At 45.8% G+C, this 144179-nt stretch overlaps 1 protein-coding gene across 2 annotated transcripts; it reads right to left on the bottom strand.

The window, feature by feature from the left end:
- Positions 1-28647: 28647 nt before the first annotated feature.
- TCERG1 (transcription elongation regulator 1) lies at positions 28648-140765 on the bottom strand. 2 transcript variants are annotated; one of them, XM_069764072.1, is made up of 21 exons: positions 140675-140765; positions 129084-129312; positions 128572-128760; positions 121407-121755; positions 120904-121143; positions 115537-115599; positions 110501-110701; positions 109265-109383; positions 105988-106076; positions 103802-103962; positions 102959-103025; positions 102242-102368; positions 93412-93501; positions 91667-91785; positions 85315-85465; positions 34077-34241; positions 32377-32559; positions 31914-32093; positions 30896-30979; positions 29974-30074; positions 28648-29623 (listed from the first exon to the last, which is right to left on the bottom strand). In XM_069764072.1, the coding sequence occupies exons 1-21, from the start codon at positions 140722-140724 to the stop codon at positions 29422-29424; spliced, it is 3159 nt and encodes a 1052-aa protein (XP_069620173.1). In that variant the 5' UTR covers positions 140725-140765; the 3' UTR covers positions 28648-29421. The 2 variants fall into 2 exon arrangements, with proteins under 2 accessions (XP_069620173.1, XP_069620174.1); XM_069764073.1 differs by lacking the exon at positions 115537-115599.
- Positions 140766-144179: the final 3414 nt, after the last annotated feature.

The raw sequence follows: 144179 nt of genomic DNA, 5'->3' as shown, positions 1-144179 counted from the left end.
AAATGAGAAAGAAAAATAAAGATTAAATGCAAATAACCAGATAATACAAATTACACAAATTCCCACATATATAAGTCAAAAATAGCTGTTAAATAACTTTCTATGTAGCAAACAGGAGCTGTACATTACACAATGTACCAGTTCTCGTCTGGTTCCAAAATAGAACAGAACATGTACCACATTGTCTGGGCTGTTTTTTGGCAAAGTATGGCCCAGGACAAAATTAAAAGTAGGCTAACAAAAGCCAAGATATTGTACCAGTATACGTGAACATTTAGGCTGAGCTCCATGGCGGTTTTGGTATCAAACACTTTGTCCGACAAGCAAGTCAAAAAATCCAATTGGTTCCAACTGTTCGCAACGTGCTTGGCGCAGTATATTGTGGGTTGCAATGCGACCTTATTCCCCTGCATTATGATACCACATAAAAGAAGCAAAAGGAATAGAAGAAAGGCGTTCCAGCTCCTTAAAAATTTCAAAACTTTATTTCTCCATTAAAATGTGAAACAGCAATCCTTGCCTTAGTGCGAAAATGTGAGTGCAGAGTACATGCGACGCGTTTCGATCTAAATGATCTTACTCAATGCATGATGTTTGGTAAACTGCGGTGACTTTTAATATACAGATGGACCAATCTCTTCACTGATACAAGTCACATGACTCATTACCACAGGTCCTATACATGTGAACTCCACCGCAGCTGCGAGACATGAACAAACAAATAAGCCAAGGTAACACAACATACCTAAAAAATGTAGATACACAATGAATAATAAAAACGATAATACAATAAGTAACTAGCAGTAATGATACATGATCTCATTTTTACGATTTAGACCAAATGGGTGTCTTGTTCCCAAATTGAAAATCCAGAAAGCTTCTCTGGTCAGAAGCTGTCTCTTGACATCTCCACCTCACTGTGATAAATTGATGTGCTCTATGCCCTGGATTGTCATAGTAGATGTATTCCCTTCATGGTGCACATTAAAATGCTTAGCGACAGCTGATATATTTTTACTAGCGATGTCATTTCTTCCTAAGTCCCTTAAGTGTTCAGATATCCTAGTCTTCAGCTTTCTGGTCGTGCAGCCTATATACGCTGCATTGCATTTAGTGCAGTCAATTTTATAAACCACGTTCTTAGTGTGACAATTAATAAAATTTTTTATGTGATAAGTTTGGGTTTTATCTCTGTTCTGAAACATGTTTTTTTACCAGTGCATTACGGCAAGTGGTACAAGCGGCAACTCCACACTTATAAAAACCTTTACATTCAAGCCAAGTTTTAGAAATTGGCTGTGAAGAAAAGAAGCTCAGCGATAAAGAGTTACCAATAGTGGGCGCCCTTCTCGCCACAACGTTAAGACCATCCCTAAGGATTTCAGAGAGAAAATCATCTTCTTTTAATAAAGGTAACCTTTTCAAAATAATATTTTTTATCTCCTGAAATTGAGTGCTATACTGAAAGCACACATACGGTTTTTTCTTTCTGGCCTCTTTTTCTTTGTTTTTTTCTTTGTCATGGGTTAAAAGACTATCTCTGGGCTTGCTATCCACTATTTTTTGTGCTCTACTGAGGGTCCAATATGGATACCCTCTTTTTTTTAATTTAGTTTTTAACATAGAAAACTCCTCTTTGCTTGCCGTATCTTTACTGCAATTTCTTTTAAGCCGCGTGTATTCCCCAACGGGAATCAATTTGACGGTATGTTTGGGGTGGCTACTTTTAGCGTGTAGTACCGTGTTCCCACTGATGGGTTTGACATGCGTTTTACTATTGATGATCTCATCATTTACACCCATTAGATCAAGATCCAGAAAAGAGATTTCATTCTGGTTCCATCTGTGGGTGAATCTAATGCCATAATCGTTCCCATTAATGTACTCCATAAAGTCCGGCACAGTAGATACATCGCCACCCCAAATGATAAGGGTGTCGTCGATGTATCTACCGTACCAGACAAGGAGACTGGCAAAAGGGTAATCTGCACAATAAATGAAGTTATGTTCCCAATACGACATAGTAAGATTAGCTAATGAGGATGAATACTTAGCCCCCATCGGAACACCTGTTCTTTGCTCATATACCGTATTTTCAAAGGAAAAGATGTTATGCTTCAGAAGAAAAGAAGTGACATCCAGAACATAATTAGTAAAGTCTTGTGTGTAAGTACTGAAATTTTCCAAATAGAAACGTACCGCTTCCATGGCCAATGTGTGTGGAATACACGTGTATAATGAAATTACATCACAACATAGCCATGAATGGTTTTTGTTCCACACTTTAGTAGAAAAAGTTTGGAGGACCTCTCTGGAATCTTTAATGTGACCGGGTAATTTGACTACAAGCGGTTGTAAGATGGAATCCACCCACTCACATAAATGTTCATTCATTGAGCCTATGCCCGATACTATGGGTCTCATTGCTGGTAAACCCACCCCTTTGTGTACTTTAGGCAAACCATATAGTATGGGCATTTTAGGATGGGGAACATATAGATAATCTGCTTGTTTTTTACTGAGGATACCTAGGCTCAAGCCTTCATTTATGATGATGTTAATTTCCTCATTGTTACATTGTCCGTTAGTAGTTCCAACATTTTATCTTTGTAATCATTTTTATTCATAACGACTATCATGCCCCCTTTGTCACTTTTTCTTATAATTATCTCTTTTTTGTTTTTCAATTCTGTAAGAACTTTCTTTTGTTTATATGTGAGATTATTGGTTTTATTTTTATATGATGTTTTAGACATTTTGTCCTTGAGGTCCTTCAAATCTTTTTCTATCCTATCTTGGAACCTATCCATACACTCCACCCTAGATTGAATTGGGTAGAAATATGGATTTTTTGTGCCAAAATGAGTGGTCTGTTTATTTTGTATAAATTCTATTTAATTCTGTGCCGATAAATCCAATAGACACGAGAGCGCTAATTGCTCGCCAAAGTCCAAATGTGCAAACTCATTTTCCTCTTGTCTTTGCGTTTCTGAAACTCTCTCCTCTTCACTGTTGGAGAAATGTTTTTTTATGGTGAGATTTCGTAAAAACTTGTTAACGTCCATAATAGTCATAAATAAGTTAAATTCATTGTCCGGCACGAAATTCAAACCCAGGGACAATACATCTAATTGATCAGTTGTAAGTTCACAATTGGAGAGATTAATGACATTACATCTTATTTCTTTTTCTGTCTGCTCCGATATCTGGTGGTCACTCTTGGTATGTTTTTTGTGCTTTCTCCCACCCCGTCTTTTACGTTTTTTGACGGTTTGTATGATGTCCTCCTGTTCTCCCACGTGTTATTTTCCAGGGATATATCTGATGTACTGAGATTTGTATCCGATGATTCGGCATCTGATGATATAAAGCCCACCTGCGATTTATTGGTCGGTTTTCTATGAGCTGAGCTGGTTTTTAAAATGGATCTCGGGGATTTATAATTTCTGTCCCACTGACCCCACTCATAAACTTTATCTGAGGCATAATCTTTGAGATCTCTCTCGAATTTCCGTTTTTTACGGTCCATGATTTCAGTTTCAAGCATGCTGATATTATCCTTCATTATTTTTAACAAAGATTTGAAATGTGAGGAATCCCTGAATTTTTCAAGGGTGATATTTAGTTCCTCAATGTTCTTTTGTATTTCACCCAATTTCAGTTCCTCATTTTTTATTAATGTATAGGACCTGTGGTAATGAGTCATGTGACTTGTATCAGTGAAGAGATTGGTCCATCTGTACATTAATAGTCACCGCAGTTTACCAAACATCATGCATTGAGTAAGATCATTTAGATCGAAACGCGTCGCATGTACTCTGCACTCACATTTTTGCACTAAGGCAAGGATTGCTGTTTCGCATTTTAATGGAGAAATAAAGTTTTGAAATTTTTAAGGAGCTGGAACGCCTTTCTTCTATTCCTTTTGCTATTATTATTATTATTATTATACATTTTTATAGCGCCATTTATTCCATGGCGCTTTACATGTGAATACGGGGCAAATGTAGACAAATACATTAAACATGAGCAGATAACAAGGCACACGAGTACATAAGGAGGGAGGACCCTGCCCGCGAGGGCTCACAGTCTGCAGGGGGTGGGTGAGGATACACTAGGAGAGGGAAGAATACACTAGGAGAGGGAAGAGGGCTATTCAAGGGCTATTCACTCATCCTGGTCCGAGATGAGGTTCCGTGCACCTGCGTGGATCGGTGAGCTGGCTGTGGCTATTTAGTCTTTTTACTTAGCATATTGCACATAAAAGAAGCATAGAGCAATCTTTGGCCTCTAATTGTGACAAAACTGATAAAATCGCTGTGTAGCCCCAGCCTTAAGATACATTTACCCATTTCATACAGTCATACAATAACCAATTAGCTATACGTTTACCAATTTGTTTACATAGGATGGTGAACAATGATGTGGGGATAGATTGGTCGCCAACACAATCATTCTGGCATTATACAGTATAATTATATTAGGAGCACACCACCACCACAACCATCACCACCACCAGATGATGTACAGCTGAAAGCTATTTATTTTTTCCAACAAGAATGATACGGTTATCCAACAAATAAGAGCTTTGTTAGTTTGTCAGGCAATTGCTAGCATGTATATACATGGGCTGATAACTAGGAACAAGCAATCTCACAAAACTCTTGTTTGACAAATAATTGGCTATTACTACTAGACAGATTGGGAGGATTATGGTGGAGATTTCGAGGCCTCCTCTTGTCTTTCTATTACTGGATGCATGTAGAAAGAAAACCAGAAGCCATAAAAAGTTCTAAAAAGCTGCAGGACATAACAGTTTTCTAATGTTCCTCACAAGAAGTGTTAAAGAATAAAGCAACAGAGAGGGAGCATTCAATGATTGGGCAAATCCTTTGCCATATCAACGATGAAGTAGTCATCATGACTTTACCAGGCCATCTTGATTTCTGACTATAAGGACTCTTGCACATGGCCGTATTTTTGGTGAATAGATGGAAACCACTGGACTGCACTCGGATGACATGAGTGCAGTCCGATTTTCCACGGACTAACAGAATAGAGAAAATGGAGACTTTTTTTTCTCCATCTTCTCTTCATCTGAGAGAATTGGATCACACTATGGTCACACTTTGATCTAACTCTGATCAAAGTGTGATCAGCATAATCGGATGAGAGGCTACACGGTCATCTGAACCTAGCTTTAGATGCAGGATTTTCTCTTGTTAAAAATACTGTTATATTGTCCAAAAAATGTAAATACTCTATACACACAAACACCCATTATAAATGAGAAATACTCGTACACTAGGAAAATAGCGATATTATATACATAACATATATATGTATACACATTACAAAATCACACTTACTTTTGCAGAATAGTTCGCTGCAGTTACAGAGGTATTCAGATAAGAGGAGCCAACAGCTTCATGCTGAGAATTACACACAGCTTTTTATAAAACATAGATCTAGCAGCCATACCAGTAACTCCTAGTGCTACCATAACAGCGAGTCCCTGCTAGTAGCAGGTAGCTACTGCTCTGCTGACTGGTAGCTGGTGCACCCCTAATCCCAATCCATCCCATCTGCTATAGGATGTAGCAGATGTGTAAGGTCTGTCAGGGGGGCCCCTTTAGAGGTGGCGACACTGGCAGTTGCCCACTTCGCCTCACCCCCTAATGCCAGCCCTGTATATTGTAGATTAGTGCTATTAGGCAGCTAGTCAGTGAATGTAATACTGGTGTTTTACCAGTAAAATGCCTATATTGGTTGGCTATAATGCAATGAATGAGGACTATGGTAGTTTAAAGTCCGCGCTGCCCAAGGTTCCAAAAATGCAATCACTTCATCGGGACAAAACCCCAAGTTCATGAAGGGGTTTGGAAACCTTGAAACGTGGATGTCTATTCAAGATACAATGTCCCAGAAAAGTCAATTGGGTGTTGAAAATATATAAGATACTATAAACTTAAATGACCACTGTATCAAGTTATTAAAGTGGTATTAAGTGGTATTAAATGACCACTGTAACAAGACACATCTACATGAACAACTATCAGTACATACTCACATGTATATCATTACAAAACAAACACTGACAGATGTTTAACAGGTCGTTTCCACAGCGAGAAACCTGTCAATCACCTACAGCAGCTGTGTAATCCATCCGGGTGTGTGTCTTTGGCTATGGTCCTCAGCTGGATGAGTGTCCTCCGATGGCGGTAAATATATTTCTCTGCTACAGCTACGAATGGTAGTTTATATTTCCTGTGTCTTTTCGTTCTCCAAATACATTTGGGGTTCATAATTTAGGAATGAAAACCAATTCTTATTAACTTAGTGGTAAATTTCGTTTGATTCTGTTCTAACACTACTAATTACAAACTTCGTGAGTTCAAAAAGTTATCCAGGATTCTTTTTTTTTTTTTTATAAAAAAGAAGCAACAAATGCTTAAAAAAATACATTACTCATCTTTACTTTCTCCCTCTAATCCAACTCGCTGCATCGGTAAAGCAGAGAGTAAGACTATTCACAATTATTTTATAACTTAGTGGCTGACTGGGTTGCACCTGAAATAGTCCTGAAATACCATCTGTAGTGATGAGTGAACATGCTCAGATAATGTGCTCGTATATTATGTTTTAGTCCCCGTGGCTGCATGATTCGCGGCTGTTGGACAGCTGCAATACATGTAGAGATTGCCTGTCTGTTAGGCTATCCCCACATGTGTTGCAGCTGTCTAACAGCCATAAAACATGTAGCTGCAATGACTTGAACATCTTATTTGAGCTCGCCCAAGATATTCGGATAACACCCGAGCATGCTCGGGTAACACATTATTTGAGCTCATTCGCTCATCAGTCATCACCAACCAACTAACCTATATCATAACTTAAGTAGGAGCTGAAGGGAATGATAATTCTCATAGTCATTCCTGAGCCTTAGAGACTATACGTTGTTACTATACAATTTTCTTCAAGTCCACACTCTTAGATATTAATCTTTTTGGGGCTAACAGGAATACTTACACACCCAGCTGATTATTATCCCCTTGAGACACGGTGGGCTATATTTCATCTCTGACCTCAGTTGGCTGTCTGATAAAGTGGTGGCCAATTCATTCTCCCTCTCCCTTACTTCCCCACGTGTTTCAATAAGCTCTTTACTTATATGAACACATACAGTGGGTGAAATAAATATTGAACGCATCATCAATTTTGTAAGTAAATCATAGAATGTTAGGCTACTTTCACACTTGCGTTTTTTGCAATACGTCGCAATGCGTCGTTTAGGGGAAAAAACGCATCCTGCAAAGTTGTTTGCAGGATGCGTTTTTGCCCCATAGATTAACATTAGCGACGCATTGCGACGCATTGCGACGCATTGACACACGTTGCAACCGTCATGTGACGGTTGCGCCATGTTGTGGCGGACCGCCGGGAGCAAAAAACGTTACATGTAACGTTTTTTGCTGCCAACGGACCGCTTTTTCCGACTGCGCATGCGTGGCCGGAACTCCGCCCCCACCTTACAATGGGGCAGCGCGTGCGCAGGAAAAATGCATCCGCTGCCTCCGTTGTGCCTCCGTTTCACTGCTAGCATCGGAACCTCGGCTCGACGCACTGTGATGGGCCAAGTCCGACGCTAGTGTGAAAGTAGCCTTAGAGTGGGAAGAAACCTCCAGGTCTGTCCAGCCTCTATTTGAAGACTTCCATTGAAGGAGAACTCACCAAATCTTGTGGGAGCCTGTTCCACTCATTGATCACCCCCACTGTCAAAAAGTTTTTTTTATCTAATCTGTAACTTCTCCCTTTCAGTTTCATTCCATTGCTTCTCGTGTTTCCATGTGCAAATGAGAATAAGGATGATCCTTCTATACTGTGGCATCCCTTCAGATATTTGTAAACATTTGTTTACAGCTATTAAGTCTCTTCTCAGCCTTCTTTTTTGCAAGCTAAACATTCCGGGATCCTTGTTTACACTCCACTCACCATTCTGTTAGCTCTTCTCTGAACTTGCTCCAGTTTTTCAATGTCTTTTTTAAAATGTGGTGACAAGAACTGGACACAGTATTCCAGATGAGGTCTGAACAAGGAGGACTAGAGGAGGACAATTACTTCATGAGATCTAGACTCTAAGCTTCTATCAATACATCCCAGAACTGTGTTTGTGTTTTTTTACAAATATATTTCTAAAGGTGCTATTGACATGAAATTCTCATCAGATGTCAGTAGCAACCCATCCAATCATCAAATCATCCACACCAGCAAAGAAATCAAATCATAGATATCAGTAAATTAAGTTTTGTAACTTGAAATGGGTGTTTGAGCAGGACAACGACCACAAACACTTGCAAGTGGGCAACATCATCGTTCCAGACCAACAAGATTGATGTTATGAAGTGGCCAGCCCATTCCCCATACCTCAATCCGATTGAGAACGTGTGGTGTGACATCAAAAATGCAATGTTGTTTTTGATACAAAACATAAGTATGCAAAAAAAAAACTGTGGAATGTAGTCCAGCCAGCATGGCTTGGAATATCTGTTCGTAGGTGTCAGATGTTAGTTCACTCCATGCCACACAGATGTAAAGCAGTTCTCAGAAATAAAGGTTATGCAACTATATATTCCGATTAACAGAAAAGCTAAGACTGTAAACAAATTTCAGTTTATACGGAAAACATGCTGAATTGGTATAATAAAAAAATTGCACATCTGATCTGCCCTATAGAATAACACTGATTCAAGGGTTACAGTTGTGCTCAAAAGTTTAGATACCCCAGCAGAATTTTTGCTTTCTTGGCCTTTTTCAGAGAATATTAATGATAACACCAAAACTTTATCTCCACTCATGGTTAGTGGTTGGGTGAAACCATTTATTGTCAATCTGTGTTTTCTCTTTTTAACTCATAATGACAACCCAAAACATCCAATTGACCCTGATCAAAAGTTCACATACCCTGGTGAGTTTGGCCGGATAACATGCACGGAAGTTGTCTCAAATGGGTTTGAATGGCTACTAAATGTAACATCCTCACCTGTGACCTGTTTGCTTGTAATCAGTGTGTGTGCAAAAAAGCTGAGTGAGTTTCTGGGATCCAGACAGACTCTTGCATCTTTCATTCAGCCACTGACGTTTCTGGATTATGAGTCATGGGTAGAATTGAGTGAATTTGCACAGGTCTCTGCTTATTTGGCAAGCTATAGCGCTTACGGAATAAGCTGCAGTGGGAACCCGGCTTCCTGGATCGCTCCGGCCGATCAGCTGTGTGACAGTCACGATACATGCATGGAGAGCCCAACTAACAGGCTCTCCATGCATGTGTCATGACTGTCACACAGCCGCGACACCTGCAGCTGCGGAGCCGACTAGCTGATTTTTTTTTTTACCATGTTCACCAAATGCTAAAACTGACCTGCCATTATGATTCTCAAGGTCATAACGAGTTTCTAGATACCAAACATATGTAGGTTGTTTTTTTTTTATTTAAATAGTGAAAAAAAATCAAACGTTTGTTAAAAAACAACAACAAAAAAGTCATTTTCTGAGACCCGTAGCGTTCCATTTTTTGTGATATGGGGCTGGGTGAAGGCTTATTTTTTGCTTGCCAAGCTGACAGTTTTAATGATACAATTTTCGTGTCGATACGAACTTTTGATCACCCGTTATTGCAAAAAAAAGTACTGTACTTTGCGGCTTATAAGACGCACCGGATTATAAGACGCACCCCAAATTTTTAGTGAAAAATAGGTAAAAAAAAACCTTTTTTTAAATAAAATGCTGGTGCTTCTTACAATCCATGCATCTTATTGCTTACCAGGGGTAGTGGTTATGGTAAAGTGGGGTCTCAGGGTCACTGCTGGTGGAAGCAGGAGTGGGGCGATGCTGCAGACTCCAGACTGGGAGAAAGGGGTGTTCGGATGTGCGACCCTGCGGGTGTTCGGTGGTAAAGTGGCTCCGCCAACTTTTTGTGAAAGCCCGGAGCCCCCACACTTTCATGGTTTACTATGCAGAGGACTCTGGGAAAATGGTTGCCGGGGGCGGCGCATGCGCAGATGGAGATCTTGGCGCTGAGATGTAATTTTCTGAGATCTTGGTGCCAAGATCTCCATCTGTGCCACCCCCGCCAGCCATTTTCCTGGAGTCCACCGCATAGTAAACCATGGAAGTGCGGGGGCTCTGGGCTTTCACAAAATGTCGGCGGAGCCTCCGCACCACCTAAGACCTGCAGCGTCGCACATCCGAACACCCCCTTATCCTAGCCTGCAGCAACACTCCACTCTTGCCTCCTCCAGCAGCGACCCTGCTCCACTGCGGCCGGTAAGGTATATTTGAATTATAAGACGCACACCCATTTCCCCCCCAAAAGTGTGTCTTATGGTTATGATCAGAGAAATACAGTAATTCTGACGTTTTTACTTTTTTTCGCTACGCCGTTTACTGATCGGATTAATTCTTTTTATAGCTTGATAGATCGGGTGATTCTGCACGCAGTGCAGTGTTTTGATTGGTCAAAACAGCTGACATGTGCCGCCAAAGATGTGCGCACAGCGCCGGAGACCACATCAAAGGGAGGGACACGACACACGCAGTGTATATACCGTGCATGTTTTGAAGGGGTTAAATAAGGGACTTAATTGCCACCCGTTTCTTTGCAGAATGAATGACCCCACTAATTGAACTCCACAGTGCTATTAATTAGAACACCCCCTTTCATTAAATGAGTAAATTAGCAGCGTGCATGTCAAGACTGTTGATTCTGTTTGTTACACATTACTCATCTACACCTAGTCATGATTTTTTTCATGTTGTATGATATTTGCTCCCCAAAACAGTAATTAAACATATTAGTGATGTTAGACTGCTATTATTTTGCACATAAGCTCAGGGTACAGTTAGGGTGCTTTCACACTGTTTGTCCTCGTTGGGACTTAGGTCCAAAATGCCCCACTAAACGGTGCCATAGACTCCCATTTTTGGGAGTGTACGTCCACAGGAGGCAGACACACAGACACAGTCTACTACGTCTGAGTGTCTGCTTCCTGTAAGAGTAAAAAGGTATGAACTGGGTTATAAGCTGTTGTGCATGCAGCGTGTAAGAGCATGTTCACACTGGCCACTGAACAGAAAAAAACCCAAAGACAAACATAATGATTAAATACCCTGCAGTAAATAAACAGCATATAGTATGAAAATAACATATGGTACTTAGGCTGGTTTCACATTTGCGTTTTTTGCCGCTGCGTTTTAGCGCAAAAAAACGCATGCGTTTTTTTTCCTATACTTAACATGAAAAACGCATGCGTTTTTTTGCATGCGTTTTGCCGCCGCATGCGTCTTTTGTATGCATGCGTTGTGTTGCAGAAATGCAACATGTAGTAATTTTTAGCGGCGTTTTTTTCCCGCAAAAAAACGCATGCTTTTTTTGCGGCAAAGAAATGTATTGCTGTCTATGTAAACGCATGCATTTTTAAACGCATGCATTTTTATTAAAAAAACCAAGAAAACACACTAATAAGCCACCCCACACCATAAAATTGATAAAGGGATCCTACCCCTAACCCTTGGGATCCTAACCCTAACCCTAAGGGTTAGGGTTAGGGTTAAGATCCCTTAGGGTTAGGATCCCTAGGGTTACTAGGGATCCAAACCCTAACCCTAGCTATTTCTGTTTATAGTGGGTTTTATTGTTGATTTTGATGATTGGCAGCTGTCACACACTTCTCATCATGCGTTTAAAAAACGCAAACGCATGAAAAACGCATGTAAACGCGTCAAAACGCCGCGTTTGTAATAAAACATGCAAAAACGCATGCATCTAAAAAAATGCTGCGTTTTACCGCGTTTACATGCGTTTTTTTCACCACATGCTTTTGCGTTTAAAATGCGTTTTTAAACGCAAATGTGAAACCAGCCTTAGATAACATGTTTTTTTATAATAAAAATTGTGAACGCCATACTACCACTCCACGGTGACAGTAATAAGGACAGTCCTAACTCTAATATTATAATCAAATAATAATTATAATCTAATAATAATAATATTAAAAACCTTACCGTTTATCAAGTGACATGCATGTGAATAAAGGCTGAGAAGCACTGGGCCCAACTAGTAGACACACAGCCATGGGAGGCCACATCAATTTAATGCCCAGCTCAAAAGAAAGGCAGGTAACACCTTTATATGCACATGATGCAAACAGACTGAAAAAAACCCAGAAGGTATGACAGGGAGATAAACTGGTGTGCATGCAGCGCATAAGAGCATGTTCAAACTAGCAACTGAAAAAAAAGCAAAGACAGAAACATAATGATTAAATATCCTGCAGTAAACAGCATAGTCCATGAAATTATACGATACTTAGCTAACATGTTTTTTTATTAAAAAAAAAGATACAAAAGCCATCCCACCACTCCACGGTGATCATTATTTGAATGCCTATTTACACAGGCAGACCAAAGTAAACGATGCGCACTGCGCATTCTATACTAGATTGTTCAGTGCTCATGTTACCTTTCTGCTAGGCAGTGTGAGTCTGGTTTACACAAGATTAGAGATGTGCAAACCCAAACAGTAAAGTTTGGCGTCCATACCAAACACTGAACACGGACTTCACCAGGAATTGGGTTTGGCCCCCAAAATCATAACCGCCTTTCAGACAGCCTCGGTTCCCATGATGTCAAATGATAGTGTGAGCCCACAGCCGTGATCGGAGGTAAAAAGTTTACCTCCGGTCACTGGCGTAGGCTGGTGGAACTACTGCTCCCTTCAGCCTATGCATGCTGCAGATAAGAACAGTGAGAGAAGGCGGCCTCTGCGCTCTAAATAAATAATAATAAAAAAAAACAGCGTGGGTTTCCCTGTATTTTTGATAACCAGCCAGGCAAAACTGACAGCTGCGGGCTGCAACCCTCAGCTGTCAGAGTTAGCAAGGATGGTTATCATGAATAGAGGGATCCACACAATGTTTTTTAAATTAATTTAAAAAAAATGGCATGGGATCCCCCAATTTTTTGACAACCAGCCAAGCTAAAGCAGACAACTGCGGGCTGGTATTCTCAAGCTGGTAGGAAGCCATGAATACTGGCCTCTCCAGCCTAAAAATAACAGCCCACAGCCGCCCTAGAAAAGGCACATCTATTAGATGCGCCAATTCTGGGACTTTGCCTGCCTCTTCCTACTTGCCCTGTAGTGGTGGCAAGTGGGGTTCATATTTGTGGGGTTGATGTCACCTTTATATTGTCTGAGAGAGTAAAGATAGAAAGGGGCGCACCAATGTATAATGTCACAATAACCATCAAGGGGTGCAATACTTAGTCTACATATAGAACATGACAAAGGAAAAGAGAAAGGGTAGACTAAAAATGGTATGCACAACCCCAAATATAAAGACAATCGGTAGCTACATAAAGCAAAACACCTTTATTAAACACCTCAAAAAACATGTTAAAAACATTTAAAATCAAATATCCAAATCCCTATACCCACCATATCCCACAATAAATGACAGTCCCATGATACAATATGTTAACAGTAAACATATATCCTACCCCAGGTGCACCTAATCAAATGTGCTCTCCTGCAAAATGTGCCTATACAGGCCGCAAAGGACTTGACCACAATATGTCAGTATCCACTGCTAATAACCAGAAAATGCAACATCAATGCCATACATGGTCCTACATGTCGGGTGACATCAAGCCCACGGCTTAGTAATGGAGGGGCATCTATAAGACACCTATCTGTGGAGATACGGGGGAGACGGCAGGCGCTCTGGTCCGCTAGCCGAAACCACATGGACCAGGGATCGTCCCACTGAACGCCCGCTCTCCTTTTAATGTGGGCATAACGCTACTCAGAAAACACAGGGTGAGGGTAAAACAGTGTGGCAATGCTTTATTGAACCACAAATAGGCAGATAACATGTTGAACAGTCCCAGCAAAAAACTCTAAGAAGGTGCACTTTGCAGAAACACAGCATTCCGCTGACTCGCTGGGATAATAGCAGCTGTTACTTCAGATCTTCCAGGGTCGATTACCCCACCTGTGGCATCACACAGAGACGGTAACGACAAGCGCAGGAAGAGGACAGCCCATTGAGGTACAAGGGCCAGTTGACCGGAGGGAGGGTCACAACCTGGCTTTTCCAAAGATCTCCATGGAGCCAGGCGACTGGCCGGTCCCAATCCTGGCTTTTTCTAAATGTATCCATAGGTTCCAGGTGACCGGATGGTCCCAATCTGGGTTTCACAAATGTATCTACAGTTCAGCAATGGTCCATGGAGCAGATCTGTATTCTTCCAAACGGGGTTGAGGTCCCTTAAGTTGGAATCCTGTAGAATAATAAATTTATGTCCCTCATGATCGAGCCATGATGTATTGGCTGCTGTCCTGTCACTGGTCCTTTGGATGTATGAATGTCTTAGCAGAATCTATGGCTGTCACTCTCTGTCTCTCTATACAAGTGTCCTTCATCCAGTATTTACATAAAGGTAAGAATGGAGATAAAATATTTAAGTAGAGCTACTTGATCTCATCTATTTGCATAGTTTTTTCTCCTCTGTTTTTTAAGTCAACAAACTATGGCCTACACAAAGCATAAATAGCACATCAGCAAACATCAATAGTTATCAAGGATAAGAGTACAATATTTTATATCAAATATCAACTTACAAGACAATATTACAGTCTCACACAAGCAAAAGTCTGTTTTCTTGATCAACCAGAAATAAATGCTTAAATTCAAAAGTCCATGAAATTAAAAATTCACCGCACACTCTGTCCATATGGTGATGCAAAAAATTGTATTTATTACACTTGGTGACAATAAAATAATCGTAGCGCAGAGGAAAATAGGGATTTTTATGTATTCACCGTAAAATCCTTTTCTCCGAGCCAATCATTTGGGGACACAGCACCATGGGTGTTATGCTGCTGCCACTAGGAGGACACTAAGTGGACATAGAAAGATTAGCTCCTCCTCTGCAGTACACACCCTCCTGCTGACTCAAATTGAACCAGTTTGGTAACAAAGCAGTAGGAGCTTGTAACTATTAACAAGAATAAACTATGTCAAATCTAAGAACGAGCAAAAGCCATTAGGCTAACAGGGTGGGTGCTGTGTCCCCCAATGATTGACTCGGAGAAAAGGATTTTACAGTGAGTACACAAAAATCCCTATTTCTCCTATGCCTCATTGGGGGACACAGGACCATGGGACGTCCTAAAGCAGTCCCTGGGTGGGAAACAACACAATTGCTTTGCTATTACCCCATGTACCAGTAAGTTACAGATGTGGTACAGCCAACTGCAGAATCCTCCTGCCGAGTGCCGCATCTGCAGAGGCCTGAGAATGAATACTGTAGTATTTTGTGAAAGTATGCAAGCTGGACCAAGTCACAGCCTTGCAGACCTGTTCTGCTGATGCCTGGTGCCGAATGGCCCAAGAGGCACCCACTGACCGAGTGGAGTGTGCCTTAATCCCTCTTAGGACAGGTTTGCCCCTGACTCGGTAGGACTCCTAAATAGCCGAGCGAATCCACTTGGCTATTGTGGCCTTTGAAGCGGCTAGGCCCTTTCTATGCCCCTCCGGAAGCACGAACAGGGCATCTGACTTGTGGAAAGACGCCGTCCGCTAGACATATCTCCTAAGATTCAGATTGTGAAGAGCCTTCTCGATACGATGTACTGGTGCTGGACAGAGTGAGGGCAAAACAATAGCCTCATTGAGATGAAAAGAAAAGAGAACTTTCGGCAGAAAAGACAGGAACGTTCTCAGAACCACCTTGTCTTGATGGAAAATCAAGAGCGGAGCTTGGCAGGACAGGGCCCCCAACTCCGAGACCCGCCTGATTGATGTGACCACGACTAGGAAAGCTACCTTCCAAGAAAGAAAAGTTAGCGAAACATCCTGCAGCGGTTCAAAAGGGACCTTCTGTAAAACCCCGAGGACCAAATTAAGATCCCATGGTTCCAACGGCATTTTATAGGGAGGCACCACGTGGGAAACTCCCTGAATGAATGTCTTCACCTGTAATCTGGTGTCAATCCTGCGTTGGAACAAAACAGATAAGGCTGAAATCTGTCTCTTGAGTGAGCTAAGAGCGAGACCCGACTCCAAACCGGTCTGCAGAAACTCCAAGATGGAAGGAATGGAAAACTCAAGAGAGCATCCACGGTCCTTGCACCATGAGAAGGTCTTCCAGGTGCGATGATAAATGCGCAGAGATGTGGGTTTCCTAGCTCTAATCATGGTGGAGATCACTTGATGAGAGAATTCTGCTTGAGCTATAACCCAGGATTCAAGGGCCACGCTGTTAAACACAGGGCCCTGGGAAAGCAGATTAGGGCGATCCAGGGAACGTCAGCGACAGGTTGAACTAGCTCTGCATACCACGCCCGGCGCCGCCAGTCCGGCGCTACCAAAATCACTGGAACTTTTTGATGACCCTTGGAAGTAAGTGGAGGAGGGGAAATATATACGGAAGCCGAAATCACTGCCACGGTAGAACCAGTGTATCCGCTTCGATGGCTATTGGGTTGTGGAACCGAGCTATGAACTCGGGGACCTTTGTGTTTAGCCTTGAGGCCATCGGATCCACATCTGGAGTCCCCCAGCGATGACAAATCTGCTGAAAGACCTAGTTCTGCGAGTCCTGGACTAGGGACGCATCAGAGTCGTATTCCGAATAATGTTCGCTGCGAACCTCTGGAGAGGGAGAGCAAGAAATTGAACTCAGGGACGCTGAAGCACGGGCAAGCTCAGGGAACATGTCATGGGTCCTTTTTGTAGAACCTTGAGCACTTTTAGATAGAGTACGACCCCTGCTGGTAGGTTCCAGACCATCGCAAGGAGCCTCAGCAGCCGGCAAACTGATGTCCTGACTTAAGGAGGGATTCCGGAGAGTCTATTGCCTTAGCCAGGGAAGCCATAGACCGTGACAGTGACGCAGCCCACTCAGGGGAACTAGGCTCACTGAGGTCGGTAGCGGAGGGGGGTGGATGCTGGGTGCATGCCGGGTCACAAGCCATGCAGAACGGAGTACTGTGAGCACGGGGCAAGGCAGTATTGCAAGTGGTACATGAGGCAAAAAAAACACCATATTCAGCTTACCCAGGTCCTGCTCTTGTGTCCCCAGGGAAGGTGTCGGTGTCCTCACTTCTCGCAGCGCTTCTGTCAGTGCTGCTGTTACTGCCACCGCTGTCAGGAAACCAGCTCCGTTTCCTGAGGTGTAGAAAGATAGCTGCCGAGAGCAGTAGGGGCGCCTCTTGTTTAGGACAAGAAGCGACAGAAGTGTGGGCGGTGCCAGCCACAGTGGGTGGAGCCATGAAAATGCGACCTAAGCCGGCTAGAAGCCGGGCACTAAATTTGTGAAGCCTGCTGGAAATGAGCGCCGGCGCACACAAATAGTCCAATAAAGCGGTGCAAAACGCTGCTGGACGCCGTGACACCGCTCCCCCAGGGACCAGGACCACATCTCTGCAACCAGATGGTGCCAGCCGCAGTCATACTCAGAGGTGATGTAGCAGCGCTAGAGCTGTGGTGATGCTGGTCGTGGGACTCCCCCCCCCCCCTTCAATACACCATCCCCATAGTCAGGGGGGTGGAGAGGGACTTTCTGCCACCTTCCATCATCCACTTTTAATCAGTGGTGATACAGTGGATGGATGCCATAGTGGGGCCTCTGTTGTCCACGACAGGATACATAGAGGCGACACTCTATGTGGTCGCCTGTTGCTGGTGTGGGGAGATCACGACCGTGAAGGAACCGTCGCCACTGAAGTGAGCTCAGGCATGGCATCCCATGTCGCAGGAAAGGGTATGGGGAGGCAACACTCCACGTTCTTGCCTGTTGATGATTCGGGGGGAGATCGGAACCTTGAAAGGATCTGTCGCCCCCTTCACTCCGTTAATTAACCCCTTAGTGACAGAGCCAGTTTGGTACTTAATGACCAAGCGAATTTTTACAATTCTGAGCACTGCCACTTTATGAGGTTATAACTCTGAAACGCTTTAACGGATCCCGCTGATTCTGAGAATAATTTTTCGTGACATATTGTACTTCATGTTAGTGGTAACATTTCTTCGATATTACTTGCGTTTATTTATGAAAAAAATGGAAATATGGCAAAAATATTTAACATTTTGCAATTTTCAAACTTTGAATTTTTATGCCCTTAAATCAGAGAGATATGTCGCACAAAATAGTTAATGAATAACATTTCCCACATGTCAACTTTACATCAGTACAATTTTGTAAACAAATTTTTTTTGTTAGGAAGTTAAAGGGTTAAAAGTTGACCAGAGATTTCTCATTTTTACAACAAAATTTACAAAACCATTTTTTTTTAGGGAACATCTCACATTTAAAGTCACTTTGAGGGGTGTTCATGACTGAAAATACCCAAAAGTGACACCATTCTAAAAACTACACCCCTTAAGGTGCTCCAAACCACATTCAAGAATTTTATTAACCCTTTATGTGCTTCACAGGAAGTGAAGCCATGTGGAAGGAAAAAAATTAACATTTAACATTTTTTTTTAACATTTTACTTCAGAACCAATTTTTTTCTTTATTTCAGAAGTGTAAAAAGAGAAAATTGACCACAAAATTTGTTGTACAATTTCTCCTGAATACACCGATACCCCATATGTGTGGGGGTAAACCACTGCTTGGGCGCACAGCAGAGCTTTGAAGAGGAGTGCCGTTTGTCTTTTTCAACGCAGAATTGGCTGGAATTGAGATCGGACGCCATGTTGTGTTTAGGGTGCCCCTGTTGTGCCTATACAGTGGAAACCCCCGACAATTGACACCATTTTGGAAACTAGACCCCTTAAGGAACTTATCTAGATGTGTGGTGAGCACTTTGAACCCCCAAGTGCTTCACAGAAGTTTATAACGTAGAGCCGTGACAATAAAAAAAATCTTTTTTTTCCTCAAAAATGATTTTTTAGACCACAATTTTTTTTACTTTCACAAGGGTAACAGGAGAAATTGGACCCCAAAAGTTGTTGTCCAGTTTGTTCTGAGCATGCCAATAGCCCATATGTGGGGGGACCACTGTTTGGGCACACAGCAGGGCTCGGAAGGGAAGTAGTGAGGTTTTAAAATGCAGACTTTGATGGAATGGTCTGCAGGCATCATGTTGCGTTTGCAGAGCCCCTGATGTACCTAAACAGTAAAAACCCCAAGTGACCCCATTTTGGAAAATAGACCCCCAAGGAGCTTATCTAGATATGTGGTGAGCACTATAAACCCCAAAGTGCTTCACAGAAGTTTATAATGTAGAGCAGTGAAAATAAAAAAAATCGTATTTTTTTCCACAAAAATTATCTTTTTACCCCCAATTGTTACTTTCACAAGGGTAATAGGAGAAATTGGACCATTAACGTTGTTGTGCAATTTGTCCCGAGTATGTTGATACCCCATATGTGGGGGAGAACCACTGTTTTGGCATATGGCAGAGCTCGGAAGGGAAGGAGTGCCGTTTTGGAATGCAAACTTTGATAGAATGGTCTGCGGGCGTCATGTTGCGTTTGCAAAGCCCCTGATGTGCCTAAACAGTAGAAACCTCCCACAAGTGACCCTTTTGGAAACTAGACCCCCCCAAGGAACTTATCTAGATGTGTGGTGAGCACTATGAACCCCCACGTGCTTCACAGAATTTTATAATGTAGAGCCGTGAAAATAAAAAAATCATTTTTTTCCACAAAAATGATCTTTTCACCCCCCAAATTTTTACTTTCACAAAGGTAACAAGAGAAATTGGACCATGAAAGTTGCTGTGCAGTTTGTCCTGAGTACGTTGAAGCCCCATATGTGGGGGGGGGGGGGGGGGGGGGGGGACCACTGTTTGGGTGCATGGCAGAGCTCGGAAGGGAAGTAGTATTGTTTCGGAATGCAGACTTTGATGGATTGGTCTGTGGGCATTGTGTTTGTAGAGCCCCTGATGTGCCTAAACAGTAGCAACCCCCCACAAGTACCCCATTTTGGGAACTAGACCCCCCCCAAGAAGCTTATCTAGATGTGTGGTGAGCACTTTGAATGCCCAAGTGCTTCACAGAAGTTTAGAACGCAGAGCCGTGAAAATAAAAAATCTTTTCTTTTTTAACCACAAAAATGATTTTTTTAGCCCGCAATTTTTTTTATTTTACCAAGGGTAGCAGGAGAAACTGGACCCCAAAAGTTGTTGTCCAATTTGTTCTGAGTACGCTGAAGCCCCATATGTGGGGGTAAACCACGGTTTAGGTGCACGGCAGAGCTCAGAAGGGAGGGAGCACCACTTGACTTTTTCAACGCAAAATTGGCTGGAATCAATGGTGGAGCCATGTCGCGTTTGGAGACCCCCTGATGTACCTAAACAGTGGAAACCCCCTATCTTAACTTGAACCCTAACCCCAACACACCCCTAACCCTAATCCCAACCCTAATCATAATCCTAGTCACAACCCTAACCCCAACACACCGCTAACCCGAACCGTAAACCTAACCACAAACCTAACCCTCATCCCAACACACCCATAACCCTAATCCCAAACCTAACCCCATCCCTAACCATAACCCTAATCCCAAACCTAGGGCTTCTTTTATACTTATCGGGTTTTTTTGCTACCCATTATTGCGGGCCTTTTTTGTGGGCTGTATTGCCGCAATTTTCATCGTCTGCCACAATAACAGACCGCAAAAACCTTGCGGATTGCAGTTTTTCGGGTTTGCAATACTATGGCAAAAGTATTGGTAAAAAAAAAGGCGGTCCGCAAACCTGGAAGTCACGGTGCACCGCAAAAAACAAACTTCCATTGTTTTTGTGGCTCCATTGAATTACAATGGGAGCCGTGTTTGTTGGCCGTGAAAAATATCGAGCAGGCTCGATATTTTTTCACACCTGTAAATATGGCCCTCACGGCCGTACGGCGCTCCATAGAATTATTGCGGCCCCATAGAAATCTATTGTGACTGCAAAAGCGGGACGCAAAACCACAGTAAGTGTAAAAGAAGCCTTACCCTAATTTTAGCCCCAACCCTAGCCCTAATCCTAATTTTAGCCCCAAACCTAACCCTAATTTTAGCCCCAACCTTAACCCGAATGGGAAAATGGAAATACATACATTTTCTTTGTTTTATTATTTTTTATTTTGATCACTGTGATAGGGTTTATCACAGTGACCAAAATGAACCAATAAGAAAATTCCTCCTATTGTTGCTGGGCAGATCTCGGCGGGCGCACTGGGATTTTTTTCCCTGATAAAGATGGTGGCGCCCACCAGAGGAATCAGGAGAGCCGAGGAGCATCGGAAGACACTGGTAAGTATAGGGGGGATCGGGGACCCTATTTCTCTCTCCTCTGATGTGAAATCACATCAGAGGAGAGAGAAATGACATGGCACATCGAACTTTTCTTTTTTGCGGCCGCCGCTACACTGTTAGTAGCGGTGGTCGCAAAACCGGGTCGCTAAAACAGCATCCAGATTGAAAACTATTTATCCCCAAAGACGGATTACGGCGTGGGACAGAATGACGGACAGGTGGGGGATATTGTTTTTTAATTTTGTTTGATTACAGGAGACAAAGGATTAAATGGAATGGGCGTTACGAGAGTTTAACTGTTTACTTTTAAATACAAAAGGAAAAGTGTGTTTTGTATTCAAATAAAATACCTTACTCTTGCTTCGTGTTTATTTACAATATAACTTTAGGATTAGTAATGGATAGCGTAAAGACACAGCATTCTATCTTAATTAACCAGACGATTTTTAGCAAGCAAGAAAGAATAGATTATCTTTATGCTGACTTTTGAATCTAAATGGAAAAAAATTGGCCTGCAATCTGTCACAAAGTGAGGTGCTGGTGTAATGGGCCCTAAGACCCCACGTCCACGAAATTCAAAATTCACTGCACACTCAGTGCATATGGTGATGCAAAAAATTGTATTTATTACTCTTGGTGACAATAAAATAATCGTAAAGCAGAGGAAAAATTTATTTTGAGCGACTATATTCAATTTGACGTTTTGACCTATCCTAGGTCCTATTCAATACGTCACCAGTTTGTTGTCGTGTCTGCGTGGTCCTTAGGAACGTGGGGAATATAGCGATATGCTCTTCCAGTGGTGTCCAAGGCAGCGCCCAGCCTCCTGCAGCTGGTATACTTTAAGTGGTGTGCACGGCTGCGTGCCCGTTCCTGGCCTTCTGCGCAGCGGTGCACACCACTTAAAGTATACCGGCAGCAGGAGGCTGAGCACGGGAGCACTGCCTTGGACACCACTGGAAGAGCATATCGCTATATTCCCCACGTTCCTAAGGACCACGAAGACACGACAACAAACTGACGACGTATTGAATAAGACCTAGGATAGGTTGAAACTTCAAATTGAATATAGTCACTCAAAATATATTTTCTCCTACGCCTCATTGAGAGACACAGGACCATGTGTGTTATGCTTTTGCCACTAGGAGGACACTAAGTGAACATAGAAAGATTAGCTCCTCTGCATTATACACCCTCCTGCTGGCTCAAATTGAATCAGTTCTCACTTAGTGTCTGTAGGAGACACTTGGATCTGGTTTTTAGACCCCAACGTTTTTATTTTATTTTTACTTTTCAGTAAATTTTTATTTTTTAACCCCTTAACGACCTACGATACACCTTTTAATGGTGGTAGTTAAGGGTACTTAAACCACAGCGCCGTTAATTAACGGCACTGGAAAGTGTATAGCGCCCCCCAGAGTCGGATTTTCTCGGGTCTCTACCGAGACCCCAGAGAACATGATTCAGGTCGGTTTTTACCGATTGCCGGTAATTAACCGTTTATAGGCGACCGCAAAAAAAAAGCGCAATTTGCCATTTAATTTCTCCTCTGATGTGATCGCACATCAGAGGAGAGAGAAATAGGGTCTCCGATCGCCTCCCGATACTTACAAGTGTCTCCCGGTGTCCGTGGGTCCTCCCGCTTCCTTCCCCCCATGGACGCCGCCATCTTTTACCGGAAAAAAATTACGGCGCATGCGTAGTGCACCTGACGAGAACAAAATTCGGGTCGGTTGCCAAGATGCGACGTCCAGGTTGAGAACCACTGATTAATGAGCTGCTGTGAGCGCAGCATCAGTGACCTCATCGAGGTCATCGCGGGTCACTGAGGTTGCGTTCCAAGTCGGGCCAAATGAAATGCGGTGACCTCCATCTGGGGAGATCACTTGAAGAACAGTGAGAAAAAGTATCACGGTACAGAGGCGAGTTCACCGCAGTTCAAATTCACTGCAGTGAACTTCTCATGTGGGAACTGCAGCTGTCTAGCGGTAAGGATTTTACCTCCGATCAGAAGAAGTTTTTGCTGCGCTGTTATGAACATGACAGCATGATAAATACTGGATGTTCGGGCCCCCCATTCAAGTGAATAGGGTCAGGGTAGTGTTCCGGTACCCGAACCAAACCTTTTAACTATTCGGATAAACCAGCTGGACCTGAACATCCAGGGGTCCGCCCATCTCTATACACAAGATGATGCACCGCCAAGAACGATGATCTTTTACGCTGCATAAAAGAAAACTTCACTCAATTTAACAAAGCATAATGCCAACTGGCAGCCTGTTTACACTACAAAATAATTGTGAAATTAATGTTTTAAAAGAAGCGTTCCCATAAAGATTTTACTTTGCTAAATGTGGATATATGTGCATGTAGTGCAGTGTGTTAATATACTCACTCACCACTTCCTTCTTGGGGATCCAGGGCTGTTCTGCTCCTCTTTTCTGTGAAGTCATTGCTCTTCAGACGCTCCTGAATTTTTTTTTTTTTTAAAGTAAAGCTATGGCGCATCAGAACGAAGATCAACAACAAAAGAAGCCCAAAGTGATCGAGTCTTTAGTTGCACGTATTGGTTGGAGTCCTGAGGCGGTAACGCGATCTGTGTTTGCAAGGGTTTTCGTTTACCCTAATTTTGTGTCCCCCGTTACTTGTGTTTGTCGATTATTAAAAAAAAAAAAAAGATAACTAAACTCACTTAGGGCTGATGTGCCATCATTTTTAGCAGCTCCCTCAGCTGAATGACTTGGCTATATATTTTTGACCTGGACTGTTTTTTTTCCCCTTTTTGCACAGATACCTGTGCTGAATGTTTGATACAATGTAAGGCCAGTTTCACATGTCCAGATAATTCCGGTACCGGAATTATCCATGTCCGTGTGCCCCTACGTTTCTGTAGCACATCAGTGTGGCACACGTGTGCCCACTGGGTACCACACGCACCGTGCTGGGTACCACACGTACCAGCATCTGGTGCTGAAGCCCCATTCATATCTTCCCTGCAGCAGCGTTTGCTGTAGAGAAGATATGAATAATTGTGTTTAAAATAAAGATCTATGTGCCCGTCGCCCTCCCACCCCCTGTGCGCCCCCCCCGCTGTTCTGAAAATACTCACCTGGCTCGCTCCCTCGCCGGCGCTGCTTCCTGTTCTGGCCGCATCTTCTCCTGTATGCGGTCACGTGGGGCCGCTCATTTACAGTAATGAATATGCGGCTCCACCCCTATGGGAGGTGGAGCCACATATTCATGACTGTAATCGGCGGCACCACGTGACCGCTGATACAGTAGAAGATGCGGCCAGAACAGGAAGCAGCGCCAGCGAGGGAGCCGGGTGAGTGTTATTAGAACAGCGGGGAAGGGGGGGGGGGGGGCGCGCACAGGGGGAAGGAGGGCGGGGGGCACATAGATCTTTATTTTAATCACAATTATTCATATCTTCTCTACAGCAAACGCTGCTGCAGGGAAGATATGAATCACGGCTTCAGCACCATGTGGGGGGGACAGCGCTTAATGTAGCGCTGTCTCCTGCACGGCACACGGACAGCACACGGACAACGTCCGTGTGTGGTACGTGTTTTACACGGACCCATTGACTTTAATGGGTCCGTGTAATACATGCGCTCCCACGAACACTGACATGTCTCCGTGTTTGGCACACGGAGACACGGTCCGCAAAAAATCAATGACATCTTAACAGATGCATTAATTTTAATGTGTCTACGTGTGTCAGTGGCTCCGGTACGTGAGGAAACTGTCACCTCACGTACCGGAGCCACTGACGTGTGAAACCGGCCTAAGAGACATGGACTGTTTTGTTACCTATCTGCACCTAAACATTGTAACAATTTCACAACAATTTTTACTGCAATTGTATTTACTTCTGACAATGGTAGTACATGCCACACATGTATGAACTGCACGCTTAATAGTGTGAGAGCGCTTTATGTCCTCTCCTAACTACTAAGACATCACTTCAATTTTATTTTGTAGTACTATATTGTGGCTTACTCATTGTGCTCATTATGACACAGTGGTTATTTAAAATTGATCTATGAGGTCTTCATGGCTTACAGTTTCTCTGTTTATACGCATATGAGCTATATTACAGATATATCTGATATGCTAGAACTACCAATCCATCCCCAAAATAAATAATGTTCATGTTATTTGAAATTATGCATAGGCAATATATGGTCCTCCATTGTGCCTTGTGGCCGATGTATACTTCAATGATTCAATTTCATGTTTTACCTATTACTAGTAATCTGACAGCTCCTGACAAAGGCAGGGTGTGCAGTGATATGAGTTAGGTCCCTCTACACATGCCCTCCTTGTCTTACAGGTTGATGTAACTATTAGGCCGGGTTCACACTGCGCTAGCAGCGGCCCGTTCAGCACATACGCTAACGGGCTGCTGTAACACAAGTGTCGACGTTTACATCGCGCTAGCGCAGATAGAGCATCTGCTAGCTCTATCTGCGCTAGCAGAGACGAACCCGGAAATACTGCAGCCCGCGTCTCGGGGTCCGTCACTCAATGACGGCACATCCCTAGCGCACGCCCACGATGCGTCCGACATTGCTTTCAATGGCGGCGTTAACGGACTACGTTACACCGCGTTATGCCGCGGTGTAAAGTAGTCCGTTTAACGTACCACCATAACGCAATGTGAACCCAGCCTTAGTAACAATGTTTCTTTACTTTTCTACCAAATAGTTTTTCTATCTTAACCTATTTTCTATCTGTTGTCGGGTGTCCCGGGACCAGGGGCTCCTTCCCTGTCCCTAATGCTAGGAGCACCCTAGCTCACCCTGTTCCCTGGATTACTTCTGATGGTGAAGACGCCAGCGCCACGTACCTTGCCTTAGCTCCTGAATCCACCCTCAGTCTGTACCCTTCCCCTACCCAGGGAAGAAGTGAGTAGTAGTAGACCGTAGTTCACCAACCAGACTAACAAGGCAATACGAACAGGGGCAACGAAAAATACCAAACATACACACAAATGTGCACTGGGGAGTGGAGGATGGGGTTAAACCAAAGTAGGAGAAGAAAGGGAATCACACACACAGAGCCTAGCAACAGTGACAGATAAATCCACCAACAACAACCTCCAGCCATGCAGTCAAAGCTATCATCCGACAATGAAAGCTAGCCAGGACCCATCGGAGATGGGAGTTGCAAACAGTGCACAGCTGAGAGCTTGAGCAGATTGACTCATGCACTGCCAGTTAGTGTTCAGAGATTTAGTTTTCATCACCGCAGCTGAATGATTTACAGCTACTAGCCAGGCTGAGTACATGTGGGGGTTGCCTGGTTGCTAGGGAATCCCCACATGTATTCAAGCTGGCCAGTAACTGTAAATCATTCAGCTGCAGCGATGAAAACTAAATCTCTGAGCAGTTACAAATACTTGGAGACCACCCGAGCATGCTTGGGAAAACCCGAGCGAGTACACTCGCTCATTATTTAAGACGAGACTGAAATGCTGCGGTCGTCTGGTTCTTCTCTGTTGAGGTAAACCTCCTGCCTGCAAACTGGCAGAGAGATCCCATGGCCATGCCACAAGCCAGGAACACACGCCTGCTAGTTACCACAATGCAGACGCCACTACTGCGTTGGCCCACTCTCGCTCACCGCTAGTCTAACCCTTACCTACTAAGGACGAGGGACTAGCTGGACGAGATGGATCCCCATCAACTGCATCTGCCCCTTACAACAGGGATATACTTACTGTACCTATCCTGAAGCTCTGGATCCCCTTATCTTCTGCTCTATGCAAGCAGCTTTGTGGGGCAGCGGCAAGAGCTAATTTGGCTTACAGACTTTCGCCCCAGTACCTGCACCAACTGTGTCAAGGAATGTTGGTTCGACCACACAGAGGCGAGGATACGGACTGAGCAATTACAGCCTGTACTCTGTCGCTGTATGGGTGAAAGAGTGCACAATTACACTTTTGCTTTTCAGATGAATGTCTCTCGGTAACAAAGTGGTTAGTGTCTACCCAAGACGGGTCTGAGACAGAGCTTACCTCCAACTGACACTACACTAAACTGAGGAAACCTGCTCCAGTAGGCAAGGTATAGTCTGCCACAATTCACCTTGTCCAGGTTGAGAATAAGGAACAGAGAGTGACCATACAGATCTGCCAGTTCTGATTCTTGCCTGATAGAAGTGATCACTATTAGGAAAGCGACCATCCAGGAAGCCAGAGCGGATATATGGTTCAGATTAGTTATAAAAAAAAAAAAAAAAAAAAAAAGGACCCTGTTAGGCATTAAGCACCAAATTAAGGTCCAAGTGGTCCAATGGAGGCCAGTAAGGAGGAACAGAATAGGCAACACTGAAAAAAAGTCCTGAAGGACAGATTTTCCTAACAATTTATAGGGCCAAGACCTGGCCATTGAGGGAACTGAGGTCCAAGCTAGAATCAATACTTGACCGCAGGAAGGCAAGGGGAGATCTCGCGAGTTGCACCAGCGCAAGGCGGCCTTCAAGGTACGATTGTATATACAAGGATGGCATTTGCGCTTTAAGCATGGTCCGCATGACCTGATCAGAGAAGCCTGAGGATTTTAGAACTGTGGCTTCAACAGCCATGTCATTAAATTAAGCTACCATGAATTCAGGTGGAAGAGAGGACCCTGGGAAAGTAGGTCCAGTCAAGCCAGAAGTCTCATCGGGACGTCTACAAGGAGGTTGACCACTTCCACTTACCATAGTCTTTCTGGGCCAGTCAGGAGGTGCGTGGATGATGGGAATTCCTGTCAACTTCATCTTCTTGAGTAACTTTGGTAGCAGAGATAGAAGAAGAAAAGGAAACAAATAAGGGAGGGAAAATTGGGACCATGGATCTTGACACAAACCGAGGAACTTCGCAGTTAAGTTTGGATGCCATGAAGTTGATGTTTGGAGTGCTCCACCGTAGACAGATTTGGTCAATCACGGTTAGGAGCAGAGATTTCTGTCCCAAAGTTAGTCCCCCGCGACTTAGAAAATTAGACTCATTGTCTAATCCTGGCATGTTGACCAAAAAAATTGCCAGAATATTTAGTTCTTCCCAGTCAAGAATCTATGAGACCTCCATGGATAGGTGACTCCAAGTCCCTCCATGAGTGATGTATGCTAAGACAGTGGCGTTGTTGTACAGAATGCTCTACCACCACCTGCTGTCTTAATATTGTCTTCAATACAACAAAGTTATAAGTAGGAAGAAAAAGGTATATTCCTATCAAAATTACCCCTTAGAATCTGTAGTTTCACAACAGGTTGCCAACCTCTACCACACACCGTCAAGTCTAACCTAAAAAACATTAATAAACATACATATTTACAAATCATATATATATATAAAAAAGTTTATTGTACTTCAAATACATTAACCGAACAAACCCAACAAAAGTAAACTTCAGAAACAATTTTTCAGGAGCATAAGCTTTCACAAAAATTACCTTGACAGGTAATCATAATCATCTATGCTAAATGAAATGAAGTTCAAACCAAAAGTTTGAGGAAAAAAAAAAAGACATACACCTTTTTTTCATTTCTTTTTACAGCAAAAGTTACTATCATATCTGGTTGATAGCAACACAAAGGCCACATTCTAAATTGTGATCTTACTGTCATTTAAGGAGAAAGGAAAAAAAATACAAAAATAAAACCTATGCAAAGACTGAATAGCTCCTTTGTTGGGACTGTAGCAATGTATTACCATTTTGTTTTGTTTGTTTTTCAGGGAGGGAAGGTCTGAAGAGAATTCCAAAAACATTTTGTCTTACTATTCAAACATGATGCAATAAGATACAGTGTGACTGGTGTCCTCACACTACAATTTCTTTTCCTTGAACCTGAATTAAGAAGATATTTGTAGATAACAAGACAGACTAGGGAATGCCAGTCAAGCAAATATGACAGCTGTGACACAATGACATTAGGTTACATTGCTAGAGTGTTGCAGATAACCATTTTTGATTTTTAGCTGAAAAGCTACTACTGCTGCTCCTCTGAGTTGGTTTCTCTTCTTGCTGACTTGTAGTTGGATTTGTGATCTCATAAACCTTGCAGGTGGCTCATGCACTTGGTATGAATGGATATTTTACCAGTCTCTGAAATGTCCCACTATTTTGTGGATCTTCGTGCAGGCTCTGAGGCAGTTGGTGGCGGAGGGGGACCACGTCGGTCAAGGTCATCGACATAGGATACAATAAGCTTCCGTCGTTCGTCAGGAATGCAGTCAAGTACTAGATAGCGTTTGTCGTTTTGCAGAATCTTTTCTACATCCTTCAGGTGCTGGTCGGATTCTTGAACTAACTTTTTCGATCTGCAAGTAAAAATATTAGGACAAATGTCATTGTACTTACAAATTAAAACAAGTGATAACCAATCACAGTAAAATTATAAGCGTGAATATGCAGTTGGGATCGCAGGTATAAAACTTTGTTCTCCCGAGAAGCATTTTTTGCAAGATTTAGGAGTCAGGGGTAATGTTTAAGTTGGTGTAACAGTAGGTGCTAAGCTTTTGGTAGGAAGTGTACTCCATGCATCCATATGGAAGGGCCTGCAGCTACAGGATGTATTCATTGTACAACAGTTTCCCTGATACTCCCTGATTAAGTGTAACAGATACTAGAGCGATGAGGAGGATTATTTCATATTGTACATTTCACAAACCTGTATGTAATAAATTTTGTCTCTTTTAACAGAGTCCTGAAGTCAGCTTTGGCAGTAATGTGTTTATCTCTGATATATTCTTCAAATTCTCGTTGTCTTTTCTGCCAATATAAAAAGGAGAAAAAAAAATGTAATTAAATGAAAAATATACAACATATGCAAAGAAAAAATGATATCACAAATGCTTCTAATTTTTCTCTTATCTTATCCACTGCTTTCAAGTTTTAACTCTATTACTACTGTTATAAATGTCCACAAATATCTCAATAAAACTTAAAACAACTTTGTAGTATAAATCTTGACTTCTCTGCTGTGGTTAGAGCATATTAGCCATCAGGATTTAAGCACACAGGTTAAAGCTGTTGTCAAAAGTAAAAAATGTTTCTCAGATTGGAGTTGACAAGGAGCAGACTACTGTGTATGATCGAGTTGGATTAACCCAACATCAAGAGCTAATTGCTTCCTTCTAGTGATGAGGGAACGTGCTCGTTAGGTCTATTCCGAGGCATGCTTGGGTGCAGCTAACCGAATGTTTTCGACGTGCTTGAAAAATATGTTCCAAGTCCACGTGGCTGAATGTCTTGCAGCTGATCGACAGCCGCAACACATGCAGGGACTGCCTGTTTGTTAGGCTATCACTGCATGTGTTGCGGCTGTCTAACAGCCACAAGGTATTCAGCCATGGGGACTGGAACATATTTTTTGAGCATGCTGAAAACACTTGGTTAATAACCGATCATGCTCAGAAAAGACCTTATCAGAGCACGGTCGCTCATCACTAATTCCTACTGAAAACAGTTTTGCACTCAATGGGTTACGAAAACACAATAAGTATGTGTTAACATGTATTAGGCTGACAAAAAAAAAACACAAAAAAAACATGGTGTATCAAAATCATAAACAGTGGAAGAACATTTCTTACCCTGTCACTAGAAGAAAACTTAATGAAGCGAGGATCATCTTTAATTGCTTTCTTTACTTCCTTCCATGTGGATGTTAATGTAATCTGAAAAAATACATTCTTGTTATGTGAAAAACTAAAAGACAATATATTACAAGCATTTTAAAAGGTTATTTGCCCTCCCACAAAAAAAACGTTATGCCCCCCCATCTACAAGATAGGGGTTAATTTGGAGTCCAACCGCTGGAACCTCAAGCCATCCCAAAATTGGGACTCTGCAACCCTGAATGGAGTGTAGTAGCAGATGTTCAGCCTCTTGTCTATGGGACTGTCAAGTACAGCACTCCATTATTCTCTGCAGTCTAATAGATCATGTATGGCACAGAGGCAGAGAATGAACACCGCTGCTACATTCAGGGCAGTGCGATGACTTAGTGGTTAGCACTGTTGCTTTGCAGCACTGGTGTTCAAATCCCACCAAGGACAACATCAGCAAGAAGTTTGCATATTCATCTTGTGTTTGCATGGTTTTTCTCTGGGTTCTCCGGCTTCCTTTGACACTCCAAAAGACATACTGATAAGGCATTTAAATTGTGAACCCAGATGAGGACAGTGATGAAGTCTGTAAAGTGCATATACAAGTGAGTAAAATACATTTAGTTTGGGGCTGCTCAGGTCTCAGGAACACTGGGGGTCCAAATGGTTGGACCACCTTCGATCAGCAAGGCGTCCCCTATTCTATGGCTAAGGAACAAGTTGATTTTTTAGGAATTAAGCTTTAAAAGAAAAATGACAAATGCAAAAACTTTAAACAAAAAAATAAATAAAATGTATCTGTCTTGCCAAAAAAACATTTAATTCTGGCATTTGGAGGGCCACTGGAAAAGTAAAACTAGGTATCATTTTGGGCATATCATGTAATTTGCTTGGCTGACTGATGGAAGCAGTTTTAGTCAGAGGAACAATAAATAAATCCAGAGCATGGTGGATTTTGTTCTTACTGGAGATCATGCTTTAAATAGCTAAAGATGTTACTTACAGTATACGTTTCATCTAGCAGCTGTCTAAAATGTTCACGCTTCTTTTTTGTAAGAGCATCAATGTGTTCATTAAAAAGCTTTTCCTTTTCTTCCCTTTCCAGTAGGGAGCCAGACTCCCATCGGTGATCTTTTCTAAGTGTTCTTCTAGTATCAGACCATGAAACATCAGATGATCGGACCTGTAAGTAAGCACACCAATACGTCACATTCCACTTCTACGTAGAAACTGATTAGTGATCTGGTTAAGAAAAAGCTGTAAATATTAAGAGATACATTAGACATTTCTCTTCTGTGTTTTACGTAATTAAATGCTGCAGATCTGATTAATCTTTGCACATATTTACGCTGCTATTGTGCCTGGAAGAACGGCCACAGAAATAATCAATAACTGTACAAATTACTACTCCCAAGAGATCATTCACGGAAAAAGGTGGTTGAAACACAGAGAAGGGTAATCATTACCATATCAGACAGAAGAGCTTTAAAATTCTGGATTGCCTCCTCTCTCTTGTGCTGTTCACGCTCTCTATCAATCTCCTTGGTTTGTTCAGATCGCGCCTTCTGAACCTCCCGCTCTCGTTCACGCAAGCTGGCCTCGATACGAGCTTGTCTTTCCAGTTCCTTCTCTTTTTCTGCATCTAAGTTCTGGAGTAAACGTTTGTACATTTAATTTTAGGTAAGTGCACGTCCTAACATTACCATAACTATATACTAGAGCACCCATTTTAAATTTACAAGCACTTGCAAATTACACATACACACAATATATATATATATATATATATATATATATATATATATATATATATATATATATATATATATATATATATATATATATACACATATATACATATACATATATATATATATCTCTTATGAGCTGTTGCGACAAACATCTTCCAGTTTGTGCGTAGAACAGATTTTCTGTATGTATTTGTAAATAACTGTTCACACTAGTGTCAAGGATAACAGACATTAAGACAGTTGTCTCATAATCCTATTGTTCAGGAGCACATTGCTCCCCTGCCTCCTCCTGGCTTACTGCTTGCCAGGGGAGCGGTCCTGATGACCAACAGCTTGGTCTGGCCCAAACTGTCGCTATAAACTGTGGTAGCTTTGCTCCTGCAGCATCGCAGAAACATACGGAACAACGAAGCTGGCCGGTTACAGCAAACTGACTAGGTTCACAGCAGCACTAGCAAGCTCTTTAAGGAAGAGCTTGTACACGCTTTCTTGCCTAGAAGACTGGCCTATGTTGACAAACTGCAGAGGTGGCCGGTAAGCTAGTCAACAAGCAGTAAATAATAGAAAATACCTCTGCTCTTGAGAATGTCTGCTGCTTGTGGCTTTGTGACAATGTTGCACTGCTTAAGTTGCAATAAAATTACAGCGAACCTGGCTGTGCTGAAATCCAAAAGGCTTGGATTTCAGTGAACTGTCGTAGTAAACTTGTGGGTCACAACACACCTACTTAAACTATCGTTAAATGTGATGAAGCAGTGTGACAAAAGTTGATGTGTTAAAATAATAGCAAGTGGGAACCTCAAATGAAGGCTCTACATGGAAATGGGAACAATGTATTACACAGCCAGAACACATCCACAGTTCTATCAATAAAAGTAACTAATTAAAAAATGTAAAGCCTCCCTGATGAATTACAGCAAGAAATGCTGCCTTTTAAAAGGCGGAGAATATATTTAAATGAATAAACTCAAATGGACAATTCACTTCTGCTAATGAGGGTATAATAATTAAAGCATAATAAACCCCTGCCGCTGTCCTATACACTGTAGCCGGTATTTCCCACCAGTCTCTCACCTTCCCGTTCTGGCAGGGGTGTCTTGTGACCGATGCAGTGGTTACATTGTGTCTGTACCAGAAGAAGGGCTAGGAGGTGGTTTATTCCAGCACCAAGAGAACGTGACCTCGGCAGCAGTCACTTCACGCCCCTGCCGGGAGAGGAAGTCAGGAAACTGGTGAGGGATACTGGCACCAATACATAGTGGCACGGGGAGTCTAGAGAGTTTTAATTTTTCTACTACCTTGGGCCCATATATAAAATGTTTTAGTTTTTTGTTTAAGAAGTGAGCAAACTCTTTACATGCTAAATAATAAAGGACAGCAGCCAGGTCTGGAGGAGCTTTCAAACATATTCTTACTTTTACTATCTTCTCAATGTACTGCTTGAAAAGATCTTCTCTTGCTGATGAGCTTTCTACAGCCTTGTACCGTGAATCACTCTCTATTTTGTCTTTGACTTTGCTCCAGCGAGACTGTGCATCCAAGTGGTGATTGGCTAAAAGATCAAAGAAGTCCAACTTCACCTAAAATCAAAGAAGCAAATGAAAATGGAGCAGGCAAAAGTAACATTAAGTAGGGGAAACATGATCACTTTTCATGTAACATGCCCTATTCTTACTTTGCTAATGTATTGTGATGTCCTGGAGAGTCAAACCAACAAATGTAACTTTATTTACATCTTATACATACCCAGACACCTAAACTTCTGCTACTATTGTCAAGGTGAAAATATATTTTCTTTATACTCTTTGTACTCATATATTCTTATGCTGTGAAACAATAAGTTTTTCCCCTTTATGCTTGCTAATGCAAATTTAACTGTATTTAAGATGGCTGCCAGTATTCACCTTTGCCCTAAATTCTGATTCTGCTGAAGAAGCAAGTTACACATTCCAGAAGCCAAGTATCATTTCTCTTGAAATGATACTTAAAGCGACGTGGAGAAAGGAAGATTCATCAGATGATGTCAGAGCCAACCAGAAAGACTGAATACTAGATACATTGCTTAAACCCTGCCTATCCCCGCCCTCTGCACACCTTCCCCCAATAGATCATATAATGTTGTGTATTAGAAAATAAAGTTAGTTGCTGTGACGTTGCTACACCTTGTAGACACACGAGCATGCAATGAGTTTGAACCAGCATTTTGTCTGACTCATTCTTCACTCCGGTACCACTGCTCTTATTCAGATTTGGAATGACTGGTGAAGGAAGGATATTGTCGTGACGACCCCGACAATTTGGCGCAACCAACGTGGCCCGCGATCCGAGACCACCTGGACCCATACCTGGACGTCCGTGGACGACACCCGTAGTGGCTGACCTCGAGGACTGATCACCCTCCAAACACGGTAAGTGGAGATCACATACTATGTATGTGTCACACTTGCTAGTGTTTCAGCCGTTATTGGTTAGTCTGTGGTCTCCTTGGGTCCGAGGAGTGACCGGTCGAGTGGTGAGACCGAGTGCGATCCCGTGCCACGCTTCGAACCAGCAACTGAAAGACGTCGCACTCTGCGCGTCCTCGTGTACACCACACCTCCTCCACCGGTCATTGTACTTCATTCAACCACCCTACCCGTGACTATTGCCTAGTAGTGATAGAGTGAAAAATTGAGGAAGTTGTAGATTGGGGGCGGCCTTGAGAAAGGGACAGGAGACGTAGACTCTGTGATATTGTACCAACTAGGTAATTAAGACGTCCCGAGAGGGGACCACCTGTTTTTCTGTGGAGGGCTCTCACTAGGAGACCGCCTCCCGACTGGTTAGAATATCGTGACAGGGCAGACTATTAATCACTGGTGTTCAGGTTAGGGACAGGATATCGAGCGCAAGGCTCTTTATTCATAGCACGTCGAGCGAGAGGCTCCGTGTTTTTTTGTTGGGAATACAGTGTTGTTGTCGCTGTCAGCGATCCTGAGCTGCAGCAGGGCGTAGTATTCTGTGAGTCATGTTGCGTCTCTTGAAGCAGAAGAAGTCTGTGCCCCACGAGTTAAGTGAGGATGCTGTGGAAGTCAAGACAATAGTAGAGTCATGGGAGGGCAAGAAGGCAGTCAAGAATGTTGAGAGGTTGTACAAGCATGTAGGATTGCCCTCGTCAGGGAGATTGCAGCTGTCTACATGGCACAATCTCATAGAGAACAAAAAGGGCATGTTGAAAGAGAAAGGATTGTTAGAACAAGCGCAAGCTCATCTGCGAGTTGCGCGAGGCTTAAAGAACGAGGGATGGAAAGCGGTTGATGGAGAGGGAGGATCATAGGATGCAGAGCCCGTGTTTGGTTGTAGGGTGTCTCGATCGTTTGTTTTTCTAGGGTGTTCAGGCATATGAATTGTGTGAAGGTTTTGTAGAAATTAAGTCTGAGAACTGCTGTATTCCGTTACTCTGTGTGGTTTTCCGAGACACCCGATGGGAGAGGTCAAACAGCTGCGCTGTGCCTTTCTTCTTTTGTGTTGAGGAATGCTGTAAATTCTTATCTCTGTGTTTCTGGTATGGAGGGGGCGAGTCGCTGCGTCCTCTCCTTGTGTAGTAAGAATTATTGTAAGTTTAAAGTAAAATATGGTGTTTTGTTTTAGATTGTCACGTTGAAAAAAGGAAAATTGTCTATTGCTATGACAAAAAACTGGATGTTTGTGGTGCAGGAAGGAACTGAGAAAGTGATTGAGGGTAATGTGTTAGAAAGACAAATAATTAAAGGGAACCTGTCACCCCGAAAATCCGGGGTGAGGTAAGCCCACCGGCATCAGGGGCTTATCTATAGCATTCTGTAATGCTGCAGATAAGCCCCCAATGTAACCTGAAAAGGGAGAAAAAGACGTTATATTATACTCACCCAGGGGCGGTCCCGCTGCTGGTCAGGTCGGATGGGCGTCTCCGGTCCGCTGCGGCGCCTCCTATCTTCTTTCCATGACGTCCTCTTCTGATCTTCAGCCACGGCTCCGGCGCAGGCGTACTTTGCTCTGCCCTCTTGAGGGCAGAGGATAGTACTGCAGTGCGCAGGCGCCGGAAAGGTCAGAGGCCCGGCGCCTGCGCACTGCAGTACTTTGTCTGCCCTCAACAGGGCAGAGCAAAGTACGCCTGCGCCGGAGCCATGGCTGAAGATCAGAAGAGGACGTCATGGAAAGAAGATGGGAGGCACGGCAGCGGACCAGAGACGCCCATCCGACCTGACCAGCAGCGGGACCGCCCCTGGGTGAGTATAATATAACGTCTTTTTCTCCCTTTTCAGGTTACATCGGGGGCTTATCTACAGCATTACAGAATGCTGTAGATAAGCCCCTGATGCCGGTGGGCTTACCTCACCCCGGATTTTCGGGGTGACAGGTTCCCTTTAAAAATAATAATCTCAAACAGGGGGGCTCCCTGTTGGGTAATATGATCCCTCCCCAGGAAATTAAGTCTCTTCTCCCGACTGTAAGCTCTGTGCCCCTTAACCCCAAAGCTCCAATATATCCTGGGTTGCCAAAACTTAGTGCGCCCCCACCCTATGATCCTGCCGGGTGGATTTGTGATGTATGCAGAGTTACTAATTCTCAGTGGAGAGACGTCTGTTACAGTTGTGAAGCAAGAAGATCCGGAGTTGTAGCCCCCACCTTTCCCTTGGTAAACGCTGACAGCTTATCAGCCAGAAACATCCCCCATGGCCTTCTATAGACAAATAGCAGCGAATCGAGAGATTTATTCCACTCCGGACGATGCATTAAAAGTAGTACAAAGTTTCCAGAAGAACTTAACCCATTCTGTATCAGCAGCTGCAGCGATCTTTACTCGCTCCCTTCCATTCCCAAAAGATGAGACTGAACTCCAGCGTTTTCTTGGACTATGTACGAGGGGCGATCCAAAAGTAATGATAATCGGTTATTTCTATTGCACACAGTAATTAAAATAAAATGTTTTCTTCTCTCGTAGGTACCCACTAGTCCAGGAAAAAAAAAAAATCACTTAAATAGACCACGATTCCCGGGAGCTACATTCATTTGAATATGAACTGCCGAGGAGTGAACATCAAAATGGAAAAAAACGAGCTCAGAGCTGTCATCAAATACCTCTGCTCGAAAAAAAATGACTACCAAAGACATACACAGCGACTTGGTGGAAACATTGGGGGACTCTTCTCCATATTCCACAGTTGCATGCTGGGCCAAGGAATTTAAGCTGGGAAGAACATCGACGGAAGATGAACATTGTGAAGGACGCCCATCCACGTGCCTCAATGACGAAAACGTGAAAAAAGTTGAAGAAGTTGTATTGGCAGATCGAAGAGTGACTATCAGGCATGTAGTTGAGGTCACAGGGATCTCATATGGCAGTATTCAACGAATCCTTGCAAAAGAATTGCATATGAGAAAGGTCTCCGCGCGTTGGGTGCCAAAAATGTTAACCGACGAGCAAAAGAAGAAACGAGTTGACATTTCAATAGCAAATCTCGAAAAGTTCCAAGCAGACAAGGAAAATTTTTTGTCACGTTTTTTGACCATGAACAAGACCTGGATCCACCACTTTGATCCCGAAACTAAACAACAATCGATGAGGTGGAAACGAGCCGACGAACCGACGCCGAAGAAATTCAAAGTGTCAAGCTCAGCAGGGAAGGTTATGGCGTCCGTTTTTTGGGACGCTGAAGGAATTATTATGGTGGACTATTTGGAGAAGGGAGCCACTATTACGGGCTCCTACTACGCAGAACAAATAAGAAGATTGTGGGAGGCTATCAAGGAGAAAAGGCGCGGCAAACTGCGGGCTGGAGTGCTGTTTCACCAAGATAACGCGCCGGCTCACAAAGCTGCAGTTGCCATGGCTACCATTCAAGAAGCGGGCTTTGAACGGGTGGAACACCCCCCCTATTGGCCAGATCTAGCCCCCAGTGACTTCTTCCTCTTTCCTCGGCTCAAGGAACACCTCCGGGGCAAGAAATTTGATGACAATAGCGACGTGATAACCGCTGTTGGGGATTTTTTTGAGGGTCAAGATCAAGAATTTTTTCTAAGGGAATTCTAAGTTTAGAAAAGAGATGGACTAAATGTATAAACTTGTTAGGAGACCATGTAAAAAAAAAAAAAAAAATTTGACTATATTCATTGTGTTTAGTATTGATTATCATTACTTTTGGATCGCCCCTCGTACTTATTGTTGTCAGTGGATACCGGACGCATCCCGCATAATGCAATTTCTCTACAAGGCCCTGAAAGACTGTTCAAGATGTGATGATTTTAGCAGATTCCACACCGGATACGCTGTTACTACGGAAGACACTGTAGTGCACGCAGCTGCACTCCCTCCCTCCCTGTCAGCACAAGAAGTAGAACTTCAGGCTCTGTCTACTGCATGTGTTCTGGCCAAAGACAGGCGGGCTAATATATACACGGACTCACAGTATGCATTTGGTATTGCTCATGATTTCGGAGCCCTATGGGCCAATCGAGGATTTGTTACTACCGCCGGGACTCAGTGAAGAATGCTGAAGCTGTTAAAACCCTCATGGACTCAATCAAATTACCTACTCAGGTGGCCATTATCAAAGTTAAGGAGCAAGGTACTATGGAACAGTCCACAGACTGTTGGTAACGCCTTTACGGATATGCAAGCAAAAGCCGCTGCTCTTCTGCCTGTTGAACTAACCATACCAGCTATGGTGACCACACGCTCTCAGCGTAAACAGTTACAAGAAACACTGACTCTACAGGAACCTGATGATCTATGCCAGACTGAGGTTTTCTGCCGGACCCCGCGAGACCGCTTAATGACGATGCAGAGAATGTCTCCAAAGGAAAAAGTGAAGCAATGGAAAGCTGATGGAGCATGTATGGACATGGTCTCTGGAAAAAGGACCAAATGGTGTGTCTCCCTAAGCGGATGTACCCTGCTATTGCCACGTGGGCGCATGGGCCCACACATCGAGGTATCTGTCGGACCTGCAATCCCGGTCAACTTCAACGTGTACCCCCGAAGCACCTTGCTAAGCCCGACTATCCTTTCCAAAGGCTCCAGGTGGACCACATCACGTTGCCTAAGTCCGGAAGGTATGAATATTGTCTGGTGGTTGTCGACATGTTCTCCAGTTGGCCAGAAGCATTCCCCGTTACCAACATGACTGCAAAGACCCCAGCGAAGAAACTGGTGATGGAAGTTATATGCAGATATGGTGTTCCAGAAGTCGTAGAAAGTGACCAAGGCCCGGACTTTTCTTCTCATGTGTATCAGGAGGTTCTGACAATGCTTGGATCCACTGTAGCCCTCCATACTCCGTACCATCCACAATCTAGTAGGAAAGTTAAGAGGCTGAACGGCACACTGAAGGGACAATTGACCAAATTGATGCAGGAGACTACGGCTCCATGGCCAGGGCTCTTACATATTCGTACTACCCCTAAGGCAAAACATGGCCTGTCCCCATATGAGATATTGTTTGGTGCTAGGATCTCAGTTGCAAATTTTCAGTCTCAGTAGTTGTCAGAAGAAACTGACCGTGCTGTTCAATATGTTATTCAGTTTAGTAAAAATGTTGCTAACACCCATGTTTTAGTTTCTTCTTCCCTTCCAGATTCAGCAGAAACCGATATTTGTCACAATTTGAAGTCTGGTGATTTTGTGGTCGTGAAAAGGCATGTGAGAAAACACGGACTAGAACCCTTGTATGACGGTCCCTACTAGGTCCTCCTCATTACTCCTATGTCAGTAAAGCTGGAAGGAAGGCCGACATGGATCCACGTATCGCACTGCAAGCTGGTCAAACAGACTAGTAGCAAATAAGGGGACATGTTTTGGTTTTTCGTATTTCCATATAATAATATTGGTAACCGCATGGGACAGTCTAAATTCCCCAATATTCTTGAATAATAAGTTTGTACAATATCATGAAAGATTAGTAGTACAGATGGGTATAGCCAATAAAATTGTCAGTTATACAAATGTGGGATAAATTGGTTAGGGCCACAGATTGTCCAGATGATCAAATTTGGGATATATTGGATATACTTAATACCACTGCCTGTGTTATGAATCTGTTGAAGGGTTTAAAGTCCACTGATTGCTCAGATTATGTCCCACTAATTCATGAAGCACCCAAACTAAAGGTCCCAGGAGGGATAACCGTATTAGCTGATAATTATATCTGCTATAATTCCCACGACACTACCGGTACACCAGTAGGGGTCTTCGAGACAGGTTTCTGCAAAGAGAACAGTTCCCTAGATACTGACTTGCTAGTTAATCATACACAGCATATGTACGATATTTATTGGTTATGTGGAGATGGTAAGCTCCGTCCTAGGTTGCATAATGCCTGGACAGGTCAATGCACCCTTGTTAAACTAGCCATGCAGTTCAAGATTTTACCTTGGGATCCAGAGACACCTGATGAATATACCAGAAAGAAGAGAAGTCTCGATCAGCTCCACATGAGTTATGAAGAAGATCCATTAGTATATGTTGATGCTATTGGAGTGCCAAGGGGGGTGCCTGACCAATTTAAAGCCCAGAACCAGATCTATGCTAGCTTTGCTTTTTTAATCCACAAGTGCAGATTAATAAAAATGTTGATTAAATCAATTACATATATTCGTGAACAAAGGTTTGTCAATTTTATCTGTGATGCTTTCCAGGGTATAGTTGAGGAATTGGGCCCTAACACTAGGAATGACCCTCCAAAACCGACTAGCCCTTGATATGATCTTAGCTGAGAAAGGAGGAGTCTGTGGGATGGTGGGAGAGGAATGTTGTACCTATATCCCTCAGAACTCTGGGGTAAATGGAAAGACCATGATAGCCCTTAAAAAGATAAATGGGTTAGCAGCAGAATTATAAACTAATGCTGGAGTAGACACATCTTTCTTTTCCGGCTGGTTGGGTGGGCTCAAAGGATTCCTTCAACAAGCTTGTCTAGTACTGATTGCTCTCCTTGTAGTTGGATCGATAATCCTCTCGTGTTATTCCTCTGTATAAAAAGGTTATCACCGAAGCAACTCCGACTGGCACCTTCCTTAACCAAGAAGTAGACCCACCAGAGTGCGATGGCACTGATCCAGGGGAGTTCCCTAAGTATGTCCCCCTCAAGAAGTTAGACAATACCCCTTATTCTCAGATGACGCTAAGAGATTTAGTCTAGGGACAGTAGGAGAACTCCATGTGAAGCTAGTGAAGGGTTCAGCTGCCTGGAGGCCTCTCACAAGGGGAGAGCTTCTGAGGTGTCTGGATGAAGAAATCCACCTCCCCTTTCCCCATCACATGGACAGTCTCGAAGGATCTTTCTTTTTAGGGAAAAACTTAGTGTTTAGGGGGGATTGTCAAGGTGAAAATATATTTTTTTTATACTCTTTGTACTTTTATATATTCTTATGCTGTGAAACAATAAGTTTTTCCCCTTTATGCTTGCTAATGCAAATTTAACTGTATTTAAGATGGCTGCCAGCATTAACCTTTGCCCTAAATTCTGATTCTGCTGAAGAAGCAAGTTACACATTCCAGAAGCCAAGTATCATTTCTCTTGAAATGATACTTAAAGCGACGTGGAGAAAGGAAGATTCATCAGATGATGTCAGAGCCAACCAGAAAGACTGAATACTAAATACATTGCTTAAACCCTGCCTATCCCCGCCCTCTGCACACCTTCCCCCAATAGATCATATAATGTTGTGTATTAGAAAATAAAGTTAGTTGCTGTGACGTTGCTACACCTTGTATACACACGAGCATGCAATGAGTTTGAACCAGCATTTTGTCTGACTCATTCTTCACTCCGGTACCACTGCTCTTATTCTGATTTGGAATGACTGGTGAAGGAAGGATATTGTCGTGACGACCCCGACACTATGAAGGTAGGGCAAGTTGACAATAGTATATTGTGCTACATAAAGTTATACAAATTTATGCTGCCAGACACAAAAAAGCACAGTGAGGTCAAAATACTCTGTTGTAAAAAAATCACAGTAATAAGCAAGTGCTTGTCAAAAGATGGAAAAAAACAGGGTATTTAGTGGATACGTTTTTCTGCAAAAAAATGTATACTAAGCTGCTCCACCAATCGTCAAGGTATACCCTTATAGAGCAGTCCTATCTAATGTATATAATCCCTATCTGATGTATTTAAAACTTGATCATCAGTATAGTACCTGTATAAGCAGGGTTCAGAGAAGGAATATCGAAGTGGACATGCAGAATGGAACAGCTTAAATGCAAATGACCCACAGAGGAGTGATGGATTCCCCAGTCTTGTAGAAACAAGAGAACAATTATAGAACCAGAAACACATGGGCTACTTGCACATTGAACAAGTCTGTAGGAACCTGTTCACACCACCAAAAAACTTGAAGACACAAAAAAGCACAGGGAGGTCAAAAATACTGTTGTAAAAAAAATCACAGTAATAAGCAAGTGCTTGTCAAAAGATGGAAAAAAACAGGGTATTTAGTTGATACGATTTTTGCAAAAAAAAGTATACTAAGCTGCTCTACCAATCGTCAAGGTATACCCTTATAGACCAGTCCTATCTAATGTATATAATCCCTATCTGATGTATTTAAAACCTGATCATCTGTATAGTACCTGTATAAGCAGGGTTCAGAGAAGGAATATCCAAGTGGACATGCAGGATGGAAAAGCTTAAATTCAAATGACCCTCTTTTGTTTGCTCTGGCTGTGGAACCACTGGCTGCTAAGCTTCTACGGTCTGATGAGGTGTCTGGGTTTAAGTATGGGATGATTGAAGAAAGAGTGGCGTTGTATGCGGATGACATTCTGCTATTTCTGGCTGACCCGGTTACTTCCTTGGAGGGAGCCATTGGGATTATTGAACGATTCGGCTCGGAGTCGGGACTAAAGATAAACTGGAGTAAGTCTGTCTTGTTTAAGGTGGATGATGCTGGGGGGGGAGCCACTGGAGGATGGGCGACTGAAGGTGGCGAGCCAATTTAAGTATCTTGAGATATGGGTATCTATGCCTGTTACCGATTACATACATAGGAATCTGACTCCAATCTTAGGCGTTCTTAAGGCAAAAGTGGATTCTTGGCTTAAGCTGCATCTATCTGTGGTAGGTAGGGCGAATTTTATTAAAATGATTATGATGCCGAAAATGCTGTATATTCTTCATAATGCGCCAGTTTGGATACCGCACGGGAAACCCTGAAATATATTTTCTTGCAGCCCAAAGTCAGCATCTAAAGGGCTGGGCGTATGACGGGTCATCTGGAGCGGTACAGCAGTTGATGGAAGCGGTGACAAAAAGAAGGCCAGTAGTACAATGTTTGGAGGATGGATCCCTGGGGGCTCTGGTGAAATTATACCTGACTGTATTGTTGATATATAGGCTGTGGGGTAGGCTGAGACATATACGTGGGATTACGGACTTGACTAGATTCTCACCACTATGGCATAACAATAATTTACAGGAGTTTAAGGCATTGGGGGTATTGACAGAATGGCAGGTCAAAGGGATTCAGTACGTGTATCAAATAATTGAGCGAGGTGAGTTGAAATCCTTTTCCCAATTGCAGGAGGAATTTGGTCTTGGGCCTGCGGGGGAATATCAGTATTTGCAGATGAGGCATGCTTTTGGAGCTCAGAATAGGGACGGAGGTATTAGAATTCAAAGGGATATAGTGCTAGAGTATGTGTGTAATGAAGGGACTACTGGGGGGGTTATTTCTACTCTGTATAAAGACCTGTTATATACTTTCCTATTGGGGTTTCCGATAATGGCGAGAGCTAAGTGGGAGAGGGATCTGGGTCCCATGGAGAACGAGACTTGGGAGTCGGTGCTAGAATGGGTTCCACGACTGTCACTGAGCGAACCGTATAGGCGGTCACAGCTCTACGTAATACACAGGGTTTATAGGTCTCCGATAGTGCTATATAAGGCAGGTTTGCGTGATGATTCTGAATGCCCGAGGTGTAACTCTACAGATGCTGATATATTTCATATGATGTGGACGTGTCTGAGACTGGCTGCCTTTTGGTTGGTAGTTTTGAAACGTATGGAAGGTGTGTATGGATGCACGGTGCCAAGGGACCCGGTGGTGTGCTTGTTGGGATGCGTGGATGAGATTGGAGTGGATAACAACCTGAAGATAGCTATTGCCAGATTGCTGTACATGGCCAGGAAAGCAATAGCGCGGAATTGGATCAGGGAAGAACCGCCTTCAAGAAGAGAATTCCTTCAGTATGTGAAGCAGGGCCTGACACTGGAAAAGGGGTTTTATAAGAAAAGAGGGAAAATTGATATGTTCAATAAACTATGGTCTCTGTGGATTGCCATGGGATAGGGGTATTATAGGAATTGAGTGAATTAGGGTCCCAGATTGATGGCAATGTAACATGTGGCTTACATTATTGGCTGAGGGATTAGTTACTCTATAGTTTTAATGATGGAGTTGTTAAGCAAGGTGAGCTGTCTTGTTGGGTGGGGACAGGGGATGTTGGTATTGAAGGGGGTTGTTTGAAGGGGAAAACTTTGTATTGAAAATGAGAATGTAACATGTCAATTATCTTGTTATGCTTAATAAAAATCTATTTGAATTAAATGCAAATGACCCATAGAGGAGTGATGGACCCCCCAGTCTTGTAGAAACAAGAGAACAATTATAGAACAGTTTTTGGTGGAACAGGTTCCTACAGACTTGTTCAATGTGCAAGTAGCCCATGTGTTACTGGTTCTATAATTGTTCTCTTGTTTCTACAAGACTGGGGAGTCCATCACTCCTCTGTGGGTCATTTGCATTCAGCTGGTCCATCCTGCATGTCCACATGGATATTCCTTCTCTGAACGCTGCTTATACAGGTACTATACAGATGATCAGGTTTTAAATACATCAGATAGGGATTATATACATTAGATAGGACTGCTCTATAAGGGTATACCTTGACGATTGGTGGAGCAGCTTAGTATACATTTTTTTTGCAAAAAAAGTATCAACTAAATACCCTGTTTTTTTCCATCTTTTGACAAGCACTTGCTTATTACTGTGATTTTTTTTTTTTTTTAACAACAGAGTATCTTTTACCTCACTGTGCTTTTTTGTGTCTTCAAGTTTTTTGGTGGTCTGAACAGGTTCCTACAGACTTGTTCAATGTGCAAGTAGCCCATGTGTTTCTGGTTCTAAAATTTATTCTGCCACATACTACCACTGTCACAGAATGTAATGACACACACACCGGAATGGAAATGGGGAGAGGAAGGAAATGGAATGGAAATGAGGGATGGACACTTCCTGAGCTCCAACCTGAGCCTGTCCCTGCACTCCCCTAACGCCCTAAGCGGGTCCTTCCCCTACCACAGTCAGGAACCTCGTCCCTTGCTGTCATCTTGCACTGCCCTAGCTAGTGCACTGCAGACGGTACAACACAGGGGGTGGTGACAAACACGAGATAGACAAGGTAAAAACACCAAACTTAGCTCAACAACTTTCTCTGCTGCAAAGCACCGCACAGCAGAAGAAAGGCACCGGGACCAACTCCATGACACCAGCAGATTCACCACTGCAGCCAGAGAGTCCTTACTGCAGTATTGGTCAACATAGATTGCGCCATCACCGACCGTCAGCTGATGCATCAGGTGACTATTTAAAGGATGGTCGGAGTGGTCACCACCCACATCAGCTGACCTAGTAACTCTGCAATTGTAGTACACTGCCAGCAAGGGAAACGGACACCAACAACTGCTGGCCGGAAAGGAAAAAAGCTGCATTTAAATCATAGTGGAACCAGAGCTGCCACGCATCCAAAAATTATGACTTGCTGCCAACATGATGTATAGTCAGACACCAAGTTCTGCCAACATTCACGATAAATCTTCGCTCATTCCTCAAGGTTAGTGGCCTCCAGTTTATCAATATTCAAGAATTTGCATGCTGCGAACTGCCACGCAGAAAATTTTTAGTGAGATTTGAAGTCAGATGACTGATGGCCACAGTACAATCCTCCAGGAATTTTTTCTGAAACCAAGCCTTGGAGAACTGAGGAATGTTTGAGAGCATTGTCCTGTTAATGACGCTCAAGCTTCAGCTTTCTGCCAGAAGGCTTGATGTTTTCTTCTAGGATTACTGAATACTTGATTGAATTCATCTTGTGCTCCACATGATGCAGGTTTCCAGTGTCAGAGAAAGCATTGCAATCTTAGAGCATTACTGAGCACTGCCATGCTTCACTGTATGCAGTGTGTTCGTCTCACCGTACAGTTAATTCTTCCTCCTCCAAATATACAGTTGATCCATAGGCCTAACAATATTTTAGATGTTTCATTGCTCCACAGACCCAAAAGTGTCTGAAGCTTATTTATATGGTTTTAACCAGATCTGCATTGGAGTTTCTTTTGGATCAGTAGAGGTTTAAATATTGGAATTCAGACATTGACTCTTTCAGGGTTTAGCAAACACCTTAAGATGCAAACTGACTGTTTAATATTGGTGCAAGTCTGTTGCTGTCACTTGAAGGTTTTTTACCATCTGCCTCTTCAAGAATGTGAAGGCACCTGGTGATAGTTTCCTTTTTCTTCCACGTCCAGGTAATGTAGCCACCTCTTTCTGCATGCACAGGTAGTGTAGCCATTGTTCCTCTAGCTTTAAAGTTGTGAACTATATTTCCCACTAGATCTCTAGGAACAGTCAAATGTCTTTGTTTTTTGTACAAGGCAGTGACCCCTTAACTTCTTAGACCACTTTCAACAACCCAAAAACATTAGTGAGCTAGTAGCCATTGCCCCTGAGGAAGCAGAGAAGTTTGTTAGCAGCTGGTGTTTGGGAATGATGCATCAAATTTGCAGTAGGTCAGAACTGCCAAATGTGCTATATTAAGTACTGCAGTCCCCTTTATGACAGCGGTCTTTAGTGGTCATTAAAAGTATCATTTTGTGATGAAATCACTTGTTATATTAGTTGTGTTGAGCTTTTTAAATTGTTCTCACTAAAAAGTGAACACATCTGTTCATATCACGTTTGCAGCCTAGGCCAAGAAAAATATATCCTCATAAAACCAATATTTATACCGACATATGACCTAAAGCTGCAAAGTATTTAAGTGTATAGGAATACAGAAGAATATGTCACCTATGGATATGTTAGGAGCGTTTAAGCACCATAGGCTCAAAATATGACGTGGACAAGGCCTTAAAACGGCCATACAACTTCAACAGCTGTCGACAAGACGCCTGGCCAGCCTTCCTCTACTTGCTAAAGGCCACCTTAACAAGGACTGGTCAAAAGTGGATACTTGTTGCTGTAATTTTTTTTCTAAAATGAACCGCACAGATCTAGGATATACCGTATATACGCGAGTATAAGCTGAGATTTTCAGTCCACTTTTTTGGGCTGAAAGTAACCCTCTCGGCTTATACTCGAGTCATTCATACCCACGGGTCGGCAGGGGAGGGGGAGCGGAGCTGTGTAATAATACTCACCTGCTCCTGGCACGGTCCTTGCACGTCCCTGGTTCTCCGGGGACTGACAGCTTCTTCCTGTATTGAGCGGTCACATGGTACCGCTCATTACAGTAATGAATATGGACCCAAATCCACTCCCATAGGGGTGGAGCTGCATATTCATTACTGTAATGAGCGGTACCATGTGACCGCTCACTACAGGAAGAAGCTGCCGGTGCTGGAGAACAGACTTGCAGGGACCGCGCCAGGAGCAGGCGAGTATAACTCAGTGCGCGATATTCACCTGCTCCCCGTTCCACCATGGGCGCCGCTGCGTCTTCCACGTCCTCTGCAGTGACACTCTGGTCAGAGGGCGCGATGACGCGATTAGTGCCCGCCGCCCACTGCCTGAACGTCAGTACAGAGGACGGGGAAGACACAGGGGCGGTCGTCGGTGGAACGGGGGAGCAGGTGAATATCGCAAGTGCCGGGGGCCTGAGAGGTATGTAATTTTATTTTTTTTTTTTAATTGCAGCAACAGCATATGGGGCAATTATCTGTATGGAGCATCTTATGGGGCCATGTGCAGCATTATATGGGGCAAATATCTGTATGGGGCCATGTGCAGCATTATATGGGGCAATTATCTGTATGGAGCATCTTATGGGGCAAATATCTGTATGGGGCCATGTGCAGCATTATATGGGGCAAATATCTGTATGGAGCATCTTATGGGGCTATAATCCACATTTGTGGAACATTATACGGGGCAAATGTGTCTATGGAGCATCTTATGGGGTCATAATCAACATTTGTGCAGCATTATATGGGGCATATTATAATATGGAGCATCTTATGCAGCCCATCATAAACTGTATGGGGCGTATTTTGTATGGAGCATCTTACGGGGCCATCATGAACTGTATGGAGCATTATATGGGGCTCCTGATTCAATATGGATATTCAAAAAAACAAACTACTGATGTCTCAATTAATTTTACTTTTATTGGTATCTATTTTAATTTTTGAAAGTTACAAGTAGCTGCTCCATTTTCCACCCTCGGCTTATACTCAAGTATATACGGTATTTAGATTTTTTTTTGTCTTTTACAAGGTGGCAGTGTTCACAGGTAAAAATAGAGAACAGCCTATAGACCCATCCCTTCATTCAAATCATCAAATTTAGCAGTAAATAAGGCGGCCCATCTCTCAGTGATTGTATGGCAGATATTTAAAAGAACAAAAACCTAAAAGAGTGCTTTCTAGGGACAAGCAGAAATAACAGTAAAAACTGTTCACTGTTGACAGGTCCTATAACTTTAGTGTGTAATCTCGACTGCTTAGTAAATAAAAATAAACTGAAACCTGCTACACAAGTGGTAGTGGTGAAAATATACATAGAAGCACATTTATAAAAACACATTAATTGGCCAGAGTATAGACAAAGAAATAGGTGACAGAAGGAAGGAAGGGGGGAGGGGGGGGACAACACACAAACAGCCCATCTGAGCCAAAACAGCATCAGCTCACGGTGTAAATCAGTATAATGATCCTAGAAAGTCTCCCTGCCATGGGTATGTCAGAGACTGGGGTTGTGCTTGCTGATTTTATTATCTCCAGGGTGATATGTGCTTCTCACTGATGACTTCTTGCGTAGGTGACATTTAAGCACATTCATTTTTCATGTGTGACCTTTGGCTCAGAAAAGCTGCAGCATCTACTTGAAAATGTGCCAAGTTCAGAGACAAAATGACAGTAAGTTCTCTGAATAACAATAGTTCTCTAAAAAACTATGAAGAAGGGGGTCAGGAAAAGCAAGCGATTTACTTCATCTGTTATTTTGGTCTTTTTTCCATTTAATACCTTGGTGGTATTTGAAACTGTTAATTTGCATTCCAGCCTAAAGATGTACAAGCAGAATTCCTTCATGACTGGGTGAATTCTTGTTTTTGCACTTAGCCTCCCCCTCTTCCAAGAGCCACATCTTCCCCTCCCCCATCACCATATGTATGAGGAAGAGTTTTTTTGCGAGAAGATTTGTCGCTTTGCATGACACATTTTACTATATATTGAAATGAAAAACAGGAAAAAAAAAAATGTATAACTGCCAGAAGGGAGCTAGGGGCCTTTTTTAAAAAAAAACAAAACTCCTTCATGACATGCATGTCGTGTCTCTCCCTTTGACGTGGGCTCCGGCACTGAGCCCACATATCTCCCGACACATGTCAGCTGTTTGGAACAGCCACGGGTGGAATTGCGATCCACCCACGGCTGTTAACCTGGTAAATGACGCTGTCAATCTCTGACAGTGGCATTGAATTTGATAATATGAGAGCGTGTCACTAATCCTGCCCATGTCACATGATCGAGGGTTGCTGATGTGTTGGCATGACAATCTGAGGTATGCAGCAGAACTCTGTGGTTGTAATTGCCTGATTGCTACGAGCGCCGCCCAACGGTCAGCGCACATAGCAAGTACACATAGCAAGTAAGCATTTCTGCTACACAGTGTCGATCTGATCATCACCTTTGTGTAGCAGAGGCAATACGAAGACTGCAGTTTCTAGTCTCCCATGGAGACTATTGAAGCAGTGAAAAGTTAAAAATAAAAAAAGGCATTTTTGTGTACTCACGGTAAAATAGTTTTCTCCGAGCCATTCATTGGGGGACACAGACCGTGGGTGTATGCTGCTGCCACTAAGTGATACAAAGAAAGTTAGCTCCTCTCCTGCAGTATACGCCCTCCTGCTGGCTCTCAGCTAACCAGTTCGGTGCAAAAGCAGTAGAAGATCAATAACAACCTATGAGCGTATAGCATGTCACATTATATATGAGAGCATAGCATGTCAAATTATAAAACAAGCACAAGCTAATAACAGGGTGGGAGCTGTGTCCCCCAATAAATGGCTCAGAGAAAAGGATATTACGGTGAGTACACAAAAATCCCTATTTCTCCTTCGCCTCATTGGGGGACGTCCCAAAGCAGTCCCTGGGTGGGAACAACATCAGATAAGGGCCTGTGTAAACGCTACTTACAAGTGCGCCATGAAGAGTCTGCCTGCCCAGACTCACATCTGTGGAAGTCTGGGAATTATAGTGCTTTAAGAATGCATGCGGACTGGACGAACCCGCAAACCTGCAGGCGTGCTCTGCCGACGCAGAACTCAAGAAACCTCGATAGATGTCAGCCTATCTCCTTGTCTAACACGGAAGGACTCCTGGATTGTGTAACGAATCTACCAGGCTAATATGGCCGATGAGACGCTAAACCCTTCCTGTAACCGTCAGGAAGCCTTCTTCTTACAGTCAGGAAGCCCTAAATAAAGCGTCCAACCTTCGGAAGGACGCCGTCCTCGGGACGTACCCACTCAGAGCACTCACTTTGTCCAGAATATGGGGAATCCATTCAGTTTTGTGGACTGGTGCCGAAAGAGATGAGGGAAGAACAATGCCCTTGTAACAGTGGGAATACAATACCACCTTGGTAACAAGGGAAGGGGATAGCCTAAGGACAACCTTGCCTTGATGGTAAGGAAAAAAGTCTGAAAGAACAGAGCGGCAAGCTCCGAAGACTCGTCAGGATGACGAAACAGAAAAAAGGGCAACCTTCCCTGATAGTAAAGTCTGTCCGGATCAAAAGGAGTCTACTGTAAGACTCCCAGGACCATTAAGGTCCCCAAAGATCTAAAGGTATGCAATAGGGAAGAACCACATGTGAAAACTCCCTGCGAGAAAGTCCCTACTTGCAGTTTTGTTGCAATAAGATGGAAAGGTACTAGCTCCGCAAACAAAAAAAACTGACGTGGTCAGTGCAGATCTCCGAGGATCACTGGGGCCCTTCCTGCTTCCAAAAAGGCATTTGGAAGTAGTGGAAGAGGGGTTATGGAAACTGGTACCACGTCAGAACCAGAGCATGCACTGCGATGGCTATTGGATCTCGAGGCTGAACCATGAATTCGAGTACATTGGCGTTCAGTCTGGACTGAAGGCAGATCTGATGGAAGACTTCCGGGTGAAGTTCCCACTCACTTGAGGCGGAACCCTGACGGCTGAATATGTCTGCCGCCCAGAGTTCTACTCCTGGGATATGTTCTGTCGAGATCACCGAATAAAAGTTCTCGGCCCATCAGAGAATGTGAGGTATCTCGGCCATGGCGCCTGACCGTGGGTACCTGCTAGATGATTGACGTATGGCACAGCTATGGCATTATCCAATTGAATTCGGATGGGGTGATCCGCCAGAAGGCAGTGGACCTGCTGTAGGACTAGCCGTACCATTCGGATCCCCAGAGCAATGATCGAGAGAAGACTGGCATTGGTAGTCACTAATAACCATTGAACCGGGAGAAAGGATCTCCCCTGGATGAGGAATGAGCTCAGAGACTACCCTCTGAAAGCCTGTTTGACTTGCTGAAGACAAGCGGCGGAAAGGAAACTGCTTCCATTGCTGTCACTTTTTTTCCTCAGAACCCTCCTAGCAAATCGAATTGAATGAGGGCATAAGTGATCAAGTGCGCGAGCTCCCTGTTGAAGGGCCACGGTCTTGTCTCAAGGGAGAATTATCATCCTTCTGGAAATGTGCAGGATCATCCTCAAAAAGGATATCTGCTGGGCTGGAAATGAGGAAAATTTGTCTAAGTTTAGCTGCCAGCCCAGGTGAGAGAGGGTATCGCAAGTGATATAGATGACTCAGCGCAGTCCTGGAAGGGCAGCTAGAAAGCCGACAAGATAGGGCAGGATGACCACGCCTCTAGGGTGCAAGAGGAACATGACAGCAGTCATGACTCTTGCGAACATTCTGGGTGCGGTAGCAAGGCCGAAGGGCAAGGTCGTGACTTGAAAATGCGGTTATCGAATGGAAAAGCGAAGGAATTTTTGAAGGGAAAAATAGGAATGTGAGGGTAAGCATCTTGAATGTCGATGGATGCCAAAAAAACTCCTCCTCTTTCTCTTGAAGTAATGGCTGTGCGGAGGAACTCCATCCAAAGAAGGAGGACCTTGTCAAAGGTTGTTAGAAGTTTGAGGTCCAGGATCGGTCTTACTTTTCGTTCCCCTTTTTGGAACCAAGATCCCTTAGATCTAGACTGTCCTGCACAACCCTTCCACTGTTGGTTGGGTCTGTAGGAAACATACGATTTTTTGTTAGTCTCCCGCTCAAGAGATTTGATTGGCCAGCTGTCCTGTCTTCAGGAAAAAGAGGATACATGGAGGCGACACTCCATGTGCTCATCTGTTGAAAGTGTGGGGAGATCGGTACCCTTGAAGGGGCCGTCGCCCCTAAGAATCAGCTCAGGTGTGGCATCCCACGTCGTAGGAGAGGATATGGAGAGGTGACACTCTCCGTGCTCGCCTGTTGATGGTTCGGGAAGATCAAAGCCTTGAAAGGATCCGTCGCCCCTTCGTTGTAGAAAGTAAAATTAAAAATGTAAAAGATAAAAAAAGTTTTGGGTCTGAATAGCAAACTTGTCCGTGTGCCTCCTACGGACACTAAGCAAGAATTGGTTAGCTGAGAGCCAGCAGGAGGGTGTATACTGCAGGGGAGGAGCTAACTTTCTTTGTATCACTTAGTGTCAGCCTCCTAGTGGCAGTAGTATACACCCACAGTTTGTGTCCTCCAATGAGGCAAAGGAGAAAAAAAGTTTTAAAAAATACTACAAAAATAATAAAAAAAAAATATAAAAAGTTCACATGACCCCCCATTCAAAATAAAACAATTAATACACATTCGGTATCGCAGAGTTCTGAATCGCCTGATCTATAAAGATATAAAAAGACTTAATCCACTAGGTAAACTGCGTAGCGGGGAAAAAAAAAAAAGTAAAAGTGCCAGAACTACGTTTTTGGGTCACCGCAACATTGCATTAAAACGCAATAAGGGGCGATCAAAAGATCGCATCTACACCAAAATGGTATCAATAAAAACGTCAGCCTGGCACGCAAAAAATAAGGCTTAACCCAGCCCCAGATAACGAAAAATAGAGACGCTAAGGGTCTCGGAAAATGAAGCAATTTTTTTTTTTAAACACAAACTTTGGATTTTTTTCCCACTACTTTAAAAAGAACCTAGAAATGTTTGGATCTACAAACGAGTAAGGACATGGAGAATCATAAGGGCAGGTCATGGTTAAAAAAAAAAAAAAAGAAAATTGTAGAATTGCACTTTTTTCTTTGCAATTTCACCGAACTTCAAACTTTTGTCCCATTTTCCAGTACACATGGTAAAACCAATCGTCTCGTTCAAAAGTGCAACTTGTCCCACAAAAAACAAGCCCTCACACTGCCATATTAATGGAAAAAAAAAAAAAAAAAAAGTTATGGCTCTGGGAAGAAGGGGAGCGAAGAACAAACGCATAAACAAACGTTTCACCAAAAAAAAAAAAAAAAAAAAAACACAAAAAAACAGACCTGCCATTATAACAAAAATAGGAGAACCATGAGCCAAAAAGTAGCCAAAAGAGTATACCCAAAATATAAACTTTATTGAAAAACACTAAATACCAGAAACATAGTATTACCATATACATAAAAGTGACAAGTTCGTGACTAAATCCTTTGGCAAAAAGAGTAACCATGAATCACAGACCGGGACAATAGCACAGTGAATTGCTGACTCATAAGCATGCAGCAAATGTGCTGCCAGTAAGTGCACACAAAAGCATATGTAAATGTTCAAACAGCCAGGCTGAGAAATATCAGCGCATAGATAAGTGCTATGGTAATGGCCGTAGGCTAATGTGCACACATTACATATAAAAGAGTTCTAATTACCCATGTGGAGTGGAGTGGAGTACAGGTCCCGTCTGGATCTGCCATTATGATTCTCCAGGTCATTACGAGTTTGCAGATACCAAATATGTATATCGTAGGTTCTTTTTTTTATTTATGAGGTGAACATTTTTTAAAAAAAAAGTTTGTTAAAAAAACAAAAAACATGATTTTTGGTTGCTTACCGTAAAATCTGTTTCTTGGAGCCTCCATTGGGGGACACAGGAACCATGGGTGTATGCTGCTGCCACTAGGAGGCTGACACTATGCAAATAAAAGTTAGCTCCTCCTCTGCAGTGTACACCCCACTGACTGGCATTATACTTTTCAGTTAGTGAGAAAGCAGTAGGAGATAAATAACAAGGTTGAAAAACCATAACCACAAACTTGGGAACTGTAAACATGAGAACAGTAATAGAACATAAAATAACGGAAACTGAGAAACATTGGGAGGGTGCTGTGTCCCCCAATGGAGGCTCCAAGAAACAGATTTTACGGTAAGCAACCAAAAATCCTGTTTTCTTTATCATCTCTCATTGGGGAAGACAGGAACCATGGGACGTCCCAAAGCAGTCCCTGGGGCGGGAAAAACAGACTTCCATCAGGTCAGAGGACTCACCACTGCCGCCTGTGAGATCCTCCTGCCTAGGCTGGCGTCCGCCGAAGCGTAGGTATGGACCTTGTAAAAATTTGGCGAACGTGTGGATGGAAGACCAAGTTGCTGCTTTGCAAAGCTGTAGGGCGGAAGCCCTGTGGTGCACCGCCCAGGAGGCGCCGACTGCCCAGGTAGAGTGAGCCTTGATCCCAGGAGGGGGCACTCTGTTCTTGACCCGGTAAGCCTCCAGAATTGCCGTTCTGATCCAGCGAGCAATAGTCGCCTTAGAAGCCGGTTGGCCTCTGCGCATGCCATCAGGAATGACGAAAAGAGAATCAGTCTTCCGGAAAGTGGACGTTCTATCCAGGTAGATCCTAACTGCCCTGACGAGGTCCAGCTTGTTCAACGATCGCTCCAGAGGATGAGTCAGAGCTGGGCAAAAGGAAGGTAGAACGATGTCCTCGTTGAGGTGGAAGGTGGAAACCACCTTAGGAAGGAAAGAAGGCGAGGCCTGAGGACCACCTTGTCCTGGTGAATGACCAAGAACGGAGGTCGGCAAGACAGGGCCGCCAACTCGGAAACGCGGCGGATAGAAGTGATGGCCACAAGAAAGGCCACCTTCAAAGATAGAACTGACAGGGGAATCTCCCAGAGAGGCTCAAAGGAGGAACCCCTCAGAACGTCCAGCACAAGATTCAAATCCCATGAATCAACAGGGGCCCTATACGGAGGGACAGCATGGGCTGCTCCTTGAAGGAAGGTCTTAACCTGTGGCCGAGAAGCTAAAGTCTTCAGAAAAAGGATGGAAAGCGCAGAAACCTGGCCCTTGAGGGAACTCCGGGCAAGGCCCGAATCCAGTCCTGCCTGAAGGAAGGCCAAGATGGAAGGCAGGGAAATGGACATAGATGAAACGTGGTTGGACTTGCACCAATGCAAGTAAGCCTTCCAGGTACGATAGTAGATCCTGGAAGACGAAGGCTTCTGAGCCTGGATCATGGTGAGAATCACCTGGTCCGAAAGGCCGGACGCTCTTAGAACTGCAGTCTCAACAGCCACGCCGTTAAACTGAACGACCGAGAATTCGGGTGGCAGATTGGACCCGGAGACAGCAGATCGGGACTGTCTGGAAGGCGCCAGGGGGGGCGTCCTGTTGTGGATTCTGTTTTTGGGCTCCCTCTGGTGGTTACAGATGGTACTGGGTGACTTGTGTTTTCTGCGGTCTCTGGTGTCCACCTGTTCTATTAGGATATGGGAGTTTCCTATTTAACCTGGCTTTCTTGTCATTTCCTCGCCGGCTATCAATGTAATCAGTGTGTCTTGTTACTTCTGCTTCCCGCTTCTGTAATCTTCAGGACAAGCTAAGTTTTTGATTTTCCTGTTCCACGTTTTGCTTAATTTTTGTCTTAGTCCAGCTTGCAGATATGCGATTCCTTTTTGCTGGTTGCTCTAGTGGGCTGATATTACTCCTCATGTTCCATGAGTTGGCACATGAGTTCAAGTAATTTCAGGATGTTTTTTTTGTAGGGTTTTTCGCTGACCGCGCAGTTCACTTTTGTATCCTCTGCTATCTAGCTTTAGCGGGCCTCATTTTGCTGAATCTGTTTTCATAACTACGTATGTGCTTTCCTCTCATTTCACCGTCATTACATGTGGGGGGCTGCTATTTCTGTGGGGTCTTTCTCTGGAGGCAAGAGAGGTCTGTGTTTCTTCTAATAGGGGAAGTTAGTCCTTCGGCTGGCGCGAGACGTCTAGGAATCATCGTAGGCACGTTCCCCGGCTACAGCTAGTTGTGTGTTAGGTTCAGGATCGCGGTCAGCTGTTTTGTTTTTTGTGCTTGTCCTTTTGTGATCCCCTGCCATTGGGATCATGACAGTATAGCCGGCCAACAAGTGGTAATCGTATTGGCTGAAGTAGGAGGAAAAGTAGTCTGAGGAAGTTTTTTTTTTTTTTTCCCTCAGAGTTTGCTGCCTAGCCTTAATTGCAGCCTGGCTGTGTCTTACCTCCTCTTAATCCCTGAATGGCTCTGACCTCAGCTGTTTATCATGGACGTCCAGAGTTTGGCTTCCAGCCTGAATAATCTTGCTGCTAAGGTTCAAAATATACAAGATTTTGTTGTACATGCTCCTATGTCTGAACCTAGAATTCCTATCCCAGAGTTTTTTTCTGGAGATAGATCTAGTTTTCTGAATTTTAGGAACAATTGCAAGTTGTTTCTTTCTTTAAAATCTTGCTCCTCTGGAGACCCTGCTCAGCAAGTCAAAATTGTTATATCTTTCCTGCGGGGTGACCCTCAGAATTGGGCATTTGCATTGGCACCAGGGGATCCTGCGTTGCTCAATGTGGATGCGTTTTTTCTGGCATTGGGTTTGCTCTATGAGGAACCTAACCTAGAGATTCAGGCTGAAAGAGCTTTATTGGCTCTCTCTCAGGGGCAAGATGAAGCGGAAATATATTGTCAGAGATTTCGGAAATGGTCGGTGCTTACTCAGTGGAATGAGTGCGCCCTGGCTGCAAGATTCAGAGATGGCCTTTCTGAGGCCATTAAAGATGTTATGGTGGGGTTCCCTGCGCCTACAGGTCTGAATGAGTCTATGACTATGGCTATTCAGATTGATCGGCGTTTGCGGGAGCGCAAACCTGTGCACCATTTGGCGGTGTCTTCTGAACAGGCACCTGAGACAATGCAATGTGATAGAATTCAGTCCAGAAGTGAACGGCAAAACTATAGGCGGAAAAATGGGTTGTGTTTTTATTGTGGTGATTCAGCTCATGTTATATCAGCATGCTCTAAGCGCACAAAAAAGGTTGACAAGTCTGTTGCCATTAGTACTTTACAGTCTAGGTTCATTCTGTCTGTGACTCTGATTTGTTCATTATCAGCAATTTCCGTCGATGCCTATGTGGATTCAGGCGCTGCCCTGAGTCTTATGGATTGGTCATTTGCCAACCGCTGTGGGTTTAGTCTGGAGCCTCTGGAAGTCCCTGTTCCTTTGAAAGGAATTGACTCTACACCTTTGGCTATGAACAAACCTCAGTACTGGACACAAGTGACCATGCGTATGACTCCCGTTCATCAGGAGGTGATTCGCTTCCTGGTACTGTATAATTTACATGATGTCTTAGTGCTTGGTCTGCCATGGTTACAAACTCATAACCCAGTCTTGGACTGGAAAACGATGTCTGTGTTAAGCTGGGGATGTCAGGGGGTTCATGATGATGCACCTCCGATTTCTATCGCTTCATCTACTCCTTCTGAGGTTCCTGTATTTTTGTCTGATTATCGGGATGTTTTTGAGGAGCCTAAGCTCAATTCGCTTCCTCCTCACAGGGATTGCGATTGTGCTATAGATTTGATTCCTGGCAGTAAATTTCCTAAAGGACGTTTGTTCAATCTGTCAGTGCCAGAGCATACTGCTATGCGGGATTATGTTAAGGAGTCCTTGGAAAAGGGACATATCCATCCATCTTCGTCCCCTTTGGGAGCAGGTTTTTTTTTCGTGGCCAAAAAAGATGGTTCCTTGAGGCCTTGTATAGATTACCGTCTTTTGAATAAGATTACAGTCAAATATCAGTATCCTTTGCCATTGTTGACTGATTTGTTCGCTCGCATTAAGGGGGCTAAATGGTTCACTAAGATTGATCTTCGGGGTGCGTATAATCTTGTGCGGATAAAGCAGGGTGATGAGTGGAAAACCGCATTTAATACGCCTGAGGGCCATTTTGAGTATTTGGTGATGCCTTTTGGACTTTCTAATGCTCCTTCTGTCTTCCAGTCCTTTATGCACAATATTTTCCGTGAATATCTGGATAAATTTAAGATTGTGTATTTGGATGATGTTTTGGTTTTTTCTGACGACTGGGAGTCCCATGTTCAGCAGGTCAGGAAGGTGTTTCAGGTCCTGCGGGCCAATTCTTTGTTTGTAAAAGGTTCAAAGTGTCTCTTTGGAGTCCAGAAGATTTCTTTTTTGGGGTATATTGTTTCCCCTTCTACTATTGAGATGGATCCCGTCAAGGTTCAGGCTATTTGTGACTGGACGCAGCCTATATCTCTTAAGAGTCTACAGAAGTTCTTTGGCTTTGCTAATTTTTATCGTTGTTTCATAACTAATTTTTCTAGTGTTGTTAAGCCTTTGACGGATTTGACTAAGAAGGGTGCTGATGTTGCTGATTGGTCTCCTGCGGCTGGGAAGGCCTTTCAGGAACTTAAGCGCCGGTTTTCTTCTGCTCCTGTGTTGCGTCAGCCAGATGTTTCGTTTCCTTTTCAGGTTGAGGTTGATGCTTCCGAGATTGGAGCGGGGGCGGTTTTGTCGCAGAGAAGCTCCGATTGCACAGTGATGAAGCCATGTGCGTTCTTTTCTAGAAAGTTTTCGCCCACTGAGCGGAATTATGATGTTGGTAATCGGGAGCTTTTGGCCATGAAGTGGGCATTTGAGGAGTGGCGTCATTGGCTTGAGGGTGCTAGACATCGTGTGGTGGTCTTGACTGATCACAAAAATCTGATTTACCTTGAGTCTGCCAAGCGTCTGAATCCTAGACAGGCTCGTTGGTCACTGTTTTTCTCCCGTTTCGATTTTGTGGTTTCATACCTGCCAGGTTCAAAGAATGTGAAGGCGGATGCTCTTTCTAGGAGTTTTGTGCCTGACTCCCCTGGAAATTCTGAGCCCACTGGTATCCTTAGGGATGGGGTGATTTTGTCGGCTGTCTCCCCAGACTTGCGACGTGCTTTGCAGGAGTTTCAGGCGGATAAACCTGATCGTTGTCCGCCTGAAAGACTGTTTGTTCCGGATAATTGGACCAGTAGAGTCATCTCCGAGGTCCATTCTTCTGCGTTGGCAGGTCATCCTGGAATATTTGGTACTAGAGACTTGGTGGCCAGGTCTTTTTGGTGGCCTTCCTTGTCGAGGGATGTGCGTTCTTTTGTGCAGTCTTGTGAAGTTTGCGCTCGGGCTAAGCCTTGCTGTTCTCGGGCCAGTGGATTGTTGTCACCTTTGCCTATCCCGAAGAGGCCTTGGACGCACATTTCCATGGACTTTATTTCGGATCTCCCTGTCTCTCAAAAAATGTCCGTCATCTGGGTTGTGTGTGACCGCTTTTCTAAGATGGTTCATCTGGTACCCTTGCCTAAGTTACCTTCCTCCTCTGAGTTGGTCCCTCTGTTTTTTCAGAACGTGGTTCGTTTGCATGGGATTCCGGAGAACATCGTTTCTGACAGGGGATCCCAGTTTGTGTCTAGATTTTGGCGGACGTTCTGTGATAAGATGGGCATTGATTTGTCCTTTTCGTCTGCATTCCATCCTCAGACGAATGGCCAGACGGAACAAACTAATCAGACCTTGGAAACTTATTTAAGGTGTTTTGTTTCTGCTGATCAAGATGACTGGGTTACCTTTTTGCCGCTTGCCGAATTTGCCCTTAATAATCGGGCTAGTTCTGCTACCTTGGTTTCTCCTTTCTTTTGTAATTCGGGGTTTCATCCTCGTTTTTCCTCTGGTCAGGTGGAGCCTTCTGATTGTCCTGGAGTGGACATGGTGGTGGATAGATTGCATCAGATTTGGAGTCATGTGGTGGACAATTTGAAGTTGTCCCAGGAGAGGGCTCAGCAGTTTGCTAATCGCCGTCGCCGCGTGGGTCCTCGACTTCATGTTGGGGACTTGGTGTGGTTGTCTTCTCGTTTTGTTCCTATGAAGGTCTCTTCTCCTAAGTTCAAGCCTCGGTTCATCGGTCCCTATAGGATCTTGGAAATTCTTAACCCTGTGTCGTTTCGTTTGGTTCTCCCGGCATCGTTTGCTATTCATAATGTGTTCCATCGGTCGTTGTTGCGGAGGTATGAGGTACCTGTTCCTTCGCTTGAACCTCCTGCTCCGGTGCTGGTGGAGGGAGAATTGGAGTATGTTGTGGAGAAGATCTTGGATTCTCGTGTTTCCAGATGGAAACTCCAATATTTGGTCAAGTGGAAGGGTTATGGTCAGGAGGATAATTCTTGGGTGGTTGCCTCTGATGTTCATGCTGCTGATTTGGTCCGTGCATTTCATAGGGCTCATCCTGGTCGCCCTGGTGGTTCTCGTGAGGGTTCGGTGACCCCTCCTCAAGGGGGGGGGTACTGTTGTGGATTCTGTTTTTGGGCTCCCTCTGGTGGTTACAGATGGTACTGGGTGACTTGTGTTTTCTGCGGTCTCTGGTGTCCACCTGTTCTATTAGGATATGGGAGTTTCCTATTTAACCTGGCTTTCTTTTCATTTCCTCGCCGGCTATCAATGTAATCAGTGTGTCTTGTTACCTCTGCTTCCCGCTTCTGTAATCTTCAGGACAAGCTAAGTTTTTGATTTTCCTGTTCCACATTTTGCTTAATTTTTGTCTTAGTCCAGCTTGCAGATATGTGATTCCTTTTTGCTGGTTGCTCTAGTGGGCTGATATTACTCCTCATGTTCCATGAGTTGGCACGAGTTCAAGTAATTTCAGGATGGTTTTTTTGTAGGGTTTTTCGCTGACCGCGCAGTTCACTTTTGTATCCTCTGCTATCTAGCTTTAGCGGGCCTCATTTTGCTGAATCTGTTTTCATAACTACGTATGTGCTTTCCTCTCATTTCACCGTCATTACATGTGGGGGGCTGCTATTTCTGTGGGGTCTTTCTCTGGAGGCAAGAGAGGTCTGTGTTTCTTCTAATAGGGGAAGTTAGTCCTTCGGCTGGCGCGAGACGTCTAGGAATCATCGTAGGCACGTTCACCGGCTACAGCTAGTTGTGTGTTAGGTTCAGGATCGCGGTCAGCTCAGTTTCCATCACCCTAGAGCTTGTTTTGTTTTTTGTGCTTGTCCTTTTGTGATCCCCTGCCATTGGGATCATGACAGCGTCCGCGAGAAGATTGACGATCTCCGCAAACCAAGCTCTCCTGTGCCAATCCGGGGCGATCAGAAAGGCTGGCACCCCTACGCCTTGATCCCTTTCAACAGCTTGGGAAGCAAGGGAAGAGTTGGGAACAGATAGGGGAGCATGAACTGCGACCAAGGAATGGCCAGAGCGTCGACGCCCACTGCGAGAGGGTCGCGAGACCTGGAGACGAACCGAGGAACCTCCCTGTTCATTAGGAACGCCGTGAGGTCCACGCCCGGAGTCCCCCATCGAAGACAAAGCTGATGTAAGAACCCCCTGATGCAAGGAAAATTCCCCTGCCGAGAGGCCCTCGCGGCTGAGGAAGTCGGCGGATCAATTGTCGACGCCGGGGATAAGCACCGCGGATATCACCGGAACCGTTGCCTCTGCCCAGAGGAGGATCTTGGATACCTCGGCCAAGGAACTCCGAGTCCCCCCCGATGGTTGATATATCCCACCTCCGTGGCGTTGTTCGCCTGGATTCGGATAGGTAGACCCCTGAGAATCCTTTCCAGTGATGAAGGGAGAGAAAGATGGCCTGAATCTCGAGCACATTGTTCGGCAGAGAAGACTCATGCGCCGACCAACGACCCTGAACAGTCAGGTGGCGAAACACCGCGCCCCAGCCGAGCGAGCAGGCTGGCGTCAGTCTTCACCACCTGCCAGAGAACTGGAAGGAAGAACCTGCCCTGGGAGATGAGAGGTGATGTCAGCCACCAGTTGAGGGACCGTTTGACCCGGGGAGAGAGTTGGATCGGACGATCCAGGGGCAAGACAGACCTGTCCCACTGTGACAGGATGGCCTGCTGAAGAGGTTGTGAATGAAATAGGGCAAAGGGTATCGCTTCCAATGTTGCTACCATCCTCCCCAGAACCTTCATGGCCGATCGGAAGGAGGGAAGCCGAGGACCCTGGAGTAAGTGTACGTCCCGACGAAGGATGGATCTCTTACCCTCGGGAAAGGAAGACTTTGATCTGACGAGTGTCGAAGAGCATGCCCAGAAAAAAGGAGGCGCTGTGAAGGAACAAGGAAGGATTTCTTCTTGTTGACAAGCCACCCGAAACAGCTAGTGTCGAGGACGATGGAGAGGCTCTCGCAAGCCTGAGAAAAGGACGGAGCCTTGATGAGGATGTCGTCGAGGTACGGAACAGGTACCAGTTCTCTGACCTTCAAGATGGCCATCAGTGCCGTCATGATCTTCGTGAAAACCCTGGGAGCGGTTGTGAGATCGAACGGCAGGGCGACAAACTGAAAAGGGTCCCAGAGCACAGCAAAGCCCAGGAATCTGTGATGTCCCGGGAATATCGGGACATGGAGGTAGGCGTTCCGAATATCTATGGAACCCAGAAGTTCTTGAGCCTCCATGGAAGCAATTACTGAACGAAGGGATTCCATCCGTAAGTGTCTCAGACGAACTCTCCTGTTCAGCAATTTGAGATCCAGAATGGGATGAACCTTGCCTTCTTTTTTCAGTCACACAAAGGATTGGAATAGAAACCTGTGAACCGTGCTTTTTCTGGGAGGGGAACAATTACCCCCAGCTTTGAGGAGAGAAGCGATGGTTGCGAAGACACCCGGAACTAGAGCGGGGTCTCTTGGAGGTCGGGATTCAAAGAAACGATCCCAGGGTCGTGAAACGAACTCTACTTTGTATCCCGAGGACACAACGTCCTTGACCCAAGTGCCCTCTACTGAGGAGATCCAGACGTCCCTGAAGAAGAGGAGATGGCCGCCCAGCCTGGAAAGTGGGCTGGGGTCTTGTCAAGAGTCATGCAGAGTTGAATCTTCCAGTCCTAGAACTGGAGGATCTACCTTGGGAGTAGCGAGAACACCAGGAAGGAGTGGGTCTAAAGAATACCCTCTTCTTCTCTTGACGTGCCTGTGGCCTCTGCTGCGTGAACCCTGAAAAAGGCCGGCTGGTAAGGGACTTTTTGGTAGACAAATCTGCCTGCCAGGCCTTGAGCCAACGGTCCGACGGAAGTTAACAGCATTGCTGGAAGCCTGAGTCGCACAAGACGCGGCATCCAAGAAAGCTGAGACCAGGTATTCACCTGCATGAAAAATCTGGCTGGCAAGCTCAGCTAGCTGTCCGGGTGGAGCCCCGTCCAGGATGCCCTGACGGAGCTGTTGGGCCCATTTGGATACTTCGCAAAGGATTCTGTGATTATCATTAGAATCCTTCAGAGATGCTCCGCCAGATAGAGGAAGGACAGTGTTGGTCTTTCGACAGCCTGGAAACCCGAGGATCCACTGAGGGGGAAGCAGTCCAATTAGCGGTGAGCTCCAGAGAAAAGGGATATAAAACGCCAAGGCGCTTTCCTCTCTGAAAGCGTCTGGCCGGATTCTCTCCTTCTCTGGTCATGATTTCCTTTAAATCAGGGTGAGGAGCGAAAACCTTTGAAGGTGGTTTAGCCGGTCTAAACGAAACGGCCTGGTCTGCGGGTTCCGTAGCGGAATCTTCGATGCCACAGGTCTGATTTATCGCTCCAATGAGGTTCTGAACCATATCCCTCATGCTATAGATTTGGTTCTAATCCAGCACCGAAATATCCTACGAAATGCAAGCAGACAGCAGACTTCTGGGACACTCTTCAGTCTGGGACCAACTGCAGCCGCAAGGAGTGGGGCAAGGCGTTCCTGGCACCGAAAAACTTGGGGGCGCAGGAGAAAATGGGCGGGGCCAACCGCCGGGCCAGTACCGCCAAGATGGCGCTGGTGGGCGGAGCTCGCCAAAATGAACCAGTCGGGCGGGAGAAAAGCCTGTCCGATGGAAAGAAGGAAGTGGGCGGAGTCGCGGCCGGAAGTAGGCCCCGGGAGAAGCCGGGGCCTAAATTAGAAGCCGGCGACCGCCGGAGAGGGCCGCGGCGACGGCGGTCGTGCAGCCAGGAAGCGGTGCGGCCGCCCGCAAGATGGCTGCGCCCGGACAGAAAAGAGCACAGCCGCAGAAAAAGGCAGCGCGGCTGCCTGCAAGCCCGCCGCAACTGCCCCACAGAAAAGCGCAGTCGCAGGTGGAAAACGGCGCGGCTGTGTGCGCGCCAGAGGGGGAAAAGCGGCCGCTGCAAAAAAGCAGCGTGGGTGCCAGTAGGGCCGCCGCTCCACTCAGAGCAAGGAGCGGCCGCAGCAAAAAGGGGCTGTGCGGCTGCCTAGACACTGCGGGGGGAAGCAGCGCAGCCAGCGCGAGAGGAGACATGCGCGCCGCCGCGCCAGAGAGGAAGGAGCGGCCGTAGTAAAATTCAGTGCGGCTGCCAGAAGGGCCGCCGCGCCACTCGGGGAAAGGAGCGGCCGCAGCAAAAAGGGTAGTGCAGTCGCCCAGACAATGCGTGGGAGCAGCGCGGTCGCCCAGACAGTGCGTAGGAGCAGCATGGTCGCCCAAAGGGGCCGCCGCGCAAAGGAGACATAACTCCTCCCATGCCACCCCGAGAAGGATCCAGAGGAAGGGGAGCAGGAATACTCACCTAAACATCCCACGCTGTCCGTTACTAACTTCAAACCGGTGAAGGTATCAGACGTCAAGGGAGCTATGATGGACGTCCTCGTCTCCTCCAACCGACAGGCTCTGGTGGGCGAGTGGGTGGGGGAAGGAGCTAGGACCGGACTTGTGTGCTAGGATCTTGGTCCTGCTGTGGGATCTATGAGGATACGGGGTGGCAGTACACGCCGTACTCAGTCCGTATTGTGGGACTACAGGTGTGACTGTTCACCCTGTATCCCTCCGGAAAAAACCTGGAAGAAAATGACGCACATTGTGGTAGATAAGGGTCTAATGAAAGACCCATGTCCACCTCCTACTGACACTAAGCTAAACTGAAGAATATAATGCCAGTCGGTGGGGTATACACTGCAGAGGAGGAGCTAACTTTTTATTTGCATAGTGTCAGCCTCCTAGTGGCAGCAGCATACACCCATGGTTCCTGTGTCCCCCCAATGAGAGGCGATAAAGAAAAATAAAAACAGGATTTTTGGTTGCTTACCGTAAAATCTGTTTCTCGGAGCCTTCATTGGGGGACACAGGAACCATGGGTGTATGCTGCTGCCACTAGGAGGCTGACACTATACAAATAAAAAAGTTAGCTCCTCCTCTGCAGTGTACACCCCACCGACAGGAAGTAGGATCTTCAGTTAGTGAGAAAGCAGTAGGAGAAGCAACGTGTAAAAGAGAAATAATAATATAATAATAATAATAAACTTTATATAGCGCCATCAAATTCCGCAGCGCTCCACAGATTAACAGTTTCAAACACTCAAAGAGTGTTCAAAGAACTCAAACGTAAACAGTATAACACAATAAACAGAGCTGTTCAACTTGGGAGGGTGCTGTGTCCCCCAATGAAGGCTCCGAGAAACAGATTTTACGGTAAGCAACCAAAAATCCTGTTTTCTCCATCGCCTTTCATTGGGGGACACAGGAACCATGGGACGTCCCAAAGCAGTCCCTGGGGTGGGAAAAACAGACTTCCATCAGGTCAGAGGACTCACCACTGCCGCCTGCAGGATCCTTCTGCCCAGGCTGGCGTCCGCCGAAGCGTAGGTATGCACCTTGTAAAATTTGGCGAACGTGTGGATGGAAGACAAAGTTGCCGCTTTGCAAAGCTGTAGGGCAGAAGCCCTGTGGTGCACCACCCAGGAGGTGCCGACTGCCCGGGTAGAGTGAGCCTTGATCCCAGGAGGGGGCACTCTGTTCTTGACCCGGTAAGCCTCCAGAATTGCCATTCTGATCCAGCGAGCAATAGTCGCCTTGGAAGCGACTGCGCGTGCCATCAGGAATGACGAAGAGAGAACCCGTCTTCCGGAAAGTGGACGTTCTATCCAGGTAGATCCTCACTGCCGTGACGAGGTCCAGCTTTTTCAACGATCGCTCCAGAGGATGAGTCGGAGCTGGGCAAAAGGAAGGTAAAACGACGTCCTCGTTGGAGGTGGAAACCACCTTAGGAAGGAACGAAGGCGGAGGCCTGAGGACCACCTTGTCCAGGTGAAAGGGCCGCCAACTCGGAAACGCGCGGATAGAAGTGATGGCCACAAAAAAGGCCACCTTCCAAGATAGGGAGATTCCCCTGTCAGTTCGGAGGGGCTCAAAGGGGAAAAACCTCAGAACGTCCAGTACCAGGTTTAAAACCCCATGAATCCACAGGGGCCCTATACGGAGGGACAGCATGGGCTGCTCCTTGAAGGCAGGTCTTAACCTGTGGCCGAGAAGCTAAAGTCTTCTGAAAGGATGGGAAGCGCAGAAACCTGGCCCTTGAGGGAACTCCGGGCAAGGCCCAAATCCAGTCCTGCCTAGAGGAAGGCCAAGATGGAAGGCAGGGAAAAGGACATAGATGAAACGTGGTTGGACTCACACCAACGGGAGTAAGTCTTTTAGGTACGATAGTAGAGTCTGGGAAAACGAAGGCTTCCGAGCCTGGATCATGGTGAGAATCACCCAGTCCGAAAGGCCAGACGCTCTTAGAACTGTGGTCTCAAAGGCCACGCCATTAAACTGAACGACCGAGAATTCGGGTGGCAGATCGGACCCTGAGACAGCAGATCGGGACTGTCTGGAAGGCACCAGGGGGCGTCCGCGAGAAGATTGACGATCTCCGCAAACCAAGCTCTCCTGGGCCAATCCGGGGCGATCAGAATGACCGGCACCCCTCCGCCTTGATCCCTTTCAACAGCTTGGGAAGCAAGGGAAGAATGGGAACAGATAGGGGAGCATGAACTGCGACCAAGGAATGGCCAGAGCGTCGACGCTTACTGCGAGAGGGTCGCGAGACCAGGAGACGAACCGAGGAACCTCCATGTTCATTCGGGACGCCATGAGGTCCACGTCCGGAGTCCCCCATCGAAGACAAGGCTGATGTAAGAACCCCTGATGCAAGGACCATTTCCTTGTCGAGAGGCCCTCGCGGCTGAGGAAGTCGGCGGCTCAATTGTCGACACCGGGGATAAGCACTGCGGATATCACCGAAACCATTGCCTCTGCCCGGAGGAGGATTTTGGATACCACGGCCAAGGAACTCAGTCTCCCCCGATGGTTGACATGCCACCTCCGTGGCGGTGTCCGCCGAGATTCGGATAGGTAGACCCCTGAGAATCCTTTCCCAGTGGCGAAGGGATAGAAAGATGGCCCGAATCTCAAGCACATTGATCAGCCGAGAAGACTCCTGCGCCGACCAACGACCCTGAACAGTCAGGTGGCGAAACACGACGCCCCAGCCGAGCAGGCTGGCGTCCGTCTTCACCATCTTGCCCGAAAACTGGAAGGAAGGACCTGCCCTGGGAGATGAGAGGTGACGTCAGCCACCAGTTGAGGGACCGATTGACCCGGGGAGAGCGATGGATTGGACGATCCAGGGACAAGACAAACCTGTCCCACTGTGACAGGATGGCCTGCTGAAGAGGACGTGAATGAAATAGGGCAAAGGGTGTCGCTTCCAATGTTGCTACCATCCTCCCCAGAACCTTCATGGCCGATCGGAAAGAGGGAAGCCGAGGACCCTGGAGCAAGTGTACGTCCCGACGAAGGACGGATCTCTTACCCTCGGGAAAGGAAGACTTTGATCTGACGAGTGTCGAAGAGCATGCCCAGAAAAAAAGGAGGCGCTACGAGGGAACAAGACAGGATTTCTTCTTGTCGACAAGCCACCCGAAACGGCTAGTGTCAAGGACGATGGAGAGGCTCACGGGAGCCTGAGAAAAAGGACGGTGCCTTGATGAGGATGCCGTCGAGGTACGGAAAAGGTACCAGTCCCCTGACCCTCAAGATGGCTATCAGTGCCGCCCTGATCTTCGTGAAAACCCTGGGAGCGGTTGCGAGACCGAACGGCAGGGCGACAAACTGCAAAGGGTCCTGGAGCACCGCAAAGCCCAGGAATCCATGATGTCCCGGGAATATCGGGACATGGAGGTAGGCGTCTTGAATTTCTATAGAACACAGAAAATCTTGAGCCTCCATGGAAGCAATTACTGAATGAAAGGATTCCATCCTGAGGAGTCTCAGACGAACTCTCCTGTTCAGCAATTTGAGATCCAGAATGGGATGAACCTTGCCTTCTTTTATCGGTCACACAAAGGATTAGAATAGAAACCTGTGAACCGTGCTTCTTCTGGGACGGGAACAATTACCCCCGACTTTGAGAAGAGAAGCAATGGTTGCGAAGAAACCCGGAACTAGAGTGGGGTCTCTTGGAGGTCGGGATTCAAAGAAACGATCCCAGGGTCATGAAACGAACTCTATCTTGTATCCCGAGGATACAACTCCCCTGACCCATGTGCCCACTACTGAGGAGATCCAGAAGTCCCTGAGGAAGAGGAGACGGCCGCCCAGCCTGGGAAGTGGGCTGGGGTCTAGTCGAGAGTCATGCCGAGGTGGATCTTCCAGTCCTAGACCTGGAGGATATACCTTGGGAGTAGCGAGAACGCCAGGAAGGAGTGGGTCTAAAAAAATACCGTACTTCTCTGGACGTGCCTGTGGCCTTTGCTGCGTGAACCCTGAAAAAGGTCGGCTGGTAAGTGACTTTTTGGAAGACAAATCCGCCTGCCGGGCCTTGAGCCAACGGTCCGACGGGAGGAAACAGCATTGCTGGAAGCCTGAGTCGCACAAGACGCGGCATCCAGGGAAGCGGAGGCCAGGTATTCACCTACAAGGGAAATCTGGCTAGCAAGCTCAGCTAGCTGTCCGGGTGGAGTCCCGTCCGAGATGCCCTGACGGAGCGGTTTGGCTTATTTGGATACTTCGCAAAGGATTCTATGATTATCCATAGAATCCTTCAGAGATGCTCCGCCAGCTAGAGAAAGAACAGTGTTGGTCTCTCGACAGCCTGGAAACCCGAGGGTCCACCGAGGGAGCAGTCCAATTAGCGGTGAGCTCCGGTGAAAAGAGATATAAAACGCCAAGGCGCTTTCCTCTCTGAAAGTGTCTGGCCGGATTCTCTCCTTCTCTCGTCATGATTTCCTCTAAATCAGGGTGAGGAGCGAGAACCTTTGAAGGTGGTTTAGCCCGTCTAAACGAAACCGCCTGGTCTGCGGGTTCCGTAGCGGAATCTTTGATGCCACAGGTCTGATTCATCGCTCCCATGAGGTACTGAACCATATCCCTCATATGCTACGAAGGCGCATCAGTGAAAGCCTCGCCTGACGCAGGGGAGGAGGACCAGGGGGAAGCCGACCGCAGAAAAGGACCGTGTGGTGAAATGGAATGGGAAAAGGACTCAGACCAGCGTTCCTGCCTGGAACTTTTGCGACCTATAACGGAAGGCTCAGGCGGAGTCTCCTGCGACCCGTTGGCTACTGCGGGGGTCTGCAGGGGCAACCTATCAACCACAGACACAAGGGTTTTAGACACCCGTGTTAGATCCGCTATGGATTGTGATATAGAGGACACCCAGGCTGCAGTGGAGTTTTCGCTCTGTAGTGGAACAGCGGGAGGGTCCTGGGAGGGGAGCTACACGTCTGACCGAGAGAATAAATACCAGAAGGTTAGGGGACAGAAGGGCAGAGGAGTGTCAGTCTGCAGAGCAGAGCTACTCACGACAGGCGAGCGATCTTCGGACGGAAAGGCTGCATAGCTGCCCAGAGGAGAATCTTGATAGACGATGCACATCAGCGATGATCCTTAACGCAGAAATGCAAACAGACAGCAGACTTCTGGGACACTGCTGTTTGGCCCCTTCAGTCCGGGACCAGCTGCAGCCACAAGGAGTGGGGCAAGGCGTTCCTGGCGCCGAAAAACAAACTTGGGAGCACAGAAGAAAGTGGGCGGGGCTAACCACCGTGTCAGTACCGCCTGCTGTGTCCCCCAATGCGCCGAAATGAACCAGTCGGGCGGGAGAAAAGCCCGACCGATGGAGAGAAGGAAGTGGGCGGAGTCGCGGCCGGAAGTAGGCCCCGGGAGAAGCCGGGGCCTAAATTAGAAGTCGGCGACCGCCGGAGAGGGCCGCGGTGACGGTGGACGTGCAGCCAGGAAGCGGCGCGGCCGCCCGCAGAAAGAAAGGAGCGCGGCCGCAGGAAAAGGCAGCATAGGCTGCCTGCAGGCCCGCCGCAACGGCCCCACATAAAAGCCCTGTCGCCGGTGGAAAACGGCGCGGCTGTGTGCGCGCCAGAGAGGGAGGAGCGGCCGCTGCAAAAGGACAGCGCGGGTGCCAGTAGGGCGGCCGCGCCACCCAGAGAAAGGAGCGGCCGCAGCAAAAGGGGGCTGTGCGGCTGCCTAGACAGTGCAGCGCGGCCGCCGTCAGAGGTGAGCGGCCGCAGTAAAATTAAGCGCGGCTGCCAGAAGGGCCGCCGCGCCATTCGGGTACGGGAGCGGCCACAGCAAAAAGGGGCTGTGCGGCTGCAGAGACGGTGCGGGGAAAGCAGCGCGACCGCCATGCGAAGGGGCGGCCGCCGTAAAATACAGCGCGGCGGCCAGAAGGGCCTCCGCGCCACTCGGGAACAGGAGCGGCCGCAGCAAAAAGGGTAGTGCGGTCGCCCAGACAGTGGGCTCCCAAAGGGCCGCCGTGCGAAGGAGAAACGACTTCTCCCATGCCACCCCGAGAAGGACCCAGAGGAAGGGGAGCGGGAATACTCACCTAAACAACCCACGCCGTCTGTTACTAACCTCAAAACGGTGAAGGTATCAGACGTCCAGGGAGCTGATGGACGTCCTCGTCTCCTCCAACCGACAGGCTCTGGTGGGCGAGTGGGTGGGGGATGGGGCCAGGACCGGACTTCTGAGCACGCTTGTGTGCCATGATCTTGGTCCTGCTGTGGGATCTATGAGGATACGGGGTGGCAGTACACGCCGTACTCATAGTCCGCATTGTGGGATTACAGGTGTGACTGCTCACCCTGTATCCCTTCTGAAAAACCTGAAAGAAAACGACGCACATTGAGGTAGATAACAGGATTTTTGGTTGCTTACCGTAAAATCTGTTTCTTGAAGCCTCCATTGGGGGACACAGGAACCATGGGTGTATGCTGCTGCCACTAGGAGGCTGACACTATGCAAATAAAAAAAGTTAGCTCCTCCTCTGCAGTGTACACCCCACCGACTGGCATTATACTCTTCAGTTAGTGAGAAAGCAGTAGGAGATAATGAAACAAGGTTGAAAAACCATAACCACAAACTTGAGAACTGTAACGTGAGAACAGTCATAGAACAGATAACAGAAAACATTGGGAGGGAGCTGTGTCCCCCAATGGAGGCTTCAAGAAACAGATTTTACGGTAAGCAACCAAAAATCCTGTTTTCTTTATCGCCTCTCATTGGGGGACACAGGAACCATGGGACGTCCCAAAGCAGTCCCAAGGGCGGGAAAAACAGACTTCCATCAGGTCAGAGGACTCACCACTGCCGCCTGCAAGATCCTTCTGCCTAGGCTGGCGTCCGCCGATGCGTAGGTATGGACCTTGTAAAATTTGGCGAACGTGTGGATGGAAGACCAAGTTGCCGCTTTGCAAAGCTGTAGGGCGGAAGCCCTGTGGTGCACCGCCCAGGAGGCGCCGACTGCCCGGGTAGAGTGAGCCTTAATCCCAGGAGGGGGCACTCTGTTCTTGACCCGGTAAGCCTCCAAAATTGCCATTCTGATCCATCGAGCAATAGTCGCTTTAGAAGCCGACTGGCCTCTGCGCGTGCCATCAGGAATGACGAAAAAAGAATCCGTCTTCCGGAAAGAGGATGTTCTATCCAGATAAATCCTCACTGCCCTGACGAGGTCTAGCTTGTTGAACGATCGCTCCAGAGGATGAGTCGGAGCTGGACAAAAGGAAGGTAGAACGATGTCCTCGTTGAGGTGGAAGGTGGAAACCACCTTAGGAAGAAAAGAAGGTGGAGGTCGGAAGACCACCTTGTCCTGGTGAATGACCAAAAACGGAGGGCGGCAGGACAGTGCCGCCAGCTCGGAAACGCGGCGAATGGACGTGATGGCCACAAGAAAGGCCACCTTCCAAGATAAGACTGATAGAGGAATCTCCCTAAGAGGTTCAAAGGGAGAAACCTTCAAAACGTCCAGTACCAGGTTTAGGTCCCATGCCTCCACAGGGGCCCTGTACGGTGGGACGGCGTGGGCTACCCCCTGAAAGAAGGTCTTAACCTGTGGCCGAGAGGCCAAGGTCTTCTGAAAGAGGATGGAAAGCGCAGAGACCTGACCCTTCAGGGAACGAAGAGCCAGGCCCGAATCCAGCACTGCCTGAAGGAAGGCCAAAAGAGAAGGCAGGGAAAAAACCATAGGCGGAACGTGGTTGGACTCGCACCAACGGAAGTAGGCCTTCCAGGTGCGGTAGTAGATCCTGGAAGACGAAGGCTTCCGAGCCTGAATCATGGTGTGAATCACCCGGTCCGAAAAGCCGGACGCTCTTAGAACCGCGGTCTCAACACCCACGCCGTTAAACTGAGCGACCGAGAATTCGGGTGGCAGATCGGACCCTGGGACAGCAGATCGGGCCTGTCTGGAAGGCGCCAGGGAGCGTCCGCGAGAAGGTTGACGAGCTCCGCGAACCAAGCTCTCCTGGGCCAATCCGGGGCGATCAGGATGACCGGCACCACTTCCGCTTTGATCTTCAACAGCTTGGGAAGTAATGGAAGAAGTGGGAACAGGTAGGGCAGCTCGAACTGTGACCAAGGAATGGCCAGAGCATCGACGCCCACTGCGAGAGGATCGCGGGACCTGGAGACGAACTGCGGAACCTTCCTGTTGATTCGAGACGCCGTGAGATCCACATCCGGAGTCCCCCATCGAAGACAGATCTGATGGAAGACCTCCGGATGCAAGGACCATTCCCCTGCCGCGAGACCCTCGCGGCTGAGAAAGTCGGCGGCCCAGTTGTCCACGCCGGGGATATGCACCGCGGATATCACCGGAACCGTTGCCTCTGCCCAAAGGAGGATCTTGGATACCTCGGCAAGAGCTAAGGAGCTCCGGGTCCCCCCCTGATGGTTGACATATGCCACAGCCGTGGCGTTGTCCGTCTGGATCCGGACAGGAAGGCCCCTGAGGATCCTTTCCCAGTGGCGGAGGGACAGGAAGATGGCCTGAATCTCGAGGACGTTGATTGGCAGAGAGGACTCCTGCGGCGACCAACGTCCCTGAACCGTCAGGTGGCGAAAAACCGCACCCCAGCCGATCAGGCTGGCGTCCGTTGTCACCACCTGCCAGTGAACCGGAAGGAAAGACCTGCCCTGGGAGATGAGGGGTGACGTCAGCCACCAGTTGAGAGACCGCTTGACCCGAAAGGAGAGTCTGATCGGCCGATCCAGGGAGAAGACCGACCTGTCCCACTGAGACAGAATGGCTTGCTGAAGGGGTCGAGAATGGAATTGGGCGAAGGGAATCGCTTCCAAGGCAGCTACCATCCTCCCCAGAACCTTCATGGCCGATCGGAGGGAGGGAGGCCGAGGACCCTGGAGCGGGCGTATGTCCCGACAAAGGGTGGATCTCTTGTCCTTGGGAAGGAAGACTCTGGACTGACGAGTGTCGAAAAGCATGCCCAGAAAGATGATGCGCTGAGAAGGAATAAGGCAGGACTTCTTCCGGTTGACCAGCCACCCGAAACGGGCTAAGGTGTCGAGAACAATGGACAGGCTTTCGTGGACCTGAGCAAAGTACGGAGCCTTGATGAGGATGTCGTCGAGGTATGGAAACAGGACCAAGCCTCTGACTCAGGATGGCCATCAGCGCCGCCATGATTTTCGTGAACACCCTTGGCGCGGTTGCGAGACCGAATGGCAGGGCGACAAACTGAAATGATCTTGCTGCACTGCGAAGCGCAGGAAACGGTGATGTCTGGGAAAAATCGGAACATGTAGGTAGGCGTCCAGGATATCTATAGAGCATAGAAATTCCTGAGCCTCCATGGAAGCAATTACTGAACGAAGGGATTCCATCCTGAAGTGTCTCAGGCGAACCCTCCTGTTCAGCAATTTGAGGTCCAGAATGGGACGAACCTTGCCGTCTTTTTTCGGTACCACAAAGAGGTTCGAGTAGAAACCCGTGTACCGTTCCTTTTCTGGGACGGGAACGATTTCCCCGGATTTGAGCAGAGAAGCGATGGCTGCGAAGAAGCCCGGAACCAGAGCGGGATCTTTTGGAGGACGGGATTGGAAGAAACGATCCCTGGGTCGGGAGGCGAACTCTATTTTGTATCCCGAGGATACAACTTCCCTGACCCATGCATCCTCTACTGCGGAAATCCAGACGTCCCTGAAACGGAGAAGACGGCCCCCCAACCTGGGAGTTGGGCTGGAGTCTTGCCGAGAGTCAGGCGGAGGTGGATCTTCCAGTCCTGGGCCTGGAGGATCTACCCTGGGAGTAGCGAGGACGCCAGGACGGAGTGGGCCTGAAGGACACCGCCTTCTTCTCTTGACGTGCCTGTGGCCTCTGTTGCTGCTGGGAAAAAGAGTTTGATGCAGCGAAGGCCGAAAAGAGCGGAACTGCCGTCTAGGAGGAGGGCGACGAGGCTTAGCCTGGGGGAGAAGAGAACTTGTACCCCCGGTGGCGTCCTTAATGATTTGGTCCAGCTGGGAACCAAAGAGACGAGAGCCCTGGAAGGGCAGACTAGTGAGGGACTTTTTGGAGGACAAGTCCGCCTGCCAGGCCTTGAGCCAAACGGTCCGGCGGATGGCAACGGCATTGCTGGAAGCCTGAGCCGCACAAGACGCGACATCCAGGGAGGCGGAGACCAGGTAATCGCCAGCGTGGGAAATCTGGTTGGCAAGTTCCGCTAATTGCGCGGGAGGCGCCCCGTCCAGAATACCTTGCCGTAGATCCTTGGCCCATTTTGAGATGGATTTTGAGGCCCAAGTGGAAGCAAAGGCTGGACATAGAGCCGCTGAAGCCGCTTCAAAAGCCGATTTCGCAAAGGATTCTATAACTCTATCGTTAGAATCCTTCAGAGATGCTCCGCTGGACAGTGGAAGCACTGTGTTGGTGGACAGCCTGGAAACAGGGGGATCCACCGAGAGGGAGACCGTCCAATTGGCGGTAAGATCTGGTGAAAAAGGATATAACACCCCCAGGCGTTTCCCCCTCTGAAAACGTCTGGTCGGGTTCTCTCTCTCTCTCTCTCTGGCCAAGATTTCCTCGAATTCAGGATGAGGAGCGAAAAATTTTGAAGGTGGTTTGGCCCGTCTAAACGAAACCGCCTGATCTGCGGGTTCCGTAGAGGGATCCTTGATGCCACAGGTTTGGTTTATAGCCCGAATGAGGTTCTGGACCGTCTCACTCATGGTGGCGATTTGGTTAGGATCCAGCTCCGAAATATCCTCTGAGGGCGCATCAGATAATGCCTCGCCTGACTCAGGGGAGGAGGATCGGTGGGACACCAACCGCGGGGGAGGGCCGTGCGGCGAGATGGAACGCGAAGAGGACTCAGACCGACGTTCCTGTCTGGACCTTTTGTAGCTTAGCAAGGAGGGCTCGGGCGGCGGTTCCTGCGACCCGCTGGCCACAGCAGGGGTCTGCAAGGGTAACCGATCCAGCGCGGACACCAGGGTTTGAGATACCCGTGTTAAATCGGCCACCGATTGTGACAGAGAGGCGGCCCAGCCTGGGATGGGGGGGATCACTCTCGGGTGGAACAGCCGGGGGATCCTGGGCAGTGGGAACAATCGGGTTGCTGCAGGACTGACACAGCGGGGAGGACTGACCTGAGGGAAGTTTGCTGTTACAGGACGAACATGCAAAGTACGTGACTAAGGCAGAAGATGAAGAAGTAGGAGGACGAGAGCGGCCCCCTTTAGAAGACATTTTGAGAGATCCCTGAAGATGCCAGTGGGTTAGGGGACAGTGGGGCAGAGAAGGGTGTCAGTCTGCAGTGCAGCTACTCACGGACCCGGTCCTGGAAGATGTCCCACTTGTCAGCGGAGGACTCCTGTCCTGAGGGGCCGTATTCTGCGCAGATCGCTGAGCTCACAGAAAAAAAAACACGTGCGGGGCTGAGCAGGTGCTGCTGCGGAGTGCACACCAAAAGAGTGACTCAGCCCTGGAGGAAGTGGGCGGAGCCAGCCACGGAGGCGCCGGTGGGCAGGACAAATATGTCGGGCGGGAAAAAAAGCCCGCCCGCAGACCGGAAAAGAGGGAGCGCACAAAAACTGGAAGTAGGCCCCGGAGGAAGCCGGGGCCTAAAGTAGGAGCCGGCGGCCGAGGAGAAAATGCGGCGCCTGAGTGCCCCCGGAAATCGCGGCGCGCCGTCCTGTCAGGGCGGCAGCGCCGGAGAGCCCCCGGGAAAAACTGCGGTGCGCCGGCCCGACAGGGCCGCAGCGCCTGTGTGCTCCCTGGAAAACCGCAGCGCAGAGGCAGTGCCGCGGGGAGAAGAGTGGCCCCTACCGAAGGACTGGTAGGAGAATTCGCGGAGCCCACACTGATAGGCAAACGGCGCGGCAGCCTATAACGGCCCCGCGTCCGTAAGAGAAGGTCTGCAGAAACTGCAAGCCCAGGTCGTGCTGCGGGAATCCAAGCAAATAGCGACCCGGGATAAGGGAGCCCCTAATAAGACCCCCAGGAAAACTCTAGGAAGGGATGGGGGGAAACGCGGCGCCGGAATACTTACCTCAAAAAATCCCACGCCGGTACTAACCTTAAAAGGGGGATGAGACGTCCAGGGAGCTGATGGACGTCCTCGTCTCCACAACCGACAGGCTCTGGTGGGCGAGTGGGTGGGGGACGGAGCCAGGACCGGACTTCTAAGCACGCTGGTGTGCTAGGATCTTGATCCTGAATAGGGATCTATGAGGATACGGGGTGGCAGTACACGCCGTACTCATAGTCCATAATGTGGGACTACAGGTGTGACTGCTCACCCTGTATCCCATCCGGAAACCTGAAAGAAAAACGACGCAAATTGAGGTAGATAAGGGTCTAATGAAAGACCCGTGTCCACCTCCTACTGACACTAAGCTAAACTGAAGATCCTACTTCCTGTCGGTGGGGTGTACACTGCAGAAGAGGAGCTAACTTTTTTATTTGCATAGTGTCAGCCTCCTAGTGGCAGCAGCATACACCCATGGTTCCTGTGTCCCCCAATGAAAGGCGATTGAGAAATTCAAAGACCCTTAGCGTCTCTATTTTTCGTGATCTTGGGCTGGGTGAGGGCTTATTTTTTGCGTGGCTAGCTGATGTTTTTGAGGATACCATTTTGGTGTGGATACGTTCTTTTGATTGCTCGTTATTGCATTTGCAAAGAGGCTAATGGCCGTGTAGTCAATGGAAGGTATGTGTTGCAGAGATGGCTGCTCCCTGCGATGCAACCCGGAGTATTTTGCTTTAGTGCACGTGAGCACTAAGATGTCGTTTAGTGCACCTGGGTCTGGGTTGCAGGTAGTGGTGAGAGATGGGCGAGTCTGGCTACCCACATACCTCACCTGTGGGTGTGGTTACAGCTTATGTAATGGAGGCTGCTTGGCACAGGGACTGTGGCTGGAGGTGTGGAGCCCTCCATGGTCTGTGTGCAGAGAGGGCGAAGTCTTCCTGTGTATGTGGCTCCAGACCGAGCCCGAGTGCTGGACATTACCCCAGTCTATGTGAGGTCTGTGTCATGTGAGTTAGTGGCTGTTGGTGTCATGGGAGAGCAGGAACTCCCACATAGCTCTCGGAGGAGATAGAGGACTGTGCTATGGACTGATGCTTTGTTTTTGCCTGCCCTAAAGGCTGTTTTTCCTTTCTGTTGGTGCTTCCGGGGTTATGAAGCAAATAAACCCATATGGACGTTGAAAGGAACATACCCCCTGTCTTCCTCCTGATGCACCCGAGTGGGTACAATCCCTACACATTTTAATACAATGTTGTGGTGACCAAAAACGGAATTCTGGCGTTTTGACTTTTGTTTTCGCCACACTGTTTACTGATCAGAGTTTTTTTTAATACTTTGATAGATACCAAAATATATAAATATTTTTAAATTGTTTTATTTTGAAATGGGGGGGTGATTTCAACTTTTAACTTTTTATTTTAAAAACATTTTTTCTTTACTTTTTACTTGCTTCAATAGTCTCCATGGGAGACTAGAAGCTGCAATAATCCGACTGCCTCTGCTACACACAGGCGACGATTAGACCGCCTACGTGTAGCAGAAATGCTCACTTGCTATGAGCGGCGACCACTGGGTGGTACTAATAATAATTTGGCACTTACAACCACAGGGGTCTGCCGCAGATCCCGGGTTTTCATGCTAACCCATCGGCGACCTGCTGTCATGTGACACGAGCGCCAATGGGAGAGAATAAAGACGCGCTTCTAGCGCAATCACATTAAATACCGCTGTCAGAGAGTGACAGCATTTAACAGGTTAACAGCCGCGGGTGGATCGCGACTCCACCCACGGCTGTTAGGGGCATATGTTAGATGTTGAAATCAACTGACATGTCAAAAAAGATGTGGGCTCATCACCGGAGCCCACATCAAGGGGAGAGACACGACATGCGCAGTATATGTACGGCGCATGTCATTAAGGAGTTAAAGCCTTGCACTATACACTGCAACCCTTCAATTTTGTTGTATATAGGAAAAATGATGATCTATGAAATTGAAGTACGATGGCAGTGCCAGGGTTCTTCAATGGGTACAGGTGCCACACAGATCACATACGTAAAGGCAAGTATCAAGCGACTGTCCTTGGAAACTATATGGTCACACAGCAATAATGGGAGCTAGTTTCAGTCACTGTTCTTAAAGTCATATACAGCCGAAAAACCGCCTTGTGTAGAGTGAGTTCAGCTCCTAAGCCCGTTCCATATTCCTTCACCAGACATAGGAAGTACTAGTATTTCCTACATTGGGAAATGATTTTAATGAATGTACCAGAGTATTATCGTAACTTGAGAGGCTTTGACAAAGAACGGTTGCATCCTTTCGAAACGCATCACTTTCTGCATTTCTGCTTTTTATCATAATATTATTTTTTAATCTATGATGGAATAAAGTTTAAAGAAATTTTACCAGAAGCTGGAAATATATTTTTCCTGTTTTTTTCTCGTCGTCACACGAATATTCAGATCGCGATTTCCCTGCACACTGGACTATGACAATTGGTGAGCTGGCCTACATTTTTTCTACTTATTTTAATGAAGGTACCAGAATATTATTGTAACTTGAAAGGAAGTTTTCTTGGTTGTTATCAGATATGTTCAATGACTTGCTATGGAAACAGAGGCCATCTGCTTAATTTTTGTTTTTTACATATTGCCATAAAATAAAATAAAAAAATGACCAAACACTTGGATGTCTCAAAAAGGACCTTTAACCCCTCTGTGACCTTAGACGTACTATCCCGTCGAGGTGCCCTGGGCTTATCTGACCCTGGACGGGATAGTACGTCATAGCCGATCGGCCGCGCTCACGGGGGGAGCGCGGCCGATCGCGGCCGGGTGTCAGCTGCTTATCGCAGCTGACATCCGGCACTATGTGCCAGGAGCGGTCACGGACCGCCCCCGGCACATTAACCCCTGGCACAACGCGATCAAAGATGATCGCGATGTGCCGGCGGTGCAGGGAAGCACCGCGCAGGGAGGGGGCTCCCTGCGGGCTTCCCTGAGACCCCCGGAGCAACGCGATGTGATCGCGTTGCTGCGAGGGTCTCCTCACCTCCCTCCCTGCTCGAGCCCCGGATCCAAGATGGCCGCGGATCCGGGTCCTGCAGGGAGGGAGGTGGCTTCACAGAGCCTGCTTAGAGCAGGCACTGTGAAGCCTGCAGCGCTGCATGTCAGATCAGTGATCTGACAGAGTGCTGTGCAAACTGTCAGATCACTGATCTGTGATGTCCCCCCCTGGGACAAAGTAAAAAAGTAAAAAAAAAATTTTCCAAATGTGTAAAAAAAATTAAAAAAAATATTCCAAAATAATGAAAAAAAAAAAAAAAAAAAATATTATTCCCATAAATACATTTCTTCATCTAAATAAAAAAAAAAAAAACAATAAAAGTACACATATTTAGTATCGCCGCGTCCGTAACGACCCGACCTATAAAACTGTCCCACTAGTTAACCCCTTCAGTAAACACCGTAAGAAAAAAAAAAAAAAAAACGAGGCAAAAAACAACGCTTTATTATCATACCGCCGAACAAAAAGTGGAATAACACGCGATCAAAAGGACAGATATAAATAACCATGGTACCGCTGAAAGCGTCATATTGTCCCGCAAAAAAAGAGCCGCCATACAGCATCATCAGCAAAAAAATAAAAAAGTTATAGTCCTGAGAATAAAGCGATGCAAAAATAATTATTTTTTCTGTAAAATAGTTTTTATCGTATAAAAGCACCAAACCATAAAAAAATGATATAAATGAGGTATCGCTGTAATCGTACTGACCCGAAGAATAAAACTGATCAATTTTACCAAACGCGGAACGGTATAAACGCCTCCCCCAATAGAAATTCATGAATAGCTGGCTTTTGGTCATTCTTCCTCACAAAAATCGGAATAAAAAGCGATAAAAAAATGTCACGTGCCCAAAAATGTTTTCAATAAAAACGTCAACTCGTCCCGCAAAAAACAAGACCTCACATGACTCTGTGGACCAAAATATGGAAAAATTATAGCTCTCAAAATGTGGTATTGCAAAAAATATTTTTTGCAATAAAAAGGGTCTTTCAGTGTGTGACGGCTGCCAATCATAAAAATCCGCTAAAAAACTCGCTATAAAAGTAAATCAAACCCCCCTTCATCACCCCCTTAGTTAAGGAAAAATAAAAAAAAAATGTATTTATTTCCATTTTCCCATTAGGGCTAGGGTTAGGGCTAGGGTTAGGGCTAGGGTTAGGGTTAGGGCTAGGGTTAGGGCTAGGGTTAGGGTTAGGGTTAGGGTTGGGGCTACAGTTAGGGTTGGGGCTAAAGTTAGGGTTAGGGTTTAGATTACATTTACAGTTGGGAATAGGGTTGGGATTAGGGTTAGGGGTGTGTCAGGGTTAGAGGTGTGGTTAGGGTTACCGTTGGAATTAGGGTTAGGGGTGTGTTTAGATTAGGGTTTCAGTTATAATTGGGGGGTTTCCACTGTTTCGGCACATCAGGGGCTCTCCAAACACGACATGGCGTCCGATCTCAATTCCAGCCAATTCTGCGTTGAAAAAGTAAAACAGTGCTCCTTCCCTTCCGAGCTCTCCTGTGTGCCCAAACAGGGGTTTACCCCAACATATGGGGTATCAGCGTACTCAGGACAAATTGGACAACAACTTTTGTGGACCAATTTCTCCTGTTACCCTTGGGAAAATACAAAACTGGGGGCTAAAAAATAATTTTTGTGGGAAAACAAAAAGATTTTTTATTTTCACGGCTCTGCGTTATAAACTGTAGTGAAACACTTGGGGGTTCAAAGTTCTCACAACACATCTAGATAAGTTCATTGAGGGGTCTAGTTTCCAATATGGGGTCACTTGTGGGGGGTTTCTACTGTTTAGGTACATTAGGGGCTCTGCAAACGCAATGTGACGCCTGCAGACCAATCCATCTAAGTCTGCATTCCAAATGATGCTCCTTCAATTCCGAGCCCTCCCATGCGCCCAAACGGTGGTTCCCCCCCACATATCGGGTATCAACGTACTCAGGACAAATTGGACAACAACATTTAGGGTCCAATTTCTCCTGCTAACCTTGGAAAAATACAAAACTGGGGGCTAAAATATAATTTTTGTGGAAAAAAAAAATATTTTTTATTTGCATGGCTCTGCGTTATAAACTGTAGTGAAATACTTGGGGGTTCAAAGCTCTCACAACACATCAAGATGAGTTCCTTAGGGGGTCTACTTTCCAAAATGGTGTCACTTGTGGGGGGTTTCTACTGTTTAGGTACATTAGGGGCTCTGCAAACGCAATGTGACGCCTGCAGACCATTCCATCTAAGTCTGCATTCCAAATGGCGCTCCTTCCCTTCCGAACCCTCCCATGCGCCCAAACGGTGGTTCCCCCCACATATGGGGTATCAGCGTACTCAGGACAAATTGGACAACAACTTTTGGGGTCCAATTTCTCCTGTTACCCTAGGGAAAATACAAAACTGGGGGCTAAAAAATAATTTTTGTGGGAAAAAAAATTTTGTTTTATTTTTATGGCTCTGCATTATAAACTTCTGTGAAGCCCTTGGTGGGTCAAAGTGCTCACCACACATCCAGATAAGTTCCTTAGGGGGTCTACTTTCCAAAATGGTGTCACTTGTGGGGGGTTTCAATGTTTAGGCACATCAGTGGCTCTCCAAACGCAACATGGCGTCCCATCTCAATTCCTGTCAATTTTGCATTGAAAAGTCAAACGGCGCTCCTTCCCTTCCGAGCTCTCCCATGCGCCCAAACAGTGGTTTACTGCCACATATGGGGTATCAGCGTACTCAGGACAAATTGGACAACAACTTTTTGGGTCCAATTTCTCCTGTTACCCTTGGTAAAATAAAACAAATTGGAGCTGAAGTAAATTTTTTGTGTAAAAAAGTTAAATGTTCATTTTTATTTAAACATTCCAAAAATTCCTATTAAACACCTGAAGGGTTAATAAACTTCTTGAATGTGGTTTTGAGCACCTTGAGGGGTGCAGTTTTTAGAATGGTGTCACACTTGGGCATTTTCTATCATATAGACCCCTCAAAATGACTTCAAATGAGACGTGGTCCCTAAAAAAAAATGGTGTTGTAAAAATGAGAAATTGCTGGTCAACTTTTAACCCTTATAACTCCCTAACAAAAAAAAAAATTGGTTCCAAAATTATGCTGATGTAAAGGAGACATGTGGGAAATGTTACTTATTAAGTATTTTGTGTGACATATCTCTGTGATTTAATTGCATAAAAATTCAAAGTTTGAAAATTGCGAAATTTTCAAAATTTTCGCCAAATTTCCGTTTTTTTCACAAATAAACGCAGATACTATCAAAGAAATTTTACCACTACCATGAAGTACAATATGTCACGAGAAAACAATGTCAGAATCACCAGTATCCGTTGAAGCGTTTCGGAGTTATAACCTCATAAAGGGACAGTGGTCAGAATTGTAAAAATTGGCCTGGTCATTAACGTGCAAACCACCCTTGGGGGTAAAGGGGTTAAAGGGGTTGTCCATTACTAGGACTATAGAATAAAAAAAGCTTAATACCTCCCGTGCCGGCGCTGTTCCCGGCACTCGCTCTCCCAGGGGCTGTGATTATGTGTTGTGACATGTGACGCTGGCGCCCAACCAGCGCTGGCGTCACTGTCTCCGCCTTCGTACGAACTGAACATGAAGAGGAAGTCTCGGGTGCAGCTTGTGCCGGACTTCCTCTATATGTTCAATTTGTCCAAAAGGTGGAGACAGTGACGCCAGTGCCGATTGAGCTCCAGTCATCACGTGTCATTCCACCACATCACAGCCCCGAGACCATGAGTTCCGATACCGTGGAAAAGGCGCCGGCACGAGAGGAGAGTATAGGCTTTATTATTTTATCGGTGCTGAACATTTAGTTTAAGAATGGGTTGTGCTAGTAGTGGACAACCCCTTTAACAGGTCGAACATAGGCTTAGAAGATGCATAAAAGCTCTCCAAGACACATTGCCTGTTCCTACACCGGCTGGATTTCCACAAGGAATTTAACAGCTTTATTAAAAGTATATTAAGGCTGGAGGCTATTAAAACTACAGCATGGCAATAGACAGATCACTTAGAAAAACTGTATTTTCACTTCCTGAGTCGCACATACATAAAAGGAAAAACAGGCAAACCAGTGGAAAAATTAGTGATCTTAATACAGACCATCACAAGGCTGCAAAACAGCAGACTGTACTAGACCCAAAAAAAGAATGCAAATTGCAGTCTACATGGCAAGTTTCCTTGATTTTTGGGTTGTCTTCTAGATAAATAGTACTATATAAATAGGATATAGTGCACTTATTTAATAGGGAAGATTTTGTACTTCCCAACCAAAGCTACCTTTTAAATATGTATGTAATCTACAGTTTGCAACCTTCCTTTACAAAAAACACTACTCTGCACTGGATGTGTCTCCTTTAAGCTGAAACAAATGCTTTTCTCCACAATACAAACTAAACCCATTGAAAACAATCAAAGAACTAGACAAATCCTTTAAATCAGGCAACCAGAAGCATTATTTAGTTACAGTTTACCTTTTCTCCTTTATTCTTGGAGTCTTCCTTCTCTTTTTTTCTTGCAGCAACCATGTATTCGTTGAAAAGGATTTCACGGTCTTTCATTTTTTCAATAGATTTGAAGCGAAGATCTTTGGCGTGTTTAGTAGCAAATTCACTAAAAGTAGTCCTATATAAAAATGAGAGAATCTGAGTGTTTATGAAAAAAGTGTACATGCTTTTTTTAGGATGTATGCATACCAGAGCAGGACAAACTATTCACTAGAAAAAATTAGGGAACCAGCAATGGTTACCTGGTTTCATATATGGCCCCTTCATAAAAACAGGATTTTTGGTTGCTTACCGTAAAATCTGTTTCTTGGAGCCTCCATTGGGGGACACAGGAACCATGGGTGTATGCTGCTGCCACTAGGAGGCCGACACTATGCAAATAAAAAGTTAGCTCCTCCTCTGCAGTGTACACCCCACCGACGGGCATTATACTCTTCAGTAAGGCTACGTTCACATTTGCATTGTGCGGTGCAGCGTCGGCGACGCAACGCACAACGCAAATGTAAACGCATGCACAACGCAGCGTTTTGTGACGCATACGTTCACTTTTGCATGCTTTTTGGCGCAGAAAAAACTGCATCATGCAGCGTCCTCTGCGCCCTGACAGTTGCGCCACAGTGACGCATGCGTCACAAAACGCAAGAGCAACGCATGTCCATGCGCACCCCATGTTAAATATAGGGGCGCATGACGCATGCGTCGCCGCGGCTGCCCCCGACGCAACACTAATGTGAACGTAGCCTTAGTGAGAAAGCAGTAGGAGATAAATAACAAGGTTGAAAAACCATAACCACAAGCTTGAGAACTGTAAACGTGAGAAGAGTCATAGAACATAAAATAACGGAAACTGAGAAACATTGGGAGGGTGCTGTGTCCCCCAATGGAGGCTCCAAGAAACAGATTTTACGGTAAGCAACCAAAAATCCTGTTTTCTTTATCGCCTCTCATTGGGGGACACAGGAACCATGGGACGTCCCAAAGCAGTCCCTAGGGCGGGAGAAACAGACTTCCATCAGGTCAGAGGACTCACCACTGCTGCATGCAAGATCCTTCTGCCTAGGCAGGCGCCCGCCGAAGCGTTGGTATGGACCTTGTAAAATTTGGCGAACGTGTGGATGGAAGACCAAGTTGCCGCTTTGCAAAGCTGTAGGGCGGAAGCCCTGTGGTGCACCGCCCAGGAGGCGCCGACTGCCCGGGTAGAGTGAGCCTTGATCCCAGGAGGGGGCACTCTGTTCTTGACCCAGTAAGCCTCCAGAATTGCCGTTCTGATACTGCGAGCAAGTCGCCTTAGAAGCCGGTTGGCCCCTGCGCGTGCCATCAGGAATGACGAAAAAAAGAATCCGTCTTCCGGAAAGTGGACGTTCTATCCAGGTAGATCCTCGCTGCCCTGACGAGGTCCAGCTTGTTCAACGATCGCTCCAGAGGATGAGTCGGAGCTGGGCAAAAGGAAGGTAGAACGATGTCCTCGTTGAGGTGGAAGGTGGAAACTACCTTAGGAAGGAAAGAAGAAGAAGGCTTCCGAGCCTGGATCATGGTGTGAATCACCCGGTCCGAAAGGCCGGACACTCTTAGAACTGTGGTCTCAACAGCCACGCCGTTAAACTGAGCGACCGAGAATTCGGGTGGCAGATCGGATCCTGAGACAGCAGATCGGGCCTGTCTGGAAGGCGCCAGGGGGCGTCCGCGAGAAGGTTGACAATCTCCACGAATCAAGCGCTCCTGGGCCAATCTGGGGCGATCAGAATGACCAACACGCCTTCTGCTTTGATCTTTTTCAACAGCTTGGGAAGCAAGGGAAAGGGTGGGAACAGGTAGGGCAGCACGAACCGTGACCAAGGAATGGCCAGAGCGTCGACGCCCACCGCCAGAGGATCTCGAGACATGGAGATGAACTGAGGAACTTTCCTGTTTGTACGAGACGCCGTGAGGTCCACATCCGGAGTCCCCCATTGAAGACAAATCTGATGGAAGACATCCTGGTGCAAAGACCATTCTCCTGCCGCGAGACCCTCGCGGCTGAGGAAGTCGGCAGCCCAATTGTCCACGCCGGGGATATGCACCGCGGATATAACCGAAACCATTGCCTCTGCCCAGAGGAGGATATTGGATACCTCGGCAAGGGCCAAGGAGCTCAGAGTCCCCCCCCCCCCCCGATGGTTGACATAAGCCATAGCCATGGCATTGTCCATCTGGATTCGGATTGGTAGGCCCTTGAGAATCCTTTCCCAGTGACGGAGGGACAGAAAAATGGCCCGAATCTCAAGAACATTGATTGGCAGAGATGACTCCTGCGCCGACCAACGGCCCTGAACAGTCAGGTGGCGAAACACCGCACCCCAGCCAAGCAGGCTGGCGTCCGTCGTCACCACTTGCCAGTGAACTGGAAGGAAGGACCTGCCCTGGGAGATGAGAGGTGATGTCAGCCACCAGTTGAGAGACCGTTTGACCCGGGGAGAAAGTTGGATCGGACGATCCAGCGAGAAGACAGACCTGTCCCACTGATACAGAATGGCTTGCTGAAGGGGTCACGATTGAAATTGGGCGAAGGGAATCGCTTCCAGTGTTGTTACCATCCTCCCCAGAACCTTCATGGCCGATTGGAAAGAGGGAGGCCGAGGACCCTGGAGCAAGCGTATGTCCCGACGAAGGATGGATCTCTTGTCTTCGGGAAGAAAGACTTTGGTCTGACGAGTGTCGAAGAGCATGCCCAGAAAGATGATGCGCTGGGGAGAAATAAGGCAGGACTTCTTCCGGTTGACCAGCCACCCGAAACGGGCTAGGGTGTCGAGCACGATGTACAGGCTTTCGTGAGCCTGAGAAAAGGACGGAGCCTTGATGAGGATGTCGTCGAGGTATGGAAACAGAACCAGGCCTCTGACCCTCAAGATAGCCATCAGCGCCGCCATGATCTTCGTGAAGACTCTTGGGGCGGTTGCAAGACCGAATGGCAGGGCGACAAACTGAAAATGTTCCTGGAGCACCACAAAGCGCAGGAATCGATGATGTCCTGGGAATATCGGAACATGGAGGTAGGCGTCCTGAATGTCTATGGACCACAGAAATTCTTGAGCCTCCATGGAAGCAATTACAGAACGAAGGGATTCCATCCTGAAGTGCTTCAAACGAACTCTCCTGTTCAGTAATTTGAGATCCAGAATGGGACGAACCTTGCCGTCTTTTTTCAGTACCACAAAGGTTTGAATAGAAACCTGTGAACTGTTCTTTTTCTGGGACGGGAACGATTACCCTGGCTTTGAGGAGAGAAGCGATGGCTGCGAAGAAACCCGGAACTAGAGCGGGGTCTCTTGGAGGACGGGATTCGAAGAAACGATCCCGGGGTCGTGAAACGAACTCTATCTTGTATCCCGACGATACAACTTCCCTGACCCATGCGTCCTCTACTGAGGAGATCCAAACATCTCTGAAGAGGAGACGGCCGCCCAGCCTGGAAGGTGGGCTGGGGTCTTGCCGAGAGTCATGCCGAGGTGGATCTTCCAGTCCTGGACCTGGAGGATCTACCCTGGGAGTAGCGAGGACACCAGGAAGGAGTGGGCCTAAAGGATACTGTATTCTTCTCCTGACATGCCTGTGGCCTCTGTTGCTGCTGGGGAAAGGAGTTTGACGCCACGAAGCGACGAAAAGGCCGAAACGACCGAAATTGACGTCTAGGAGGAGGACGACGAGGTTTGGCCTGGGGAAGAAGAGAACTTGTGCCCCCAGTGGCGTCCTTAACGACTTGGTCCAGCTTAGCACCAAAGAGACGAGACCCCTGAAAAGGCAGGCTGGTAAGGGACTTTTTAGAAGACAAATCCGCCTGCCAGACCTTAAGCCAAACGGTCCGGCGGATGGCAACCGCGTTGCTGGACGCCTGAGCCGCACAAGACGCGGCATCCAGGGAGGCGGAGACCAGATATTCACCGCGTGAGAAATCTGGTTGGTAAGTTCCACCAGCTGTCCGGGTGGAGCCCAGTCCAGAATGCCCCACCGGAGTTGTTTGGCCCATTTGGATATGGATTTTGAAACCCAAGTGGAAGCAAAGGCCGGGCAAAGACTAGCTGAGGCCGCTTCAAAGGCTGACTTCGCGAAAGATTCTATGACTATCGTTAGAATCCTTCAGAGATGCTCCGCCGGACAGTGGAAGGACCATGCTGGTGGACAGTCTGGAAACTGGACGATCCACCGAAGTAGAAACAGTTTAATTAGTGGTGAGCTCTGGAGAAAAGGGATATAAAACGCCAAGTCGCTTTCCTCTCTGGTCGGGTTTACTCTTTCTCTGGTCATAATCTCCTCGAATTCTGGGTGAGGAGCGAAAAACTTGGAAGGTGGTTTAGCCCGTCTAAACGAAACCGCCTGATCTGCGGGTTCCGTAGAGGACTCCTTGATGCCACAGGTTTGATTTATCGCTCCAATGAGATTCTGAACCATATCCCTCATGGTAGAGATTTGGTTCGAATCCAGCTCCGAAACATCCTCCGAACGTGCATCTGAGAATGCCTCGCCTGACTCAGGAGAGGAGGACCGGGGGAAGTCGACCGCAGAGAAGGAGCGTGTGGTGAGATGGAGCGAGAAGAGGACTCAGACCGGCGTTCCTGTCTGGACCTTTTGCGGCTTAAAATGGAGGGCTCGGACGGAGCTTCCTGCGACCCGCTGGCTACTGCGGGAGTCTGCAGGGATAATCGGTCCAGCACTCACACCAGAGTTTGAGACACTCGTATTAGATCCGCCACCGATTGTGACAGAGAGGAAACCCAGCCTGGGGTGGGGGTATCGCTCTCAAGCAGCCGGGGGATCCTGGGCGGTGGGAACAATCGGGTTGCTGCAGGCCTGACAGAGTGGAGAGGACTGACCTGAGGGAAGTTTGCAGTTACAAGACGAACATGCAAAGAATTTGACTAAGGCAGAGGAGGTTGAGAGCGGTCCCCTTTAGAGGTAGACATTTTGAGAAAGTCCCTGAAGAAAATGCCAGAGGGTTAGGGGACAGGGGGCAGAGGGGAGTGTCAGTCTGCAGTGCAGAGCTACTCACGGCAGACGAAAACTGAATCCAGGTGGAGGACGTCATCCGGATTGCGGTGGACCTCCGGGGAAGTGTATAGGTAGGAAGGTGATAAGGGCTCCTGCCGCAAATCAAGAGGAATCACAGGAAAAACGCCAGGATGTGCGCTCTGCAAGGTGGTGGAGTGGCGATGTGTGGCGCCAGCGAAGTGGGGAGGGCGGAGCCTGCTGAGCACCAAGATGGCGCTGGTGGGTGGGGAATGCGGGGAGAAGGTTGTTTTTCTCCTGCCTGAGCAAATCGGAAGTGGCGGAGACGCGGCGCCGGAAGTATACAAGAAGCCGGCGGACGCTGGAGAGGACCGCAAGTCAGCTCCGAAAGGTACGGCCACCGGGGAAAACGGCACGGCTGCCTGTAGGGGACCGCGCCGCAGAAAGCAAGGATGCGGCCGCAGGCAAGGCAGTGCGACTGCCTGTAAAAGTGCGGCCGGTCATCAGTGCCGCCGCGCAAATGATCGGACTGTTGCCCAGGTTGCTGCGGAGGTCTGTGCCAGAAAAAAGTGCGGCAGCAGTAATAGAAGTGCGGCTGCCTGTAAGGCGGCGCACAGAGTAAAGATGCGGCCGCAGGAAAGGTAGTGTGGAAGCGCCCATATTTCCCCTGCTCTTGTAGCAGAGAATCTGCAGAGACCCCCCAAGGAGAGACTGATAGGGAGGGAAAAGATACTCACCTAACATCTCACGCCATCCGGTACTAACCTTAAAACGTGGAAAGTATTAGATGTCCGTGGAGCTGGTGATGGACGTCCTCGTCTCCTCCAACCGACAGGCTCTGGTGGGCGAGTGGGTGGGGGACGGAGCCAGGACCGGACTTCTGAGCACACTTGTGTGCCAGGATCTTGGTCCTGCTGAGGGATCTATGAGGATATGGGGTGGCAGTACATGCCGTACTCCTAGTCCGTATTGTGGGGATACAGGTGTGACCGTTCACCCTGTATCCCTCCGGAAGAAAACCTGAAAGAAAAACGACGCACACTGAGGTAGATAAGGGTCTAATGAAAGACCCGTGTCCACCTCCTACTGACACCAAGCTAAACTGAAGAGTATAATGCCAGTCGGTGGGGTGTACACTGCAGAGGAGGAGCTAACTTTTTTTGTGCATAGTGTCAGCCTCCTAGTGGCAGCAGCATACACCCATGGTTCCTGTGTCCCCCAATGAGAGGCGATGAAGAAAGTTACTTTTCATGTGCACCACAATTTAAATTAATAGTTACATTTTAACATATTTTGTGTCAGATTTTCAGACTGGAATATCTACTAAATTCAGGCAAACCTTGGGTTAATCTTTCCCTCCTCCATCATTTTCTTGAAGTCGTCCTTTGATTGCATAATCTTGTTTTTCTTTTCCCTCCTTTCCTCCTCTGCCCTTGTTTTAACATACTGATCAAACACCTGCAGGCATAAAAACAAAAAGCAAAAACCGCAGTTAGCAGAATATGGGTAACAAAAGCAAAAAAAATATGATTGCTTAAATGGGTTGTCCCGCGAACAAAGTACATATTTAATAAAATCTTGTACTAATAAAAAGTAAAACATTTGGATAGAGAGCTCTAGGGGGGAGAGCAGAGTGACCGATTACACTCTGTCGCCCATATCACAAGCTGTATCTGAAAAATAGAGATGATTAAAGGGAACCTGTCACCCCCAAAATCAAAGGTAAACTAAGCCCACCAGCATCAGGGGCTTATCTACAGCATTCTGGCGCCGGGAAAGGTCAGAGAGGCCTGGTGCCTGCGCACTGCAGTACTTTGCTCTGCCCTCAACAGGGCAGACAAAGTATGCCTGCGCCGGAGCCGCAGTGTGAATACAAGAGGACGTCATGGTAAGATGGGAGGCGCCGGACCGGGATGCCCATCGGACCAGGACGCCCATCGGACCAGGACCGCCCCTGGGTTAGTATAATCTAACCTCTTTTTCTCATCTTTCAGGATACATTGGGGGCTTATCTACAGCATTACAGAATGCTGTAGATAAGCCCCTGATGCTGGTGGGCTTAGCTCACCTTCGATTTTGGGGGTGACAGGTTCCCTTTAATAGAACACAACAAAACCTAAAGGTAAAAGCGGGGCTAAGAGCCCTGTGTCTACCTCCTACTGACACGAAGCTAAAACGGATTAGCTTTCTGCCAGTTGGTGTGTATATACTGCTGGGGAGGAGCTAACCTTTTATTTTTTTTGCATAGTGTCAACCTCCTAGTGACAGCTGCATACAACCATGGTCTCCTGTGTCCCCCAATGAAGCGAGAGAGAGAAAAAAGTTCTTGTGCAGAGATAAGCTTATAAAAGGTGTGCCTGATACATATTGTGTAATGATACATACCACAGGTCATGGCGAGGGGAGAAAGCATAAATCACTTATGATAAGTGAGTGTACAGATAAAGCATCAGGGGCTCACAGCGGTGCTACCTAAAGGAAACATTTCCTGGTTTTATAACAGGAGTGAGTGTTTCTGTCACGTCACTAGTCCAGTAATTTTATCATAAATCAAGTCAGTGATGCATAAGCTCAGCCGCCATGTTACTGGCACGATTTATGATGAGCTCAGAGGGCTGGAGATGTGGCAAAAACACTCACTCCTGTGTTAGCACAGGCAGGGAAATCCGCTGGTGTGAGCTCCTGCTGTTTCGTCTATATGCTCACTTATCATAAGTGACTTTTTGCTTCCTCACCTGGCCAATAGCTTTGCTATGATCAGACTATGTCCCTGCATGGTCAGACACAGCCATTATATGGTACATAGCAGGGGCACATTTATAACATTATCTCAATACAGGGACAATTTTTGACACATCCAATTGTGAAACTTATTATTTCAAGATCTATTAATAAAAATGTACCTTGTTCATGGGAAAACTCCTTTAGATACAAATCTATCAAGCTGAACGACAAGTCTTTTTGGATAGGATATTTTACTATGCTGTCCAAACATCAGTAATAAAATGAAGGTTTTTCAAGCTACAAACATCCTTCTGTTATGTCCCAACAAAATATGTTGTACCCTAGGTGAAGTATCATTACCTGTTTCCTTTCTTTGGGATTAAGGAGTAAATAACGAGGGTCAAATACAATCTTGTGGAGCTCCTTTTCCCATGTGGAGAATGCCGATACCTTCATAAAATAAAGAAACACAAGAGATCCAGAGAATATCATTTGCTTAACCCAGTGGTGAAATATTAGGAGCCTCACTAAGAAGGTTTGTGTGTAAATGTACCGTACATATGTTGAAAGCAGGACAGAGCTAAAAGCCATGATGGGGTTTTCATCACTAATAAATGATGACTGGCAGGGGGTTAGGTTAGCACATTTTCAACACTAATTGGCTTCAAAACACTTTGTCATAATTATTCAGAGGCAACGGAGCTAATAACTCATTAAAATAGCCACTACTGAGCGACATTTAGAAGGCACTTCAAAAGCAACCCTTGAGGATGTATAATGTGCCCTACGAAAGTTGGAGACACATAACCCTTTCAATGCCCAAAAAGCAAGTGAAGAGAGTCTATTCATTGCGGGTCACTTTCTCCTGGAAGATGTAAAGGAACATTTGCACTACAAACATATGCCAAACACTGTCTAAATGTAAAACCAATTATTCAACACCACTTAGTTTTTCTATAGTAAGCACATTCATAAGACTATCATTAACATTTTACATGGCATACAGTTTCCTAACTAGACTTTACTAAACTTTGCTGGAGGAGATGATTTCACACATTAACATTACAAATAGTGCCAAATGTGCTTAAACTTTGTCATTTACATAATTATTTACTCATTGTAGGGCTAAAATAGGGGAGAGGGATATTGATTGTTTTTTAAGCAATCATTAAAAAAAAAAAAAAAAAAAAAAAAAAAAAAACTATTTCTTATGTGCAGATTAGTTTTTTTTAGCATGGATTTCATTCACTGCAAAAGGTAAAAATCTATGGTGGAAATATGAAAACCGAGTTAGGGCATGCTGATCGTGAAAGTGCATGGGATGATAAAATCCCATACCACATAAAAATAAAGAAAAAAAAAAAAGTCAAAAGCAACAACTTTTTGGGGGACTTTCCAAAAAAAAAAATCACAACAGGCTCATGCAATAGAGGTCAGGTGAATTACTAACTACTCTATTCTATTGCTGAAGGCCTAGATCGTGCAGGATAGTGATACCATGGGCTCTACATCAGGGGTGTCAAACTGCATTCCTCGAGGGCTGCAAACAGGTCATGTTTTCAGGATTTCCTTGTACTGCACAGGTGATAATTTAATCACCTACACAAATAATGAGTTGGTGATTAAATTATCACCTGTGCAGTACAAGGAAATCCTGGAAACATGACCTGTTTGCAGCCCTTGAGGAATGCAGTTTGACACCTCTGCTCTACGCAACTTTCCCATCACTCCCTGGTCTATGGGGAAGGGGCTATACTTCATCCCTTCCATTTTTCAGCAAACTATATGATTCTTGACAATACATTCTTGTTCATCTAAGCAGCCAGAAAGGACGTGTTTTTTCTGCATTTGCTTACAACAGTGAATGTAGGGTCTTCCAGCCAATCGCATACACACATTAATGCAAAGTTTACCATTGTAAATACATTTGGTCTTAAAGGGAAGGTGCCATCAAAAAATTTTTTTTTTCAGAAATTGTAAAAATGTAAAGAATTAATGATTACATTTTCTTAAAAAATATTATCATTTGTTTATAATTTAGTAAAATATGAAAAATAATTTGAAAAGTTTTGGAATTTCCACTTTTCAACACTAGGGGGAGCAGCTGCTGAAATTTCAGAAAAACCTAGTGTACAACTAGCTCACATTACTGCACTGCAGTAATTATGGGCGGAGTCTGCTGACGTGTGTGATGTCTCCTCTCCTTATGGGTGTTTGCTAAGGGATTAGAGAGGATGATATTCAGGAACCCAGTGAGCAGCCATTTTGTTGGTGACTGCAGAGTATGGCTGCCGTCACACTATCAGTATTTGGTCAGTATTTTACCTCAGTATTTGTAAGCCAAAACCAGGAGTGGAACAAATAGAGGAAAAGTATAATAGAAACATATGCACCACTTCTGCATTTATCACCCACTCCTGGTTTTGGCTACAAATACTGAGGTAAAATACAAACCAAATACTGCTAGTGTGAAAGCAGCCTTATACTGACAAGTAGACGGTCACCGAGGATGGCAGGCAGCAAGGATTCTGGGAGATATGTGGTGGAGGGAGCAGGGTGACAGCAGCACAGAGTATTTCAGGAGAGCAGTGTGCTGGTCTATAGGGGCCCCCTGTTTGGTGCGCGGAGCAGCCAGGGATTGTACATAGAGCGCTGCCTTTTATACACATGGATGGACCGTCTGCTCCACAGAAATCCAGGAAACATTTCTGCGGATTGATGGCCTGGTCTGATCCAGACTTTGCATGCAGACCCCATTCCCCTCCTCAGATCCTGTCTTCCCCATCCTGTCCTGGCGATGTGTAAAAGCGAGGCGACAGGCGAAGTACGGGGTGACGCTGGGGGGAAATGTAGCCATATAGTAACAATAAAAATGAGACCCCTCTCTTCAGGGGCCGCCTCACCAGCCCTGACTGCACCTAACTGGAGGTCATGCTTTACCCTCTATTACCCCAGACCCGCGTGCAGGTGCTCAGCCAGAACCACCATAGAATGGGTCCGCTTTCTGAAGATAATACTGCCATAGTGTTCTCGCATAATACCGCCATATAGATCACACACAATACTATCAAATAGATCACACAATACTGCCATAGTGTTCTCACATAATACCACCATATAGATCACACATAATACCGCCAGTGTTCTCACATACCGCCATATAGATCACACATAATACCGCCAGTGTTCTCACATACCACCATATAGATCACACATAATACCGCCAGTGTTCTCACATACCACCATATGCTTCTCACATAATACCGCCATATAGATCACCCATAATGCCGCCACATAGATCTCACATGTATTGTAAATAAAGACTCGGCCAGAATAAAGTCCTTTATTAATCTTTTTTATACCATACCGAACGCATAATCCTCGACTCCATCTCCCACAACAAAAATAATAAACCACAATGGGGAAAGACACGCAGGGGGGAGAGGAGTGCATAGGAGAGGATTAGATACTGACTGCTGAGCCGTGTATCTAATCCTGTCCTGTGTGATACTGTGCTGCGCCGTGTATCTAATCCTATCTTGTGTGATACTGTACACAGGACAGGATTAGCTACACAAGACTAGATTAGCTACACAGGACAGAGGTACAAGTGGTAGATGGTATAGGCAGCAGTGGTAGATGGTATATAGAGGCAGGCAGCAGTGGTAGGTGGTATATAGAGGCAGGCAGCAGTCGTAGATGGTATATAGAGGCAGGCAGCAGTGGTAGATGGTATATAGAGGCAGGCAGCAGTGGTAGGTGGTATATAGAGGCAGGCAGCAGTGGTAGATGGTATATAGAGGCAGGCAGCAGTCGTAGATGGTATATAGAGGCAGGCAGCAGTGGTAGATGGTATATAGAGACAGGCAGCAGTGGTAGATGGTATATAGAGGCAGGCAGCAGTGGTATATAGGGGCAGGTAGCAGTGGTACATAGGGGCAGGTAGCAGTGGTATATAGGGGCAGATAGCAGTGGTATATAGTGCCTGGTAGCAGTGGTATATAGGGGCTAGTAGCAGTGGTATATAGGGGCTGGTAGCAGTGGTATATAGTGGCTGGTAGCAGTGGTATATAGGGGCTAGTAGCAGTGGTATATAGGGGCTGGTAGCAGTGGTATATAGGGGCTAGTAGCAGTGGTATATAGGAGCAGGTAGCAGTGGTATATAGGGGCTAGTAGCAGTGGTATATAGTGGCTGGTAGCAGTGGTATATAGGGGCTAGTAGCAGTGGTATATAGGGGCTGGTAGCAGTGGTATATAGGGGCTAGTAGCAGTGGTATATAGGGGCTAGTAGCAGTGGTATATAGGGGCAGGTAGCAGTGGTATATAGGGGCAGGTAGCAGTGGTATATAGGGGCAGGTAGCAGTGGTATATAGGGGCAGGTAGCAGTGGTATATAGGGGCTAGTAGCAGTGGTATATAGGGGCTAGTAGCAGTGGTATATAGGGGCAGGTAGCAGTGGTATATAGGGGCAGGTAGCAGTGGTATATAGGGGCAGGTAGCAGTGGTATATAGGGGCTAGTAGCAGTGGTATATAGGGGCTAGTAGCAGTGGTATATAGGGGCTGGTAGCAGTGGTAGATGCATAAGAAAATAAAAACTCTGTACTTACCTTCAGTCCTCTTCCAGGAAGTGCTGAGTCATGTTCAGGGCAGAGCAGTGTGACGATCTCCCTGCCCTGCTCTGAATGGCAGTGAGCAGTGATTGCAGCCTGTGCTGTAATACTAAGTACAGGCTGCAATCACAGCTCCTGGCTGCAGATACTCACCTCGAACCTCTCTTCCCAGCAGCAGCTTCTCCCTGGCAGCTCCTGCTATGATCGCACACACTGAGCTGTGTGTGCGATGACAGAGGAAAAAAACAAAATGGCCGCGATCTCCTCTCACAGCTGTGACGTAGCAGCCCAGGGGGCGTGCCCAAGTCACAGCTGAGAGGCAGGAGGAGCGGTCGGAGCCCGACTGTTGGCTCCTATGCCCATGGCTGCCGTAAGTGAGGTGTGCAAGTGTCGTGCCCAGACACTTACACCCACACTAATGAAAATGGCGGCCTCCAGTGGCAAAAGTAAAAATGAATAAATAAAAAAGTATTAAAGTACTACATTTACTTTTGTATTAAAAATAATTGATTATATAATCAATAATTATTAATACAAAAACTAAAATCACGGCACCCTCCCTTTAAGTTACAACAGTCATGAAAAGCCACATTGTAAAGGTGTTCTAAAATATTTAACCTCTCTTTCGTCTGGTATCTTTCCTCCTTCACTGAAACACACCACCATAACCCCTATTGTAAAAAAAATTATAAAAAACCCCCCCAAAAAAACCATCCCTTGACCAGAACTGCACCGCTAACTACAGACCTGGCTCTTATCTACCCTTCATCTCTGAACTTCTGGAACGCCCACTCATTTATGGAGTATGGAGACTAAATAATGAAAGTTCTCACTATATACAGTACAGACCAAAAGTTTGGACACACCTTCTCATTTAAAGATTTTTCTGTATTTTCGGGACTATGAAAATTGTACATTCACACTGAAGGCATCAAAATGATGAATTAACACATGTGGAATTATATACTTAAAGTGTGAAACAACTGAAAATACAGTGGGGCAAAAAAGTATTTAGTCAGTCAGCAATAGTGCAAGTTCCACCACTTAAAAAGATGAGAGGCGTCTGTAATTTACATCATAGGTAGACCTCAACTATGGGAGACAAACTGAGAAAAAAAAATCCAGAAAATCACATTGTCTGTTTTTTTAACATTTTATTTGCATATTATAGTGGAAAATAAGTATTTGGTCAGAAACAAAATATCATCTCAATACTTTGTAATATATCCTTTGTTGGCAATGACAGAGATCAAACGTTTTCTGCAAGTCTTCACAAGGTTGCCACACACTGTTGTTGGTATGTTGGCCCATTCCTCCATGCAGATCTCCTCTAGAGCAGTGATGTTTTTGGCTTTTCGCTTGGCAACACGGACTTTCAACTCCCTCCAAAGGTTTTCTATAGGGTTGAGATCTGGAGACTGGCTAGGCCACTCCAGGACCTTGAAATGCTTCTTACGAAGCCACTCCTTCGTTGCCCTGGCGGTGTGCTTTGGATCATTGTCATGTTGAAAGACCCAGCCACGTTTCATCTTCAATGCCTTTGCTGATGGAAGGAGGTTTGCACTCAAAATCTCACGATACATGGCCCCATTCATTCTTTCATGTACCCGGATCAGTCGTCCTGGCCCCTTTGCAGAGAAACAGCCCCAAAGCATGATGTTTCCACCACCATGCTTTACAGTAGGTATGGTGTTTGATGGATGCAACTCAGTATTCTTTTTCCTCCAAACACGACAAGTTGTGTTTCTACCAAACAGTTCCAGTTTGGTTTCATCAGATCATAGGACATTCTCCCAAAACTCCTCTGGATCATCCAAATGCTCTCTAGCAAACTTCAGACGGGCCCGGACATGTACTGGCTTAAGCAGTGGGACACGTCTGGCACTGCAGGATCTGAGTCCATGGTGGCGTAGTGTGTTACTTATGGTAGGCCTTGTTACATTGGTCCCAGCTCTCTGCAGTTCATTCACTAGGTCCCCCCGTGTGGTTCTGGGATTTTTGCTCATCGTTCTTGTGATCATTCTGACCCCACGGGGTGGGATTTTGCGTGGAGACCCAGATCGAGGGAGATTATCAGTGGTCTTGTATGTCTTCCATTTTCTAATTATTGCTTCCACTGTTGATTTCTTCACTCCAAGCTGGTTGGCTATTGCAGATTCAGTCTTCCCAGCCTGGTGCAGGGCTACAATTTTGTTTCTGGTGTCCTTTGACAGCTCTTTGGTCTTCACCATAGTGGAGTTTGGAGTCAGACTGTTTGAGGGTGTGCACAGGTGTCTTTTTATACTGATAACAAATTTAAACAGGTGCCATTACTACAGGTAATGAGGAGACTCTTAAAGAAGAAGTTACAGGTCTGTGAGAGCCAGAAATCTTGATTGTTTGTTTCTGACCAAATACTTATTTTCCACCATAATATGCAAATAAAATGTTAAAAAAAACAGACAATGATTTTCTGGATTTTTTTTTTCTCAGTTTGTCTCCCATAGTTGAGGTCTACCTATGATGTAAATTACAGACGCCTCTCATCTTTGTAAGTGGTGGAACTTGCACTATTGCTGACTGACTAAATACTTTTTTGCCCCACTGTATGTCTTATATTCTAGGTTCTTTAAAGTAGCCACCTTTTGCTTTGATGACTGCTTTGCACACTATTGGCATTCTCTTGATGAGCTTCAAGAGGTAGTCACCGGGAATGGTCTTCCAACAATCTTGAAGGAGTTCCCAGAGATGCTTGGCACTTGTTGGCCCTTTTGCCTTCACTCTGTGGTCCAGCTCACCCCAAACCATCTCGATTGGGTTCAGGTCTGGTGACCGTGGAGGCCAGGTCATCTGGCGTAGCACCCCATCACTCTCCTTCTTGGTCAAATAGCCCTTACACAGCCTGGAGGTGTGTTTGGGGTCATTGTCCTGTTGAAAAATAAATGATGGTCCAACTAAATGCAAACCGGATGGAATAGCATGCTGCTGCAAGATGCTGTGGTAGCCATGCTGGTTCAGTGTGCCTTCAATTTCTGAGGCTGGTGACAAGGATAAACTTATCCTCAGAAGCAAAGGTTACTCTTGGTCTTCCTTTCCTGGGGCGGTCCTCATGTGAGCCAGTTTCTTTGTAGAGCTTGATGGTTTTTGCCACTGCACTTGGGGACACTTTCAAAGTTTTCCCAATTTTTCGGACTGACTGACCTTCATTTCTTAAAGTAATGACGGCCACTCGTTTTTCTTTACTTAGCTGCTTTTTTCTTGCCATAATAAAATTCTAACATTCTATTCAGTAGGACTATCAGCTGTGTATCCACCAGACTTCTAGAAGCACAACACAACTTATGGTCCCAACCCCATTTATAAAGCAAGAAATCCCACTTATTAAACCTGACAGGGCACACCTGTGAAGTGAAAACCATTTCTGGTGACTACCTCTTGAAGATCATCAAGAGAATGCCAAGAGTGTGCAAAGCAGTCATCAAAGCAAAAGGTGGCTACTTTGAAGAACTTAGAATATAAGACATAACAAAAAAGTGTGAAACAACTGAATTTAAGTATATAATTCCACGTGTTAAGTCATAGTTTTGATGCCTTCAGTGTGAATGTACAATTTTCATAGTGATGAAAATACAGAAAAATCTTTAAATGAGAAGGCGTGTCCAAACTTTTGGTCTGTACTGTATGTAAAACAAAAACATCTATGCGGTCATTTATTTTTAGTTTAAAATGTATCGCAAGCTATAAAATGACAGTCTAAGTGCACAGAATTTGGACCAGTTATGGTGTATACACATAAATTTAGTGATAAGCGAGTAGCATTGTTGCTCGGGTGGTCTCCGAGTATTTGGATGTGCTCAGAGATGTAGTTTTTGTCGCCTTAGCTGCATGATTTACGGCTTCTGGACAGGCTGAATACATGTGGGAATTCCCTAACAAACAGGCTTTCCTCACATGTATTCAGCCTGTCTAGCAGCCGTAAATCATGCAGCTGTGGCGATGAAAACTAATTCTCCAAGCAGTTACAAATATTCGGAGATCACCCGAGCAACGAATATACTCGGTCATCACTACAGATATTTCTACAATATTTTAAGACAAATAAAAGACACAGCTGACATTTCTAGATTTAAAAGGATATTCCCATCTTATAAAATTATGGGATATTCCATCATTTCATGATCGGTATAGGTCTGAACTCTGGGACTTCCATGGACACACAATAATGGGACCACAGTTCAAATAGGAGCGCTATAGGTCACCTACTGTGCCACCCAGTGCAACTAAAATTCATCTAAATAGAGTTCTGCTTTGTGGCAGAGTTGCAAAAGACAGCATGGTGAAACAGAAATTCTCAGGTTTTAGGTGTGTACCAGAACTTAATACCCAACCCCATCACAGACTGAGGATCAAATGAGGATGTATCCAAGAAGTGGGGTCCCAAAATGTGATTGTGTATCTTAGAGTAAGAAGATGAGAATAACCCTTTAAGCACAAGAAAGCAACTGATTACCATGGAGATAAACCCTGTTACTGAAGATTTACTGACTCGTGTGCAAAAATCAGAAAAGATTTATATACATCTCAAAAGATGATTTTCTAACCCCTCTCTCCAGCAACATATCTCTAAACTGTTTCATTCGAGCATCCAGTGGAACGATGGCTCGCTCACGGGCAGCTTTAATTTCAGCGTCCATAGCGGTCTCTTTGTCTGACTCATTTTCATCTTTCCTACATAAGAAAAGAAGAGGGGAAACAAGTGTAAATGTATAGCTACATGGAGCAGACCGACTTGCTACTTGTCAAGTAGATCTAGTGGCTTTTGTCATTGAAGTACCAATTTCAGAACCAATAAAATTCACAGTTGGTTCCAAGTCCTATTTTTCAATTTCTCGGATTCTTATGGTAAATCTATAATTCATTTTTCAAAGCCATGAATTTCAGACCACATGGATAAGATGTAAAGATACTTGCTGACGGCTAGCGTTACCACAGTAGCAGATTTTAAATACCTTTCACCTTTCTTTTCTTGCATGTATTATGATCGCACGTTTAGGTGAGGTTTTTTATTACAACACAACAACTACATTAAGGTTCCAATTGTCGAGGATATACCCAACAATATGTAAAACAATATGGTATTATCTAGAGCAGAAAACAAACAATACTGAAATATAGCATGTCACCCAATGTGTGGACAGACGGTAAATCTGAAATTATTTTTAGATTTAATGGATTACATTTAAATTGTCAAAAGTTGCCTGCTGGCGATTAATACACAGAGCTGTCATGAAGGCATACATTAGAGATTGCCAACTCACTTTCTCTTCTTTGCTTTTATGGGCTCATCATCATTGGCATCTTCTGCTGATTCATGATCATCTTTGACTGCGAAAATCAAAAATTATGAACGTAAAATATATATTTTTAAAATGTTACATACAAAAGTCTTGTGCACCTGTTTAAAATTGCATTTAAAGGCTGTGACATTGTATGCTGTAGTGACTCACGTATAATCTTAAACCGGTCATTAACGGTTGCTGACACAGAATTTCTGTTTTTGTTTTTTTCTGAGACGTGACAAGCCAACAAGAGAGCACACGGTTTGTGTACACTGTAACGAGACGACCCAGCGAGCAGGAACAGGAGAGGCAGTGGTGGTCTCTGTTCTTGCTGCTCACCGAGTGCTCTCCTTATATTATGCATCGACAGTGAGCTCTCTTGCCTTCTCAGAGCCGACGAAGGAGCGCACTGTCACTGTGCATTAAAAAGAATCTTGTTCAGTGATAAGAATCTACTCAGCATCCGTTGGTATTGACAACCGAAACATGCTCAGAAGAGCAGGGACTATCACAGCCCTAGAAATGTCAACACTGATGACGCCTTGTGTGAGTATCCCATCATGCACTGGGGATTCTCAAACAAAGCGTCAACAATAGTGGAAGTTGGTTATAAAAAAAAAAAAATTAAAGTATAATAAAAAGCATTTAGATTACATGAAACAGACATTTATGATTAAATAAGTGTTACTTTCGGACTATCCTTTAACCAAGCACTGCAGAAGAAACCTGGATATTATGATTACCACATTTACAGTATAAAAATAATACATACACGAGGAAGTAAATATTTAGGGTTTAAGTAATTACTGGCTCTCAACTCACAATATTTCTTGTCATCTTCTAACCCTCTCTTATGTGGAGGCTCCTGAATGATTTTGTCAACATCAGCTCTTCCAATGAGATCTTCCGGCCGGTCCCACATAGAGAGACGTGTAGTGGGATTGTAGAAGAAGACGCGTTCGTCACCGGTCCACACCACACACCTAAAGGCAGAAAAGTAACATGTAAATAATAATAAAGGATCAATGGCAGCAAATCACCTGTTATAACAGTCATCACCCAGGAGTAACCCATACCTAAGACACCATGCTATTTAAGCAGCATAACCCCAGATGCACGGAGGGGCATTTATAGGTAATGCCACAGTTGTAGGATTGGAAAAAACTAATACATATTCACGTTATACAAATGATCATACGGCTCAGTGTACATGCAGAGGCTACGAATGATTGCCATAATATTGATGTGATAATATGAAGAGCTCATAGTGCAACGACATCAGCTGGGAATTATCAGTCCGGGTTTCCATTCACAAGTAGCAGAAATCTTAAATATGGTGGGGAATTAATGTATGGGAAGTCTCTAGTCTTATCTTTCTTAAATGAAAATTCATCCCATAAGGATGTGACCTCACCCTTTTAATCAGCTCCGGAATTCTCAAAACCTGAAATTAAAAAGCCCCAGTTCTGGTTTGGCACTGAGCCCATTTCTAAGTTTGGCCTGCACAGGTACTCTCCAGGCCACCTGACTGCAGAGGACTGCAAAAAGCCCCCAAATGCCTTGCAGCAGCCCCCAAAGGGTGCAGAGGAAAAACAGGGAAGAGGAAGCAGAGCTACAGTCCTTACGTGACGCTGCTTCCCCTTCACATATGGGTGCCTGCAGTTTCCCTATTGATCCCTATGATAAGTTATGATATAAAGTCCGTTTGTACAACCTAATGAGTATTTAAAATTAATATCTTGTTCTGCAGCCAATACATAGCCTTCACTAAACAGATAATAAAAAGCAAAATGTTTTACTGTCTCTTCCGCCATTCATATTCTGAGAGAAAGTTAGCATGTGAAACAAAACGTGTGCAACGTATAAAACTGCAACAAATGATATTTCACTTTGCCTGCCACATACAGCTCTGATATTATGGCAGAGTAGCTATTGACTGAATGTCCCATGGGTAAATAAGAGGTTTGCCAACATTCCTACATTGCGTAGGCAGACAACATTTAACAGTATGATCAGGCTACTGGAGACGGCAGTCACGAGGCTATATAAATAAGTAGGCAAAGACAACAAGTGTTTACTGGACTCCATTTCTAGCCTTTCATGTGTAGCAGTGTGGGCTGTAATTCATTTAGTTGACCCCCACCATGTATTATCTGGCACTTTGTACAGTTTTCTGGTTTGGAAAAGTTCTCTAGGTGTGGTTTGTCCATTTGTGCTCATTATAGGGGATCTCACTGAGCGATCCCAGCAAAACCAGTAGAAGTGGAAGAAGCAACACTCAGCTGAATAAAGCCATCACTTTACAAAGCATGGGAAACTGAGCGGCCTTTTAAATAAGGGAAAATGGGAGAATGGTTTCTGGACAAATCAGGTGTGGATAGACAGCCCACAATACTGATCCCTTTATCCATCTCACACAGCAATGACAGGGAAGCCGTGTTTGTACACTACAGGCAGGATTCTTGGTAGGCAAAAAAAGGCAGTACTTCTTATTAAAATCTTAATAACCAAATCACAAGTCCAGTAAATACTAATATGTAGTGATGAGCGAGTATACTCGTTGCTCGGGTGGTCTCCGAGTATTTGTTAGTGCGCCGAGATTTCATTTTCGTCACCGCAGCTGCATGATTTACAGCTACTAGACAGGCTGAATACATGTGAAGATCGCCTGTTTGTTAGGGAATTCCCACATGTAACCAGGCTGCCCAGCAGCTAAGGTGATGAAAACAACCTCTGAGCATTAACAAATACTCGGAGACCACCCAAGCAACGAGTATACTCGCTCATCACTACTATTATGCCAAGAGAAGATTAGATATTAAAACATGTTTGTAGCAGTATTACAAGAGCTTCATATATCTGAGGAAATTATAAAACAAGCGTCTTACCAAACACAAGCAAATAATGTAACAAAATGAAAGCCCTTGCCTGTGCAGATGTAAAATCCAGGACTAACACAAATGTCCCTGCAAACATTGGCAAGAAAACAGGCTTTGGGGCATAAGTACCATGGAGTGCCAGGAATTGGTGTCGTAGCCACTGGCCGGGCTTTTTGGGCAGCTTTCTCCTCCTCAGTCATTTCTTCTTCTTTTGGCTCCTGATAAATAAAATAATATTGTGTTAATAATATAATGCAAAAAAATGAAAAAATAAAAAACAAGCAAAACTACAAGGGATCCTATAATCATCTAAACAGTGGGCAACATTTGAGTCTTAAAGAGGTTGTCCACTACGAAGACAACCCCTTCTCATTACCCATGTTTGGTCCCGATAAAATAAAAAAAGCTTATACTCCCCTCCCGTGCGGTGTCAGCACAAGCGGTCTTCTTCTTTGGACATGCACTCAATCAGGAGGAAGTGAGCGGTCAGGTGCAGCTCCCACTTCCTCCTGCTGACGCGTTTGTCCGAATGAGGAGACAGTACTGTCAGCGGTGATTGGGTGTAGAACAACCGCACGTAAGCGCCAGGAGAACGAGTGCCAACACTGCTGGATCGGTACCAACACGGAAGAGGAGTATAAGATTTTTTTTTATTTTCTAGGGCCAAACATGGAGAATGAGAAGGTGTTGTCCTAGTAGTGGACAACGCCTTTAAGTTAGGTTTCAGCACACCACTATATACTACAAAAGGACAATGATATAGCTTTAAAATGCATTCCTGAAGTTGAGTGAATAAAGGACACGATGGATCACATTTTGGAGTAAAATTTCAAAGCATACTCGTAAAACACAAAAATAAACAGATAAAAAGATCATATGACGTGTTTAATGCAGTCAGAAGGCATGCAAGTACATGAACACACTCCAAAATCACATTAGCATTTACAGCCTGCATATAAAGGCTATCTAGGGTTTTAGAATTGATGGTCTACCCTTAGGAAAAGCCCACATTATTACAGTGGCTTGTGAAAGTACACAGTATTGGCTTTTTACCTATTTTGTTAGGTTACAACCGGTGTTTAAGTATGTTTGTAATCAGATTTGCGTTCAATAGTCTAAGTTGAAGAAGTGAGAAAAATATTAGGCATAAATCAAATTTATGGGATCAAATAACTAAAAATTGGCTTCTACATATGTATTCACCTTTTTGCTATGAAGTTCCTAAAAGTTTCTGGTGCAAGCAATTACCTTCATAAGTCACATGCTTAAGTGAAAGGAAGTCTACCTGTGTGCAATCTAAGTGTCACATGAGTGGTCGGTACATACACACCTTTCCTGAAAGGCCACAGAGGCTGCAACACCATGAAGACCAACGAGATCTCCAAACAAGTCAGGGACAAAGTTGTTGAAAAGTAAGAGTCAGGGTTGCATTATTAAAAAAAAAAAATCCCAATCTATGATGATCACCCATAGCTCCATAGAGGTAGCCTTTATGGAAGAGTGGGCAGAAAAAAATGTTTACTTACACACAAAAATTGTAAGACTTATTTTGAGTTTGCCAAAGGACATGTGGAAGTTTCCCCAAGAGATCATCAGCCCAAGAACACCATGCCCACAGTGAAACATGGTGGTAGGAGCCTCATGCTGTGGGAATGTTTTACAGCAGCAGGGACAGGGAAAATTGACCGAGTTAGGGGAAAGATGGATGATGCGAAATACAGGATATTCTTGAGCAAAATCGGTTTCAGTCTGTCAGTGATTTAAGACTGGGACAAAGGTTCACCTTCCAACAAGTCAATGACCTAAAGCATGCTGATAAAAGCAACATTTAAGTGATTTAAGGGAAAATGTGTAAATGTTTTGTAGTGGTCTAGTTAAAGCCCAGACCTTAAAGGGACACTGTCACCTGAATTTGGAGGGAACAATCTTCAGCCATGGAGGCGGGGTTTTTGGGTGTTTGATTCACCCTTTCCTTACCCGCTGGCTGCATGCTGGCTGCAATATTGGATTGAAGTTCATTCTCTGTCCTACATAGTGCACGCCTGCGCAAGGCAAGATTGCCATGTGCAGGCATGTACTACGGAGGACGGAGAATGAACTTCAATCCAATATTGCAGCCAGCGGGTAAGAAAAGGGTGAATCAAACACCCAAAAACCCCGCCTCCATGGCTGAAGATTGTTCCCTCCAAATTCAGGTGACAGTGTCCCTTTAATCCAATTGAGAATCTGTGGTCAGACTTGAATATTGCTGGTCAGCAGAGGAAACCATCTAACTTGAAGGAACAGGAGCAGTTTTGCCTTGGGGAATGGCCAAAAATCCCAGTGGCAAGATGTGGAAATCTCAGAGACTTATCCAAGGCGACATGAAGCTGTAATTGTCGCAAAAGGAGGTTCTACAAAGCAGTGACCATGGAGGGTGGTGGGGGTGAACAGTGTACATAACTAAAGTTTTCAGTTATTTTGTCCTATTTGTTGTTTGCTTTACAACAAACAGAAAACCACATATTTCACAGTTGTAGGCATGTTCTTTACATGAACGGATACAAACCCTCAAAATCAAACAAAAACAGTGAAATTCCAGCTTGTGAGATAGCAACACACACAAAAAAAAAAGGACGATGAAGGTGGGGATTGAATACTTTTGCAAGCCAATGTACATCAAAAAAGCTACAGGGGGGAAATTTTGTTGCATTCTTTCTGTGGCATGCGATGACAACCCCCTCACAAGAAGCACAATTTTAGTGTTTTAATCCAACAGGGCTCTCAAGCAAGTGGCCCAAATGCAGCCCCTGATCACCTGAGACGATCGCAGCCCAGTCCAGGGGCCGCCGAGGTCAGCGCTTCTATCAACTGAATGTGCGTCCTCGGATGCACATTCTATTGAAACGTATGGCGGTCCAATACCGGTGACAGCCAATCAGAGGCCGGCAGCTGCCATCGGCATCTCTGTTGCAGCTGCACATGAGGTCACTGCCATTTTGTGTGTATGTAAACAGCGACAGAATGTGGGACATTGTTACAAGTACAAGATGAGCACACTACTAGATGACGGGAATACTAATACATGATAGCGATAATACATGATAGCAACCAGGACTGGGACATTACTACAGGATGGGGGACATTATTACTATAAGGGCCAATTGTAATACAATAATATAGTATGAATAGGGTAGGGAGAGTCAGCTCACCACTACTTGCAGCAAAGTCCTTCTGTATACATTGCACGGAGAAGCCCGGGACATTTGTTTTCTTCGTGCAATAATACTGTATGGGACCGACCGGGAGACCGAAAATAAATACTTTTATGTTTATAAATGCAAGGAACTCAATCACAATATGCCCAAACCCCACCAAAAAGTAATCAAAAAGCACAGTACCAAGTAACTTGGTTGTAGGCTTTTACCTCCTTTATTTCCTTGGGAGGCTCTTCCTTTGGCACTTCTTCCTCAGCCTCCATTGGCTGCGGCTCTTCTACGGCTGGTTCTATCTTAACAGGCTCCTTAAGTTTTTCCACTTCTTTGTCTACAGAAATATTTGGGACATGGATGACTCAATTCTAACTTTCATGACCTCATCAATCAGAGAGGTGACAAGTCTCCATTTGAATAGCTCGAAATTCACTTAAATGGCTCAAACTATTTTATTTTGCAAAACCAGTTTCAGCAAGACTAACCTGAGTTGGGCAGGAATATAGTGACGTATGGCTGGACAGTATGTATGCAGTTTATGCTTAGAGATGAGCGAATTTGATCGGGTCAGGGATTATTCGGCAAGCTATAGCGCTTACCTAATAAGCTGCAGTGGGAACCCGGATACGTGGAGCGCTCCCGATAATCAGCTGGTCTGCTCCGCAGCTGCATGTGTCACGGCTGTGTATACAATCTTAAAGTGCCACACCAGTGATTGTTTTTTACTTGCTCATTTGTTAGGGATTGTCTAAGTATAATGGTCGCCATCTTGAGCAGCGCTCTAGCGTCATGTGACGAGACTCTCAACAAAGCTACAGAGACTCATTCTGAATCTCAGACTTGGGTCACTGACACGTTCACCATTTGGTCACTATTTCCCATCAGTAATTGAAGCCAAAACCAGGAGCGGGTGATAAATGCAGAATTGGTGATGTTTCTATTAATACATTTGTTCTGACTGCTTCACTCCTGGTTTTGGCTTCCATATACTGATGTAAAATACTGACCATATACTCAGTGTAAGGTCACGTTCACACGTTGAGTAAGTGACCTCTCCTTCACACCATGAGCCGGCAGGTTACAGAAGGGGTGACATTGCCGCTGAAACTAGGAAAAGACGGCGAACATTGAGTATATTTTAATAATTACAGTTACACACAATTCTCATCAAACAAGCAAATAAAAATGTGCCCATGTGTACGGGTCTAAACAATGCCAGCTCTGCACACTGTGTACATCCAGCTGCAGCACTGGAGTGCCGAGTGTAGTGTAGCCCGGGACGATCTGACATTGATGACCAAAGACATAGTTCATCAACATAGAAATCCTGGACAACCTATGAAACTCCTTATTTCTCAGTGAAGTTTAGCACAGGATAATCTACTAATTCCTTAAACTAATCAGACATATGCTGCCAGCAGGGCTGCTTTGGCAAGTATAGCTTCACCCACCTTTTTCTTTCAGTTCCTGAGGTTTGTCCCACGTGGATTCCAAAGTGCGGTTATTATAGTAGTACGTTTTGCCGTCAATAGTTTTATATTCAGACCACTCAGATAATATCGTGGCTCCTGCTAAGGTGGCAGGAGAGGCAGCTAGAGCCACTTGTGGATGAATCATTGGAACAATCGGAGAAGCAAGACCTGGCAAGACACCTACAGACATTGGCACAAGTTTAGGCACAAAAAGAGTGTGGTAGAAAGAAAATCTTTAACATACAGTTTTGTTACTGAAGGGGTTAGGTCTTTGTACATACACAGAGGATGCAGAGACATTGACAATTTGTGTGTCCATTACACGGCACAGAGTAGCCATTTTGGAGTCAAAGAAAGAAGACTGCTGATCTTAGAGAAAAGAAGTGGTAGCAAGTTTGGCGACTATTCATGGGAAAAGCACAGGCACATTTAAGTTTGGTGGAAGAGTGTTTAAAAGTGAACTGGTCATGCCCTCAAACACTATAAGCCTACAGATAAAGGTCTAGTCTGCACATTCATCATATTGCTATGCTGTCTTGCTGAAAGTGTGGTTACTGGGAGAAAATAAACTTGATTCCTCCTGGGAGCCTCCAGCTTTCAGTCAGTGGCATGCCAGAAATGCCACAGTCATCACAGGATTGTGAATAGTCGCTGTAAGCACGCCCCGGTACTTTGACAGCGCGAGCTACCCATGCTCTGGGCATGCCTCTGACTGAAAGCCGGCAGCTCCTGGGAGGAATAGAATCTTCTCTCAGTAGTTGGGCTTTCAGTAAGGCAGCTGTACAACATTGTAACACTATTAACCCATAGATTAGTAGAGTTTGGGGACATGACATGTTCCCCTTACAGAGAAGGTGTCATCGGAAAATTACCTATTGTATAAACCATGTTTTTATGCCCAACACTGGACTTACACTTCCTGTTCTGTACAGAAGACTTTCCAGCAGTCTCATCATCACAGGTAGGATAATGAAAGCCAACATAAACAGTACATAACACAGGATTCACTATGGGGATTGTCAAAGCTCACCTCCTCCCCTTCCCATGCAGTACAGCTTTTGCCTAGATCAGAGCATGAGCGGAAAAGACTTCTCTACCAATCAATAGGGTCAGAGACATTTTACTGCTGCTTATGTCCATGTTGCTAATAAAAATAGAATATAAAGTCTTGTAGTGACTGTGAAAACTGCAAGATTTCTGAGTTTTGAAAAAAAAAAAAAGCAGCAATATGTAAAATTATTTGAAGAAGGGAAAAAAATTGAAAATATACATTTAACATAAAAATCTGATTTAAACAATAGGTAATTCTCAAATAACATTCCTTTGATTTAAAATGTTAACTAGCATCAAGATCATAAGATATATTTTTGGTTGATCAAGTGCTGTCAACATATACGTGTGCCAAGTATCGTATATACTCGTATATAAGCAGAGTTTTTCAGCACATTTGTTTTTCAGCACATTTTTTGTGCTGAAAATGCCCCCCCCTCAGCTTATACACGAGTCACTGTCCCAGTTTACGGCAGAGGAGGGGGAGTGATGGAGCATCGGGCCACCGGAGGCTGCGGCTAAAGCCTGTACCCGCTGCTAAAGAGAAATTAATATTCACTGCACTGGCAATGACTATTCACTTCTCTTATAGCACGCACACAGTTACAACCACAGCCGCCAGCTTACAGGCTCTCACGTGTGCACACTCATTAAGGTAATGAATATTCACCTCTCCACGCCTATTGGAGTGGAGAGAGGTGAATATTTATTACATCAATGATCGGGGACACATGATCGCTCGGCCGCAGGAGCACCGGAATGAGATGCTGTGAGGGCACGCAGGGAAGGTAAGTAGGATGTTTTTTTCTTTTTTATGCTTTTCTCATGGGAGCCATACATACAAGGATGGGAATAAGGAGCCATGCAGACAAGGATGGGAATAAGGAGCCATGCATACAAGCATGGGAATAAGGAGCCATGAGGCCAAGGATGGGGATGAGGAACCATGCATACAAGGATGGGAATAAGGAGCCATGCAGACAAGGATGGGAATAAGGAGCCATGCAGATAAGGATGGGAATAAGGAGCCATGCAGACAAGGATGGCAATAAGGAGCTATGCAGATAAGGATGGGAATAATGAGCCATGCAGACAAGGATGGGGAAAAGGAGCCATGTATACAAGGATGGGGATAAGGAGCCATGCAGACAAGGATGGGGATAAGGAGCCATGCAGACAAGGATGGGGATAAGGAGCCATGCAGACAAGGATGGGGATAAGGAGCCATGAATACAAGGATGGGAATAAGGAGCCATGTATACAAGGATGGGAATAAGGAGCCATGCAGACAAGGATGGGGATAAGGAGCCATGTATACAAGGATAGGGAGATGAGAAACTATGCAGACAAGGATGGAGATAAGGAGACATGCCTACCAGAACCTGGATTAGGGGACAATGCATACCCGGCTTATACTCAAGTCAATAAGTTTTCCCAGTTTTTCGAGGCAAAATTAGGTGCCTCAGCTTATACTCAGTTCGTCTTATACACATTTATATACGGTACTTCGAAATTACATAGGTTTAAAGTATTGATGTGCAGGTTAGACAGGGTCATGGCAGCACATTAAGTACACTGCTTAAAAAAATAAAGGGAACACTTAAATAACAGAATATAAGTCCAAGTAAATCAAACTTCTGTGAAATCAAACTGTCCACTTAGGAAGCAACACTATTTGACAATCCATTTCACATGCTGTTGTGCAACTGGAATAGACAACAGATGGAGATTATTGGCAATTATCAAGACTCTCCATAAAGGAGTGGTTCTGCAGGTGGGGACCACAGACCACATCTCAGTACCAATGCTTTCTGGCTGATGTTTTTGTTACTTTTGAATGCTGGTTGTGCTTTCACACTCGTGGTAACATGAGACAGACTCTACAACCCACACAAGTGGCTCAGGTAGTGCAGCTCATCCAGGATGGCACCTTAATGCGAGCTGTGGCAAGAAGGTTTGCTGTGTCTCTCAGCGTAATGTCCAGATGCTGGAGGCGCTACAAGTAGACAGGCCAGTACACCAGGAGACGTGGAGGGGGCCGTAAGAGGGCAGCAACCCAGCATCAGGACCGCATCCTCAGCCTTTGTGCAAGGAGGAACAAGAGGAGCACTGCCACAGCCCTGCAAAATGACCTCCAGCAGGCCACAAATGTGCACGTGTCTGCACAAACTGTTAGAAATCGACTCCATGATGATGGTCCGAGTGCCCGACGTCCACAGATGGGGGTGGTGTTCAAAGCCCAACACCGTGCAGGACGCTTGGCATTTGCCACAGAACACCAGAATTAGCAAATTCGCCACTGGCGCCCTGTGCGCTTCACAGATGACAGCAGGTTCACACGGAGCACATGTGACAGACCTGACAGAGTCTGGAGACGCTGTGGAGAGCAATCTGCCGCCTGCAACATCCTTCAGCATGACCGGTTTGGCAGTGAGTCAGTAATGGTGTGGGGTGGCATTTCTTTGGAGGGCCGCATAGCCATCCATGTGCTCGTCAGAGGTAGCCTGACTGCCATTAGGTACCGGGATGAGATCCTCAGACCCCTTGTGAGACAATATGCTGGTGAGGTTGGCCCTGAGTTCCTCCTAATGCAGGACAATGCCAGACCTTATGTGGCTGGAGTGTGTCAGCAGTTTCAGCAAGATGAAGACATTGAAGCTATGGAATGCCCCGCCTGTTCTCCAGACCTGAATCCGATTGAACACATCTGGGACATCATGTCTCGCACCATCCACCAACGTCACGTTGCACCACAGACTGTCCAGGAGTTGGTGGATGCTTTAGTCCAGGTCTGGGAGGAGATCCCTCAGGAGACCATCCGCCGCCTCATCAGGAGCATGCCCAGGCGTTGTAGGGAAGTCATACATACACGTAGAGGCCACACACTACTAAGCATCATTTCCTTGTCTTGAGGCATTTCCACTGAAGTTGGATCAGCCTGTAACTTCATTTTCCACTTTGCTTTTGAGCATTATTCCAACTTCAGACTTCCGTGGGATATTAGTTGTGATTTACATTGATAATGTTTAGGTTTTATTGTTCTCAACACATTCCACTATGTAATGAATAAAGATTTACAACTGCAGTATTTCATTCAGTGATATCTAGGATGTTGGATTTTAGTGTTCTCTTTATTTTTATGAGCAGTGTATATACTAGGTAGTATTTCCACTTTGTGTCAGGAGGTGTAATAATTAAGAATAATTCTGTGTGTCCATGGTAACATACCACAAATCAACCTTGTGTAGGCAGATCCTGCATCACATTGCCTAGGACTTGCTTAACCAACCACACATATGTTAATAAGAATTTGGGAACTGATATCAGGTATCTGTAGGTGTCAGAGTAAGACACTTGGACCCATGGCATATGCTCAATTGTGATATCAAATAAAATTAAAATGGGAATGTGCCAGAACACTAAAATGTGCATTTATTTTTATATTTCAGTAGCAATGTCACTGCATTTAAAAAAATAAAAAAACTAAACAGAGAAACAAAAAAATAACAACTACACAATGAACAGTAATTCTTTTATAGATAAACCCACTTCCTAAAGGAAACAGACTTGAATACTCTATAAACATACATAGCATTTGTGTTTCATGGGATCAATCTTACCACATGAAGGGGGTTAGCTTTGATATGGTGAAATTGTAATTCCTTTCAGAAAGTGGAGTTATCCTTAAGCGAATAATGCACAAACACACATACATGCAGGAAAAGACCACAACACTTCGAGATATAGAAAAGAACTTTAGCAATGTTAGAATAACAAACATGTGCGTTATACATTTAATATTGCTTCAAGTCAGGTAAACTATAATCTAAGTCACTATACTTATGTGCTGGGGGGGTAGGGGAGGGATCGCGAAAATGCTGCATGGACAAATAAGGGGGATTATGTACACGTGCATTCACTACCATGCCAAACAACCACAAACTAAAACATTAGGAAAAAGTTACCGGTTTTGGTAGTAGCCACTGTCTTTACATACGGGCAGCTTACTATTTGCATCATTGCTACACCTGTAAAATGGATATGCAAACAGATTTGAACATGACTATCACTGTCCACTAGCATGGGGCTGGACACCGCGCACATTACATCAATAACCAAACCTGAAAATGACTGAACTCTGGAACTTTTCTATTATGACAGTTGTGATGGTACATTCTGTGATATGCCCGACCCCTACTTTACAGCTGTGAGTGTAAATGACTACCAATCCCTACCACTGTAGGACTCAGAAATCTATTCCAGAAGTTCCAAGCTCGTACATATAAACAATAGGTGGTAATGGACAGAGGAGCAAAGGCTACAGGGTCATGTGTCAAATGGAATGACACCAGTATTCTGGAGGCGCTCACATTCACATTACGGATCAAGGTCCTCAATTATCAGAACCTAGATAAATGACCTCTGAGGCACGACTGCTAACTTGGAGACACGCAGAGGAACACATACACTGAATGTGAAAAGTGTGTATGCAATCACTAACACAGATCTTAGAGTATTTACAGGGGTATTGAAATAAATCATTTCCTTAGATCTTTTGGGGATCCAAACACAAGAGATCACTAGAATAGTGGCTTGATGTCCCAGAGTAGTGAATAGATAGATACCCATTGAAAAAAAAAGTAAAAGGTCTGAAAAGTCTGTCATGCCTAAATAACTCCCCGTGGACATAATCCGTGTATATAATAAACAGTCTACGGGCACACTGCACACCCTACAACGCTGCCATCTGCAGTCATTTTTTAAGCATTACAACAGATTTTCCCAAAAAAATGTTAAATTGCTAGGAACAATATACCGTACCTACATTTTTCTCTGCTTCGGGCACACCCCGTACATTATTCTAACCTTCCCCATAGTATTTTTTTTTTCTTTTAGCATGAGATGGTACCACCAATGTCCCCCCAAAAAACACCTGCTGTAAGCTGCAGAACCACTTCTATTGCCCTGTACAATTTATAGAGGACTAACCCAAGTCCTTACATCCAATTTATTCATAGACTGTTATACCCCTGTACATTATCGAAAGTCACTTTCATGACCAATAACCTTCTCAGATTTTTTTTTCCTTTTACACTGAATACTGCTACCCCACAGCTAGAGTCGGTCAGGAACTTCGCTGCCAAGTTCTTCATAACCTATACATCTGAAATAAAGATTTAAAGTGAACCTTTCACCAGTTTTGGACGATAAGAGATGCGGTCACCACCTTTCAGGGCTGATATATGGCATTCTATAATGTTGTATATCTGCCCCCAACCCGACCTGAAAGAGAAGAAAAATAACTTATTATCCTCACTGGGGGCGGTCCGGTCCGATGGGCGTCGCTGATCTTGCTCTGGCGCCTCCCATCTTCTTATGATCCCTGTCCTCCTGCTTGTTTCGCGTGGATGACACGTGCCTTCGTCATCCACAGTCTCCTCGGCACAGCGCTCCCGGGCAGGCGTGTTTCTCGACCCTGTCGAGCTCATCGCAAAGTGCTGTAGAGCACCAGGGCTCCTTGACCTTTCCCGGGACCTGCGCACTGCAGTACATTGCTCTGCCCTCAACAGGGTAAAGAAGTACGCCTGCGCCGGAGCACGGTGCCGAGGAGATGGGTAATCCAAACGAAGCAAGCAGGAGGGCGGTATCGCAAGAAGGGAGACGCTGGACCTAGAAGAGTGACGCCCATCGGACCAGAATGGCCTGCAGGTGAGTATAATAAAAGTTATATTACTTCTCTTACAGGTCCGATCAGAGGGCAGATATAAAGCATTATAAAATGCTGTATATCAGCCCTGAAAGGTGATGGCAGTATCTCTTGGTGACAGGTTCCCTTTAATTTGAATAGGTCAGTAGAACTACCCTTCTAAGACATTTACATGGGCATACAGGTCATAGAAAGTTGAATAAAATAATACGGTAATATCTGCAATCCACTTTATATAAAATGAGCTGTTAAGATCTACGGGCCAGACACACATCTGTATGATAATCTGTCTCCCGAGCTTATTTAAATGAAAAGGGGCATTACCAGTGTGAGACATGTAGATCATGAGAACAGACTGCCAGTCATTACATCTATCTCACTAGTAACATTCCCTTTAATTTAACCCCTTCAAGACGCAGCCCTTTTTCGTCTTTGCGTTTTCGTTTTTTGCTCCCCTTTTTCCCAGAGCCGTAACTTTTTTTTTCCCGTCAATATGGCCATGTGAGGGCTTATTTTTTGCGGGACGAGTTGTACTTTTGAACGACACCATTGGTTTTACCATGTCTTGTACTAGAAAATGGGAAAAAAATTCCAAGTTTGGTGAAATTGCAAAAAAAGTGCAATCCCACACTTTGTTTGCTAGGTTCACTAAATGCTAAAATTGACCTGACATTTTGAGGCCTTATTTTTTGCGTACCGAGCTGACGTTTTGGTGCAGATACATTCTTTTGATCGCCCGTTATTGCATTTTACTGCAATGTCGCGGCGACTAAAAAAAAACGTAATTCTGGAGTTAATTTTTTTTCTCACTACGCCGTTTAGCGATCAGGTTAATCTTTTTATTTGAGAGATCGGGCGATTCTAAATAGGTGTATGTTGGATTTTTTTTATTGTTTTATTTTGAATGGGACGAAAGGGGGGTGATTTAAACTTTTATATTTTTTAAACATTTTTTTTTAAACTTTTGCCATGCTTCAATAGCCTCCATGGGAGGCTACAAGCTGGTACAACTGGATCGGCTCAGCTACATAGGAGCGATCTTATGATCGCTCCTATGCAGCTGAATTACACAGGGTGGCACTCACAGCAAGCCGACATCAACCATAGAGGTCTCAAGAAGGCCTCTAGTTGTTATACCGACGCATCGCTGACCCCCGATCACATGACGGGGGTCGGCGATGAGTGCATTCCCGGCCTGATGGTCGGAAGCGGTAGTTAAATGTCGCTGTCAGCGTTTGACAGCGGCATTTAACTATTTAATAGCGGCGGGTGGATCGCGATTGCACCTGTCGCTATTACGCGCACATGTCAGCTGTACAAAACAGCTGACATGTCGCGACTTTGATGTGGGCTCAGCACCGGAGCCCACATCAAAGGGGGAGACACGACATGTGCAGTACTAGTACGGCGCATGCCGTGAAGGGGTTAACCACTTCACGACATTCACCGTACATGTATGGTGCAGTGAGAGGTGAGATCCCAGACTTGTGTGGTGCGCCGCTTCACTCGTAGAATCAGCTATTGGTTTTGGCTTTCATCCTAAGTCATGTGACAAGGCTCATTAGAAAGTTGACATTGACTTTTAGGATTGCTACTTCCTATAGGTGGCACTGGAGTTCTAGTCCTCTACTTCTCTGAAGAGACAATTTGCATATTTCTCAGAGGAGCATTACAGCTTAAAAGTACCTTCACCTCGGCATGTCAGACTTGACATGTCTCTCTCCATACGGAGGAACATTACCCCTTAGAAACCGGTCAGACGACTCACACAGCCAAACTAGATCTCACACTTTGCAATAATGAGGGGCAACACCCCGAAACACTGTCTGCAAATTGACTGGCTTTTATCCAAAGTCATGTGACAAAGCTCGTTGGAGAGTCAATAATTTAGTGATGGACAGTCCGGCTCTCTTGGCTCCACTCACCAAGAAGAGCCGGCTCTTTTGGATCCTAAAATGGATCCCTATTAGGCTACTTTCACACTAGCGTTAACTGCAATCCGTCACAATGCGTCGTTTTGCAGAAAAAACGCATCCTGCAAAAGTGCTTGCAGGATGCGTTTTTTCCCCATAGACTTGTATTGACGACGCATTGCGACAGATTGCCACACGTCGCATCCGTCGTGCGACGGATGCGTCGTGCGACGGATACGTCGTGCTTTGGCGGACCGTCGGCACAAAAAAACGCTACATGTAACTTTTTTTGCTGCCGACGGACCGCTTTTTCCGACCGCGCATGCGCGGCCGGAACTCCTCCCCCACCTCACAATGGGGCAGCGGATGCGATGAAAATCTGCATCCGCTGCACCCGTTGTGCGGCGCTTACAACGCTAGCGTCGGTAACCTCTGCCCGACGCACTGCGACGGGTAGAGCACGACGCTAGTGTGAAAGAAGCCTTAAATATGTGCTAACAATATGAACACATATTTCAAATGACGCAAATGTCGTCGAAACCCTGCCCACCCATGGCCGAAACACCGCCGACTTGCAGCTAGCCAATTAAATTGATGAATAGGCGGAGGTTGTGTCAGGTAGGCGGAGTTACAGGCTTTGGGATGAAGTGGTTAAAATAAGCTCTGCAGGCAGATTCTCAGGGAGGCCTATATCTGGACTAAAGCTCTTAATAGCCCATTTAAATATTTAAAAAAATGTGGATTTCTCTTGAACAAGACATCGGATTGCACATATTAAAGTAACATTTTATTCAACTTTCCTACATTCCCATATAGACGGCTTAGTTGGGTTGATCTTACCGACAGATTCCCTTTAACCTCCAAACTACTTCACAATACATGTGAGGTTACACAAAAACTACTCCAAAAATCCCCTCTACCTTACTTTTAGGATACATTCCCATGTGCTGTATCCACTGCAGAATTTTGTAGCAGAAATGCTGCAGATTTGACTCATATTTCACCCTTTGACAAAAACAGATACTGAAGAGCCTCATCAATTGAAAAATAAACAAAAACCTAAAAAAGGCCCTATAAATTGTTAGGGATTATAGCAGGGCCAGAAGATGGAGTGGGGGTGCCATTACGCATATTGTAACTAGGGTGCCAACCCCTGTGGTAAGGTGAGGAGAGGTAGATCAGAGAAGAGGGCTAGAATCAGCACTGTATTAGCCTTAGGCCTCTTCCTTACCTCATTTCTTTCATATACATGAATATTAGTATTTTTAGCCTCCACATTAAAATTATCATGATCTTAAACTTTATTAAAAGGTTTTTTTTGTTGTTTTTTACTCACATTTCAACCTTTGCATTGTAAGAAAAATCTTTAAAATCCAAGGCGCCAGTCAGTTTTGAGCTGTGGATTTACTCCTAACAAACAAGACCTTTAAAACCTCATTCTAAATGTGTTTTTTTGTAACATGCAAATATTTGACGCCCAGGAAATCTAGACGGACAAACCCCATTAACCTCCACATATGGGGTTATTCTGCAGGCTAACAGCGTTACTATCGCACTTCGCCAAACGCTGTGGGGAGAAAATTAACTTTATTCCCCCGCATTGTTCTGGTTTCAGACGCCGCTCTTGCGTTCGCCATCACCTTTTCTGGGTAAGGGCCTGTAAACACTAGACTTGATGTACACAGACAGAAATACAATTACTGATACATTACCTGGTAGTGGTATGGGCATGCCAGGAAGGGGAACACGAAATGGGGGTACCATAACGGGAGGAAAAGCTGGAATTGCTGCGGTGGGTTGTGGCAAAGCATGAGGAATAGTGGGCGGCAATGACTGGGACAGCTGCTGAGAAAGAGTCTGTATTGAAGAGACTGTGGGCATAGAAATGGCAACACTGACTGCAGGTGTGGTTGTCACAGAAATACTGTGAGTTTGCTCAGGAGCAGATGAACCTAAATGGAAGAAAAACAGTATACAGTTACTAAGAACTAGCTATAGATCATATGCTGAAAAAACTCTAATGAGTTTTTTTAAAGGAAGACTAAGTCCATTCATAATTCCCCACAAATTATTCCTCTGCACCCACCTCCTCTTCTTACATCCCATCACAAAAATAATAGAGAACCATATAAGAATTATTCTAGATCAGGCACCCCGTACCTGAAGTATGAGATCCAGCATGTGGGAGTGGAAAATACTCTGAAATCATACTTACTAGGCACAACTTGTGACAGAGACGGCGATGTGCTAGTGCTTGTTGTAGAAGACTGACTAGATGAAGCTACAGATGAAGAGACCATTAATGTTGGACTGCTTGTAGTTGGAGAGGCTCCCGAGACTGCCTGGGCATGAGTGACCTGTGCCTGCACTTGGCCTGGTCCCTGAACTTGCGCTGCTTGCCCCGGAACCACTTGTGCCTGGACTACTTGAGCTTGAGACTGCACTTGAGCTTGACTCTGGACTGGAGCTGCCATGAGTGGAGTCAGCTCAGATTGCTGGATAACTTTTACACCATCGGGCTTAGTCCATGCAGATTCACGGGTACGAGCATTGTAGAAATAAGCCTAAAGAAACATGAATAGATGAAAATGCTTACGGAGACTTTTATATTGATGATCTATGCCAATTTTCAGCAGGCTCACCAATTAATTGAATAAATTCATCAGCAAAGCACAGATCCACACTTTTAGTAGAGGTTGTGTCTGGTCCAGCAGCTCGGTCACATTTACTTTGAGACAGCCGTAGTATCAGGCACAGCTGACCTATGTAGCTGTGCCTGGTGAACACAAAATGGGAGTATGGTTCACGAGAGCACCATTGCATCCTTCTATCAGCTAATTGATTGGTGACCAATGATTCGGACACTCACCATTATTAGGATCCCCTTAAAACATGCAGAAAAGGTTTCTACTTCAACATGCACATATGCCTTGTGTTATAATAAAATAAAAGTAGTAAGAAACAAAATTATATTGTACACTGAACTTAAAGGGATTATCCGGGAAGACAAAAATGTATTCATAGCGAAATTATTTCAAAAACTATAAAGCGCACAGACAGAGTATTATCAATTGTCACAGTATTCAGAGCTACTCAGTGACAGATGTAGATGCTGAATGTACCCCCCACCTTTCTTTCCAGATGCTACATCACAGATAAGGGGGCATGGCTTGCTCATTGCTTACTATGCAAGCCAGATCACTGATCAAGCCCGATATCCTGTGTGCCAAGCCTGGCTGACCTGTCCTGCGATCTATGCTGTCTTAATCACAGCTTAGCTGTTAAAGTCATGGCTTCCCTCCACGCTCTGACAGGACGCAGATGAGGAGCGCAGCTGCAGGAAATTGAGGATTGAAAATACCATGTATGCAAGCCACTGTCTAATGTTATGTCGATAGCAATACATTTTACCTCTCCGCAGAACCACTTTAAAGTGACAGTATATCTATATATATAATTGCCTAAGGGTTTTTCCAGCTGTCTGTCTGTCCTGGAAATCCCGCGTCTCTGATTGGTCGAGGCCTGAGACCGGCACAGCACCGACGTAGAAATCCCGCGTCTGATTGGTCGAGGCTTGAGACCGGCACAGCATCGACGTAGAAATCCCGCGTCTCTCATTGGTCGAGGCCGCCAGGCCTCGACCAATCAGCAACGAGCACAGCGACGATGATGTCAAAGGACGTAGACATCTCACGTTTCTGATTCAGCGACGGGCACAGTATCGACGTAGATGTCATAATGGTTGCCATGGCGACGATGATGTCAAAGGTTGCCTCGACCAATCAGCGACGGGCACAGTCTGCCGCGAATTCTGGAATCATCATTGTCCATATACTACAGGGACATGCATATTCTAGAATACCCGATGCGTTAGAATCGGGCCACAGTCTAGTATATTATATTTTTCTTAAAGGGAATCTATCAGCAGGTTTTTGCCACCTCATCTGAGAACAGCCTGATACAGGCAAAGAGACCCTGAATCTAACGATGTATCACTTAGATTACTGGGTGCAGCCATTCAGACACAGTGTTTAGATTTAGTAATGCAGCAGAGCTGAGAAAGCTAACTCCGCCCACTCCATGCTCTGTATATACAATGTCTATAGACAGTGAGGGGCCTATCACAGGACAGGGCCTGTCAGACTAGCATCAGGGGCTGCTGTGCCCCAGCAATGACAAGTACCTGCTGCTAAAACAATCATTACAAGCAAATAAAACCACAGACATCGCTGAAATCTGCACTTTAACCCCTACCTCATGCTGTCTTCAGATTACATAGCAAAAGCCTGCTGACAGGTTCCTTTAAGTACCCACAGTGTGTGTTTTATTTTAAAGGGGGATTTCACGACAAAGTTATCCCTTATATATGGGGTAGCAGATAATTCACTAACTGCTGGTGGTATAACAGATGGGACCCTCAGTGATCCCAAAACTGGATTCTGAAGAGCCCAATTTAAACAAATCAAAGAAGGAGTAGGAGTACCTCCTCTCCATTCAGTGTCAATGGGACAGTGGGAAAGAAATATCGGAGCACTCTGGTCTGCTATCTCCAGAAGTCCATAGACAACATATGGACAATAAATAAAAGTCCATTGCTCTTCTACAGAGTCCCAGGCATCAGACCCCAATGATTAGTAAGGTATCCCAGAGATAGTAAATAGCTTTCAATCTCAAGAAAACCCTTCTCAGTCATGGAGCGGGTTCAGGAGCTTAAATTTCTGCCATCTGTGTCCAACAGCAGAGGTCAGAACTATGCTCCACCTACTGCTTTAACCACTTAGATACTAATGTCAGTCTCTGACAGGAGCATCTAAATGGCAAAAAATGGCGAAAGCCCCAGTTGTTACCATCTACCACAGGAGATAGTGATTTACCGCTATATACTGAAATACTGTAGTGTGCAGTACATAGTATAAGTGATCAGACAATCGCAGGTTTAAACTTCCCTGGTGGGACTAAAAAAAGTAGAAAAAAAAAAAGGGCAATTTAAATAACCCCCTTTTAATCCTTATTAACCCCTTCATAACCCAGCCTATTTTGACCTTAATGACCTGGCCGTTTTTTGCAATTCTGACCAGTGTCCCTTTAATAACTCGGGAACGCTTCAACGGATCCTATCGGTTCTGAGACTGTTTTTTCGTGACATATTGGGCTTCATGATAGTGGTAAATTTAGGTCAATAAATTCTGCGTTTATATGTGATGAAAACGGAAATTTGGCGAACATTTTGAAAATTTCGCAATTTTCACATTTTGAATTTTTATTCTGTTAAACCAGAGAGTTATGTGACACAAAATAGTTAATAAATAACATTTCCCACATGTCTACTTTACATCAGCGCAATTTTGGAAACAACATTTTTTTTTTTGCTAGGACGTTATAAGGGTTAAAATTTGACCAGCGATTTCTCAATTTTACAATGAAATTTACAAAACCATTTTTTTTAGGGACCACCTCACATTTGAAGTCAGTTTGAGGGGTCTATATGGCTGAAAATACCCAAAAGTGACACCATTCTAAAAACTGCACCCCTCAAGGTGCACAAAACCACATTCAAGAAGTTTATTAACCCTTCAGGTGCTTCACAGCAGCAGAAGCAACATGGAAGGAAAAAATGAACATTTAACTTTTTAGTCACAAAAATGATCTTTTAGCAACAATTTTTTTATTTTCCCAAGGGTAAAAAGAGAAACTGGACCCCAAAAGTTATTGCACAATTTGTCCTGAGTGCGCCGATACCCCATTTGTGGGGGGGAACTACTGTTTGGGCGCACGACAGGGCTCGGAAGGGAAGGAGCGCCATTTGACTTTTTCAATGAAAAAATGGCTCCAATCATTAGCGGACACCATGTCGTGTTTGGAGAGCCCCTGTGTGCCTAAACATTGGAGCTCCCCCATATGCGACTCCAAGGAACTTATCTAGATGCATAGTGAGCACTTTGAACCCCCAGGTGCTTCACAAATTGATCCGTAAAAATGAAAAAGTACTTTTTTTTTTCACAAAAAATTTCTTTTAGCCTCAATTTGTTCATTTCCACATGGGCAACAGGATAAAATGGATCCTAAAATGTGTTGGGCAATTTCTCCTGAGTACACTGATACCTCACATGTGGGGGTAAACCACTATTTGGGCACATGGCAGGGCTCGGAAGGGAAGGAGCGCCATTTGACTTTTTGAATGAAAAATTAGCTCCAATCGTTAGCGGTCACCATGTCGCGTTTGGAGAGCCCCTGTGTGCCTAAACATTGGAGCTCCCCCCCATATGACCCAATTTTGGAAACTAGACCCCCCAAGGAACTTATCTAGATGCATAGTGAGCACATTGAACCCCCAGGTGCTTCACAAATTGATCCTTAACAATGAAAAAGTACTTTTTTTTTTTTTTTCCACAAAAAATTTATTTTGGCCTCAATTTGTTCATTTCCACATGGACAACAGGATAAAATGGATCTGATCCTAAAATTTATTGGGCAATTTCTCCTGAGTACACTGATACCTCACATGTGGGAGTAAACCACTATTTGGGCACACGGCCGGGCTTGGAAGGGAAGGAGCGCCATTTGACTTTTTGAATGAAAAATTAGCTCCAATCGTTAGCCGACACCATGTTGCGTTTGGAGAGCCCCTGTGTGCCTAAACATTGGAGCTCCCCCACATGTGACCCCATTTTGGAAACTAGACCTCCCATGGAACTAACCTAGATGTGCGGTGACCACTTTAAACCCCCAAGTGCTTCACAGAAGTTTATAACGCAGAGCCGTGAAAATAAAAAATAATTTTTCTTTCCTCAAAAATAATTTTTTAGCCCACAATTTTTTATATTCACAATAGTAACAGGAGAAATTGGACCCCAAAAGTTGTTGTCCAGTTTGTCCTGAGTACGCCGATACCCCATATGTGGGGGGGAACCACTGTTTGGGCACACGTCGGGGCTCAGAAGGGAAGTAGTGACGTTTTGGAATGCAGACTTTGATGGAATGGTCTGCGGGCATCATGTTACGTTTGCAGAGCCACTGATGTGCCTAAACAGTAGAAACCCCCCACAAGTGACCCCATTTTGAAAACTAGACCCCCCAAGGAACTTACCTTGATATGTGGGGAGCACTTTGAACCCCCAAGTGCTTCACAGAAGTTTACAACGCAGAGCCATGAAAATAAAAAAATAATTTTTCTTTCCTGAAAATGATGTTTTAGCAAGCAGTTTTTTTATTTTCACAAGGGTAGCAGGAGAAATTGGACCCCAATAGTTGTTGCCCAGTTTGTCCCGAGTATGCTGGTACCCCATATGTGGGGGTAAACCACTGTTTTGGCGCATGTCGGGGCTCGGAAGGGAGGGAGCGCCATTTGACTTTTTGAACGCAAGATTGGCTGGAATCAATGGTGGCGCCATGTTGCGTTTGGAGACCCCTGATGTGCCTAAACAGTGGAAACCCCTCAATTCTAACTCCAACACTAACCCCAACACACCCCTAACCCTAATCCCAACCCTAAACATAATCCTAACCCTAATCCAAACCCTAACCCCAACACACCCCTAGCCACAACCCTAACCCCAACACACCCCTAACCATAACCCTAACCACAAGCCTAATCTTAACCCCATTTCCAACCCTAGCCCTAATTCCAACCCTAAGGCTATGTGCCCACGTTGCGGATTCGTGTGAGATTTTTCCGCACCATTTTTGAAAAATCCGCAGGTAAAAGGCACTGCGCTTTACCTGCGGATTTACCATGGATTTCCAGTGTTTTTGTGCAGACTTCACCTGCGGATTCCTATTGAGGAACAGGTGTAAAACGCTGCGGAATCCGCACAAAGAATTGACATGCTGCAGAAAATCCAACACAGTGTACCCACGCTGTGTTTTCCGCACCATCGGCACAGCGGATTTGGTTTTCCATAGGTTTACATGGAACTGTAAACCTGATGGAAAACCACTACGAATCCGCAGCGGCCGATCCGCTGTGGATCCGCAGCCAAATCCGCACCATGTGCACATAGCCTGATTCTTAGGGTATGTGCACACGATGCGGAAAACGCTGCAGATCCACAGCGTTTCCGCCGCTGCGGGTCCGCAGCAGTTTCCCATGAGTTTACAAAAAACGCTGCGCACATGCTGCGGAAAAAACTGCGCAGAAACGCAGTGGTTTACATTCCGCACATTTCACTTCTTTCTGCGGATTCCGCAACGGTTTTACAACTGCTCCAATAGAAAACCGTAGTGAAATCCGCAGAAAAACCGCTGTAAATCCGCGATAAATCAGCAGCGGTTTTGCACTGCGGATTTATAAAAACCGCTGCGGAAAAATCCGCAGAGGACCAGAATATGTGTGCACATTCCCTAACCCTAGTTCTAACTGTAGTAGAAAAAAAACATTTTTCTTTATTTTATTATTGTTCCTACCCATGGGGGTGATACAGGGGAGGGAGTTCAATTATTTTTTTTTTTATTTTGATCACTGTGATAAAACCTATCACAGTGATCAAAATGTACATGGAACGAATCTGCCGGTAGGCAGATTCGGCGGGCGCACTGCGCATGCGCCCGCCATTTTGGAAGATGGCGGCACCCATGGAGAAGATGGACGGACACCGTGAACCTCGGTAAGTATAAGGGGGGGGAGTCGGGGCACATCGGGGGTCGGAGCACGGGGGGGGCGGGCAGGAGAACGGGGGAGAGGAGCACAGGACGGAGGGGATCGGACCACAGATCGGTGGACTAGGGGGCGATAGGTGGGGTGGGGGGCACATCAGTGTTTCCAGCCATGGCCGATGATATTGCAGCATCGGCCATGGCTGGATTGTAATATTTCACCAGTTTTTTTAGGTGAAATATTACAAATCGCTCTGATTGGCTGTTGAAAGTGAAACTGCCAATCAGAGCGATCGTAGCCATGGGGTAAAGTACCACTCCCCCTGTCCCTGCAGATCGGCTGAAATTGGAGTTAACCCTTTCACCCGATCTGCAGGGACGCGATCTTTCCATGACGCCACATAAGCGTCATGGGTCAGATTGGCACCGACTTTCATGACGCCTACGTGGCCTCATGGGTCGGGAAGGGGTTAAACATGTAAAAAAAATAAAAATACAATGAGAAGCAATCCAAATGTTGCATCTACCCCAAAATGCCATCAGCTTGCCATACAGAATAAAAACTGTACAGATGTTTGAAAATGGTGACATAAACCATTTTTGTTTCCACCACTTAACGTGTGGGTGTTAAGATAGACATATGTTCCAATTTTCTCACCTAATACTAAGGCAAGAATTGTGTCATGTAACAGTAATGTAATTTGAATTTAGAAATTACTCTTACAGGAGAAAGTGAATCATTGTGCTTCCCTCACAGGGGAAATACATGTTATAAGGGGTCTACTAACCTTTCCATCTGGAGTCTTGTTCTCCACCCAGATCTCCTCATTTGGAGGCAAAGTTGGTGCTTGTGTTGGAGCATTGTTTGGACTGGGATTAGTGATGGTGGCAGGTGAAGACACCGGTGGCATGCCAGGTGGAAAAAGCATTCCAGGAGGTGGCATACTTCCAATATGTGGGGGCATAAAGGGAGGTCGCTGAGTAAAGGAGGAGAAAAAAAATAATAATAGGCATTTATTTTCAATGCAACAAGATAAATGCTCAGTGGTTCTGACAACTTCTATTTAACTCTAGTGCTGAGTGTATGGGCACATTAATGGCAACACTGATCTGAACGTTTTCTAACATTCTCTACAGAGGATATACGCTTGTGTTCATTTGCAGGACATAGTTTCAATGCCCACTGTGAACAGACACTGATGTGGGAGAACTCACGGTGCATGAGCCTAACTGTATAACCACAACAGATAAAATGTTATGCCATCATCCTGAAGTGCAGCAGTACTTGTACTGTTATTACCTGAAGATGTGGAGGACCCATCGGAGGAGGAATACCACTTGGTGGTGGGATTGGTGGCATATTTGGATCGAAAGGAGGTCTTCCAAACGGGGGGCGTGGAGGTGGTGGAGGCCCTCGCATCATGCCAAAAGGAGGTGGAGGGCGTAAAAGAGGAGGGGGGCCCCTCAAAACAGCAGCAGGCGGCGGTGTGGGGCCACGAAACCGCAACGCAGGCTGTTGCTGCACCATTCTGAAAAATTATTAAGGTAAACAAAGATTATAAATTTAGCATCAAAAGTTCTACGTTCAAAACCTACCAAATATACACACAGACATTTTTAAAAAGGGCCCAAGTTATTGATTTCTTTTGTAACCCCGAGGTCTTGCTAGGCAGACAAACATTTAGTTCACAGTCCATTGCGCCGCTGGTCAGTCCACAGGCCAGTGTAAACTACATTTATGTAGCTATGCAGATTTTTAATATACCGGTATATCAACAAAAATAGACAAAAAAAATGAAATTTGAAACATTTGAAAAAACAGGATTTTTGGTTGCTTACCGTAAAATCTGTTTCTCGGAGCCTTCATTGGGGGACACAGGAACCATGGGGTGTATGCTGCTGCCACTAGGAGGCTGACACTATGCAAATAAAAAAGTTAGCTCCTCCTCTGCAGTATACACCCTACCGACAGGAAGTAGGATATTCAGATAGTGAGAAAGCAGTAGGAGAAGCAACGTGTAAAAGAGGAATAATAATAATAATAAACTTTATTTACATAGCGCCAACAAATTCTACGGCGCTCCATAGATTAACAGTTTCAAACACTCGAAGAGTGTTCAAAGAACTCAAACGTATACAGTAAACAGAGCTGTTCAACTTGGGAGGGTGCTGTGTCCCCCAATGAAGGCTCCGAGAAACAGATTTTACGGTAAGCAACCAAAAATCCTGTTTTCTCTATCGCCTTTCATTGGGGGACACAGGAACCATGGGACGTCCCAAAGCAGTCCCTGGGGTGGGAAAAACAGACTTCCATCAGGTCCAAGGACTCACCACTGCCGCCTGCAGGATCCTTCTGCCCAGGCTGGAGTCCGCCGTAGTTCGGCGAAACGTGTGGATGGAAGACCAGGTGCCGCTTGCAAAGCGGAATCCATCTTTCGGAAAGCGGCTGTGCTAGCCAGGGAGATCCTCACTGCCCTGACGAGGCCCAGCCTGTTCAACGATCACTCCAGAGGATGAATCGGAGCTGGACAAAAGGAAAGGTATAACGATGTCCTCGTTGAGGTGGAAAGATGAAAACCACCTCGAGAAAGGAAGGAAGGCAGAGGCCTGGGACCACCTTGTCCTGGTTTAAAATCAAAAAAGGAGGTCGGCAAGAAGCGGCCGCCAACTCAAAAACGCGGCGGATCAAAAAGATGGACCTGAGAAAAGCCACCTTCCGAGATAGAACTGACAGGGAAAACTCCCTGAGAGGCTCAAAGGGGGAACCCCTAAGCACAACCAATCCAACCTTTAAATCCCATGAATCCACAGAGGCCCTGTACGGAGGGACAGCGTGGGCTACTCCTTGAAGGGAGGTCTTAACCGGTGGCTGAGAAGATAACGTCTTCTGAAAGGGAAGAAGAGCGCAGGAACCTGGTCCTTTAGGGAACTAAGAGCGAAGCCCGAATCCAGCCCTGCCTGAAGGAAAACCAAATGGAAGGCAGGGAAAAAGGACATAGGTGAAAAGTGGTTGGACTCGCATCAACGAAAGTAAGCCTTCCAGGTACGATAGTAGATCCTGGAAGAAGACAAAGGCTTCCCAGCCTGGATTATAGAGTGACTCATCTGGGCCGAAAGGCCGGACGCTCTTAGAACTGTGGAGTCCACAGCCACGCCGTTAAACTGAGCGACCGATAATTCGGGTGGCAGATCGGACCCTGAGACAGCAGATCGGGTCCGTTGGGAATGCACCAGGGGTGTCCGCGAGAAGATTGACGATGTCTGCAAAGCAAGACCTCCTGGGCCAATCCGGGACGATCAGAATGACCAGCACCCATCCAGCCTTGATCTTTTTCGACAGCTTGGAAAGCAAGGGAAGGCGTGGGAACCGATAGGGGAGCACGAACTGCGACCAAGGAATGGCCAGAGTGTCAACACCACTGTGAGAGGATCACGGGACCCTGGGCCGACCCGAGGGACCTTCCTGTTCAATTGGGATGCCATGAGGTCCACCTCTGGAGTCCCCCATCGAAGAGCAATCCGATAGGAAACCTCCTGAAGTACCATTCCTCTGCCGCGAAGCTCTCGCGGCCGAGGAAGTCGGCGGCCTAAATGTCCACGCCGGGGACATGCACTGCGGAGCTCACCAGGACCATTGCCTCTGTCCAAAGGAGGATCCTGGAATCTTGGCCGAGGCCAGAGAATGCCGAGTCCACCCCTGGTGGTAGGCATAAGCCACTGCTGTGTCATTGTCTGTCTGGATTCGAATTGGCAGGCTGCTGAGAATCCTTACCCAGTGAAGGAAAGACAGAAAAGATGATCCGGGACTCGAGGACATTGATCGGCAAAGGAGGCTCCTGCACCGACCAACAACCCTGAAAGAACAGGAGACAAAGCCCCGCGCCTCCGCGAGCGGACGGGCGTCCGTCGTCACCACCTGCCAGGGAACTGGAAGGAAGGATATGCTGTGAAGGATCTACTCTGGGATAAGAGAAGTGACCTCGGCCACCAGTCGAGGAACCATATGACCTGGGAGAAAGCCGGATCGGACGATGCAGGGAGAAGACAGACCTGTACCCTGCGATAAAATAGCCTGCTGAAGAAGTCTTGAAAGAAACGGGCGAAGGGCAAACTGCTTCCGATGTTGCAACCAAACCTCCTTAGGGCCAAGAACCCTGGAGCAAGCGAACTTCCTGACAAAGGAGGGATATCCTGTCCTCGGGAAGGAAGACTCTGGTCCGACAAGTGTCGAAGAACATGCCCAGAGATACGAGACGCTGAACAAGACGGAACTTCTTCCTGTTGATGAGCCACCCGCAACGGTTAGAATGTCGGAAAAGATGGATAGACTTTCGGGAGCCTGAAACCGAAATTCCTGAGCCTCCATGAAAGTGATTACTGAACGAGGGAATATCATCCTGAAGTGTCTCCGACGAAACTTCCTGTACAGCAAATGGAGATCCGGACTGGGACGAACCTTGCTGTCCTCTGTCAGTACAGAAAGATTCGAAGAGAAGCCTGTGAACCGATGAACCATTCCTGTTCTGGGACGGGAACGTTTACCCCAGATTTAAGGAGGGAAACAATGGCTGTAAAGAAACCCGGGACTAGAGCGGGGTCTCTTGGAGGTTGGGATTTGAAGAAAACGATCCCAGGACCGTGAAATGAAGATTTTGTATCTAGAGGGTACAAGTGCCCTGGCCCATGCGCCCTCTACTGAGGAGACCCAGACGTCCCTGAGGAACAGGAGACGATTGCCCGGTCTGAGAAACGGGCTGGGGTCTAGTCGTGGGTCATGCCTAGGTGGAACTTCCAGTCCTGGACCTGGAGAATCCACCTTAGGAGTAGCAGGCACGCCAGGAAAGAGTGAGTCGAAGAATACCTTCTTCTATCTAACGTGCCAGTGGCCTCTGCTGTTGCGAAGAGGAATCTGATGCCGCAAAACTACGAAAAAGGTCAAAAAGACCGAAGTAGCCGCCTAAGAGGAAGTAGGCGAGGTCTGGAGAAGGGGACTGGTGCCGCCAATGTCGTCCTTAATAAATTTGGTCCAGCTTGGAACCGAAAAGGACGTGAACCCTGAAAAGGCAGGCTCGTAAGGGACTTCTTTGATGACTCTTGAGCCAAACAGTGCGACAGCTGGCAACAACATTACTGGGCGCCTGTGCGGCAGAAGACGCGACGTCCAGGGCACAAATTATTCCCCGGCGTGAGAAATCTGGGAGGCAAGTTCCGCCAGCCGACCTGATGGAGCTCCAGCTTGAATGCCCCAACGGAGTTGTTTAGCCCCTCGGATACAGACTTCGAAACCCAAGTGGAAGCCCAAGCTGGGCATTGGGATGATGCGGCAGTTTTGAGAGCCGACTTCACGAAGGATTCCATGATCCTATCGATGGAATCTTTCAGAGCCGCCCACCGGACAGCGTAAGGACTGTGTTGGTGGCAAGTTTAGCAGCCGACGGATCCACAGGGGGAGAGGTCGTTCTCTAACGCCTCTCATTCCGGTTGGCAATGAGATCCGGAGGAAAGAGATATGAGACTCCAAAACGCTTGTCTCTTTGAGAACGTCTGGTCGAATTCGCTCTTTCTCTGGACAGAAGCTCCTTGAATTCAGGATGAGGAGCAAATACCTTGGGAGGTAGCTTGGACCGTCTAAACGAAACCGCCTGATCTGCGGGTTTCGTAGAGGAATCTTTGATGCCACAGGTCTGATTGGTCGCTCCAATGAGGCTTTGAACCATATCCCTCATGTTAGCGATTTGGTTCGAATCCAGCCCCAAATTATCCTCCGAAGGTGTATCAGAGAAAGCCTCGCCTGACTCAGGGGAGGAGGATCGGGAGGACGCCGACTGCAGAGGAGGACCGAGTGTCGAGATGGAGCGAGAAGAGGACTCAGACTGGCATTCCTGTCTGGACCTTTTTCAGCTAGCCTTGGAGGGCTCGGACGGAGCTTTCAGCGACCCGGTGGCTACTGCGGGGGTCTGCAGGGGTAACCGATCCAGCACGGACACCAGGGTTGAGACACCCGTGTTAGATTGGCCACCGATTGAGACGAAGAGGAGGCCCAGCCTGGGACTGGGGAATCACTCTCGGGCGGATCGGCCGGGGGATCCTGGGCGGTGGGCACAATCGGGTTGCTGCAGGAGTAGGAAGACGAGAATGGCCCCCTTTTTTGCCCGAGTGGATAGAGGGCAGGGGGGTTGCAGAGGGGAATGTCAGTCTGCAGAGCAGAGCTACTCACGGTAGACGAAAAACGGGATCCGGAGGACGCTGTTCGGCTTGATAGGATGGGCCTCCGGTAAGAAGTCGTCTTTTAGGCAGGAGGGTGATATGAGCTCCTGCCGCAAATTGGACCGATCTGCGGATGTGACCGTGGTATGGGCTCCTGAGATGTGGCGACGGATGTCTGTCATGGAGGAGAGGTGCATGTAAAGGAGTCCCAAGATGGCGCCAGTGGGCGGAGAGAAGGCGGGCCGCAGTCAAAATGTGCTGGACTGCGCCCCCTTTCTTCTCTCATCGGGCGGGCTTTTCTCCCGCCCGATGAGAGAAGAAAGGGGGCGCAGTCCGGCACCGGAAGTAGGCCCAGGCAGAAGCCGGGGCCTAAATTAGCGATCGGTGCCGGCATGGAAGAGCCGCAGCGGTGAACAGTGCGCCGCAGAAAGCGATAGGTGAGCGGCCGCCTACAGCGCGGGAATAGCGCAGCCGCCGGTCCAAAGCGGAGAGGCGGTCTGGCAAGCCGCCACGCTGAGGGAGGATGCGCGGCGCTGTAAGCGGCCAGAGGTGCGGCGGCCGCGCTGAAAAGAAATGAACAGCCGCATACAGCGGCCGGAGCAGGGATGCCGCAGCGATGCGGCGGCTGGTAAGCCGCCGCGCTGAAAGGAAATGAACGGCCGCATACAGCGGCCGGAGCAGGGGAGCCACTGAGGGCCGCGCTGAAGCTGGGGCTGGATAGGGGGGGGGGGGGGGGAAGCCTGCAGGACCCGAGGCGGGAATGTCCCCCCTGAGCACGGCCACGCAGATAGCGTGCCCGGACAAGAAGCGGCGCGGTGTTCCGTAAAGGCAGCCGCGCCGGAACAGGGGACAGGGAGGCCGCATCCACGGAAGTGGCGCGGCTGAAAAGAGATGCGATTCGCATCAGAAAACCCCTAAATAGGAACCCCCTTTTTTTTTTTTTTTTTTTTAGGATCCAGGGAAGCCACAGGGTGGGGAGGGAAAATACTCACCTAAACATCCCCCGCCGGTACTAACCTGGAAGGAATGAGACGTCCACGGAGCTGATGGACGTCCTCGTCTCCTCCGACCGACAGGCTCTGGTGGGCGAGTGGGTGGGGGACGGAGCCAGGACCGGACTTCTGAGCACGCTTGTGTGCTAGGATCTTGGTCCTGGTGAGGGATCTATGAGGATACGGGGTGGCAGTACACGCCGTACTCATAGTCCGCATTGTGGGAATACAGGTGTGACTGCTCACCCTGTATCCCTCCGGAAAAACCTGAAAGGAAACGACGCACATTGAGGTAGATAAGGGTCTAATGAAAGACCCGTGTCCACCTCCTACTGACACTAAGCTAAACTGAATATCCTACTTCCTGTCAGTAGGGTGTATACTGCAGAGGAGGAGCTAACTTTTTTATTTGCATAGTGTCAGCCTCCTAGTGGCAGCAGCATACACCCCATGGTTCCTGTGTCCCCCAATGAAAGGCGATAGAGAAAATGTTTTTGAGAAGTATTATCTATTTTGAATGTTTTTTTAAGTGTTTTCACATGGCCTAGATTCATGCACATGCGCTGTGGTGATCTTTTTTGTCTATATAATGCAGTTTTGCATCGTGCACTTGTTCACATTAGAAGTGCTGGTGGTTTTTGTTTTTTTTCTGGACTATCAACAAAAATATACATATAATCATTTGGCTCCTACATTTTTAAATTTAGAAGCCAAAGTTATCCCAATGTTTTTTTTCTGCCGTATATACTCGAGTATAAGCGAACCCGACTATAAACCGAAACCCCTAATTTTGCCACAAAAAACTGGGAAAACTTAATGACTCAAGTATAAGCCTAGGGTGGAAAATGCCGCAGCTACTGGTAAATTTCAAAAATAAAAAAAATAGATACCAATAAAAGTAAAATTAATTGAGACATCAGTAGGTTAAGTGTTTTTGAATATCCATATTGAATCAGGAGCCCCATATAATGCTCCATAAAGTTTATGATGGGCTCCATAAGATGCTCCATACAAAATACGCCCCATATAATGCTCCATAAAATTTATGATGGGCCCCTAAGATGCTCCATATTAAAATATGCCCCATATAATGCTGCACAAATGCTGATTATGGCCCCATAAGATGTTCCATAAACACATTTGCCCCGTATAATGCTGCACAAATGCTGATTATAACCCCATAAGATGCTCCATAGACTATTATGCCTAATACGCTGTTGCTGCGATAAAAAAAAAAAAAAAATGACACTCACCTCTCGTCGCTCAGGCCCCTAGCACTTGCTATCGTGACCTGTCTACGTTCCACCGATGGGCGCTGCTGTGTCTTCCACGTCCTCGGCACTGACGCTCAGGCAGAGGATGATGGGCACACTAATCGCGTCATCTGACATGAGCGTCACTGCAGACGACGCAGAAGACGGAGCGGCGCTGACGGTGGAACGAGGGACAGGTGAATATTGCGCACTGCTCCCGTCATACTCATCTGCTCCTGGTGCGGTCCCTGCACGTCCCTGGTTCTCCGGGCACTGACAGCTTCTTCCTGTATTGAGCAGTCACATGGTACCGCTCATTACAGTAATGAATATGCGGCTCCACCCCTATGGGAGTGGCGTCGGGTCCATATTCATTACTGTAATGAGCGGTACCATGTGACCGCTCAATACAGGAAGAAGCTGTCAGCGCCCGGAGAACCAGGGACCGCGCCAGGAGCAGGTGAGTATTATTAGACAGCTGCCACTCCCCCTCCCCTGCCAACCCATGGAAATTACTCGAGTATAAGTCGAGAAGGGTAATTTCAACCTAAAAAAATGGGCTGAAATTCTCGGCTTGTACTCGAGTATATAAGGTAACTTGAAGCCCTGTGTATATACAGAAAAAAATATCTAATTAATAATGGGAATGTCATTGTGCTCACTGCCAAGGGGGCTTCTAGTCAGCTTCTGATTAAACCTTGTGATGAGTGAGGGTGATTGGATAGTGTTTTCAGAGTGCTCGAATACCTATAGTAATGAATCCCCCGTCTCCTGTAATAAAACAAAAATAAAAAACAACAACAATCCTCACTTGTCCGTCGTTCTGCCCCACGCCATAATCCATGTCAGGGGGATAAATAGTTTTCAACCTGGACAGTGCCAAGATGCAACAGTCCAGGCTGCGAACCACCGTGATCTGCGGTGATCTCACTGAGCTGAACTGTGGTGAATTCAGTGACTTTTTCCCGCAGTGCTGAGGTCAACAAAATTCAGCCTGGCTGGGAACGCAGCCTCACTGACCGGTGGCAACCTCGATGATGTCACTGATGCTGTGCCCACAGCAGCTCATTCACAAGTGTTTCTCAGAATGGACGGTCGCATCTTGGCACTGTCCAGTTTGGAAACTATTTATCCTCCAGACATGGATTACGGCATGGGATTTTGTTGCTTTTTTTTTTTTTGTTTTATTACAGGAGACGAAGGATTCAATGGAATGGGCATTATACTCACCTGTGTTTGTTATTTTTAAATAAAAATGGAAAAGTGAGTTTTATTTCAAATAAAGGACTTTATTCTGTCTGTGCATTTATTAAGCATAGAACTATAGGCTTAGTAATGGATAGGTGTCATATAGACATCTCTCCATTAGTAATCCATGGGCTTGATGTCACCTGACAATACAAGGTGTCATCAATCCCACAAATATGAAACCCACTTGCCAACGCTACAGGGAAAATGGGAAGAGCCGGGCAAAGCGCCAGAATTGGAGCATCTAATAGTTGTGTCTTTTCTGGGCGGCTGTGGGCTGCCATTTTTAGGTTGGGGGAGTCAATATTCATGGCCCCTTACCAGCCTGAGAATACCAGCCCCCAGCTGGTTGTCAAAAATGAGGGGACCTGAAGCCATTTTTAAAAATGTTTTATTTAATTTAAAAAAAAAAAAAAAAAAAAAAAAAAAAACAGTGGGGACCCCTTTCCCCTTTATTGTTGATAAACAGACTTGCTAACACTGATGGCTGAGGGTTGCAGACCCCAGATGTGAGTTTTGCCTTTGCTGGTTATAGAAAATACAGGGGAACCCACGCCGTTTTTTTTTTTTTTTTTTTATTTATAGCGCAGGTGGCGGGTGATGAATACTTCCATCAGCCGCCGCCTGCTGTCTCTGTTATCAGTTGACTGTAACTCATCACTCTCTCCTGTTCGCCGGAAGAGAAGGGGAGAATGATGAGAGCCATCTTCAGCATCCGGCGACGGGTAACAACACTAACTGTACCGATGCATGTGGTGCTGATGCTGCACACGGTTGCTACATATGTGCCGCAAGTATTACACACACAGACAGACATATCTGATAACGTTTTTTTCCGTTACTGGAAAAAAAAAAGGATGTGTGAAACTGGCCTAACTGGGCGAGCCGGCTGTCAAACATGACGCCAGCAGCACTGCAGTCAGCAGAGCAGCTTGGAAGAGGAATTGCTTCTCTGATGACTGAGAGCAGCTGAATTGCCGACAGGAGTCGATGGAGAACGTCGTAGGGCAATGCACGCAGGCAGTTCGTAACGGCCTGCCTGTTAGTGCTTAGGCACATTTTTTTCCCCAAAGTCCCAGATATCTTCGTTAAGAAGTGTTCGACTTCAAAACGCGTTGACATATAAACCGCATTTAACCTTCACAGGTCTTTGACTCCCTCTGTCAACATTCTCCCTGTCCAGGCAGCACAGGAAATAACCCAAATGGTTCCACCTTTAATTGTTCTTCATCCTTTGGGTCTGCAGCAGCCTGTGCTATAAGTGCATTAAGTGGTTGTGCTTACACAGCCCAGCTCAGTGAGCAAATCTCCCTTTCCACCCGGATAAAACCCTGTTTGCAATATTGTCATTCAGTTTACATACCCACGTGCAGAAATAAACGCACTTGCACAGCTTGGCATGAAATCGGAATGTTCTGCAACCCTTAATGCCCTAGGGGACACAAATCATCAAGAGCCCCTGTTAGCAGCTCCCTTTGCAATTGCCTACAAATAACATCGCCGCTATGCTCAATGGGATACAAGTCTAGACGTGCTGCCAACCATGGCATCAGGTTTGGGCCACACTGGCGGCTCACAGTATAAAGAGCAACATTGCTCTTGGGACTTTTTTTTTTTGAGAAATAGTCTTACCACTTGGTCCACGAAATACATTACATACCAAGCCTAAGGTATTAAACATGGTCTACACCAACTTGGAAGGCATTTCCCCAACATTGGGCTACAAGCCAAAAGTTCAGCTGCAGTTGCTTTGACCTCACTCCATTGCTCTCAAAAGGCTATAATGGTGCAGAGCAAGAGGGCAACGGAGGCTTGAATGGAGGTCAGCCTGTTCCAGCAAACAGTCCCACTTTTATCTTGGATACAATCATAGCCAGAGATTAGTGTGGAGACAATGTAGGCAATGGCACGAAGAGGCCTTCCAAAGGGAACATCACACCGGTCCTACTACCGGGATTATGATACGGGATGGTGTAATGTACAGTAGTATCATAATCCCTAGAGGGGTAGAGCTGGACCCCTTTAGTCATCATTCCTGGTACTCTAACAGCTAAGCGTTAGATTAATTGGGTCATAGAACCAATGTCTCGGCCATTTTTTCACAACACCAGGCTGCATTTTACTCATTGTACTATGACTAGTCTGTGTTGTCTTAAAGGGACTGTCCACTACTAGGAAAACCCCTTCTCATTCCCCACGCTTGGCCCCGACAAAATAAAAAAGCTATACTCGCCTCCCGTGCCGCCTGCAGTGTAGGCACTCGCGGTCCCCCGTGCAGTTGTATGACACGAGGTGCCCGATGCTCAGTCAGCCTGGCGGCACTGTCCCCGCCTTCTGTCGAAATGAACATGAAGAGGAAGTCAGATCAGCTGCAGACCGGACTTTCTCTTCATGCTCAATTTGTCAGAAGGTGGAGACAGCGACGCCAGCGCTGATTAGGCCCCGGGCACCATGCGTCATACAACTGCACGGGAGCACCAGGATCATGAGTGCAGACACCACAGGAACGCCGCCGACACAGGAGGCGAGAAGAGTTTATTTTTATTGGGGCCAAGCGTGGGGAATGAGAAGGGGTTGTCCTAGTAGTGGACAACTCCTTTAACGTGCTACCATGGCCTGCAGCATCTCCAGACTTGTCTCCTATTGAGCACATCTGGAACGTCATTGGTCGGAACTCGCAAACGGAGCTGCCAGCAGCGGATCTTGATGATTTGCATGTCCAAATGCATTCAGAAAGGGGGAATATCCCTCAGACAACCATTAATAACCTCACAGATGGCAGCCAAGGAGTGCGTTTCTATTTCTGCACGGAACGCTCATACTTGAAACATAGTAAATCTAGAGGTTATGAAAGTCTTCCCATTTTTTAGATCACTAATGTCTGCTCATCCTGCGATTTGCAGAATCCCACAACTTTTCCTACTTGGTTTTTCAATTGCAGTGTTGTGGAGTGAGATAAAGTGGGTGCGTACATACATATATATATCTATATATATATACACACACACACACACACACACGTCTATGGCACACTGTGTGCGACTGCTATGTATACACACACATCCTGGACCACAGACACATGTGCACAACGAGCTACAGGACTGCTATAGTCCTCGCCCCCCACTACGGACCATACACGAGTGACTCCCCACAGACAGCAGACAAATGTCTCTCACAGGCCGGCCATTTACCTAATGTCGTTATTATAGCGCTCGACATCGGAGTCCCCGCGTTCCGCCATTACAGGAACAACCGACAAGCTCACAGCTGCTCCACCCACATACAGACAAACCACCTGACTGGCATACGCCTATTGCCATTGGCTGGCAGACACGTCAATCATTTAAGGTTCCGGGTTAGAAACACAAACAATTTCCGGGAGCGGAAGGAAAGGATCTGCAGTGTGGAACAGAGACGAGCACAAGTTCTAGCGCCATCTAATGGCGGCGGTGTGGAGCATGCGCAGAAAACATGTTGGTTTTGTAGGCGGGTTTTTTTTTTTTGCACGGTTGTCATTTGAAAGGTGATGTGTGAGGAAGGGCGATGTATGAGGAATGGGGAAGGCGATGTCTGAGGAACAGTGATGTGCCGGGAAAGGCAATGTCTGTGGAAAAGTGATGTGTGAGGAAGGACGATGGTGTGTGAGGAAAGGTGTGGGTATAAACTTAGAGATGTCATTGTAAGGAAGTCTGTCACCCCTAAAACTCTGACTAAACCATTTCTGCGGGTATGTAGGGTCTCAGCCCCTATAAAAGTTGTACCTGTAGTATCGATTTTAGCGGTTTAGTTGGTATAAAAACATGATTTGTTTTATAAGCAGTTGAAGGATCTTCAGTGCCCTTGGCTCTGTTCACCGTCACACCCCATTAAATTACATACTAAGCAGGAGCAGACAGACAGCTTGGGGCCGCTGTGCGGGAAATGTGTCAGGGCCCCCCTCCTTTTAAGGCGACAAAGCTATATATATATATATATATATATATATACATACTAAGGGACTGTGCTATACATAAGTGAGTATACGATATACTAAGGGACTGTGCTAGACGTAGTGATCGATAATAACGTCTTCCTCCACCTCCCCATTCCTAAATCCATTATTAATCCCCTTTCCTCTCATCCCAATCCCCCACACCACCATCCCATTATTGCCCTCTCCCCACCCCCATGATTGCCCTCTTCACCACCTCCATTATTGCTTTCTCCCCACCACCCCATTATTGCCCATTCACCACCTCCATCATTTCCTCCTCCCCCACCACCCCTATCATTGCCTTCCGCCCCATCACCCTCATCATTGCTCTCAACCCAATCATTGCCTTCTGCCCCATGATTGCCCTCTCCTCCACCTACAGACACACACAGCACCATTCATCTCTCTGCATGCGCACACACCTCTGTACACGGTATCCTGAAGCCCCACCATCACCAGCAGCTTCCTGTCTCGCACAGCCGCGGCGCTGAATAATGATGTCATTCAGCCACTGCTGTGTGAGACGGGAAGCGTGGGCAGGAAGCAGGTCAGATCCATTCCCTGCAGCTCCGCTGCCATTTTCTCCTGCAGGCAGCAGAGCTGCAGGGATTGCTCCCTGCCCGACGTACATGAGGGCAATCTGGCCAGGGGCCCCCCGAAGCCTCGGGGGCCAGATAAACTGGTCAGATTGCCGTCAATATTAGCAGCCCTGCCGGCAGGGTCGGTTTTAGGCAAAGTGGAGCCCTAGGCAAAGTTTAAAATTGGGCCCTAAATGCTAACATATGCTAACCATTTTTCTGTGTTCATTTTTCTCTCTCATCCTTACCAGAGCCATAATTTTTTATTTTTCCATCAATATGGCCATGTGAGGGCTTATTTTTTGCGGGACGAGTTGTACTTTTGAACGATAAAATTGGGTTTACCATGTCGTGTACTAGAAATCAGGAAACGAATTCCAAGTGTGGTGAAATTGCAAAAAAAGTGCAATCCCACACTTGTTTTTTGTTTGGCTTTTTTACTAGGTTCACTAACTGCTAAAACTGACCTGCCATTATGATTCTCCAGGTCATTACGAGTTCATAGACACCAAACGTGTCTAGGTTCTCTTTTATCTAAGTGGTGAAAAAAAATGTCAAACTTTGCTAAAAAAAACATTTGCACCATTTTCCCATACCCGTAGCGTCTCAATTTTTCGCGATCTCGGGCCGCTTGAGGGCTTATTTTTTGCGTGCCGAGCTGACGTTTTTAATGATACCATACTGGTGCAGATACATTATTTGATCGCCCGGTATTGCATTTTAATGCAATGTCGCGGCGACTGCAAAAACGTAATTCTGGTGTTTCAAATTTTTTTCTCGCTACGCCCTTTAGTGATCAGGATAATCCTTTTTTTTATTGATAGATCGGGTGATTCTGAACAAGGCGATACCAAGTATGTGTAGGTTTGATTTTTTTATTGTTTTGTTTTGAATGGGGCGAAAGGGGGGTGATTTAAACTTTTATATTTTTTTAAATTTTTTTCACTTTTTTTTTCACTTTTTTTTTTTATTTTTGCTATGCTTCAATAGCCTCCATGGCAGGCTAGAAGCTGGCAAAACTCGATCGGCTCAGCTACATAGAGGCAATGCTCAGATCGCTCCTATGTAGCTGAATTACAGGCTTGCTAGCAAGCCAGCATCAGCAACCATAGAGGTCTCAAGGAGACCTCTGGTTACTATGCCAATGCATCGCTGACCCCTGATCATGTGACGAGGGTCGGCGATGCGCTCATTTCGGCCCGATGGCCGGAAGCGCCGATTAAATGCAGCTGTCAGCGTTTGACAGTGTCATTCAACTAGTTAATAGCGGCGGGTGGATCGCGATTCCACCCGTCGCTATTGCAGGCACATGTCAGCTGTTCAAAACAGCTGACATGTCCCGGCTTTGATGCGGGCTCATCGCCGAAGCCACATCAAAGAGGGGGTTCTGACCTTGGACGTACTATCCCGTCCATGGTCAGAAAGGGGTTAATACTTTCCCTTTTTAATGTTTATGAACTACTGCAGAAGTTGATTTCCTACTCGGCAGTTTCTTAATTGCAAACATGTAGTTTTGCTTTTACTAGTTAAAGGGAATCTGTCACCTGAATTTGGTGGGACAGGTTTGCGGTCATATGGGTGGGGTTTTCGGGTGTTTGATTCACCCCTTCCTTACCCGCTGGCTGCATGCTGGCCGCAATATTGGGTTGAAGTTCATGCTGTGTCCTCCGATATACACACCTGCGCAAGGCAATCTGCGCAAGGAAAGGATGAAGTACACACCTGCGCAAGGAAAGGGTGAATCAAACACCCGAAAACCCCGCCCATATGACCGCAAACCTGTCCCGCCAAATTCAGGTGACAGGTTCCCTTTAAATAATAATGAAAAACCTAAGATAAAAACAAAATTAGCAAATACCCTGTAGTAAATAAATAAATAGCAATGGTACATGTAAATAACATGTTACTTCATTAAACCACCACTCTAGCAGTTTTTTATTGCACCGCTAGAATGGTGCTTTAACCCCTTCATGACCCAGCCTATTTTGACCTTAATGACCTGGCCGTTTTTTGCAATTCTGACCAGTGTCCCTTTATGAGGTAATAACTCAGGAACGCTTCAACGGATCCTAGCGGTTCTGAGATTGTTTTTTCGTGACATATTGGGCTTCATGTTAGTGGTAAATTTAGGTCAATAAATTCTGC

The sequence above is a fragment of the Ranitomeya imitator genome, chromosome 4, assembly GCF_032444005.1.
Source record: "Ranitomeya imitator isolate aRanImi1 chromosome 4, aRanImi1.pri, whole genome shotgun sequence".
Taxonomy (NCBI): domain Eukaryota; kingdom Metazoa; phylum Chordata; class Amphibia; order Anura; family Dendrobatidae; genus Ranitomeya; species Ranitomeya imitator.
The sequence above is the reverse complement of the archived record's forward strand: the minus strand, read 5'-3'. Positions and strand labels throughout refer to the sequence as shown.

Bases quoted from the DNA above. Each gene is read 5' to 3' on its own strand.
- TCERG1 (XM_069764072.1), bottom strand. From the start codon at position 140,724: ATGGCGGAACGCGGGGACTCCGATGTCGAGCGCTATAATAACGACATT. The intron at 128,761-129,083 runs GTAATAACAGTA...TCCTTTACTCAG, and splicing joins TGGGTCCTCCACATCTTCAG to CGACCTCCCTTTATGCCCCC. The intron at 30,980-31,913 runs GTAAGTAACATC...GTATTTTTTCAG, and splicing joins TGCTAGATGAAACGTATACT to ATTACATTAACATCCACATG.